The following is a 144179-nucleotide window of genomic DNA, read 5'->3' on the forward strand; positions in this document are numbered from 1 at the left end:
CATAAAATATAATCCAATTCAAAAGCACCTGTTAAAATGTTCAGAAAAAGACCCCTACAAAGTGTACATATATAAATAAATATATTTGTATACATTTATATCTCCAAAAGTACATTTCAATTTCAAATGAGTATTTCAACGAAATCACGTAGCGTAACCATTGTTGTTTATCACATCTAAACACATATGCGTATGCGTATACGTGATATATTTGGTAAGCACTATGCATGCTCCACTAAATTGATGTCTTAAGTGACTTTACCCATAAATAAAGGCGCAAGAATTGCATTTTGTGCAAGTTTTACGTTTTTGCTGTCTTTGTTGTTGTTAATACTGGTTCCAAGATAGACGTTATGACTGTCAACAATGACGTGGGAGCCAAGTGACTGCGACGACTGTTTGTTTTATGACAGGAGTGTGACCACTGTGTCTCTGAATTGGATCCTCTGAAATTAAAAACCCAAACAGATTTCGTTAAAGTGATGCCAAAACTAGTAAAACAAATCAAAGGAATAAGCAAAAAAAAAATTTTAGACAAATTTGCGGTTTCTCAAAAAAAAAAAGAAAATTTTTTACGAAAATGTCGGCCTTAACTTGTTTATAAAATAAGATATTTATCGACGAGAAAAAATCTTAGATTGATTACTAAAAATAATATATTTAAGAAGCTCGTGTTAAAATTTAAAACTAATCGGGTTACCGTTTTCGAGTAATGTTGGTCACCGACTGTGAAAGCACCATTTTGAAAAAAAATGCATTTAAAATTTGCAATGCACTTCCAAGCACTCTGAAACGCCTTTTCAAATTTGCATGTAACTTCAAAAATATTTACCGGAACGATATGAAATTGAATTGAATTTTCTCTTTCCTTTCACTTAATGTATCTAGGACTTCACACTCTTATAATATATCTACCCAAAATATTTGATACATTGCGTTAGTGCACCTTCTTCATTAGAGCTGTTTCTGTTACGATTGCCATTTGCAACAATTTGCTTTCCTTACACAGATACTAATAAAGCAAAAAATAAACTAGAGTACCTAAAAAACGTTACGCATTTCATTTCGCATTCCGTTTCGCATTTTGCCCTTTCTCGTTAACAAAATGTTTGCGTGTTTTCCCTTTTCTACGCACTTTACAGAAGACAGTACAGAACTTAGGCACTCTGTTTTCTAATTTGCACCACTGAATAATTTAATTCAATGTTTTGCGTGTAAATGACATCGGACCTAAGGGTACTATTTACATGCGTTTAGAAGTAAAAAAGTATATAGTAAATATAAAGTGACGCCTAAGCAGCGTGATATTCATATTAACGTCTTCAAGCAACTTTTATTAATGCTTTGCTTGTAAGCCATAAGGAATAGTTTTGTGTCGATTGTACGCCAGTGAATAGTTATTTAAAATATTTTATTTAATCAAGTTTAAGAGTACGAGTATCATTTTATTACTTTATTAAAAATTGCTCCGATTTTGAAAACTGACTAACGTAGCATAAAAGCAATGGTTGCCGGCATTTCAACTATCTTGTTCGAAATAATAAGAGACCAAGGAGATATTGGGAGGATGGAGTCATGTGTAGAAGTTCACACAAGTGAGGAAAGTTCTCTGATCGTCATTCACTTGGGAGTGGCCAGAAACGATTCTTTTACATATGACTCAAGCAGCTCACGACTTCCGATCTTTGACCAAGTATCCTCTGGGTAGCCTAAGAACATCCGTTTGAAGGCGAGATAAAGTGAGAAGGCGAAACCATCCCTCCGCAGGGTTGTGCGCTGGGTTTGGGACCCACCACGTAAAAACAGTACCAATGAAAACTAAACGACAGCCTTGTTGTTAACTCGGCTATAATCGAGTAAGCGGTGTCTACGCCAGTAAAGAAGAAGAAGAAGGAGGAGATATTGGCTATATTAACACATGTTTTCATATTGCGATTAACTCTTTAATTGTTGTAGAATGTATGAGAAAATAAAGCGCGTTTAACCTATACTGAAATTGAAGCTCTAATTATACTCTAGAAATATAGTTGTGTTCACCTGACGGTTGTATGTATCACCTAAACGAGATAGATATAGGGTTATCTCGTCAAGATGACGAGACGAGTTAAGATCCGAATAACTGTCTGTCTGTTCGTGCGTCCGTGCAAGCAGTGACTTGCGTAAAAATTTAGATATCTTGACGAAACTTGGTATGCTGACACCGTAGTATAAAAAGTCATGAGTTTGTATATAGGTGAATTAATAAAAAATAACTCCAGAGAGAAAGTTTATCTCCGAAATTATATGAGAAAGCTTTATGGGAGTTGATGAAAAATTGGACGATGGGCTTGACACCGCCAACTTTTTCGTGAAATCACATATCTCAGGACCTGATCAACCGATTTCCACCAAATTTAGTACGTAACATTTTTATTAAATTGCTATGTCACAAATCGGACTACAACCACACCCACCTTAGTAAAGAAATTATATGTGCACGACTTCAAAGCCATTGAATTTGGAAATAAAGCGAGCTATCAAAGTTTTGGTTTTTGTTTATATATTTATTTTTATAGTAACGTCATTAGGCTTTTAGTAATTAATGTGCTTTCCTTTATTCATTTTGACTTGGTTAGGTATGATGGCATCGATTCAACCAAAGATTTTAGCGTTGACATGTCTATTGAAGCCCATTCTTTCTGTATTGCCAGTTTTGGCTCTTTTGGGGTAGTAAACTTGCGTCCACTTTTAAAAACTCTATCTGATAGTATTCCCCACAGATCCTCGATAGGGTTTAAATCTGGTTAAATTGTGGATCGGGGCATTGTCTCGCTGGAAGCTCCAATTGTCATCGTAAAATTGGTCTGCAAATTCTATCAATTCATTATCAAGCAAGTCTAAATATATTTGTGTATTCATTTTTGTTGATATGTAGCATATTGGAGTTTTTCTTTCATAACAAAAACCTGCCCACACCTTTATAGAACTTCCGCCATGTACTCGACGGAGACACTTGCGCCGAGTGTTTTGTGTATGATGCCAATATTCATTAAAACCATCAGGTCCATCGAGACTATACTTTTTTTCATCGCTGAACACAACGCTTGGCCATTCTTCATCCCAAAATTGGTATTTATCTGCAAATGCTAAACGTGCACTTATATGTCTAGGCAAAAGGTCTGGTTGTGGTAACATAGAAAGGTGTTTTATGCTAGGATATTGATGAATAATTTGACAAACTCGCATTCTTGTTACATCTAAATCCAAAAAACGCTTTATTTGTGAAGAACTCATTTGATCAACGAGTGCAAGGCTCGTGTCTATTTTGGTTTTTAACCACTACATTGATTAGTGCCATAGGTACTTTGAAGGTTTTTTAAGAAAATACTAATTGTATTTCTATGGCGGTTAAGTATTAAATATTCTCCACTATTTTCGAAAGACATAGTAAAAAACGCGTACTACGAATGAAATAAGAAGAAGCAATCGATTAGCAGTAAATAATAACTGTATATTACAAGAGCAATCTACTATAAAAACAAGTGTACAGTTACAGAAAAAAAAGTTACAACACAAAATATGTATGTATGCACATATAATGCTATATCTCCTTAACTAATAGTCTTAATTTAAATAATAGAAATTACATAGATGGTATTAGTAGTACTACCTATGTAACAGCCTCTAATGTGTACCGCAAAATTAGATGTGATTTTAGTTCAACTTATACCTTCTTGCACATCTGCTTGCATATTTAATCTAAGGTAAAACCATAAAAGAAAAATTTGTCCAACCAAATATAAAATTCCAAATGAAATTTTTCGAATCTTTGTATGATTCCCGAAAAATTAGTTTAAGTAATTAAAAACTAATCTTTATTATACCATAGACTAGTTTAGATGCACAATATTAAAATTTTAGATAGCAACTGATTTTCTTAGTAATCACTTAATCATAAAATGTCTTTCGAGTGGAACAGTTAACTATTTTAAAATGTATACTATTTTTCTTTTCACAGAAGTTACAAACATTTAAAAACCATACGTTAATTACTTATAAATGTTTTTAATTTTTTATACTTTGGAAACATGTTGCTACACAGTATAATAATTTTGTTCACCTACCTGCTGTACGTATCACCTAAAACGAATAGAGTTAGATATTGGGTTATGTATGTACGATATCTTTTTTGTTCATAAAGCCGATAAGGATGATGAGACGTGTTGACCACCGGGTGAGTGTTCAAATCAAGAACCAAACATCATAACGAAATAAATCTTTGCAAAAATAGTGTATTTGGGGTATGCTACTTCATGGACCAAAAAATCCATCAAAAACTGTTCAGGCCCTTAGGTATCGAATATTTGGACCCTAGGAGCCATAGTTGACTTTTTACGCAAGTATCGGTGATTGACTTAAATATATAATTGAAATTCGGCGATAATGTCTCCCTTACAATGATATGTCTGTGTGCTAAAAATGCGTCAAAGGTTATTAAAATATTCGTTAATGTTTAGCAAGCGCCTGTCTTTCTGAAGTACATAAAGTGCATAAGGCGATTTTTACGATGAGTGAAATTATTCAACAAAGAAGTGCCGTTAATAAATGCATTGGTGCTTGAGAAACGATGATTAACAGTCAGAAATCCTACTGACATTGTTGGAATATCGGAAGGATCAGTGAAAATTATTTTGAAAGATCATTTTGGCCTAAAAAAAGTGAAACCACGATTGGTTCCACAGCGATGCGTTAAAATTTGTGAAGCAACGATTTCCGACCACCAGTATGACATGAAACGTATTATTACTGGCGATGAGTTTTGGATCGATGTTTATGTCCCGGAACAGATGATCAATTTCAAATATCATGGCAAAGGTGAGCCGAAGCCGAAAAAATCACGTCAAAATAAGTCAAAAATCTTGGTTATGTTAACAGTTTTCCTCGATTATCGAGTTGCGGTGCACTCCGAATTCCCTACGACTGGCTTAACTGTCGACAATCAATACTTTTTGAATGTTATGCGTCGTTTGCGCGAAGAGCCCGAAATTATTGCCCGACAACTCTTGACACCGCGATAATGCACCGTCGCACACTGGATTAAGTCCTCTTGAGCTTTTCGCCAAATTTTTAACCAATGTCGTGACTCAACCACCATATTCACCTCATTTAGCTCTATTTGCCTTTTGGCTATTCAGCAAACTAAAACAACTACTCCGGGTAATCGATTTGAGTCTATTAAATCCAATAAACGTGAATCGCCAGCGCATTGAATAATACTTGTGTATTGTGATGGACAAGAGGGGTTACTTTGATGGGAACGACATAGATTTTGAAAAAGGAATAATTTTAAAATTATGAAGAAAGTCTTTACATTTTATAGTATACGATATGTAAGACAAAGACAAATCTTTGACAAAGAATATGCACTACAGTTTTAATTTGTTTCTGATTCTCGAACGCAAAACAATTCCATTTCCTTATTTCTTTTTTCTGACATTTGTTCTACCTGTTGAACATTGGTCCCAGTCAAAACGCCACTCAGCAAAAAAGAATTTCATTCGTTTGATTTGAATTATTAATATTTAAGCAATACAACAGACAGTTCTCGTACCGCCGTCATTCAAAACTGTGTTGAAATGTTTGTGTATTATACCAAGCAAACAAACTGCAGAGCGCGTAGATGTAAATTAAAGGGGGTGAAGACGAACTAGCAAGTTTGAGTAGCAACATGGTATAAATATTGCCAGAATGGAGAAAGCGAAATTTAGAATATAGCTTAATATAATATTATGGTAAGAAGTACCTCAGATTTAAAATATTGGTTTTTTATTATTGGTTCATGAAAACAAAAATCTAATTTTTATGGTCGTTCTATTTCCAAACTAAGGGTTCTTAAAAAAATGACAAAATTTTGCAAAACTATGACTTTCGAATATTTTTTATATTATATTATTGTATTTGTATAAATATATAGTATGAAATTCGTTTGTAAAGCAAAAGCCTGTGTTTTTCTTATACCTATTTTCAAAAGTTCATTAAATGCATGGGTATCCTTTGAACTTCAAGATCTGACTGACTGATATGAGCACACTAAACTTTTGCTCAAAACACCAGCTAACAAATGCCTCCCAAAAATGTATCATATAATCATTTGCTGCATTTCAACAATTACTTAGTTAAATTTCAGTCTTCAGCCATAAAATGGGCCAATGAGCTGTAATTCAGCAATTTATAGCCTATTTGTTGTTGCACCTAATACCTAAAACTCGTTCAAGTTTTTGCCAAAAATTGTCCACGTCCAGATATGTTTAGAATAAATGTAGGAAATAACGGTATCTTATATTGAAAAACTCAGTCAACTTATTTATTCATACAAGCGTAAGATTAAATTAATTAAAGCAATAAGAGGAAATATGCGTTCGCTGATTGTATGTAGTCGAGTGTTAGTTGGATGTAACATTCACACTTTCCATTTCAAATAATTTCTAATATTAATAGAAAAGTTATTGCAACCGCATTTTTAGTTATTTATTTTGTCATACTTTTACAGCTCATTTCCTTTTAGTGTATTTCACAGCTCCTTCGAACTCAAAATAAAACTCAAATATCCCTTTGATTAACAATTCTTTCTCAGTCTCAATCTCTCAGTTACTCATTTCTATTGATGAGAGTGTTAAGTGGAAGAGTACAAGTAACTCATTCGAGCTATCACCAACTTAATACCTCACCTGTAAATACTTGATTTACGCTGAGTTGCGCATTCGAAATACACATCTCACTTTATTTACGGCGATTTCGTGTAGTCGTTCTCTCATTACGTGCTATTCACTCAGAAAATATTGTAAACAAAACTGACCTACATTAAGCTAATTTCATTTACTTCATTTTATATAAACTTAATATAGGCTTTGCAGAACCGGCAATTGTAAAATTTGTCTCGCTTTAACGTATAAGCTTTTAGAAGCTTGTTTAATGATAGATGCGATGATCTTCAAAATTAGCTGTAATTTATCGAATTGAAGAGTTCAGTACCAACAGTGGTATACCAGTATTAATAGAGCTCTCACAATATCAATATTAGTGTATCACTAAAGCAATATATAGCAGTTCCTTAAAGTATACATAAACACTTAGATCTGTTTGTTATCCGGTAGGCTTATACAAATTGTATGGCTTTTAAAGTTTGTTTGAATTGACAAGTTATCTTAAGGTTGCTTTATGAAGATGATTATTCAATTAAAATTAAAAATTATTAATTTTGTCTAACAATATTAGCAAACTATCCCGTTGGGCTTATTAATATGCAAATACCCCATGCTGAGGTTCAAATTTGTAAAGTATACGATGATGATTTTTATGAACGTAGGCAGGCGTAGGGTAAGGTATAATCTCATAACTCGCAATTGTTTCGATTGGTAAAGCTCTGCACTTGTTGAACAATATTTATATTGAGCAGAGAAGATGACTAACCATTACTCTCCAACAAATGCGGCTTAAGCTTGTGCTTCGTTGTGTTAAAACATCTATACATATGTTCATTCACTTAACCTACAGTATTAAAACAATTTCGAAATTACTCCTCATACATTTATTTACTGCTAGTATTCTTTGGCTTCATACAATTCAATATAACTAGGTTTATATAGTGTTCTGTTAAAAGTCTCTACAAACTCTCTACACGTTTATACTGTTAAATTTTAAATTTTAACATATTTCTTTACTTACTTTAATATATTTATTCATTGCTTGTAACTTTCACTCTTAAACACGGTAATATTTACTCTTATATAAAATCTGTCCAAGTTTACCTTTTTTATGTTAAAAAGCTGTACATACTCTCTGCACTCTAATACTGTTAACTTACAAAATATTAGCATCAAATCGGTTAAAGTTTAACTCGCATCTGTTAAATATCTCCAAAAACTTTCTGCATGGTCATACTGTTAAAATTCACAATTCTGTCATCTTTCGAAATTACTTCCTATATTTACAGAATCTGTTCAAGTTTAACCCACGTCTGTTAAAAAGCTCAACAAGTTCTCTTCACGTTCATGGTTTTAAAATTAAAATTTCAAAGTTACTCCCTATATATATTTATATATTGCAAGTAACCGTTGCTCTTACACAAAATCGACTTAGGTTTAATACGCATATGTTAAAAATCTCTACACACTCTCTGCAAGCTCATGTTGTTAAAATTAATACATAATCGGTTCCAGTCTAACTCACAACCGTTAAAAATCTCTACGAGCTCTCATTTAACGAATTTTTCCTATATATTTATATATATACATATATAAAGTACCCTCAATACTTTTATACAGAATAAGTTTAAGTTTAACTGTTAAAATCTCTAAAACTCTCTACACTCTCGTGCTGTTAAAACTAAAAATGTGTACATAACTGTATGTTAAAAACCTGTGAAAATTCCTTGAATGCTCATTTCATTACATATTTCGAAATAACTCGCTATTATTTGTTATTATTTATTGCTAAGTTCTGTTAAAAATTATTAGATACGAGTATAGAGAGTTTTCACCTCCTCATTGCTCTTAACATCAATGTTTAACCCTTGTGTTGCCACCCGGGTACCCGGGTACCCACCGGCGTGTATTTTGTTGAATAATATTTTTTCTAAAAATGATAGGCTAAAATCCTCTTGGATCCCCATAGTTTAACCGATTATCTAGCGAATTGTGCATTATACATAGCTCAAATTTTTTTCTAACTTCAGAAATGTTACGTCTGAAAATAGAAACACGTCTCAGCCACCCGGGTACCCGGTACCCCGACAGAAATTCGGCGCAGTTCGTGTAATACATTATGATTATAATTTTATTTTATATCTAAAAGGAGTAAATAAGTATCTGTATGATAACTATAACAAATTATGTTCATTTTTAAATATTTATTGATAAAATATACTTAATATAATAATAATAATAATTTTATTTTCCGACATGAAGTTACAAAAAAATTAATGATTTTTTTGCTTTTTGCACAGTGAAATATAAGTAATAATTTGAACAAGTAAATTTGAATAACTAAATTTTAAGAATTAATTAAAAAATTAAGAAAATCTCAAAATTACTCATTACAATGTAAACATTTAGAAATGTTCACCGAATGCTGATCGCATACGGGCTTATCGCACTCAACGCAGGATTTCCGTGTTTTTCGTCGTTTGCGAATAGGCTGCTCGTTATAAATGTAACAAAATCCATCAACAGCTCCCCTCCCAGTGGCGCCTCGACATTTGTCATTTCTGGGTACCACCTCTACTATTGGCCGTTCAAAGAAACTTTCGATCATCGGCATTGCTCATTCTTTTCACAATTGTCGAAGGAAAAGTCTTCGTCTGTTTGTTTTCTTGCAAAGCATGCTGTTATTCTCATAGTAGATGACATAAGCAGGTGCGCCTGCAATGTCGAGGATGTTGAAAAAGAAAGCAAGCGGCCATCTACACGTTCGCTGTCGGGTGGAGTACCTCGTACACATTTGATCCATGGTGTCAACGCCAGCTTTTGTTTGATTATAAAACAAAATCATTTCTGGTTTTTTGTGAGCTGCATCAGAAATTTCATAATCATAGTGCATCGTACTAATAAGTATTACAGCTTTGTTTTTCTTTTTATTTTATTTTATTTTATTCATATTTTATGTTATTTTATTCATATTTTTCGCATTAAATTTTCGATAAAATTAAAAACCCATCGTTGTAAATAAATCGTGTATTTATTTTATTTACATTACCTCAAAAACTGTGCTTTCGGTAACTCCTCCATATGCACACACGCTAACGAACTATCCACACTGACTGGAGTGACTCGTTGAGTCAACGACGGAAACTTAACTATACCGCTTATATTCGTTTCACGGAATTCTGGAACGTTCCTGAGGTCCAAAGCAATTAAGAGAGCGACCTGTTTCCCCATCACTTAAATTCCACGCAACTGGCCTTCGCAAAAACGAGAAATTTACGTTAGAGCAGCGCGCGTTTTATTCTTGATTTAGGACTATGAAGGTGTCTGTACATAATTTATATGGTACATTCAAGTAGAAATACCTTTCTCAGATGTCAATAAAGAGATCCTGATAGAATGCACTCAATTATCTTTACGTCTAACGCACTTATACGCACGAATTTGCGTACGGGTACCCGGGTACCCTGGGCGGCAGACAGTGTGATTTTTTTTGGGTAGCAACACAAGGGTTAAGCATATTTCAAAATGCGCCTTTAAACATTTATTTATTGCTAGTAACCGTATCTTTTCTTAAATTTATTTAGTACTATTCATTTTACACTGAAACAGAATAAATTTAACTCAATTACATTAAAAACTATTTAATGTTACAAATTTCTGCATACTGTAAATTTTTCAAACAATAACATGTCCTCTATCTGCCATTAATAATCCAACTAAGCAAAATATCATTGTTCAAGGAAAACGAATGCAACGAGCGGTTGCCATTTGATGAGAACGTGGGCTAACATAGAGCTGACTTCGTGATTCAGATTTGCTAAACGTTTTTCCGACAAATTTCATTCGTCGTTGGTAAGCTGCCGAAACAGCATAGTTCCCGCACACATTTAACCATACAGTTGAAAATACAATTAGGACTTCGTGCGCTCAAATTGATGCTTCGTTTAAGCTTTTCATGATTTCGTTAGTAGCTCCTGCACTTCGTTAGTTTGCCGATAGGACGACTTCGCTAATTCAATTTGGTCGTATCATCAGTGCGTGTCGGTCGCAATTTAGTTCAGTTTTACTTTGGACTTCGGCGTTAATGGTTGTGAAACGGTGGTGGATTTTTTTCCTAACGCGCGCTCAACTTTGTGTTATTGTACTATATGTATATAAGACTGTTACTGAGAATACATATATAAAAGCATAAGGCCGGTAAAATTACCGAAGTTCAAAGTTGAAGGTGGAAATAAGTTTGTGGTGGAATTTAAAGCTGAATTCAATATAACTGCACGAATATGCTTGAGCAGCTGTATTGCAAGCGTGTTAGCTTGTTATTGTCAAGTTATGATATGAAAGAATGTAATATTGTATAAATAATTGTGGTTGTATTTTTGTATAAAATGTGAAATGGTAAAAAATGTTATTATAATCTGCAAAGGAATCGAAAAATTTCTAAAGGTAATACAAAAGTGACTTGAAGTTTGTGAAGTGCAAATATCTTAACAAATTAAGATTAAGTTTAATTGTTAATTAAAAACACGAATAATTTTACGAAAAGAAATTTGAGATTTGTTATGAAAACAATAAAATAAAATTATTAAAATGAGTAGCATAATAATTAAATAAAACAAAAAACAGATAATTTCAATTCAAGTAAAAAAAATGAAACAAATAAAAAATTTGAATAAAAATAAATATAGTTTAAGCAGTCGAAGCAAATAAAAAATTATAAAAATAAATATTTATATGTACAATACATAACCGGACATAATTATAAATTATTTTTTAAAAAGTTGAAGAACTGAGTATATTTTAAGTTCACATAACACCTTGATATGTATGATGCAAAGCAAAAATTTATAAAATAATTTAAAGTGCATACTAAATAACAAAGCAAAAAAATTTGAGAGTAAAGTTCGAAATTTCTAATCACAAATATTTTTGCGATGAAAAACAAAGCACAATAACTACTAATATTTATTATAAGACCAAGATACAATTAATTGCTACAACAAATTGCTAGTCAGAGCATAAGTTAGTTAAAGCATAAGACATGCTATAGCGTTAACTATCATAATAAAAATTATATAGCATTGCTAAACAAACCTAAAATAATATTAGATATTTTCCCTATTGCGAGCGCTTTATCCCTGAGCTGCTCAAAATACGAAAGCATAAGCGAAACGAAGTCAAAAAATTGTTTTCCCTATCAAATCAAAAAATTTTGAAATAACTAAATTAATAACTTAAGATCTTTAAATGCAGCTTATCAAACTGATGGCAATTGCTAAGCAAACTGTGTAACAACAAAAAAATATTTAAATTGCCAAAATAAATTTTGATTTATAAATGTGAATATAAAACTGTATGAATATTACAAAAATACTTTCACAACAGAAAAGAGAAATTTTCTTAACAAAATAATTTATTAATTAACTAAGAATTCTGTTTTGGTGTTATTATATTTTTTATACTCTACAAATCTCAAATATATTATTAAAATTTAATTAAACAACTTTAACGAGGACTGTACTGTGAGCTCAATTCTACAATATGAACGTAACATTGCCTTGATTCCGTCGAATAATTTTGTACGTTTGAGTACACTCCAAGTGTGATGTTATTTTATGTTCAATAAATCTAATTAATTTAATATTGTTAGACAATTTTTCTCCCTATTTTATATAACAAATTTTTGAAAGTAAATATTTAAAAGAAACAGTTCCATTACTTATAAAAAAATAAATTATTTTCAAATCTGCGGACCAAAATAATAATGTTAGAAAAAGTAAAAAGAAGTAAATCAAAATGCCTATGTATAAATTGATATAAAGGTAAATCAAAATAAAATAAAATAATTAGAAATAATAAATAAAAATTACTAAAAAAAATATAGCAAAAAGATAATAATTTAATTACATTAAATGAAGTTTAATAAAATACCGTAAATCTGATTCATTGACCAATATTTTGGGTAAAGAGTCAACTTTGGCACTGGATTCCAAATATTCGGTACCTAGGGACTTGAAGAGATTTGGGGGATTTGAACAATGTTTGGCCATAAGGTGACAGATCTAATCGCATAATTCGTGCAAAGGTTTATAACGTTATATTAATTGCTTCCAAAGTCGTAAAATTTACTCGTTTATCAAAGCCGAAAGTTTCAAATAAATAATTTTCCGGTCATATCAAACAGAAAAAAAGAACGAAGTTACTTAAATTTACAACAAGCTGAAACTTAGTGAATGTGTTCAAAAGAAATATGGTCCAAAATAACATATTATTGTCCCGTATTTGCTAGACTGAAATTGAAATATCTCAATATTTGGCGCATGTAAGGAAATTGCAGAAATTAATATTTTTCATATTGTAAATAAAAATGCTCATTTAAATCGTACACTTAAAGTTGACTAAACTATTAATTGCTAACTCTAATTTTTAAATTAACTATAAAATAAAAATTAATGCGTTCATAAAACAAGGGGAAGCGTATAGAAACTGTGCGAATATGAATGAATGAAGAACTTTCACGAAATAATCGTGTCGCGGAAGCTTAACAAATGTTAAAGACAGTCCTGCCAACCTAAAAAAAATATAATGTTACTTGTATAACCTTTCTGCTGCTCAAGAGCTGTTTAATGACACTTTTCCCTTACTTTATCACAATTATTTGTATTAACATAATTAAACAAAAATTCGTCGCCTCAATTAATCTGAAATTTAATATTAAAATTAAGTCAAATAACTTCAAACAAAGTTACACTGTGTGCTTAAAAATATTACATGTACGTACATACCTCTGAGTAAATTCCGTCGCATAAATTTAGACATCTGTCTTCTGATATCTGCTTTTAATTAAATCTAATTAATTTCATTACTGTTGGAAATTCGTTTATCGAAAATAACAATTCTTTGAAAATAATGACTTTCAAAAAGCAATAAATTAAATTATAAAATAAAATAAATGAAATAAAAAATTTAATTGTGTGCAAGCCCAAGGATCAAAATGAATGTGCATTAAAAACGACCAACAACAACATTTGGTGAATTTGCAGATAGTGTTTTACCATAGTTTCTTTAATAATACAGTGTTATAATGTGCCACATTAGCTATTAGCACTTGCCGAAGGAACATGGCGTATACGTAATTAAATGCACTCCTGTGAACAAAAAGGCACAGTATTCATCCCTACAGGGTGTGTATAAACAAATCCCAGAGGTGGCCAGCCTATTCTATCTGGCTCGCTGCAATTGTAGTGTTTTATTTTCTCTTCCTATTCATTAAGAGAAAAAAAGCCTTGCGCGTTAGAAAAGCAGTGCTCGCTTTAATGTGTTTACCAAGCTTAGTGTTTGGCTAACGCTCACATTAGTTCGTTACGCGTACCTCCGTTGCAAACTTACGTACCTACTTCGAAGTAACTGTCTGCAAGGAGTAGTTTTTAGTGTTTTTTTTACGCTGTTTTTCCTGTGATTGCGTATGTACCTGAGTTTGTAATACTTTCACTACAAAATGCTCCGGCTTCAATATCTGCTGTCTACAATACCGTGAAAGTCGTTCTTAACTATAGCCGAAATATATTGTGACTTACAGAGTGTTTTATGAAAGGAACAATTAACTAAAATATATGTTTTGGAATTTGACATGACCATCTATGTTTAAGGAATTACTAATTAGCCCTCTGAAAACGGGAGACATTCTTCTCAACTCAATAGTTGATTGCGAACCGTTCGATTGTCAACCCGTGACCTGATTTTCGCTCAATATCCACTCCAGTTTTCTACGATATCCTTTTTCTAATAAACTCCGTCTGGCAATCTTTTTGCACTTGGTTTTACCCGAAACACTCTTAATCGTGTTAAAATAATGTTAAGTTATCCGGAGAGGATATGCACTTCTCCTTTGTGTGGGTTGTAGATTAGATTTAGAAAGTGAAACATTTTAATAAAAATCTGTACTGTATATAGTATTTCATTTAAAAATTATATATCTATGTCATAGGGCGAAGGCTTTGTATAACAAAATAATCGAAACAATCGGTCGAGGGTTTTTTTGTCTATATTTCAGAGGTTGCACAGATACAAGTTATCGTACTGATTAGACTGAGAAGAGACAATAAGTGAGGGGATTTTGGTGCCGGTTGTTCAGCAATGGGCATTTAAAGATCTAGTTGCGCCATCAAACAGGCACTCTACATAAAAGTGTGTAGAACATGGATTTTGTTACACATTAGCAATCCAAAAACCTACTCATTATTCTATTTATTATAAAATATAGACTATTATTTTCTTATTCCAATACTGCAATAACATTAAATTATATTAGTTCACTGCAACATACAGGAAGGAAATAGCAACCAAAATTATTGCAATTTTTATGACAGAAATGTTAAATGCATAGAGCGGAAGCAAACGCATTTACTTAACGCTAAACATTTGCGTTTAGTTCGAAAGACAAACACGCTGTGTACGCTGTTATATTTGAGCACTCACACCTCTAAGCAAACATAGTAGAAGTTTAAATAGTGGAACGCTAATTCGCTAATAGACACCCCAACTGAATGCGCTCTGATAGCGCCAAATGTGTGAGCGGATTTGCATTCATAAAAACACGTTGCCAACGGTATGTCTACGCAGCAATTCTGGTTGGAAATTAAGAGCGTGTAGATGATGATCACCGGTGCGTATGAGTAACATTTTCGACGAAATTAGCTAGACATTTGAGCGTTCATTCTAAATTTTCCTCTAAATTATGCATTTAAAAGCAAATACTTGCAATATATTTGAAAGTAGTATTAGTTTGGACTCAATTTTTTATGTATATATAAAACTCATATTTGGTACAGTGGACCCCGGTACCTGTAGTTGACTTTTGTTCGAAAATTTCGGTCAATGTCAGATAATTAATTGAAATTCAGGGATAGTACTTCTCTGACTATGGAATGTCTGCATGCCGGAAGTAGGTTGAATCGGACCAATAATTCCCCTAGTCCCCATATATATAATGTTTGTATAACGATAATCGACTTTGTACCCTATAAATTGGCCAATATGTGAGTTATTTCAACGAAAAAGTGCTATAAAAAGATATTAATACCCTTAAGATTTCAATAAGCAAATTTTTTATGCCATGAACAGTTGATTACCCTAATATATAATGCAATATTTTTTTCTTCAAAAATGTAAACGCATATCCTTTTAATTTTCACAAATGTCTTTATAAGCATAAATAAAAACTATTTATGCAATTGAATCATGCCAGCCTGCGACTTCGTAACGAAACTAATATATACGCAACTTCACGCAAGTGAGGAAAGTTCTCTGATCACCATTCACATGGGAGTGGCCAGAAACGATTCTTTTACACATGGTTCAAGCAGCTCACGACTTCCGGTCTTTGACCACGCATCCTCTAGGAACCCTACCCTAAGAACATCCGTTTGAAGGCGAGCCAAAGTGAGAAGGCGAAGCATCCCCTACATAAGGTTGTGCGCTGGGTTTGGGAACCGCCACGTAAAAAAAACAGCCCAATGAAAACTAACAACCAGCCTCGGATGAGATACCCCCCTTATGATGACGACCATGGCAAACGAAATAAGGACTACGAATTGAGGGCACGCATCTGGAATGTCCGGTCCCTTAATGGCGAAGGTGCCGCTGCCCAGCTGGTTGATGTCCTCGTTAGAGTGAAAGCAGACATCACCGTCGTCCAAGAAATGCGATGGAGGGGACAAGGACTGAGACGTTTAGGTCCCTGTGGCATTTACTACAGTGGCCATATAAAGGAGCGCAAGTTTGGTGTTGGATTCGTGGTGGGAGAGAGACTCCGTCGCCGAGTACTATCATTCACCCTGGTAGATGAATGTCTAGCCACAATCCGCATCAAAGCGAGGTTCTTCAACATATCGCTTATTTGCGCCCACGCCCCGACGGAAGAGAAGGACGATGTGACCAAAGATGCTTTTTATGAGTGCTTGAAGCGTACCATTGAGAGATGCCCCCGCCACGATGTCCAAATCGTGCTTGGCGACTTCAACGCCAGGGTGGACAAAAAAGATATTTTTAGCACTACAGTCGGTAACCTCAGCCTCCACAAGGAAACATCTCCAAATGGGTTTAGGCTGATCGATTTCGCTGGGACCCGAAATATGGTTATCTGTAGTACTAGATTCCAGCATTGATTGTCTCCGGTTCGAAACTCCGCTAACCAGATCGATCATGTTGTGATGGACGGAAGACACGCCTCCAGTGTTCTGCGTGCGTACTCCCCGAGGCCCTAACATCGACTCGGACGACTACAAACACGTCAACAAACATAAGGAAGATTCTGCGTCGAGAAGTGGCAATCACAACAGACAGTCGAACGCTTTTCCACTCGACTTGCACTCCTGCTCTCAGAGAGCACTCGTCAACATCTCGGTATAAGGGAACTGTTGGACGGTATTTCAAGCTGATTACATACAGCTGCAAGCGAAACCATTGATTTTCGGAAAGTGCAAAAGAACAGCTGGTACGACGAGGAGTGCCGTGTCGCAGTAGAGAGATGGAGAAGAGGGAAGCGGAACACTTTTGCAGACAGAAAAACGGATAGGCCGAAATGCTCTCTAGCCTTCTGAATGGCAGTGAAAGCATAACGCTGAAAGGATGCGAACCCGATTCCCCAATCGATGACAAAGGAGCAGATATTCTATTGCCCGACCATGAAAAAGTTTGAATAGCAAATTCCCGTCTGAAGAGCAATAAAGCGGCGGGGGCCGATGGATTGCCGGCCGATCTATTCATACACGAGGCGAAAAATTGATAAGCAGCATGCATTAGCTTCTTTGTTAAATATGGTCGGACGAAAGAATGCCCAACGATTGGAATTTAAGTGGGCTATGCCCAAGCCATAAAAATGGAGACCCCACAATCTGCACCAAGTACCGTGGAATAAGCCTCCTCAACATCGCGTATAAGGTTCTATCGAGCGTATTGTGTGAAAGATTAAATCCCACCGTCAACAAACTGATTATTTCAGCTTTATCAATGTGGTTTTGACCTAGCTAAACAGCAATTGACGAGATATTCAGCATGTGCTGCCTTTATACCGCGATGTCTGAATTCGTATCCCAACAAAACTAATACGGATGACGTTGAGCAACATCAAAAGCTCCGTCAGGATCGGGAGAAACTTCTCCGAGCCGTTTCATACCAAACGAGGTTCCAGACAAGTCGACTCTTTTTCGTGTGACTTCTTCTGGAGAAAATTATTCGAGCTGCAGAACTAAACCGAGAACGTATAATTTTCTATAAGAAGGCAAGATAAAATATCTCCTGTCATCAAATTAACAGTTGCGACTAGGCACCCACTTCACTGTTGACAGTCATAACTTTGAAGTCGTAGATAATTTCGTGTATCTTGGAACCAGCATCAGTACCAAAAACAGCATCAGCCACGAAAGCCGACGCAGAATATCTCTTGCTAACGGGTACTCCTTTGGAATAAGTAGGCAATTGAGAAGTAAAGTCTTTTCTTGACGAACAAAACCCAAACTCAATAAGTCATACATTTTTTCCGTCCTGTTATATGGTGCAGAGCCATGTACGATAATAACATTTGATGAGTCCACGTTCCGAGTTTTCGAGAGGAAAGTTCTGCAAAAGATTTATGGTTCTTTGCACTTTAGCCTTGGCGAATATCACATTCGATGGAACGATGAGCTGTATTAGATATTCGATGGCATTGACATAGTTCAGCGAATTAAAAGACAGCGTCTACAGCGTCGCCCGCATGGACGAATACACTCGAGATCTGAAAGTATTCGACATATTACCCGCCGAGGGAAACAGAGAACGAGGAAGACCTCCGCTCCGTTGGAGAGACCAAGTGGAGAAGGGCTTGGCTTTGTTCGGAATCTCCAATTGGCGCCACCAGGCGAAAAGAAGTAACGACTGATGCGCTTTTTAACTCGGCTGTAACCGCGTAAGTGGTTTCTACGCCAGTGAGGAAGAAGATCCGAGGTACTATTTTCAGTAGCCTTTTTTGACAGAAAAATTACTTTCTGTAAATGTGTAACTTTTTGTCGGATAATACTGGATCGTATAGACCACATCTAGCACGCAGTGAAGAAAATATAACAGCAGTAGCACTATATGAAGACAGTAGAAAGTCGATTCGGCAGCAGCCGACGTATGGAACGACTTGGTGCATTTTACGTGCAAATCTTAAACTGAAAGCGTAAAAAATACAGCTTGTACAAGAACTGAAGCCGCTACGTAAACAAATTACCACTTTAAGACGACTAAAAACTTGAAGAGATACAATAGCGGTCATTTCATCCTGAAAAAACAGCGGATATTTTTCAAAAATGATGCCGGTGAGAACATTACCGTTATTGGCGACCGTTATTGTGCAATGACAAAGGACTATTTGTTGCCTGAAATTGAAACTCGTGATCTCGGCAGCATTTGGTTTTAACAAGACGGCGCCACTTCCCACACAGCGCTCAATGCGTTTATTGAGAGAACACTTCGGTCGATTTGACACCAAGGTTACTGTTATACTTGGTTCTGTGGAGATGTGTAAAGTCTTTGCGGACAATCCCTCTTCGATTCAGGCCTTGGAGCAAATAATCACGCGTGTCAAATGTCATAAATGTCAAAGAATGTTCTTTCGAAAGATAATAAACTTTTGCCATTACATTTGAGTAAAAGTGGCAAAGCTCGAAATTGGTTACCCTTTATATTCTTTTCTTGAGTGATATTGTTTGCCTTTTAAACATTTTTTATAGTATATTAGATGAATTTTGGTTTCAATTCTTGCACAATATAAAGGACTGACTAAATAGCAAATTCCTTAAGGTATTTCAAAGTAGTATAAATAATAGTAGTAGTCTGTGCTTTTAATTGTTTTCATAACTGTTAAGTTATCACTTTTCTTATCTAATTTATTAGTTTATAATAAAACAACACCATTACGTAGCACTTTATATGCAAAATTTTTAGAAATCCTTTTTAGGTTGGATTGTGTTATCTTTAAAGTGATAACATGACAAATTACCTAACTAATTTCTGTTGCCGTCATTCATCATAAGCGCCGCACCCAGGCAACCTAAAAGCTGCACACACAATACAATTAGCCTACAAAGACAAAGTTAAAGACCTACAAATAGTGGGGTTAATATATTTATCACAATATCGTCTCATGCCTTAAAATTTTATGAAACGATGTTTATAGAAACAGGTATTCAAATACTTACACTGGCATTATAATGAACAAAAGTAACAAAATAGCGGATAAAGCGAAGAAAAGGAAATGCCAATGAACAGCGTGACAAATCGCATTCCACACTTCAATCAGTCACGGTATCGTACCTGATTTATTTGCTGTGGAAATTCCCTGAAATGAACTATACTTATTTGCTTGGTTTATTTACACATCCTTTGACAGCAATCAACTGCATTTATTGTAGTGTGGCAGTTTTGTTCTTCTAGCAAAATTGTGATTGAGTTAAAACTGTTTCACATTGTCTGAAATTGTGAATAGAAGTGTGGTCTTGATTACCTTTTCTTTATTTTTTGTATTTATATGCCCTTCAAAATTTATCCCTTCGAATTATTTTTTTTAATATTTTCTAGTCCCACTGCTCTTCATGTTTGAAAGTCAGCAAAGAAATTAAGCGAATATGTTTAAATTTACATATGTATAATTTATGACCTTAAAGAAGCAAGACCAAGCTATGATAAAAACATATTGAAATATCATCCGTATGATAAGTTTTTATAACTTCATACACATTCTTTTAAGAATTTGAAAAAATATAAAACGAAAAATGTAATAATAATAAACGTCATCCAAACAACTAAATAAAACTCTTAAACGTTCCGAAAAGCGCCCAATACAACAACCATCACTGAGCAATAACAATGTCACACCTATAACTTCTCAGCACTAATGATTCTCGTCACGCAACAAACTGCCTAGCCGATATGCAAGTTCTTTCAGTTTTCGCCATTATTTATATGAACTGCCGACTAGCTTCAACACTTCAACTTTTCTTGGCTACTGTGTGGGTCTTAAAGACCGTTTAAAGGGTCAGTAGGGTAATCTTTTTTCAAAATTTTTTCGACGTTCGGAGCGCTCGGAGTACACACCTCAAAATTTAAACGCGTTTTTCTCAAAACACAATTTTTTAAACTGGCGGACATGATTCCGGTTGAACTACTCAACCGATTTGCTTAATTTTCTTTTATGTTCAAAAAACGCCTAGCTATCGTCCCTATATTTTTTTATAATTTGTTGACAATGTTATGACAAAATGTATGTAAAAAAACATGGGAAAAATTAAAAAAAAAACTTAAATTACTCTTTTATTTATCAAAATCTTTCCATGATTCTAGTAGGGACGATAACCATTCATGTACGTTTTAAGAATAAATTGGGTTTTGTGTGTCAGTTATTCCAAATATGAGAAATCGCGTCCGCCAGTGAAAAAACGCATCTCATTCACCCAGCTATTTCTCCGACAGATGTCATCAAAAAATTCCGAAAAAATTTGTTTATACACTCCACGATGCATATACATGATATGTGAAAAAAGTTCTATTGTATAATAAAAATGTCTATGAAAAAAATGTCAAAGAAACAGGCCAGATTACCCTGCTGACCCCTTAAGTCAAAAAGTGAAGGTGTGAAATGCCAACACGCTGTTACACCCACCCAATGTATCATTTGAATGCGTTAATCGTCCCATTCATTTGTATGCTTACGTATTGTTTTGTTAACACATTTTATTCATTTTGTTTGGTTTATAGTTTTCTGATTTCTGCATCAGATTGCATTGCATACATTTGGTAACTAAATGACCGCTCATGTAATATTAATCATGTTGGGAATATGACAGTTAGACTGCAATTAAAATAAAGGAATTAGAGGAAAGTTTAAAAGATTTATAAACTAAGTTTTAACGATGAATATTTTCAGTAAGCTTATGCAAATGCTTTTTGAGGACAGGTACAAAATTTCAGATAAATAACTTAACAAATAAAAATATCGTCGATTTCCTTAAATGTTGCTCAATTATGAAATTTATTCCAGTGAATTCTGTGCATTTATTAACACCTCTCAACATCAACGCATCAGTGAATTCACTTCACAGTATCTACTTTTTAGTTCTCACAATAGTTCTAAACGTAGTTAGAAGTTATAAAATGAAGAAATGTAAAGCAAGTAACTGGTTGAGCGTCGATTGATGCTCGCTTGAAATTAAGGCTAAGCATTCAGACTTTAAATTAACTATTCTCAAAGCAAAACAGCAAAACTGTTCAGACGAACACCTGTGAAAGCGGTTAGAATATAAGTAGCTCCTAAGTTGGCCGCTAATACCACCCTTCAGTGAGTTAAAAAGCGTATGAATGCGTAAATATATGAACAAATATATATGTTTGTACAATGAGTTTGATTCATTCCCTCTTCTTTACGATCATCTAAAAATATTTTGTGGATTTTTTTGATTTTTACGTCGGTAACAACCTGGTTTGCACGTCCACTGTGTTCACCGCATTCGGTGCTCATTTTACCTCGTATAAACTTAGCTTACCAATCTACGGACACTAAGAAAACTCATCATCAAGTCAAGTTTTTGCTTTAACGGTATTTTTGCCCTTCAAAAATCAACCTTTTATCAACAAGCAATATTACTTTTTATCCATTTTTTTCGTAATAAGAAAAGTGGCTTCATCCAATATGTTGTACTTCACAAAGTGATTATCCGGCAGCTATCAAATTAATATATGCGTTTTTTTTTTGAAGATTAGGATTTTCCAAAAATCATATGGATTTGATTCAAGTGGCGGAATCTAATTTCCTAATTAACCTCGCCTTTAATTTAGGTCCCTTTGATTTTTCTGCATATTCGGCTTCTTTTGAAATTTAGTTTTCATGACAACTTGTAACTTCTTTAATTCTCCGAGTATGAATTTAACTGACGTTTTCACTTTCTTTAGATCATATAGACGAACATACACATTTGCAGCTTTCTACTCTTTCACTGACATCAATAACCACATTTAATGGTGCAATCTCGCACGCTCTTCGCCTTGCTTGCACCTATTCTTTCTTTACTGCATTTTACTTTCTCGTAAGCGTCTGTCAAATGACGATAAAACCATAAGCGCCAACGCAATGTCATCATATTCCACTTTTTTATGTGTTGTCTGGAATATTTTTCTTTCACTTTTTTCTTATTATACTCAAATTTTGTTTATGAGGTATATAAGGGCTGATTCAAGTAGAGGTAATTTTTTCAATAGCCCTTTTTTTAAATATCACGTGTGAGTCGCTGTCATGTTATTTGGGTTCAGTATTTGGCATTTCGTCATGGAAAGAAATACGCCTGAACCACTTTTACAAATCTTACAACATTATTACGAAAATTCACGTTCTGTAAATAATGTACAAGTATTTCACGCGCTTCGCTCAACTTATGGTCAACATAATCGGCCTACTGAGCGTGCTACCTATCTTAAAACCCAACAGTCATTACTGTATAATATTCGACCGAATACGCCACGTCCAGCACGGAGTGAAGAAAATATAGCAGCCGTAGCCGTAGCTGACTGACTTATGGAACGGCTTGACGAATTTTTCTTCGAGATCTTAAATTGTGCAAGAACTGAAGCCCCCGACCTTCCCAAGCAACATCGCTTCGCTGTGTTGGCTCCTGAAAACTTCCAAGAAGATCCGACGTTTCCAAGCCAAATTTTGTTCAGCGAGGAGGCTGTCTGGCTCAAGTGTTATGTACACAAAAAAAATTGCCGCATTTGTGACGAAGAGCAAGCTGAAGAGACTCAGGAGCTGCCATTTCATCAAGAAAATACAACGATTTGGTGGAGTTTGTAGGTCGGTGATAGCATCGGCCCCTGTTTCTTCCAAAATTATGAATTTATTGAGAGAAAACCTCAGTGTGCAAATAATTTCGCGTTTTAGGCCTATCGAGTGGACACCAAGACCGTGTGATATTACACCGTAAGACTTTTTTCTGTAGGGATATGTAAAGTGTAAAGTCTATGCCGGAAATCCTTCTTCAATTAAGGCTTTGGAACAAAACAGTTTTCATGTCATTTGCCAGTTACCATTTGAAATGCTTGAAGGAGTTATCGTTGACTCAATGGATGAACCATCTCAGGCGTAACCGAAGCCTACATTTGAAAGAAATAATTTTTAAATGATTATAAACATTCCCAATTAAATTTGCTCTTTCTGTACTTTTTCTTTAAAAAGGTAGGGATCACACTTTATATAAATATTTGTGAATGTGCTAGTCAGGACCCTGTTACCGTGGTGCTTCTGTTTAGCAGCTACTAACTCTTTCTAGATTTAATACATTTTCTTTTGTCTACTTTTCACTTAACCTTTTTAACTTTTTCCGTTGTCCATTCGGTCCTTATATCTATTAGTTTGGAGTTGAATTCATTGTCCATTGCCAACTGTTTCACAGTTATTTTCTATTCTAAAATGTCCATTTCGTGTCCATTTAATTGTGGTTTCCTTTGTTCCTTTTTTGTGACATGATTATATTATCTTGATTGCCCAAACTGAATTATGTAGCTTCCTAAGGCAATGACAGCAAAAAAGTGATGACAATTGCTGATATAACTGTTCATTTTGGTCACATAAATTCAAATAGGATCACTGTCATGATTAATAATAAAGAAATAATTATTCATCTACCTGACTAAGTAACTTGAAAATGAAACGGCAGAAATAAACCATACATAGAGACAAAGGAATTCGTGAATTTTTAAACACCAAGCTAAGTAGAATAATCCAGTTTATATAAGTTGCGTTTCAAGGTAAACAGGACTGACGGAACATACTCGACTATGTCGACTATTACTTCGCCAAGTGCAGAGTGCTCGAGTGGTTTCAACGTTTTCAAAGTGTACGTGAGGATATAAATAAATGACGATCAACATGTGGGCCAATCAAAATCTGTGATGACCGGAAATTCTAACGAAACTGTGCGAGAATTGGTCAAAAATTAGCCGAAATCATCATTGAAATTCATGGAAATGGAATTGAGCAAAAACATGGTTAATTGATACTGAAAACTGAAAAGAGTTTAAAACATAATTACCTCGTAAATAATGTGAAGAAATAGTGTTCAAAATTTCGAAACGGTTGGTGCACCGACTTTGGAACCGTGAGTTATGTGGAAATCGCTCAAAAGTTTTAAAAATTGAACTGAAATGTTCATAAGGAAAGTTTTTGAGTACCTACTCAGAACTTCGTCAATTTTACTCCAATTGATTTGAAATTTAGACACAATTTTTAAGATATATTGTGCATTCTACGAAAATGAAGAATAGTTCAAAAACATATTTAAAAATCTACACCCACTTAACATATAAAACTTACAACTGGTATATATTGGTAAGGCTAGTGTTCACTTATTGTTTAGCAGTAAATTGAAAGAAGGAACGATTGGCGCCTAATTGTGAGCTTAGTAAAAGAGTAACACGGCGATCACACCTAAGATCTGAGCCTTAAAATTTATCTAAAAGGTCGAATGATTTCAATTAATTTTTTACTAGGAGAAATTATTGTATATAATTAAATAATGAATTTAATATAGTATAAAATTTATATATACATATATTATAAATTTATGTAATATGTAATTATTAAATACAATTGTATTATAAATTCTCATCATATTTTTCTTATCTGTTTTCAGGTTTCGAGAGATATCCTCAGGAAGTGAAATAAAACTTCTTTGAGTGGGAAAGTTTCTGTAGCAAACATGTAGTCTAAAGAATTTGTGAATAAATAAAAACGCAACTGAATCGCAAAATGCAATAAAATTATAAAAAGAATTTATTTTATAAATTATTTATATAAATTATTAGTCTTATTAATTTCTAATTATTAAAAAAAAAACCTTAAAATATACAAACCAAGCGAACATCAAAACTCTTTTACCATAACAGTTTCGTCTGCAACGAAGCAGACCAGTGAGTTACCATACAGTGGATGTAAATAAATGCATATAATTTTAACAATTGCGGCAATAATAAAATTAACGCGCCAAATATCGTGAAAATATTGTGACACGACAAATGAGTAACGTAACAAACTTTGAAATGGTCCAATAAAAACTGCCTGCGACGCGATCAACAAAATCAGCCAACATGGTTGCATTTGTTCGGGGTAGAGTGCGAAAGATGGTTGCTAAAGTTTCGAGAACGATAGTGAAAATGGAAATAAAAACAGTGACAAATGCACCCAATATTGTGCCGCAGCCAACGTGCATAATTAAAATGAAACGAAAAAGTAAACTGCCAAAATTTTTGCTGTTAATTAGCGCAATTTGTATCAACAGCTTCTTGTCTTGGCTTGGCGATGGCAGAGATGCTAGTGGTAGTTTACTGCCGCTTGCTTATGGCACGCATATGACCGTCACAGCTGGTGATGCCATCGCACACACGTTCACCATCGAAATGCGTGGTCACAATCACCATCATGATGGAGGTGGAGGAGGCGGAGGAGACAGTAGCAGGAGTGGCAGTTTGGAAAATATGGATTTAGAGAATATGAATATGCATGCCTTTGGTCATGATGCCGGCATTAGCGGTGTACCAGAGGAGTCAGAGGAGCGCGATCATATCGCGCATCATTTTGGTAAGTTAGTTTCTCCACAACAAAAATTATACATTTTTCACAACCTCTATTCATAAAGTCCTCCCTAATATATTATTCATATTAGAGTAGATTGTTTTAGTATATAAAGTACATTGTGAAGCTTAAAAAAATACCTATATCGGTCCATATAAGTCGACAAGACCTTGAGGATAATACAAATCTACTTAGCCATTAAATTTCTACTCCCAACCCAATTCTAAACCATACAAGGTGGTCGCCTATAGGGAAATTTCTTATTATGACGGTCAGTCTTATAAAAAGCCCGGTCTTACTGGGAACAAATGGCCCACTGGGCTTGCGGCAACTCAAGAAACGATGATAGCAACAGATTTTGATTTTTAAGCCCAGTGCTGGCCAAACTCTCACTAAGTAGAAGCCATTTTTATTCTGTGCTTCAAAGCAGTAAATCTGCCGCTATTATCCCCATCCATCAACGCCCCCAGCTTTGGCTAAACTCTAAAAAAGTACACTGTCTCCTCCAGTAGATTATCTACATCTTCCTTAATGAGATCCAATATGAAGGCAATGTGTGCTAGGATTACTAAATTTTCAGACATTACGTATTCTCGTTTAGAAATAGATTCTCTGAGTCTGATAGCAATTTTCACGTTCGAACACTTTTTGAATATATTTTTTCCACCACCAAAGACTCATAAAAACATATTAAGATTGATTGTGGTATCATAGAGGAAAAGAAGTACTTTTGGTAACAGATCCCATCTTTTACCAAAGCTCTTCTGCAGTTGTAAAAGGCTACCAATGGATTCCTTGCTCTCCGCTCGATGTTATGATCTCATCTTGGATATTTGCATGCTGCAGACGGATGCTTCCGATCTATTCAGCAAATTCCTTTGATCTTAAGTGCAACATCGTCTGCATAAACAATCACTCGGGCTTTATTGAATAACCGTCTGTAAATTGTCCTAACTTCCGGGAGCTCTATGTCGACAAGACAGTTTCTTCCAACACATTTTCTTGTTGTATTCACTAAATATATAATCTTTCACGCAACTCTTTCCAAATTTACAATATTTTGTTCCAGTTTTTGCTATCTCCAAATGTCACTGTAACCTAATTACAATTAATACACTTGACCGCACAGGCATATAATTAGTTGACCAGAAGCAAAAAGTGTGAATTAAATGATTTCAATTGCAAATTCTGTCAAGAAGACACTATAGTCAGCATATATGTATTTATATACCCACAGTGTTTCCTATATATACAGTCGAATTCATGAAAATTGTGGTCCACTAAATATATATGATTTTTTTTTTCTAAAATATACAATCCAAATAAAAAAAACGAGGAAATTCAACGAATTTTTTATGACAAATTTTTGTAGTTTAAAAAAGTAATGATACTCATTAAAATAACGCTTGTTGAAGGCGTTCATAAATTAAAAAAAAAATTAAATAATTACGATAAGTAGTTAAATTGTAACCACCATATCTTTATGTTTACCTTGGTAATCACTATGTGCATATGAAGATACATATGCATAACCTGAACTGATTATTCCGCACATATGAAATAAAAAATACGCGTTTACTTGTGTAACACACTTGTGTAATTATACAACATAATTTATTTGGAAAATCTTTAATTTTACATAAATACTATTTTTCTTTAAATTAAATGTTTCTTTATTTCGAATGTCCTTGAAGGTGATCGAATTAAAACGGAATCGTATGTGGTGCTGACTGCAACGCGCTTGATTGGTGTCGCAGAAACGAAGTATAAAATGAATCTTGATACATATGTTGATGGACGAACTGAATGTCGAATTGTGTTGAACGGTGTCGACGCGGCGCAGTGTATATGTTAACGTGCGAATTGTGAAGAACCAATTGAGCCTCCTATCCCGTTGTCCATCCTTTTTGTTTAGTGGGTAGGGGTAGAGGTGTGGTGAGCTGTGTAGTAGTGTCATCAGCTGTGGTGAATTGCGCTGTGGTATTAGGATGCGCCAATTTTACCGGGTAGAGGGGGTGGATGCTTAACTCATTTAAACATCCTGGGCCCCCTAGGCGAATATTTTGCCTAGTTTTATATATATAATCCAAGACATGTAATTCGGCTTACTGTGGGTGAGGTTACATGGCGATCGTCGGATATTTAGTGCTGGAGAATTGCTCCTTATTTGCACCTTTGTGTATAAAACAGCTTTCGTTTCATATGAATTTTAATATGCGTCTAGTTGCATGAGATAAACACCTTTAATTTGCTTGTTTGTTTAATTTTACTGACGACTTATTATATATGCAATTTTTTCTTTTATCATTTTATTGTGCGGTTTATCTATTATTTGCCTTTTCTATAGTTTTGGCGATTGTTGCAATAATTTTTTTTTTTTTTTTACTTGATTGGCTTATTAAGGACCGCAACTCCATGCCTGGCTCAGGTTTGGCCTGAATGGGTGCGCCTTTGGAAACATACCTTGGGGTTAGAACTATTATATGTGATGGATCTTGCGGGAGAATGGCCGTGAAGTGCGAACGGCTTCAATTCGTAGAGTATAGAATTCTTCATAATTGTTTAATGCTTTGTATAGCTGATTTTCCTAACTCACCCCTATGAGCAGCGCTTGCATAGATGAGATAAGAACGACCTTTGCTTTTGGTAAGTCTAGGTGCGTCACTTTATCGCATTGGGAGTATAGTGATCCCTTAACTTCCTTTTGCGATTTTATTTATTTTAGAAAATTAACGAAAATGTCGATTTTCCGACTTTTTGATACAACTGTGTATTTTATGTTTTAGTACGTATACACTAATTTGATATTTAGTAGCCAGCCACCGCTCTAGGATTTGTGCAGATTTTTTTTCTCATTATTGGCTAAAGCCATCCTGCGGGGCCGAAAAGTTACGAACATATATTTGTTTTTTTTTTTTGTATGAGGTTGTCAGAGGGAATCTGACCTTGTTTTTCCTACTTTTATATGGGGTATTAGAAAATTGTGGCTCTAGTGGTTGTCGTACGACGTTCCGGCCATTATTTGATCGAGTAGTTGTGGCTTTAGATAAGTGCTCACAATACCGATCTTTTATAGTTTTGTTTGTTATCGGAAGCTTTCTTAACGTTTGCAGTTCACTTAATTGTGAATTAAGGTATTTGTTTTTATTATACTCAACTTGAGTTGGTATGGTGGTGACCAGTTCTGTTACTAGTCCATTTTGTGTTTCGCTGTGAAGCGTTTGAAATTTTTGTGCCTTTGAACAGCATGGTGTCTCTTGGCAATTTTTAGTATTTTGGCTTTCGGGATTTGCTTTTGCAATTAAACCCGTGGTTCTTGATTTATAAGCGCTTTTATAGGGCGAGATGGGATATATGCTGTAATGAAGCATTGAATTGTGTCTTTTGTGACAATATGAGCAGTTAAATTTGCTTTTGCAACTTTTAAGATTGTGTGTATGGGAGAAGCAGTTTGTACAGAGTCTTTTTGATCTGACAAAGTTGTTCCTTTCGTTAATGTTTAATTTTTTAAACTTCTCGCAAGTTTTAAGTTTATGCCCTCTTTTACATAGTTCGCATGACGTTTGCTTTTTCTGTTCGGATATGAACGATTGCATTATGTGAAAGCGTTTGTTTGAATGGTTTCTGCTTCTAGCTTGAGGTCTATTTAAGCTTCTATTTTGGTCGTGTTTCATGTTCTTAGTTTTGATTATATTTTCTTCTAACCTTTCCGCAATTTCATATTGGGTGGTGAGAAAATCTTTCATTTGTTGCCACGTTGGGCACTTTTTTCGTGATGAGAGCGATTGCTCCCATAGAAGTAACGACTTTTCTGGTAATGCGGCGGTGCAAATGTTTACCAGAATTGGGTCCCAGCTATCTGTGGGAATATTAAGTGTCGATAGAACCGACAAACAATTTGAAACAGTGGATTCTAGGTTGATGAATTCCACACTTGTTCCTTTCTTAATTTTTGGCAAGTTCATTAGTGTCGTTACTTGTTTATCGACCAGTATTCTATTGTTTTCGTATCTAGCTTTTAGAGCTTCCCAAGCCAAATTGAAATTGTAGTCATTTAATGCGAACTGTTTAACTATTTCGCCTGCTTGACCTTTTGTTTTGTATCGGAGGTGATACAGTTTTTGTGCCTTTGATAGTTGTGGATGGTTGATGTAAACGGCTGTGAACATGTCCCGGAAGGACGGCCATTCTTCATAACCTCCGTAAAAGGTTTCTGTATCACATGCAGGCACCTCGAGTTGGATGCCTGAACTTGCCTCTTGATTGTCTATTTTTGGCAGCTCTACTCTACTGTGGGGAGTAGGTGCAATTGCTTTAATGAGCTTTAATTGATCGGAGATCATAGCTTTTGTTTCTTCATATTGGTCCAAGCAGTTTTCGTAAATATCGTAAGCCGATGATTTAAAATTATGTGTATCTGAATCGTTAGAATCTAGAATGGCGTCATGAGCCACTTGGAGCCGAGTCCAAAAGTTTTCAAGATTTTGAATTTTGATTTCTAATAACGATTCAGAGTTTTCATTAATCGGCAAAGAGGCAAATCTAGTGCAGTATCTTAATAAACTGTCACTTTGTGAAATGAATTTAACAACCTGTTTTGAGCGTGTAGCTGCTACAGGTGTATTTTGATTTGTGTCGTTATGAACCATTTTTGCAAAATAATATTATTTAGTTATATTTTAATTCGAAAATATATTTGAATTGTTAATTGGTATTCAAAACCGCGCTTTTTATTAATTAAAATGTTTGATGTCCGATTTATTTATTTTTAGGTACACCCTAATAATTGGCTTGTATGTACTTGTTTTTATGCAATTGAGAGCTCGTCGCAGAGATCAATATGCTTTGTACATAAGTATGCACGAATTTTTTGTGCTTATAATTATGCTTCTGTTCTTAAGCAATTGAGAGCTCGTTAGAGAGATCAATTAGCTTTTTGTCCACAATCCTGCTTGTTTTTGTTTGCCAAAGAACAAGAGGTATTGCTGGATAATTGCAAATGTGGACTTTGAACTTTTGGTTTTTTTTGGAGATTTTGTTTTGCGTCACAGGCAGATTTTGCCGTATGATTATATGTACAAATATATTTATATATGTATGTTCGCTCTAAGAAGAGAGCGCGGAGACGGAATTGAGAAATGTAAATCTGTTTATATGTATATACATATGTGTTAATATGTAATATTTTGAGACTTTATTTAGTGTCACAGGCAGATTCTTTGCCGTATATTTGTAAATAAATGTTATAATATTTATTTTTGAGAGAGAGGACTGAACACGGTATTAAAAAGAGTTTTGTTTTTGTTTTTTTTTTTTTATATGTACTTACATATGTTCATATGCACTTTTCCATTGTATCTATTAAGACCGCCGTCTAATACGTATGTATTATAGATATATGTATGTAAATATACAAATATATATTTTGCGCTTGGCAATAATATAATATGTAACGAATATATGTTATAAGTAGTTATACTTATATGTATGCATACGTGATAAGAATTTGATTACATATGTATGTATTATACCAAACTTTTATCCGTATTTTCTTTTTAATACATATGTATGTGCATATTACTATATATGAAAAATGGGCTAAATACGCTCACTTGGTTTCGGTTTGGTACGTTTTGTTGGGTATATGCATATACTCATGCTGCCTTAATGCCTTGTTCTTGGTTGTTCTCCGTCCTATGCTGCAGTTGCCTTCCTCCTTTTGCTGTTGTTTTGTTGTGTGTATATATAAGTATTTGTTTTTATATTCGCGCCCGTTTATTTAGTTTTTACTTTTATATTAAGTTTTGGGTTTCGCGCCCGGTTTGTGGTTTATTTAGTTAAAACGTTTGTATTTTTATATTTCTTATTTTTGGGAAAAACTTTAAATATGTTATTTTAGTAAATTTTGTGATATTTGTGTATTTTTGTTTTGTAACACCACTTTTTGCTAAACAAAGGGTGAACAATTTTTGTCACTACTTTATTTCTCACTTTATGCGATAATAAAAAAATTATTATTTGTTTTCTGTTTATATGAAATATATACGTCTTTTTATTATATTCTCAAAGTGTACTATTTCTTTGTCCATGACTGTATATATGTCTATTTATTTTTTTTTGTTTCTGTTGTTTGGGTCACTGCGTTGTTTTTTTCTTTTTATTTTTTTTTTTTTTATTTTTCGTTTCACTGCAATTTTTGTTTTTAAATTTTAGCACACTCAGCTCGTTTGGCTTAGTTGCTGTTTTTAAATGCACTTTGTTTTTTGTTTGTTCACTTTTGTTCTGTTTTTGTTCAGGTACTTTTACATCGCGCCCGATTTATGATTTGTTTTTCATTTATGCTTTGTTTATTATTTATGTTTAAATGTATTTATATGTACTTGTATATAGATATGTTCGTATGTATGTATATATCTATTTCTGGCTCTGTACCACTGCACTGCACTCTCTTTTGATTTTTTAGTACTGTCACTGCACTTTGGTTATTCTGTTTTTTTATTTATTTATTTTGTCACCACACCAGTATACATATTTATGTATTTATTTAATTTTGTATATCACATAGTGCCTTTCTGTGAGGCTCGAAGGACCATAGTTAAATTGTAACCACCATATCTTTATGTTTACCTTGGTAATCACTATGTGCATATGAAGATACATATGCATAACCTGAACTGATTATTCCGCACATATGAAATAAAAAATACGCGTTTACTTGTGTAACACACTTGTGTAATTATACAACATAATTTATTTGGAAAATCTTTAATTTTACATAAATACTATTTTTCTTTAAATTAAATGTTTCTTTATTTCGAATGTCCTTGAAGGTGATCGAATTAAAACGGAATCGTATGTGGTGCTGACTGCAACGCGCTTGATTGGTGTCGCAGAAACGAAGTATAAAATGAATCTTGATACATATGTTGATGGACGAACTGAATGTCGAATTGTGTTGAACGGTGTCGACGCGGCGCAGTGTATATGTTAACGTGCGAATTGTGAAGAACCAATTGAGCCTCCTATCCCGTTGTCCATCCTTTTTGTTTAGTGGGTAGGGGTAGAGGTGTGGTGAGCTGTGTAGTAGTGTCATCAGCTGTGGTGAATTGCGCTGTGGTATTTGTGGTATTAGGATGCGCCAATTTTACCGGGTAGAGGGGGTGGATGCTTAACTCATTTAAACAATAAGTAATGAATGCTTTTCTTCCTTCATTTTTACATTTTAGTGGAACTGTTTCTTTCTGCAATTATCTAAATTATTCAAAAACTTATTTATAACTATACTTATATTTTCTGCTAGAATCTTAAATTTTGACTGAATATTTTGCAGAATTCCTTCATAGTTTAGTGCTTTATGTGAAATATTAAACTATTGACAAAAAGTTGTCCAAACTTCACTTCAACGTTGTACAGATTTCCTAGTTTTGGTGACATCATTGCTTCTGAGCGCCGGTGAATTACTTTTAAAACACAAAGAAAGATTTTGATTGAGCGGGCATTTAATAAATTGTAGATATCTCCAAGTTTTTTAAACCTTCAAACTTCTCACATAATTTTTCTCATATTTTTGGTAAAGAGATTGGGAGTGGGGATCACGTGAAGTTTTTATACGCGAAAAGGGAGCGCGAAACTCTCGAACTAATTGGAAAACTTTATAGTATAACTAATAAGCCTGGTCAAAATATAAGAAGCTCAAGTATCATAATCAAGAATAAATTGGCAATCTAGACACTTGGTACCAAAAACTATAGTTTTTTGTAGATCTATTAAATAATAATATCAGCTTTTCTGTTAAAATCCTTATAAATAAGAGATAAGGTAATTAGTAGAGAATTTGCATTTAAAGATAAACAGTCCCCAGAAAGGACCTCTTTTGACGAAGAAACAAGTGGCAACAAACAGCTTCACAAAAGAAACTTTCAATAACACATCTAAAAATGCCGGAATATGCTGTGGATTAAGGTCGCCAAATTTTTTTGGAGGTATAGAGTGTCCAAACATAATATCATTTCAGGTACACTATCAAAAAACAGATAAACTTGGTGGTCTGAACATTACCCTTACCGGGTTTGCTTTTCGTACCAAGGTGGCGGTCCTATATATCTGATTTATAACGTCATGTACCGTAATGTAACAGTATATGAAAACCCTCTGGAATAAATAATATTATGTTACTAACTGTCACCTTGGAAATGCATATAAAAAGAAGGTTGGAGCAGGATAACAACCCAAAATATATAACAAAACTAGCTAAGACGAAGTTTGCATCAGTAAGAATCGACGTAATATGACGCAAGTACGGACCAGAATATGCTAAGTGAGTTGCGTTAACAGCAAATCTGTCAAGTTGAACACCACTTTGGCTAGTGGTATTGAATGCATGGGCAACGTCGCTGTAAAAATAAACACTTTGCGGCCAATTAATACTATTTTCGTTAACATACTACATTCTTCGTTTTTTTTAAGTAGATCTTATTGAATTCGTAGTTTAAATTTTAACTTAATTTTTTTATTTTATAATCAAAACACACCACCATTACTATTCTCATGAACACAGCTGTACATATGTGTGGGCTTAACTGCATTAAATGCTTGCAGCAAATAATTAAATGTAGACTGCGGTATATGCCACTATCTAACTATGTATATGTGCCTAGCTTTTGTCAAACCACGTGTGAACATATGTATATATGTATACTGAGTGTCGGCTGAATAAAATTAAAATTTATTTAAGCTTTTGTTTTACATTGTTTCACAGCATTTTTAATGGCCTATAAAAATTGCTAGTCGGCCGGTCGCTTCACAATGGCGTTAATGCAATTACCTGACCGGAGTAATGTGATTAGAAGCGGATTTTGGTACATATGACTATATGGCACTGTAGTATTTCAAGGTTTAAAAATGAGAACAGAGATATTATTTTTGTGTGGATCAATTTACAATTTATAATTTTCAAAATTTTTAAATTTATAGAATCTCCAGTTTTTATGCCAGATAAGTCGATTTAGTCATGTGCGTCTCTCTGTCCGCAATTTTACATATGTGCATTTCATTATAACCTATGGTAGCATATTGCGACTAACTGGTGGTTTAATCATTCATGTTAGTAGGGAGCTTTTCAATGATTCGGCAATTTTTATACTCTCGCAACAAAGTTGCTAAAGAGAGTATTATAGTTTTGTTCACATAACGGTTGTTTGTAAGTCCTAAAACTAAAAGAGTCAGATATAGGGTTATATATACCAAAGTGATCAGGGTGACGAGTAGAGTTGAAATCCGGATGTCTGTCTGTCCGTCCGTCCGTCCGTCTGTCCGTCCGTCTGTCCGTCCGTCCGTCTGTCCGTCCGTCCGTCTGTCCGTGCAAGCTGTAACTTGAGTAAAAATTGAGATATCATGATGAAACTTGGTACACGTATTTCTTGGCTCCATAAGAAGGTTAAGTTCGAAGATGGGCAAAATCGGCCCACTGCCACGCCCACAAAATGGCGGAAACCGAAAACCTATAAAGTGTCATAACTAAGCCACAAATAAAGATATTAAAGTGAAATTTGGCACAAACCATCGCATTAGGGAGGGGCATATTTTAATATAATTTTTTTGGAAAAGTGGGCGTGGCCCCGCCCCCTACTAAGTTTTTTGTACATATCTCGGAAACTACTATAGCTATGTCAACCAAACTCTACAGAGTCGTTTCCTTCAGGCATTTCCATATACAGTTTAAAAATGGAAGAAATCGGATAAAATCCACGCCCACCTCCCATACAAAGGTTATGTTGAAAATCACTAAAAGTGCGTTAACCGACTAACAAAAAATGTCAGAAACACTAAATTTTACGGAAAAAATGGCAGAAGGAAGCTGCACCCAGGCTTTTTTTAAAAATTGAAAATGGGCGTGGCGTCGCCCACTTATGGACCAAAAACCATATCTCAGGAAATACTCGACCGATCTCAATGAAATTTGGTATATAATCGGTTCACAACCACGCCTTCTTTCGATATAACGCTATTTTGAATTCCATCTGATTCCTTCTCTGTATAATACAATATATACATTATGAACCAAAATAAACAAATATGTTAATGACGGATAATGAAATCTCGATTATCACTTTATCTTGCGAGAGTATAAAATGTTCGGTGACACCCGAACTTAGTCCTTCCTTACTTGTTACGTATATTTTGCATATCTAGACATTATTATTTTATTTTTTTTAAATAATTGCATTAATTTATGTGTAGAAGGACGCAACATTTTTTTGAAGTCAGTAACCGTTAAGATCATTTTCTAGCCTTTAGTGAGAATAATAAGAAGCCCATAACCAGCAATATCGATTTCCTAGTCACAAGTAATATGTGGGCCTTAAGTGAGTTAGCTATTTAAATAGGACATTAAATGTGCATAGCTATAAAAACATGAAGCATCGCGATATTGCATATAAGTGGTGATATTAAGCAAATCTTTTAAGTTTTATGCCAAAAAGTTTTTATACAAAAGTGTAAGTGTATTTAACAAATATCGCTCTAATAAGTAACAACATATCTTTAATATATATATGCATATGAGACATAACTCTGAGTTAGTAGGTTACTTATATTACAGTAGCGTGCTCATATAGAGAACTTTAACATTAAGTACTCGTTTTATTCTCAACATTCGCTGCTTACTCGGTTTTTCGATTCTTTTTTGCAGCTCGACCTAAATTTACTAAAGTTATACTTTTTTTAATTTAAAATGCAACAAAGTGGTTAGATAAAGCAACTGTGAAATTGGTGAAATTTGGTAGCGAGCATACAAATCTAACAAATATTGGGTTAGCTTATAGAACAAGAAGGTGAAAATATTACAAATAGTTTTATTTCAAGTATGCCAAGATAACTGTCCCTGTCTCAAAATACTAAAAATGCAAATTCATATGAATATTTTACGTCAAATAAAATCTTTTTCATTAGTAATATATATAAACGAAGTGACTAGAAATGAAAGTTACGTACGTAGAGGTATATAATATGTATGTATTATCCAACCGTGAAGATTTTTATTTAGCTCATTTACAGCAGCTTTTTTGATTATCTTCCACATACTCCCAATAACCATAATGTAGTAAAATATTCCTTAAAAAATTTTATGTAAAATAATCCCTTCTTCATACCGGTAAAATATTAACCGGCACGAAGAATTTTCGAACGTATACTATTAATTACTATAGGGCACCCTATTTCAACAACAATTTCCTAATACAATGGGCTCTCCAAAGTAAACAGGACTTTTTGAATCTAGCGACCCCTGGTGGCGTCATCTATATGTCAACTAGTGTGTAAGAATTTGCTATCTTTATCGATTATCTAGTGAGAAGTGAAGTTATTGCGTTTTAAGTGTCAGTATGTTTGTGTTATCGGTGCGAAATTGAGCTTTGAACAAAGAGCCAACATTAAATTTTGTTTTAAAATTGGTAAAACTTTTTCCGAAACGTTTCAATTGATGAAACTAGTTTAAGGCGATGATTGCCTATCCCGTAGCAGAGTGCACGAGTGGTTTAAACGTTTTCAAAGTGGTCGTGAGGACACACGAGTAAATGACGATCAACATGTGACCCAATCAAAATCCGTGATCACCGGAAATTCCATCGCAACTCTGCGTGAATTCATCAAAAATCAGCTGAAATCATCATTAAAATTGATGGAAATGGAATTAAACATCTCCAAAACATCGAATTATCGCATTTTGGCCGAACATTTAGGCTTCCGAAAGGTGTGCACAAATTGATGGACATCATGTGATCGATTATTTGACCAAAAATCACATTTAACCATTAACCACCCCCCGTGTTCACCTGATATGGCACCGTGAGACTTCATCCTTTTCGGAAAAATGCATTTGCCCAAGGAAGGAAAGGGTTATACAGACGTATATTGTTGAATTAAACAAAACAAAATTGAAAACAAAACTGATTATTACTTGGTTTGATTCCATACACTAGTTAGTATCCGGAAAGCATCGACCATTAGGAGTTAAAATCAATAAAATCATTCATTTTATATATATTAGGGTTTTTTTTTGAACTATTAATTTATTAATTTTTTTCAGTCCGGTTGCGAAATTTTCTTGGAAATACCCTAAACAAAATTCCCTGAAAATTTTAGCCCTTAATATTAACATTAAGAACTGGGCCAAGGCCTGTAAAAATTTTCCATAGAAAATACACTACAATCGTGAGTTTTTGTCTTTAAATTCCAACAGATCAGAGGTATTTTATGACATCGCTTTGACTTTGGACGCATATTTCTCAGAATTGTTCATTCTACAAAAGTGCCCCGAGACACAAAGTCGGAACTCACACCGGCGAGGTAGTACGGGGCTCTAAGCCCAAGTTTTACAATAATTTCGCATTTTTTTGTATATATCGCGTAAATGACACCAGTTATAGAAAAAATGTACATGCCAAACTTGTAGGAAATTTTATTTGCTATAAAAAAAGGTTCGAGGTCAAAATCGCTATCATTAATACTTCTCGAGATATTGAGCTTTTGAAGTAAGGCTTTATAGAATTTTTATAGATGGTATGTATTAAAAAATCTATCTGCTATAAACAATTGGTTGTAATCGATTTCTACCGCTCTTCATTGACAGTAACGGTGTCGCCAGCTTCATTTCGATATATGTAAGTACGGGGATTCCACCAGAAACCACACCAAACTGTCAATTTAGGTGAAGAATTTGTGGATTGTCTTTCCACCGGAATCGACTGTTTGATTTGTTCAGGACATCACTCGGATGAAAGTGGGCCTCATCAGAGACGTTGATTTTCTTAAAAAAAATTATTACCGTTTTCAAGTCGTTCCAAGGCAAGATCGTGATTTTACGACGTTTACGTCTTTTAATGACTTCAGTTCTTGAGAGAGAACACTTTATGCAAGATCAAATCCTTTCTCCCAATCCGCCAGGTTGTGGTTTGAGAGATTCCCAATAATTGCTGTATTCAACAACACTTGCCTGAACGACAGCAATATTTTCATTAGTTCTAGAGGTACTTTACGTTATTAGCCCTTGAACATTATGTTAAGAAAAGGTACGCTCGAAGTTTTTAATAATTCGATGAATGGCGACGATAGGTGATTAGGATGATTATTACGACAATAACATGGCATAATCGCACTAAAAATTGCAATTGGAGCACGATTATTTTAATAATAAAATTGAATAATTTGTAAACGTAATTCTTGCGTATATCTTTTCGCTATAAAATGGCCACAAGTGTCAACAATCTGGCAACCTGTCTACAAAGCCGCAATAGTCAAGAGGTGGCATCGACACAGCATCAGTCGTCGAGTGGCGTCGGTGGGATACGCACATTACTTTTAATTACATGTATTTAACGTTTATATAATTCGTCTATATATTTCTTTTGTAACATAAAAACATTTTTGTATTTTGAACATTGAAAAAGAATAAAAAAACTGAACTAAAACGAAATATAAAAGAAGAGGTCTCCTGACAGCCTCAGAAGTGAGATTGAAATCTACGCGTAAAGTCGCATTTGTGAAAAAAAAATACGTATGGCGTCAAAAACGGTGTGAATTAATAAAAATAAATCGTAAAAAAACGTCTGAAAGCGTAAATTCGCCGTTTAAAATATATAAAACGTTGTATTTCTTAAATGCGAAAAAAAAAAAATTCCAAAGTTGAGACTCCGCTGGCAGAGTTCTTGGCAATCGGGGCTCCGCTGAACATTCGTGACGTTAATTTAAAATTGTGTCGTTGCTTCTCGCAAGCTCAGAGAGAGTTCGTTATCTCTCATTTTATTTCGTTTCGTCGCTCTTCATTCAGCAAAATAAGCTGAACAACACTCGCTAGTAATTGAAGTGTGGTTATTCCACTCACGCATGCACACATATCGTTGACGAAAAAGAATACAACGATCGCTCATCACATTGTCGCCATATATTCGTAAATCGTTTCTCACTTACGTTTCACACAGCCATACGCTCGCATAATATTTTTAACGTTCTACGAGTTCCATTGATTCGCTTATATCATTGGAATGTGTTGTGCCGTAGTCACAACATAAACGAATACAACGAAAATTCATCGTGTGTTTGTTTTGCTACGCTCGTTTATTATTCAGCGCGCAAGCGTACTTTGCTCGCTGATAGCGTTAAACTTCAACTCGTTGAACATCGGTAGCAAAACAAAACGTGATAATGGAAAATTTGCGAAATAAAAACGTCGTCGATCTAAGACAAATGTGTAGAGATGCAGGACTCGCCTGTAGTGGTAACAAAAATACGCTCATAAATCGTCTAGAGAGGTATAAACATAACGAGGAGCATTACGAAAGTGCTAGTTCGGTATTGTTAGAACGAGTTGCTGAGTTAGAAAAGACAATTCGCGAAATAGAACTGCGGCAAAATGTTGCTGCAACATCTTCAGACTTTGTACCACCACGTATTTCGTCACCATTGGATACAAATACATATGTGAGATCCTCGAACGTACACACCGTGCAATCAGTAGTACCACCATTGCAGGTACCAACCACGCAAATGCAATTCTCTGTACCTCTGTTGCAGGTACCGACCTCACAAACGCAAATACCGGTATCCTCGCTGCAGATACCGGCCACACAAACGTATGAGCAAGTAGCTTATTCAGTGCCTGAGTACACCTCTAGGTACACGCATGTTCCGGTTTATCCAACTTGTCCCGTAATATCTGATTCACCGTATGCGCCAATCCACCACCAGCAAAATTGGCAATCGCGTCCAACATTTAATGTGCGCGAAATAATTGATCTATTGCCATCGTTTAATCCAATTTCAAAGATGTCATTAAATGCTACACAGTTTATTCAACGCGTCGAAATGCTACGTAATGCATACAGTATCGATGACAATTTTCTACTTTTTGCTGTGCAACAGAAAATGCAAGGACCAGCCAAGCAGTGGGTTGATTCCTTGCCTGTTGTATACACGACCTGGTCCGCGTTTTCAAACCGATTTATTGAAGATTTTCCAACGTTACACAGTGTCGCCGATGCCCATATTAAAATGTCGCAAATGAGAAGAGGGGAAAACGAGTCTCCTCAAGAATTTTATTATCGTATGGTAGCTTACGGCAATAAATGTGGTATTTTTGAAAACGATATTGTTGTTCACATTATCAACGGTATTAATGATAGTGATTTGAAAAGAAAAATTTCGAACAGTTACACACGGTGTATTGATTTGTTGCGTGATATAAATAACTATTCAATTTATAATGACGATAAAATAAACACGTATTCTAAACAAAAGCCAATACAATCCATTAATCCTACGTTCGGTACGCGTAACACAATTCCTAAATCGAATGAAAATATAAAGTGTTACAACTGTTCAAAAACGGGGCATTATTCCATTAAGTGCCCGGAGCCACAGAAAAAAATTCGTTGTGGAAAATGTCAACGCACTAACCATACAACCGAAATGTGTCCCGAAAAATCAAACGCTGTAAGGGCAATCGAGCCAGTGAAAAACGAAATCTCTGACGGTATTTTAAAGCAAATTAAAGTGAATGGTGTAAGTACAAATGCTTTCGTAGATCCGGGAAGCAGTCGTACTCTCGTCAAAGAAAGTTTTGCGATAAAACTCGGTAGTATCAGTACATGCTCTATCACACTGAACGGATTCGGTGGAGGTAAATACGTATGCGATGCAAAAATAAACGCAATCGTCGAAATCGACAATCAGAAGTTTGAAAGTGACATTTTAATCGTGAAAGACAATTTATTAAACGAAAATATCTTGCTTGGAACTGACTGTTTATGTAGAAACGGTAATCGACTAGTGATTGAGAACGGTGGTTGTCGTGTCGAAAATGCTTTAAGCAAACGTGCCGACACAACAATCGATAAAAATTCAATCGACGCCGATATCATCAAAGAATCACTCGAAAACGAAATTATACGACCATCCGAATCTCCGTACACGTCACCAATCGTCCTGGTTGAAAAACAAAACGTTATGGAGGAACACATCGCACAGCCCGCTGAAAACGTGGAACCGGTAGGTTCTATCCTCGAGATACAAGCCGACGTCAACGATTGGCTTTACACTATGCAAATTCAAAACGAAAAGTTACGAGAAGTAGTCGCCATTCTACGAGGTCATGTTAAATCTGATCGAGAAACAGAAATCAAGAAATATTTTCGAATCCAAAATCACCGCCTTCATCGTCTAGAAGACGATGGCCTTAAGTTCGTCGTTCCAAAAGCTGTACGATGGCGTATTGCTCAACTATGCCACGACAAGATGGGTCATCATGCGTTAGAGAAGACTATCACCCACATTCGTAGTAAGTTTTGGTTTCCCCAAATGCGAAAATACATACCTAACGAATTACATCGCCGCGTGCATTGATTGTTGCTATCGAAAAGCCCAATCCGGTAAAGTCGAAGGTGTAATGCACTACGATCCGATTGAACCGATACCGTTTCGCGTAATTCACGTTGACCACCTAGGTCCATTCATTCGCAGTAAGAAAGGAAATTGTTACATTTTGGCTATATCCGATGCCTTTTCTAAGTACCTTATCGTTAAAGCGGTGCGCGACACGCGGACGATTCACGTAATAAATACCTTAAACGAGATAACTAGCTATTTTGGGTTACCGGTTAAACTAATTTCTGATCGTGGTACCGCTTACACATCCAAAACATTTACGGCCTATTGCGAAGAGAACGGGATAAAACACGTTAAAACAGCTGTACGTACCCCGCGGTCAAGTCGAACGCGCAAATCAAACAATCCTTAATTATTTGCGGACGTCTCTAGATAATCAAAAGGAATGGGACTTAATGTTACGAAATTTACAATTTTCTATTAACTCGCAGAAAAATAAAACGTCGGGTTATAGCCCAAACGAACTCATTTTTGACTTTAGCTTACGCGATCTTGCATACAATCAGTTAGTTGCCGCCGTACATGAAGACGTAGACGAATCTACTAATAATATTCCGATAGACGAAAAACGTATCCTTGCATCCAAAAATATCGAGCGCGAAAGAGAAAAATGGAAAAAACGATTCGATGAAAGGCATTCCCTTCCGCGTATATATAACGAAAACGATTTAGTAGTCATAGAAAACGAAGTTTCCGCAACCGGTGAGTCGAGAAAATTAGAACCGAAATATCGTGGACCCTATCGTATCGCGAAGGCATTGAATAATGATCGGTATTTAATAGAAGACGTGCCAGGTATGCCAATAAAATCGCGAACTTTCTCATCCGTTTACGAGTCAAGCAAACTTAAGCCGTGGTGCCACAACTGTCCCGAACTTGATGATGAACTAGTTCCCGAAGACTACGATGGCGCCGAAATCGAGGTCGATTTCCTGTCAGGAAAGGCCGACTGTCAACAATCTGGCAACCTGTCTACAAAGCCGCAATAGTCAAGAGGTGGCATCGACACAGCATCAGTCGTCGAGTGGCGTCGGTGGGATACGCACATTACTTTTAATTATATGTATTTAACGTTTATATAATTCGTATATATTTCTTTTGTAACATAAAAACATTTTTGTATTTTGAACATTGAAAAAGAATAAAAAAACTGAACTAAAACGAAATATAATAGAAGAGGTCTCCTGACACAAGGATATTCAGATTACACTGTTAAAGTTATTGTCGATAGAGAAGAAGAAGAACCAAAAGCAACTAGTCCATACAGTTTGTTTTGTGATATTTGTACATATATACAAGGTATATATTTCTGTACATTTATTTTAAATTTTTTTACTAGTAATTTATAAGAGTGCACTTTTATACACCTACTTCTGTTAATTCTTGAGTTCAGAGCGAGACAGTTTACAGATAGCCAAAAAATTATAAAATTCTACGGATCATTCTAAACAACTTTGCTTAAACGGGTTTTATAGTCTTCGCATTTTTTTTTACGAATGTTAAAGAGATTAGTTCGACACTTAAATATGCCAATGATATTTAATAGCTAGGTGCAATTTGATGTTCTATTGATCATTTGCGTGAACCGGTTAGATCGGAAAACTATATCAAATATCTTCCACACAGCCGATTACTCACAATTTTTCACAATTCGCAATAAATATTTTAGTAGTTGAAACATTTTCAAACAAGAATAATATTAGAAGAGATCAAAGAATTATATTTTCTTTCTCTGGTGCTGCACAAAAGAAGTAGGCTATCCTCCAATTGAAAAATCGATTGCTACGAGATCTTCAAGTTATCATTAACCTCATGGTAAACATCATTATGTTTATTTGGAACTTTAAATATATTCATATATAAATTCATGCTGAAATCTACTTAGCGGCAGGCTTACAATTCATCAAGTGCGTTACCGCGTTGTCTATCCACTGTGATCAAATTGAAAGGTGCATTTTGTCCATTTAATCTGCTTCAAAGTAATCCCCTCCCGCTACAATACACTTATGCCAACGAATTTTCAAAAACCTTCTTCGATTCAGCTTGAGGATATAAAAAGAATATTGAGTTAAAACTGGTCATGTGAATTTGCTCAATAGCCAGAAGTTACACGAGGGTAAATCAGGCGAAGGCGGTGGTTGCGGCACGATATTAGTTGAAAATGTGGCGAAATTATCACGAATAACCAATGCAGTATGATACGGTGCATTATCGCACTTCTTTGTTCAATAAATTCATACATAGTAAAGATCGAAGCATTCACTTTTGCAGCCTCACGACGCGTATCTCAAATACTAATGAATATTTTGACATGAAATTTAGCATAGATGTCACTAACAGCACTACCAACTTACAGAAAAAAATTTACCGATTGGAAAAACACGCGAAGTATAAATTAAAAATTCACCTTTCAATTTGATAACAGTAGTAACGATTATTTGTTTTAAGTAAATTAATAAGAGAAGTCACTAGTTTAATCATTTAATGTACAAAAGTCATCAAAAAAATGGTGATAATTTTAATTTAGATTTCACGGAAAATCCATTCTTCGAAATATTTTTTTTCTGGGTGATATGACTGTGCCAACTTTCACATCTGAACAATCATTAATGTTTAGTATACGCTTGTTTCGGTAGATACATTCCTCAGAAATCCGTCTAAAAAACCGTGTAAATAAAGAGGCGTTTTCTATAGTAAAATGGGGGATATGTTCCATGTCATCTGAAAACCGAGTAAGATGAAATATAAAACTATATTTACCTCGAAAAAACGTGTAAAAAATGTTGAAAACTACAAAATTTCAGATATGCATACAAATTGTATGTTCAAATGTCATTTTATTGAGCATTAAAACTTAAAAAACATAATTCATACAGTATAATTCACATAACAGTTTACGTTACGGTTTTGTCAAATTTTCATACCATTTTAACTTAATGTTATCATTTCATTTAGTAGAAAGTCTTAACATAGACATGCCATGTGCACTCACTCTCAGCACGTATATTTGCTTTGCTCTTGAAGTGTTACCAACACTCGATGTTACATAAGTTTGGCTGCAAAAGCTGCTGTTCCTTTTATGACAAAGGCGAAAGTGTGTTTTAACACACTTGCAGTTGTCTGTGTCTACATATGCAAAGGATTTGGTTCCTCGAATGTGACAGAAGATGAGTGTATATGTCGAATATGTCAATAAAGTTTATTTCCTGCCTCAACTGTCAAAGCAATAACAAAAATAAATTGTCTTGTGGCTGATAAATTTGGTTCGTTTGTTCACAAAAATACGACAACCGAGCTGCCTTTTCTGTCTCTTCGCCACTAGTAGTATTCGAATGGTGCAATGATAAATATTTACGGACATTGTTGCTGTATATAAAATATGTATGCATGTGTATTTTTGCTTTGTATATAAACCAAGTATTTTTTGCAAAGTCGTAAAATTTTAACCAAATCCAGATTATGTCATTTATCGAAAGTGAGCTGTAAATAACAGAACTGACTCGTAAGTGTAAATAAGTTTTAAGCTGTTTACTGAAGTCCTGACTCTGTCTCATTTTAGAGACATACCATAATAATTCTTCATAATTAGCAATTAGCTCTTAAATATTCTGAAAAATTTATGTATTTAAAGCAACAAAAAGAATCATATTAATTTATATCTATAAATTATACGAACACTCTCCGACGCATACGATTTACAACACACAATTATGCGGCAAATTGTTTCTCATAAAATGTCAAGGTCAATAAGGGTCAGTGCTTACGTAACCACTTGTTGCGCGTTCCTATTAAATCGTACTACAAGTAACGGGTGATTTTTTTGAGGTTAGGATTTTCATGCATTAGTATTTGACAGATCACGTGGGATTTCAGACATGGTGTCAAAGAGAAAGATGCTCAGTATGCTTTGACATTTCATCATGAATAGACTTACTAACGAGCAACGCTTGCAAATCATTGAATTTTATTACCAAAATCAGTGTTCGGTTCGAAATGTGTTTCGCGCGCGTGTTTTGTTCAGCGATGAGGATCATTTCTGGTTGAATGGCTACGTAAATAAGCAAAATTGCCGCATTTGGGGTGAAGAGCAACCAGAAGCCGTTCAAGAACTGCCCATGCATCCCGAAAAATGCACTGTTTGGTGTGGTTTGTACGCTGGTGGAATCATTGGACCGTATTTTTTCAAAGATGCTGTTGGACGCAACGTTACGGTGAATGGCGATCGCTATCGTTCGATGCTAACAAACTTTTTGTTGCCAAAAATGGAAGAACTGAACTTGGTTGACATGTGGTTTCAACAAGATGGCGCTACATGCCACACAGCTCGCGATTCTATGGCCATTTTGAGGGAAAACTTCGGACAACAATTCATCTCAAGAAATGGACCCGTAAGTTGGCCACCAAGATCATGCGATTTAACGCCTTTAGACTATTTTTTGTGGGGCTACGTCAAGTCTAAAGTCTACAGAAATAAGCCAGCAACTATTCCAGCTTTGGAAGACAACATTTCCGAAGAAATTCGGGCTATTCCGGCCGAAATGCTCGAAAAAGTTGCCCAAAATTGGACTTTCCGAATGGACCACCTAAGACGCAGCCGCGGTCAACATTTAAATGAAATTATCTTCAAAAAGTAAATGTCATGAACCAATCTAACGTTTCAAATAAAGAACCGATGAGATTTTGCAAATTTTATGCGTTTTTTTTTTAAAAAAAGTTATCAAGCTCTTAAAAAAATCACCCTTTAGATATGTTCGCAACTAGAGTTGTCTTTTATGAGTACAATATATGTGAATTCGCTTCATAAAACTATACGAGTATGTACAATATATTGTTAACAGAATTGCTTGCATAAAGTGCAAGGCTTCCTGGCTTACATACATAGGTACATATAGTTCAGATGTGAGCAGTCCTTTGTTGTCTTGTCTGGCATTTTACAATTTTTTTTTTTTGCTGCAGTCTGCTACATTGCCCGTTTTATGTTATCACTGGGCACAAATGTTCTTTAAAATACAAAAACCTGTATACTTACGCTTACATGTACAAGTGACACGAGTCAGTCTGCTTTTCGCTTTTATTAGGAATGACTTGATTTTACTGCTGGTTGAACGGACTTTCCAGTAGACCAGCTTATCTTGCATAAAAGGCTGCAATTGCTGCAATCTTCACTACTACCGGTGTTTACGTCTATGTTGGACCTGTGGTATAAAAATTTTATATACAAATATATCCATACACACTGTTCAAAGGTGTTGTTTTGCTTGCTTTTATTACGTGATATTCTTCGTTTATATTTATGGTATTGCAGACATTTAAAGACATTTTATAGTATTTACTGATTGAGTTACAAATCTATGAGAATCTATGAAATATAAGTGCATAGACTTAAGATCATTTTACTTTGTTCAGGTGTGTATTTTTGTAGTATGTATTTAAGGCACTATAAATAAAACAACTAAGGAAGTTCGGCCTCAACTGAACATTTTATACTTTTGCATCTTGCAAGAATCAAAGATGTAAAATGACTACCAGATGGCCAGCAATTATTTATATCTATATACGAGGTTTGACAATTAAGTAATGAGACTGATTTTATTGCCGCGCTTGTGGTAAACCTGAGACCTTGAAATTCCCTTTCCCTTTTTCCAGCATCCCTCCCCTCTCCGTTGATATATGTACGTACCATTACGTACGTACGTGTGTTTGTAGTGCTCGTCACGAAAATGGAAAAACGAAATCAAGAGCAACGCGTCACGATAAAATTTTGCGCCAGATTAGGCGAAACAGCTTCGGAAACGTAGGCTAAAATTGTAAGAGTGTAAGAAGTTGTAAGAAACCAAACGCCAAAGCTCACAACGGTTGTCTCCGCGTGCCGCCCGCCCGAAAACAGCTCGCATGAGCAAGTCGAAGGTGAAAACGATGACTATTGCATTTTTTGATAGCCGTGGAATCGTCCACAAAGAATTCGTTCCACCGGGAAAAACTGTGAATCAAGTCTACTATTGCCAAGTACTCGAAAGATTGCGAAAACGAGTCAACAGGATGCGCCCAGACATCGCTCGTAACTAGATCTTTCATCACGACAACGCGCCGTGCCACATCGCTCTCAGCGTGTCCCAGTATTTGGCCTCTAAAGGGATCGCCGTGTTGCAGCAGCCGCCTTATTCGGAACTCATTTTGAGTCGATTACGGACATCCAGGCGGCCGTGACAAGGGTACTCGCGGACATCCCAGTCGTAGCGTTTCAGAAATATTACGAAGCACGGAAAACGCGCTGGAATCACTGTATAGCTGCCCAAGGAGACTACTTTGAAAGGGATGGCAGAGTTGTAGAATAATTTTCAAATATACGGTATTTATGGAATCAGTCTCATTACTTACTTGTCAACCTCGTATGTATAACTCATGCACTGACAGACACATAAGGTTTGTTAGAAAAACGAAAATCATTGTACAAGTATGTAATATAAGGTTGCAAATATCTCTTTTCCGCTTTTTTGATCTTTATTGAATGCTTTATAAAAAGTGTTATAGTAATCAGATTTAGTTCAAATATACGCCGTTGCGTTCGATAATCTGTTTCCATCTAGACTGTAACTGCATAATACCCTCCTTATTTGCGAAGAACTCGGACACCCACTTTTCATAAGCCTCTTTTGAATTCTACTAGACTAGACCCTCCCTGTTGGCCATTTCTGGACGCTTCAGGTCGATCGCCTGCTTCAAGCGGTCCAGTAGTTCGCTGTAGAATTAATCATCTGGCCATATGGAAGCAGCTCATAGTGGATGATTCCCTTAAAATCCCACTAAACACACAGCAAAGCCTTCCTGGCCGTCAATCCCGGCTTGGCCACTATTTGAGACGATTCACCGGTCTGCGTTCACTACCGTTTTCGCTTGATATTGTCGTATGTGACCCATTTTTCGTCACCAGTTACCATCCGCTTCAAAAATTGGGTCGAGTTCGTTCCGTTTGAGCAGCATATCAGAGGCGTTGATTCGGTCCAGAAGGTTTTTTGCGTCAAACCATGCGGCACGCAAACATCAAGCTTTTTGTGTATCCAGCCTTCTGTAGATGGTTTAAAATGGTTTGGTTACTAACCTCCCATCTTCTGGGCGATGTCACGACATGCCGGTCTAACTCGATGTTTTCCATGATTTGATCGGTATTCGTCGCCACAGGTCTTCCGGCGGCTGGTTTATCCATGGTGTCGTTTTGATCGGCTCTGAATCGTCGAAAACAGTCCTCCGCAGTTCGAAGTGATAGAGTACCATCCCACTATGGGTCAAATGAATGGTTTTTGAGGCAAGAAATCACAGGAAGCAGCTAGAGCTTCAAAATTTGGAACAGGTGACTACGATGGGCATCTTACTCTTCGATAAAAATCTCAAGTCGATCCGCCCTAATCACGCCCACTTCTAGTAACTATATTGTTTACCACGTTAAAATTATTATAATGCCCACTTGCATTGACCGGAAAAGTAAGCTTAGCGGTGGGAGAATTAATAGAAAACACGGTCCTTGGATAATGGAGCATTCTGCTAGAAATAACATTTATTTACTAATAAAATTATTAACATAAAACCATGAAATTAAATAAGTCTTCTTTTGCTAGTGATCGGCTTACAAGTTAATTTGTGCTTACAAGGCCATCAAGATTTAATTCCACTAAAAAGAGAACATTAAATTTTATAAAAGTTAGTATATTATAAATAACTCTTACTTCAAAATTGTCCCCTGTTTCATCAACTTCTAACTCTATATTAATTATTTCATTTGCGATAGCATTTGACGTAGTCGGCAATTGATATTCAGGAACATCTGGAATCTTTAAAAGAGAAATAACTTCTCTTGGAAGTTGCAAGTTTTTTTTTTGCTGAATGACGGTTCTTTAGGCATATACTGGATAAGAATGGGTCAGAAGAATCCATGGCTCTGTTAAAAACATCAGATATTTTGTGTTCTTAGAGTCTTTTCGTGCATGCTCAATGCGATCCTTTTTATAAAATTTATTTCTCGCCTCAGAAGCACTTTCTCCAGCGCATCCAAGGGGCACGATTGAGGCTTGTACTATTTGTGAAGAATGTGCTAAAATTTTATGTGACGTAGCTGACATTGGGTACCATTCATAATATTGAAAATATATTTCGGCAGTTCTATAACAAAAATATGAGTTGTAAGTGTTTTAAAAACTCGATGTTAACGTTTGTTATTGAAGCAAATAATTCCAGATTTGAAAATGCTTTTCGCGCCGTATTGCTGTCGTTTGTTGATCCACTTCCGTTACTTTTCGGTTTATGGACATGAAGACCCATTTTCTCCCATAATTGTTGTTGAATTTCACTTTTTCTTTGTTGCATTAGTAATTTGTCCTCAGCATTTCGAATTTGCCATTTTTTAATATGAAGTCTATATGAAAGATTCAGAACAAATTCTAGGCATCGAATCCAAGCGTGTAATATGCCATATTTTAATGAATTTTGTTTTGGCTTAAATACTAATAAGCTTAAATTCTTTTATTGACGATACTTCGGAAGCAAGTTTTCGTTTTTGCCTCGCACTTCCCTCACTTCCAACATGAGGGCGACCTCTTTTGTTTGCGACATCACTCTCAGAAATTTTAAATTCAGTCACATTTCATAGCCATAAACGTTCGTTGTTCTCAAATCTCTTCGCACATCTTTGGTTCTTGTTCCACTTTTGGGTAGCAGTTGCACAAAAATTGTTAATTTTCTTTTTGATTGATGCCATATATTCGTCATCCACACTTCTATTAAATTTCTTGAAAATCCAGTTGACAACAATCGTAGCATTTCGGTTATTATCTAACCAAAATTTAACTATATCCGTATTTTTTATTTTTACGCAATCTTAAAAGGAAAATATAAATAACTTAGAGCAGTTGGGCTGCAGTTGGCTGCAGTTGAAATTACAACCACATGAAAGTAGACATCATTACCTTTCTCCACATATATATTGTTCAACAAATACGTCCCAATAAACAAAGTACTACTCCAAGAAACATCAGGTCAATAACCAACACTCCACAGTAAATACGACACACTTTGATGCAACAAAAAATTTACAACAACAACATTTTTATGAAACTTATTAATAACATTTTCTTTTTACATACCTGAATTAATATTTTCCATTTTATAAAAATTGTATACAATTATAATATTTTGTTAAACAATGGATTAAATGTTAGGCACTATAAAGGTGAATGTCAGAAAACAAAACAAAACAAAAAAAACTACAACTTTGACAGCTTGGCTTTAAGACATGGGTTGCCACCTGACTCTAATTTTTTTTTTTGGGTATTTCAAAATGTTTATTACAAAATGCCATTATCCTTTTTTTAAAATAGTACACTTCAAAAATTGATTTTTTGCCTCAAAAACCATTCATTTGACCTATAGTGCATCCCCTAAAACACCATTTCTCTCACATAACGTTTCTCTAGCGGAGAAACGCTTTAAAATAGCGCGAGTTTTGGCGTTAGTGAACTCCATGTTTACACGTCTATAACTGTTGAACGCAATATTCAAACTAATAACTAAACATGCATAGCCTAGTTTTGTAGGTTATGTCAAGACCTTTCGAAGTTATATAGTATTGCCAGATACGAGCTCTGTAGCGCTTTATACATAGCCGGGAAATTCAAAAAGGCAGAAGGGAGATATTTGACAACCTTATATATGGGTGTAGTATCGACCCAATCTTTTCAATTATCGTTATGATGCCACATACCAAAAAATTGTTCCCTGAGTTTCATTAAGGTACCACACGTACAGTCACCACTTATGTGGAGCCGGATGTTTGAAAATTCTGGTAATAGTTATATGGGGACTATTTCAAGTTTTTGGTTAATTTTAGGCACAAAGATATACTGTTATGAGTTAAACACGTTCTGTAATTTTCATTAAGAAACCCAAAATATTGGCCAATGTATCCTGTGTAATGTCGCCTGGAATTTGATCGATTCAACCCATTTTTAATACACACAATTACTATTGTCAGGAAATGACTCTCTCTGAATTTCACCCCGATATTTTTATTTTAAAGATATAGATACTTGGGTTCACATATCCGCATACACTAAAGACATTTCGCGTGCAACGTTCCATACCGTTATATTAGTTACTTCTTGATTTGTGTACTGCGGCGTAAAAGAATCAAATGGAATTTAAAATTTTGCTATATAGGAAGTAGGTGTGTTTACGCACCGATAAAAAGAATGCCGCGTACTAAAGTAGTAAGTAGGTGAAATCAGTCCCGAGTTGTGGAATTTCACAAAAAAGTGAACGGTGCCACGACCATTGTCCAATTTCCACAAAGTCCTCGTGTACCACCTCGGTGGTAACATTTCATGTTTCTAGCGTATCTAGTTATAGATTTAATGCGTTTTTAGTATATTTTAACAGTTCCGTGGGTTTACGTCCTGATTTCATCCATTTTCACACTGTTGGTAAAACTTTCTATAATATTTGCGCTGGGTGTATTTAGTTGTTGTAGCTTTAGGGTTTAGAAGATATGTACATTAAACTTATTTGAGGGCGAGCCACATTTTAAATTTTTCTCACAGGTGCTCCTGGCCTTAGTCTATCTATTCATAGCCTCTAGAAAGTTTACCATATTATTTTGACTTGAAACATACCATATTTCTAAAGTGAGAAACAGATCGTATGTCAGTAGCTCACATCAACGGTTCCTTTGTATATACTTAACAACATAAACTAATTTAACATTTTTTTCTTACATTTACTCTATTTGATCAACATCCACTTGAAACTGGTTTGCTTGCGACAACTAACTTATGGCATCTCAATTATGCTGCTGCCATCTCTTTATTTGTGTGATGGTTTTTCGCTGATGCCATTTTGGTGACATCATCGTCGACATGATATTGCAATGACTTCACTGAATTCACTGAATTCACTTTATCACGTCTTGCTTGTCTTATCCACCGTAGAGATGAAACATCACGAAGAGTTGCTCGAGGATATTAGAGATGACGCATCTACGAATTTATTGCCTGACAAAGGTGAGTATGAAATATAATATGTGTTGAATAAAAGAAAATACTGTATTTAAATTTAAACTACAAAGCTTAATTGTTAAATATCTGTAGGAAATATGGTATGAGTTATATATATGTTAAAAAGAAGATTTGGTAAAAATTTGTACGACTTCGGAACAGTAAGCAAAGTTAGCTTAAATATTTTGTCTCTAGCTAGTTATCGTATTAAAATAATTTTAACAAAATATTTTAAAACTTATATTTCGTCGCTAGACACTTTTGATAACTAAATTTATTCTGTATCAAGGCTTAGACGATTCCATAAAATATTTCCCAAGAAAATAAATGCCTAAATTTTTCCATTGTTCTGACAAAAAATGCGCTGGCTTGGCGTCCAATAACGAGTCACGTCAACTTATGTTGCCCTGCATTTACCGCAATAAATGGTAAACAGAAAGTCGAGGTCTAGACTATAAGGAGGGTGAGACAAAATTTACCAAGCGCTGCTTTTTTAATAGCTTTTAACCGCTGTAGTAACACGAAGCTGATTGTTGTCATGGTGGAAAATTACTGCATCGTGCAAACGGCCGCTTCATATTATTGAGTCATTAATGGTTTCATCGGTTCAACAAGGACGCTTTTCTGATTCAATCTAATATAAAACATTCCATTGGGGTTTCGGATATTCGGCTTTGTTCAGAGTTGACATTTTTCATCACCAGCCACAATCAACTTCAAAAAGTACTTTTTTGTAGCGTTAAATCAACATTTGCGACAATTTTCAGTACAAATCGAAGTTTTCAGTTAAATAAACGTTAAAAAATTATAAAACCGCATTCCCATCTGATACCATAACATATAGAGCATTACTTTGCCGTCGCGGTTATTCGATTCGGAAGTACAACAAAACGGCTGCCTTTGAGTATAGTTATTAGCATTTTCTTAGCAAAGTTTACTGAAATTCCAACGAAATTCCAAATGAGATAACAAAAATGGAGAGAGAAAAACAACAATGTAAAGTTTCTAAGCAGGAAAGATAAGCCAGTGTTTATTAACATTTACACGCCGTCCGAAAAGTGATCTGGTAAAAAGAATTCACACAAAGAAACAAAAATATACATACATGCTTAGGCGTGCATCCAATACCTACAAATTACACATAAATAAGTAAAATAAATCATTTGTAGAAAAGTTTAAGGCTAAACTCTGAAAATTTGCACATTTTGATAAATAAATACTTTTACGATGTTGCACACTCACACGTTAACTTCACACCCTACCACCTAATTTTGCACGTATAAGCAGTTGTTAACTTGATGACATGTCAGCAACCACAACAATAACAGAGTTTACTATAGCATAACATTTCTCATAGCAGTAGTTGATTAGCTCATTTTGGTATTATAAATAGCTTACTTATTACCGATGACAACAACAATCACTATTAAGTTTGCAAAGTCTCATGAGCCGCAAATTTATGGTTTGGGAAAGTTTCGGTCTCATCATAGACAATACGCTACAATGTGAAATATGCTCAACGCGTTTTAACAGTAATGAATGTTTAAGATATTAGTATTAATCAGCGAATTTTTTATAATATTACCTAAAAAATATTGTTGAATCATTGCGGCTTCAAGTAATAGATCACGCTGATAATTTATATATATATTTATAACTAAATATAAGAATTTCAGTGAATAATTATTCATATGTATGTTATATGAGTACGTAGGCATACGTGTGCATGTTTCGGTAACAGTTAATCTCATATAAATGACTGAACTTAATCTTATCTCACATCTTTACACTTTTGTAAATCGTTTTTTACTGTTTTCCTCAACCCTACCACTTCCAGCATCGCTTTTACAGAATGTAGTACTGAGTACTGAGTACTTTGCATTTCAATTGCATGATGTTTGCATATATGGGAGAGAATGTACTCATATACTTACATATATTTACGCGTTCCTATGCTATTGCTTTACACTTACGCAGTTTATCATTCGCTTGTGTTGACAAATGCGAAGTCATATTTCTGTGATGTTTTCACCGCGTGAAGAGCACAAAAGCAAATGTAAGTGTATGAAAATATCTCTGCTTACAAAAGTGGAATGGTGTTCTGTAAAAAATACCACTAGTGCTTGATGAAATCTGATATTGCTTTACATATTCAATTTCCTTCCATTCTGACTATTTGTTTGTGTATGTCTGAAACTATCCATATACCCAAATTTAAATTTTTACTATTTTTAAAAAACTTTAAACAGTAAAATACTGTGTTATAAACATTGTTTTTTTAAGGCAGTGGCCTGAAAATTTTATTCGGACTTTTCCCTGTTCCATCATACATGCGATATTATTATTTATATTTATTAGATATTTTTTGGTGATTTCTAGGAGATTTCAAATTATAGGTATACTGTATATAGATTTAAAATAATTGGAGTTTTCCACTGTTACCTAAGGTCTATTGTGCCCTCTCCTATATCACATATGGTCACAAAAATTCCACCACTATGAATAAGTTTGCTGGAGCAATCTAGAATCAAGTATTCTGGACTTTCCGGTTCCATGTCGCAAAACCGATTTGTCTCGGTGGAGATAGATCATATCTCTAAACATTTCTAGGTTGTAACTTCACAATAGTAACTTGGCATGGCGCATTTCTATTGCCTGCAGCCACTGCCGTTTTCTCTCCTCCCTGCGAAGCAACTCATTTATGGTATGGGATCCAATCGCAATGCATCGTTCTGGGTCCAACATCCTAGAAAGGGATGGCTTTTTAATCCGCCATAAGATGAGATCGCATGGCTGGTTGGTCTCGCAATGCCTGTTCCAATGCTTTCTGGTGTTTTTGAGCCATAGTACCACTGGATAGTGCTGACCTTAAGTAGTAGGTCGAGCGTGGAATCATTCCATTCCGTCTTACTGTCGAGTGTAAACTTCTTAGTGCAGCATGATGATGCCTAGCTGCAGGATCTATCCGCTAGACGTCTGCATATCATGAGTGCCTTGGTAGCTCTGGACAGTGATAATTCCATATGCCTATTCCACCGTAAGTTTGAGTCTAATGTGAGGAGGGAATTTGGAATTTGGTCTCTTTAGACACTTTCTACTCTCTACCACCAAGTGTTAGGCACCTCAAGCCCGAAAGAGATCTTCGGTTTCTGAAAAAGACGGTTGTTTTTGGATTCATATTTAATCCTACCCATGGTGAAATACCCATCCCTTTGCTAGACGTGAGTCTCTTTGCCTCAGAGATTATTCTCAAATTAAATTCGTGACATTATGAAAATGTCATCGGCGTACCCCTGGCAGAGAATCCTTAACTACTAGGCTCCATAGTAGGGGAGATCGAACTCCACCCTGTGACAGCCCTTCGTAGTTCCAAAGAGAAACTTTTCTTCTCTCTCAGTGGTTTATGCAATCATGGTATGCAATACAGTCGGTATCCCTCTGCATACTGGAGCCATCAGATTCCTTTTCTCCAATGCCTTAACGAATCTTTTGTCGCATTATCAAAAGCATATCGCAATTGTGGGTATGGGTGCGGGTCAAGTTTTTGACACCCTCTGTGTTGCAATCATGGTATGCAATACAGTCGGTATCCATCTGCATACTGGAGCCATCAGATTCCTTTTCTCCATTGCCTTAACGAATCTTTTGTCGCATTATCAAAAGCATATCGCAATTGTGGGTATGGGTGCGGGTCAAGTTTTTGACACCCTCTATTTGCAGCTGCTAATTTTCGAAATTTTTACCTTTTTTTTTGTAAATTCTTTCTTGTTTCTAAATAAATAACTAATAAGAATAAGGAAAGTCAAAATATTAGTTGCCTTTTTAATAAACTTTAAAAATTACCTGAAAATCATGCCTCCTAAAGAACGCTTTGATTTAACTAAGCTCCAAAAACTATATCTCTAAGTAAAAAAATATTTAATTTTCTCTTAATCTTACAGATTTACCCAAGTTTGGTGAGCCATTACAAAATGTCACGGTACCAGTGGGGCGAGAGGCGGTACTACAATGTGTTGTCGATAATCTGCAAACCTACAAAGTAAGTAGTTAAAAAAAATTAAACCTTTAGAATATACAAATATACAAAAATGTATGAATCAGTTGGCATGTAGTAGATGGAAAACCAATTATTTTTCATCAGTTAGATAACTAGATAACATACCAGCCTTATATAAAAGAGTCAGTGCAACGAAAATTGAACTCCGGAATTGTCAAAGATTTATCGGCACACAAAAAAACATATTCCACAGATTAAACACTCAAATGCCTCATGATTACCACACATTTCAGAACGGGCACTCACGCACATTGAAAAAGCTTGATTCTCGTTGAACGCACTCAAGCATTTAACAAGTAAATTGCTTTTTGTCAATAATACAATGTACAGTATATCCAATCGTTTGTGTTCATTTTGTCTCACTAAACACATACCAACACTGTCGGCACCTGATTTAACACTTTGCTTACTTTTGACCCTTTATTTCTCAGAATGTGAACCGTTCTCTCTTTCCTTGGTTGTTATTTGATTTTCATTTTTCCTTTCCTATTTAGTATTTTAAGTCGCAATCTTTACCGTTATGTATATATGTACGTAAATAAATATATATGTATAAAATTGCAATACTCCACTGTAATTTCTCAGAAGTCTGACCCATATGAAGCAATTACAATAACGAAAATTTTCAATGAAGTTATGACTTTTAGGCGTCCCAAAATGTCAGATTGTCATATTGATATGTGTACCTAAGATTTATTGAGTACCGATATAAATACATAAGCACAATGTTTATACTTTGTTAGAAAGTGAAATACGTACATCGTTGTATGGCATCAATAAAGAAAGTTTTGTGGAATTGGCCAGTGTAATGGTAAACAAACATCCACTTGTTTTTTGTGGCATGAACTGAACAAAGTGTTTTTTACGTAAAAATTGCCACAAATGCAGAAAATAGCTACAGATTTCTTCTATCACTTATAGCTCTTTTGTTATGAGGATTTTTGTTTGAGAAAAACAGCGATAGATATATTATTTTATTAACCATAGAGTACATTAAAATGTTACTGTCGATACTTTTCGGCGATATTTTATTTTTGGAGTATTTCTTAACTATGTCCAGCAGTAATCGGCAAGCAAACTTGCACCGTACTTGCCTTGGTACCGTTTCTCCATAACAGAAATGTCTTGATGGAACCGTTCTCCATGTTCGTCACTTACGGCTCCTAAATTTTCGGCGAAAAATCCAGATGGGAGTCCAGAAAATGAATTTTTAGGCACATGTTGCAACCCATTATTTTATACGCAGTAAGCAGTTCAGTCACAAGGTCTTTGTAATTGTCCGCTTTCACATTTCCAAGAAAATGTTTATCGAATATCAAGGTTGACAACATTCGGATCGTACCATATTCGCCACTGATGTCTAATTCACTTCCAAAACTCATGTCAATGTTGAGTATTACAGTTTGCTGAAATCGATCAAATACGTTTGCAAACACGTCACCAAAGAAAGCAACATGGCGATTATTGGCCTTGAACGAAATTAGTTCAGGAAGTATCAAATGGGTCGACACGTGAACTGCAATAAAGCGCTTTGTAGGATATTTACATTTGCCATTCATGAAAGTTTTCCGACTGTTGTGCGTCTCGCGGTTCAAATTCATTTAAGTCATTGCGTATTGTGAATGGTACGTTGTGTTCAACTTTTTGAGAAGCACACCAGCAATTGAAATTCCTGGAATATGATAATCACTGAAAACAAACGATGGACAATGCGATAGCTACCTCGCATGCCACTGAGCGTCACATACTTTTCGCGAAGATCATTTCGACATATCAGCCTTCAAATTAGCGTCAATTATGGGATATGAACAAAATGATACTGCCGATGACGTTTTACTTTGTATTCGCTAAGAATTGGAAATGGGCAAATTTCGGTTGATACTTCCAGTGGTTTGATATCAATTTCACCTGCCTTTTGTCAATTCACTTCAATGAAAGATGAACTCATCACAAATGTTCATCCGAACATTAGCCAAATTATCGTAACTGCGATTACTTGAGTGCACGCGCAATTTTAGCTGCCAAAAATACCGATGTTAATGACTTAAACTAGAAAACAAAGCCGTTAAGTACCCAGTGCAATTTCTAAATTCTTTGGAGAGGCTTGGTATGCCGCCGCATTACTTGCGCCTCAAAGTTGGATCTGTCATTATTATATTTCCCAATCTTCATTCGCCGAAACTATGTAATGGAACCTGACTACATTGAAAAAAAATGTAGAAAAATCACAAATAAATGATTTTCAATACAAAATAAATTCAACTTTCTTTTCGTTTCAAAACACATAATTTCACGCAGGGCAACGGCTGCGGGGTTAGGTAGTAGATATATATTTATTTAGCTTATGAAATATAGCTATGACAGAAACCAATACCTTTCTTTTTCTGAAAGTATGTGTTTATGTGTATACGTATGTATTTTAGATGATATTGTTCTTATCAACTTCCCAGTCCAATTTATAACGCAGTATTACAATATTTTGCACACCAACTTTATTTCGTTGTACAAAAGTTATCATGAAAGCACATTTTACATTAATACTTTTCTTATTATGGCCCTCCCTTACCCCTCAGTGTATGCTACAAAGTCACCACAATCATTCCAATACCAGCAAATCATAATCACTATTATTACAATTGTTACAAATGGACCCTTCAGCGGCGCAAGTGTGGCTTACTATAAAAGTTTTCCTCAACTAAATTTATAAGTTATATCGTTCGTCTAGCTGTATACATTTTTAGTCGCATATTTTTAGGGTTTCAAATATTGGAAAAAATCTTGGGCATAGATGCACAAAGTGAATGTGTAAAAGGCACATTCGTATGAATTTTGTTTTTTTTTTGTTTTGTAGGAGAAAGGAAGGAATGCTGGAGTGCGGAATATTAATCCGCTAAACTTAACTTACCCCCATATCTTGTCTCTCCCACGGGACCATTGGATTAGGTATTTGTTCATGGGAGAGAAGTTGACATTTAAGTTTCCTCTATTGTACGGACTGACTGGCGCCTAATCTGTTTTGAAAATCTCAATATTTACAAAGGATATCCTTTATAAAGGATATCGCGTATAAGTGCCGTCAAATTTTCCGCCGTGGGCCTGTCTGCAAGGCTATCAGATTTTCCCTTATACTTGAAAACCAAGGGTAATGATAGAGAATGCGTTCAGAGTTTTATACATACTCTGTACTCGTTGTAAAATATGGACTAAAGTCATGACGACTTATATAGGTAACTTCTGTGCACCTATGTATATCCACTAAGTATTCGGATCAGGTGGAAATCTAGATCCCAATGTTGTCTATATATCCACAAATGTATATCCAAAGTCAGTCTGTGGGTCAAACGTCCTTTGCATGAAGTTCGCCACCGTTGATGCCACATTGTGAAGTTTTTGATTCTCTCTCCTCTTTTTTTGTCTCCCTGGATCTCAATCGGCGCCATACTTGTTAATACCTCAGCAGCTTCGTTGAATATGGTTCGAAAAGCACTTACCAAGCGTAATACGAAAGCCTTCTCGCGTTAATTGGTCAGCATACGATTTTATGTCTAGCCCCATATCCATATTGGAGCCACATACAGTAACTGATCTCATTACCTACATAAGTATTTATTATAGATTTTATTTATTTACATATCGTATTTCCTAAGTAGTTCATGAATTTAAGTCTTAAGTTCACTATTACACCAATGTACTTTAACAGTGGCTGTGAAGGAATCTTTCATTCTCCTATTGTGAGCGATATCTTTTCATCTTCTGTTTCCTGCTTAACCAACTCTAGACTCATGGTAGCAAACCATTGGCGGAAATAATTTATGCAGTTATTGCATTTGAGGTCATCCACTGCTACCACTATGAGTTCAACCGCATATGCGAATGTTTCCATATTTTTTGGTTGATGTATTCTTAGCACTCCTTCGTATATCATAGTAGTGGGCCAAGCGGATTCGAATGTTTAACTGTATTTGTTTATGACGGAAGACAAGTTGGTTAAAATTGCCGTTTGGACGTATTTTTTTTAACAAAAATAGTGAGTTTTTATGTGCTACTCTCTTTTAAAAAAATGTACACGTGCAAGCAACAGCAAAGTCATCAAGTTGAGTTCATATAAGAGAGGATGAAAGTTTCTCATTAAAGTTGAATAACCTCTATCTTCAACTCAACCAAGTTTTGCACATTTTTGCTGTACTATTTTGTCAATGTGTCAAATGACAACTTATTGTCCATCATGTAAAATTATGTTTTTTTTTTCGATTTTAAGAACGTTAGGCTTGAAAACAATAGAAATTTTTTTATAGAAAAAAGTGTAAGTATTGTTAAAATGTCTTTTGTCAAGGAAAGCATAATTTTCCATCAAGAAAAATCGAATGGCGCTTGCGTGAGCAGATTTGTTTGCGCAGGGTTTCAGCGCAAGTGATCCCCGTTTCTTTACACATCTGGTATAGTTTTTTCTATTTGCTACTCTGCAAAGCTTGGCTCATCAAAATCAGCTTTAATTTATGATAAAAATGTATAAATAAATGTTCAAGTGATTTTTTTCAAGCTAGCATCCAAGCAAAACTGAATTTTTTAAAACAGGACTAAACAAAACCGCTGAGGTACTTAATAGTTTTTCTAGACAAGTTTTACGAAGAGAAAGCTGGTAAAATACTTACACATGGAAAAAAGAAATAGTATATACTTTTAAAATTTACATATTAAAATTTTTATTTTAAACATTTTTCAGTTGCAGTTTTCTGAACTAAATTCACTCAATTTTTTTTTAGATCTAAATTTTGAATTTGTAGCTGGCTTAAAGGCAAACCATCTAATTCCTAAAATTGAGATCCAAAAGCCTAATTTTTAGCGAAATTCTACAATTATCATTAAATATTTCTAACGTTTTTTGTTTTATTTTTTAAATCTTGCGTCTATAAACAGGTTCTATCATCCAAATTAAATAATCGTTTCATACCTTAAGCAGGGAATATTAAGATCACCATGAAGTTTTTAACACCTTGTGGGAAGCGTCGGAGAACGCAGACAAAATATGTGTACATGATCAACATCTTTATATATGTGAACTGGTCTCTCAGTTTTCGAAATTTTTGTTTTAAATTTTGCATACGTTCATTTCTCTTCAATCAGCTGCTTACTTGTCAAAACTGACGATATGAGAAGAAGCTATACACACTGAACGATCAGAATCAATTATCTACCTGTGTGGAGAACTTTTTTTCTTGAGGATATAACAATAATGTATAATTTTCTCTAACTACTCCCAAAACACTTTTTTCCATAGACGGTCACACTACATGTGTCTCTTACACAAGTAAGCTTTTCTTGACCCATTACTAAACTACAAATAATACCAAAGATATATACGTAAGTAAATCAATAACAATATGCTTCGTGCATTTCTGTGTTTACATATGATTTTCTACGAATTTGACTGCTAAAAGTAAGCCATTCATCTTAATGAACGTGTTTGACTCTTTAACATCAAAGAAAGGTAGCTGATTGATTGAGAGACTCACAACAGCCGCAAGCAATCAGGCGTATATTAGAATTTATAAATACACTTATATATTTATCAGAATATGTACTTAAGATACAAATATATTTATATATGTATATATGTCAGCAAATCATGAACGTATGTAAATATATATATGTATTTGACAACCCAACGGAGTACTGTCTAATAAAACGTGTAATTAAGCTAAAGGTAAACAAACAATTTTCTCATGAATTTTCTTTTCTCTTTCCTTTTCCTTTCTTACTGATACTAAACTACGCAAACGCTTTCACACACTACATTTTTTCACCGCCCTGTGGAACTCCGTGGAAAATTTAACACAACCACTTGCACGGCCAATGGATAAATAAACAAACCGGCACACGCGGTCCACCTATACTCACCTATACGAAATGAAAATACGTACCCTCGTGTTCCTGTGCGTCATATGATTATTTTGATCCAACGCCCAGGTTGCGTGGCTTCGCGTCGACACACAAACAATACTGACGATACAAAATCACGTTATAACGAAAAACCACCGAATGAGCATAACCCATTCAGAGAAACGTGCTTGGATATTGAGAATACGTGACGTTAAGGAAGCGGACAAAGGCTGGTATATGTGTCAGATCAATACGGATCCGATGAAAAGTCAAGTTGGTTACCTGGATGTTGTTGGTGAGTACGATAAACTTAATTCAGTCAAATTGTTTAAATATTATAATATAAGTTACTATGTTAATATACTTTAAGTTAAATTTATGAAAATAGAATACGTTCATTAGGGTGCTTCATTTAAAAATTGTATTTTATTTCTTTGAGGAAAAATGAAATTTTTTTTTAAAAAAAGAAATTTAGAATTTAGAAAAAAACTGAAAATTTTAATACTTAGTTTAAACTTTAAGTACTTTTTTTTTGTTTTTTCACGTTTTCACGAATATTTAAACAAACTCCAAATCCACCATATGCACGCTCTATTGAATTAATTTGATTCTAGATTAGTTGAGGTAATCACGCTGATATTCGATCATGTGTCTCATTTGAATAGATAAGAACTTCGTTCTGCTGTGATGCCTATACTTGACCTTAATTGAAATGACCATCCCATATCGACAATCGCTTCATCTTCCTTTATAAAACTTTGAAAATTTGGAACTACAAAAAACTTAATTTACTGCATTAATTAGGTTAAATTAGGCTACGTGGTAGGGTAGATCGTGCAAACGATAACGCTAAATCCCACTTGTAAAATTCGACTTTTGTGATACCCAAAACTCCTCATTATTAATCATCGAATCCTTGCAGACCACAATATCAATTGAGATATAGTATTTGAGTAACAGTCAGGCATAAGCTGGATAGTAGAAAAGAAAATGCTTAGATGATTCCACCTCACCTTCATTCAAATATTTAACCGCATCGGATGTGAACCTATTGGACAGTGTCCTTAGTTTTATTTTGGTCGAAAAGGATTTCGCAGAACACAAGTTTTGGTTGTTGACCACGAAATCCATGAACTATCGCTAGAACGCAAATGACCAGCTGAGCACCGATTCGTTCATACCCTGATGAGATTAAGATAAATGTAGCCTATCTTGTAAGTTCATTGGCTTTGCAGTTTCAAACTATCCCACTATGGTCAGTTACCCTAACAACTTTAAATCGAGAAGACCTGATGCTATTGGTACTGAGGACAAGAACTCATTGTATTGTCTTGAGTGTATCAATATCAATTTTGTTATCGCTATCACACGACAATTTTTACTTGTAGGATAAGCCTCCTAAGTATCGCATATAAGGTTCTTCGAGCATGTTGTGTGAGAGATTAAAGCCCACCGCCATCAAACTGATTGGACCTTATCAGTGTGGCTTTAGACCGGCAAATTAACAACTGACCACATATTCTCCATGCGCCAAATCTTGGAATACACCTGTTAAAATCAACACACACTACACTTTCGTCGAGTTCAAAGCTGCTTTCGAGAGCACGAAAAGCAGCTGCCTTTATGCCGCTATGTCTGAATTTGTATCCTCGCAAAACTATTACGACTGTAAACTGACGTTGAGCAATACCAAATATTCCGCCAGGATCGGAGAGGACTCCGAGCCATTCGATACCAAACTAGGTTTCAGGCAAGAGGACTCTATCCAGCGGCTTCTTCAATCTACTCCTAATCACGTCAGTGTTGACAGTCATAATTTCGAAGTCGAAGACTTCTCTACACTGGAAGCAACATTAACACCAATGACAACGACAGCCTTCAAATCCAACGCTAAACCTATGCTAATTTGGACCTAACACGTTATTGAAAAGTAAAGACCTCCCTTTCCGTCCCATATATGGCTATATGATGAGATGGACAATGACATCATCTGATTGGTAGGCCGTAAGAGCGTTTGAAAGAAAAATGTTGCGAATATATTGGGTAGTCGAAAAAGTCTTTCCGTAGATGTCGTTGCAGTCATACATATCATATCTGTCATACTCTATCGTGTTGAGATTTTAAGCTTTATTTACCCAAAAAAAAATTAAAATCAGGGAAGTTGAAAAAAAAAAAATACAGCTGTATAAAAACGAGTTAAAATAATGACAAAAATTCGCTATAGTATATTGAAATTTTTGCATAAAACAGGGAAGAATGCCATGGAAGTTGTGAAGTTTACGGAGATGTTGTTGTATCAGTTCGTGTAGCACAACAATGGGTCGCTTGCTTTCGTTCTGGAAATTTCGATTTACAATAATGGAAGAATGTCTAGCGAAAAAATTGAAAAAAGTGGTCAACCAAAGTCGTACATATTTGTTTATTTATTTATTAATATTTATTATTATAAATGCAAAAAAATGAAATTTTCGGTTTCTTCGGCAGTATAGAAAAGAAGAAGAAATATGTGCTAATTGAACAGCGTATATTCACCATTGTTCTTATTAGATTGCTTGTTGGCGATTTTTTCAGTAACAAGCGTGATACTCACGCATGTTGCCATATACATTCTATTGGTGTTGCGAATATTTGCAAAAGTTACGTATACGACACGTATGCCACGTTAAACCCCATATTCTACGCATCGAGAGGTTAGGCTTGTAGGCACGCACACTCAACTAACTTATATCCTACCTCCTATTGCTTCTGAAATAGTTGAAACCAACAATGTTGCAAGTAGTGCTAATTAAAGCAAAGTATACTGTTTCATTGCCTTCCTTCCCGGTTTTGCTATATTACAATTGTTACTTTGTTTTCATTGGCACAATAACGAAAATAAAAACTTCAAATTTAGAATTTAGCTAGATATACTTAGAAGAAATGCGATTAGTTTCATTAGAGAGGATAGAAAATACATAGAAGAATAATGGTCTGGTCGAATAAAAGTTCAAGAATTTTCTTTAAATTTTTGTAAGTCAAAATATAGAAATTAAATTGTCTTTCTTTAGAAAATCTGAAAAAATTACTATGAGTTTGCTGCAATAGAACTTTTGTCTTCATGATGAAAAAAATATTAATCTTTTCATAACACTTTTAAGTATCTACCCCTCGGTTCAAATGGCTAATAATGTATTGTATACAGCTCATAAAATATAAATGTTATATGAACTAAATTCGCTGTAAACAAATTCTTTCGAAACCTTCTCAGGCAGTATTAAAATTGATCAAGTTGCATTATAACCCACTCATTTGCTAAAATTATGGTTATGTTGAAAACTACTAAAGGTGCAATAACTCATAAAAAACATTCTTCAGAAGCGTTAAATCTCGCAGATAAATGATATAATGATATGTTATTCTTGTCATTGTTGTATCAACATTTCTGATGTAATTTTGAAGAATGGTTCGAGTTGATAGTCCTTGGCCGTATAAAAATTTGGGACCATTCCAGTTACATGGCACACATAAGACCCGATATTCTTATGCTGCTATGTTGCTGAAATGGAAAAGTCGGATCACAACCCTATCTACTTCTCACACAACACATTTCAATTCCATCGAAGTATTTCCTTGACTTTACAGAGTCTTTTTGGCGGAATTTCTATCAGCTATTTTTGCCAAATTATTTTGGGTCAAACCACGTCAAGTGGTCCATGAAAATTTCGAAAAATCTCCAGATCATTTGACGTGGTTTGACCTTTTTGCAACTCTAATTTGTACGGAGAGATTACCAAAACTGTTTGCCTTTGATTTTCTACCTCTACTGCTTATGATTCTCCTTATTTATTGGGGCAAAGAAATTATCCACGGCGTGTTGCATTCTATGAAATATCACCTGTGGTTCATTTGAAAAGTTCAGAAAATTTTTGAGAAATAAAATAAACGTTTACCTGCATCTCGAATAGTTTGTTACTGCAAGATGTTGGAAACATGCGTTGAAAATTTTTTCTATTCAATTCCATATTGCGAGTGTGGCTATAATGCCAATCTAAAACTAATTGCCTTCTCTTTCGTTGGTTTTGTGTGTTCCAAAAAATGCCTGATCCAATTTGTAAAAATTGGTATTTGTACCCATCCAAATAGATGGCACGAAGATTTCGCCCTAGGTGGAGCATCCTTCGTAAGAAATTGGTTATTATTCTTTCTAGGAAATATGAAATATGGAGGCACGAAAGACCAGCCAGCACTCATGTACGTTGTAACAGTTATAAGGGATCCACGTTCTGCGGAACTGATGGCGCCTATTTTTCGCTTTAAGTTAGGTTAGATGACTGATCAGAGATCGAACGTGGACTAATTGATGTAGTCCTTTGTGAAGCCATTGAAAAGAGAACTCCCGTTTTCGGACTTAAAGATCGGCAAAACGCTTAGTAGGCAATACAAATTTGCAAAGGCGCTTAATTTCTACGCCCACCAGTTCGGTGGGATGCCTGAAGGTATGTGCCCCCAAGTGTCTAAGTCTTGGTCTCCCAAATGCGGGACAGTCAAGAAAGAAATGCTGGCTAGTTTCCACAGCATCTTCTTCCAAGCAGCTTCTGCATACAGCGTCCGGTAAGATCCCAGTCTTACAGCATGTATGCCAATAGGACGGTGGCCCGTCAAGAGCCCACCACTAATGAGAGGCTAGCGTTACTGAGGGCAAAGAGATCGCTAGATCTCCTACGATCTATCTTGTGTCACAAGGCTTTTGCTACCGCGCAAGTACTAATGCTGGCCCAGTGTTGACCAAGCATCCGTTAGGCCCAGCTATCCAGTATTCGAACACAAGAGGATGCAGGAGCACTGACCCGTTCACATACTACCGATAACGATTCTAGGGTGCCTTTCCTTGCTAGCTCATCAGTTTTGCAATTACCTGCGATTCCACTGTGGCCCGGCACCCATACAAGTCTTACTTATGACAAATGCTCTCGCCGCCAGAGACAATGACGCCAGACACTCTTCGACAACTGAGTGAATGGTCACTTCCCTGAATGTGGACACTCTGCTGCTACTTTGATGGCTGCAACCTCAGCCTAGAAGACACTGCAATAGTCGGGAATTCTGAAACTGGATTTGATGGAAAGCTCCCGACAATAAACCCCTCCACCAGCCTTCGCCCTAAGCTTTTACCCATCCATAAAGAAGCTTACTGCCCTTCTCCTCCAACGACTTCTTCCCACCCATAACTCCCTCGTCGGTATATGGGCAGAGAAGGAGCCGCCGGAGTTCGATATGGCGAATTCTTGATCTAGATAATCCAGTATGTAGTCAAAGCTTGTGAAGATATGTGAGTGTTCAGATATACGCTCCTTTAAGAACCCAGATTCCCTGAGCCTGATGGCCACTTTTGCGGCCATACACCTTCCGGCAATGTCTACCGGCGTTATGTTCAGAATTGCATCGAGTTCAATGATTGGGGTGGACCTTAATGCACCACACATGCTGATGAGCGCGGCCCGCTGAACGCTCTCAAGTTTCTTTGCAAGTGTGGTCTTCTGTAAAGCCCTCCCCCACATAAAACTCCATAGAACATTATGGGCTTGACTATGGTGTCATAGAGCCAGAGGACCACCTTCTCCTCTACAGGAGTAAAGGGCCATGAAAGCTTCTTATCCAGGAAGAGCCCTAAATACTTCACTGTATCCGCTGGTTGCAGGCGAACTCCTCCAATTTGCGGCAAAGATGCCACAGGTATCTTGTATCTTCTGCTAAATAAAACCATTTCGGTTTTATTTGGAATGATGGCGAGTCCACTTCCGACCGCCCATTTTGTTACCACGCTAAGATATCCCTGCGTCAACTCATACACGGTGATAAGAAACTTTCCTTTCACCAAGATCCTCTAGCTTTTTGAGGAGGTCGTCAACGACTAGGATCCATAAAAAAGGAGATAGAATACAACAACCCTCCCCACGCCGCCTCAGCTCACATTCCGCCGCGCGCTCGCGCTGCCCCATTCTGTTTCGACCACTCTGTCGCACAGAAAACTGAAAATGAGGTGCTTGAGATTCGATTCAACCCCAAGACCGTCTAGAGCAGTTACGACTGCCTCTGGCAGGACATTATTGAAAGCTCCCTCAATATCAAGGAAGGTCCCAACAGCAAAGTCCTTAGCCTCAATTGCTTCCTCAAGCCCACGACACAATAGTGTGCAGGGCAGTGTCCACTGACCTCCTTTTACGATACGCAAGTTGCTCTCCTGATAGATAGTCTCTCGAAATGCGCCTTCTTAAATATCAGTCCAACAGTCTCTCCAAAGTATTTAGCAAAAAGGAGGAGAGGAGGAGGATGGGTCTGAAATCCTTGGCCGTAACATGGGAGCCTTTGCCAGCCTTTGGGATGAACGTAACTCTGACTCGTCCCCAGGGCCCCGGGATGTAACCTTATCTGATGCAGTTCGCATTGATTGGTGCCAACCAGCTGCGGTTTCAATGAATTGATCAAGTCAAGTGACACTCATCCAGAAGGTCGGCAAAGGCCGTGCAGTCAGCATGCAACGTTCCGAGAGATACCTCCGCAGAGGACGTGTTACTAGGGAAGTGAGCATCAAGGAGCATCTGAAGTGTATCTTCACTGCTAAGGGCCCCCCCTTGAGATTTCCCTCTGACCTTCGGTGTTTTCAGTGGACAGGAGCTCAGCTGTCCAGTGCAGTATTGCACGCTGAGCTCAAGACGTCGACCCACCCAACCACCAAATCGCCGGTGGCTAACGCGTCCACACCCGGTGCGCGTGGGATAGTTTTCCGAAGTCTCCTACGGTAGCCGGTACTTCTGAAAGATTTTCTAGGCGCTTTCCTTTTTGTGCAATTATTTTAGGCTGTCGAGACTGCACCACTGACAACCACGTCTCGTCTACATTCCAGATATGGGTTGCTGGAAATTTATATTTTGTATACTCATTTTCAAGTAAATTAAAAAGGAAGCGACGTTTTGGCGAATGAATCCTTTTGCCCTGTCGAAAGAAGTGCCAGTTGGTGTACGTAAGCTAAAAGTTTTACTATGACGCTTGTAAAAACCATTCAACCAGTTTCTGCCTGCATATTTAGCCAACACACTGAAGTTATAAGGACCATTGTTTTTAAGTGCCACCTGAAATGCAAGAGATCGTAAATCCAATCTACTTAGCCCCCAAAAGCGAGATTCCATCTCCAAAGAATAACTGATAAGCTCGTTTTCAATTTTTGCGCTGAACACAGGTTTCCTGCTTAATTTTGTGGAAAGTAGCTCCTCTGCCGGCTTCTCGCTTCTAGCCATTCGCTGTGATGTTGGGTGTGGAGCTTCAAAAGTTTTAGAGACCAATAGTATTCCCATTTCCCCTTTTCTCACAGTGTGGACTTTCCCATGTTCTATTTATTCCACTGCCTGCGTTCACATTTTTTCGGCATATTTGGAATACACTTCAACAATAAAATGAAAGTAAAGGGTGATTTTTTAAGAGCTTGATAACTTTTTAAAAAAAAAAAACGCATAAAATTTGCAAAATCTCATCGGTTCTTTATTTGAAACGTTAGATTGGTTCATGACATTTACTTTTTGAAGATAATTTCATTTAAATGTTGACCGCGGCTGCGTCTTAGGTGGTCCATTCGGAAAGTCCAATTTTGGGCAACTTTTTCGAGCATTTCGGCCGGAATAGCCCGAATTTCTTCGGAAATGTTGTCTTCCAAAGCTGGAATAGTTGCTGGCTTATTTCTGTAGACTTTAGACTTGACGTAGCCCCACAAAAAATAGTCTAAAGGCGTTAAATCGCATGATCTTGGTGGCCAACTTACGGGTCCATTTCTTGAGATGAATTGTTGTCCGAAGTTTTCCCTCAAAATGGCCATAGAATCGCGAGCTGTGTGGCATGTAGCGCCATCTTGTTGAAACCACATGTCAACCAAGTTCAGTTCTTCCATTTTTGGCAACAAAAAGTTTGTTAGCATCGAACGATAGCGATCGCCATTCACCGTAACGTTGCGTCCAACAGCATCTTTGAAAAAATACGGTCCAATGATTCCACCAGCGTACAAACCACACCAAACAGTGCATTTTTCGGGATGCATGGGCAGTTCTTGAACGGCTTCTGGTTGCTCTTCACCCCAAATGCGGCAATTTTGCTTATTTACGTAGCCATTCAACCAGAAATGAGCCTCATCGCTGAACAAAATTTGTCGATAAAAAAGCGGATTTTCACATTTCGAACCGAACACTGATTTGGGTGTGGAGCTTCAAAAGTTTTAGAGACCAATAGTATTCCCATTTCCCCTTTTCTCACAGTGTGGACTTTCCCATGTTCTATTTATTCCACTGCCTGCGTTCACATTTTTTCGGCATATTTGGAATACACTTCAACAATAAAATTTGCCTAACGCAAATAACGCGGGTAATATGGTACACCATATCATATTGGCTTTACGCGGGTATATCATATTACCTATTTTTTTTACTATCACATTTTTACTAATATTTTTATTTAAAGTATCAAATTCTTTCAAACTAACCTTACGTAAATGAAGTTTGGTGGATTAACTATAGATTTAAATAAAAATTTCTTTCACCAATTTTTCAATGCGCCGTGCTAAAGAGCTTCTATTTCACTGTGCAAAAATATCCGACATGTAAAATTACGCGTTCTTAGCAAATGAGAAAAAACTGTGGCGTTGATGATGCCGTTATTTTTTTCTTTTCTGTTCTTTTCTTTCAAATTTCGCAGTGGCTGGCATAATTAGGATCATATGCTTAATAATTTTGAAAAAAAAAAAATAGGTGTACCATATTACCCGCCTGTACCATATTACCCACACTTACTCTAATGTATATACAGCATTATGAATATTATTTGATTGAAATTAACATTGTAATAACAGTTTGCCTAACTTTAAGGGTTTCAAAACAAAATTCTCAAAATATTCGTAACATTTATTAAAAATTTCACTATAAATTAAAAATTAGATTAAAAATGTTATTATAGCATGAATCAACGATACTGAAAACATAATTTCTTTCACAAAGTATTGGCTTCTTAAAAATAAATTAAGTTTTATTCAAAAATTTTGTAACTCTAGTTTTTTTTTTAATTATTAAAAATTTGGTATTTTAATTTTACTGTTGATGGAGAGTATCGAGAAGATTGCGTTGCCTGCCCACAACACACAGCTTTGAAATACAAAAACATATTTGAGGAATTTAATTTTAATATCATATCTCTGAAAGAGATCTAAGTTAATGAAATCTGTAACAAAATTTAATTCCTAGACTAGAAGACTTCGAAAGAATATGTCTTCAATTATGAAGTTTTTTTATATTAAGTATTCTTTGTATAATTCTATAAGCTCTAGTATCTATAAGTTCAAGTACATGAATTTACGTAACACCACAGTCTTTACAAAGCAAACAGCAGAACAAAATTAATATATATTAACTATATATATATAATCTATAATATTTTACTATTTCCCTTCTCTTCCTTTTTTCCATTTGCAAAATTCAACACTCAACAACTATTTGTAATGATGGTTCTTGTCTGCGTGGAAAATCCGAATGTCATTAAAATTTATCTAATATAACAATGACAAACGAAAACTGAAAATAATTTTAACTTTCGTTGTCGCTGACTATTAACAACAACTAAACATGACACCCTAATCTGCCCGCTGGCAAATTTTAACATTTCAACGCTGCTGTTACTGCTTGTGCTACATACAAATCACGTGGCATGTCTAAATCATCTGTTGCGTCATGATGATGTCGACAATGATGACTTCACTGGACAACATAACAATCATTGTGAACATTATGTCACTGTCATGCAACGCTGTACACTGCATCAACAACATTATAATTCTTACTGTTTGGCCCATTATGTTTTATTTGTTTCGTTGTTGTTACGATATTCGCTTAAACAGTCCCACCTGATATCCTTGATTATCCCACCAGCACGGATATGGTGATACGAGAGGGCGCCAACGTAACACTTAAATGTGCAGCAGTTGGGTCACCAACACCAACCATAACGTGGCGTCGTGAAGGTGGCGAGCTCATACCGCTACCCAACAATACCGAAGGTAAGTAAATAAGCAACTATTTTTTTAGAATATATTTTCGAGTCATTTTATAACATATAAAGTTGTTGGCAGTACATAAAGTTATGAAATTTTAGACTAAAAAATATACATATATACTCTTCTTTAATTGTGCTGAACATTTAAATCAATGAATCAATAATGATGTAGGCTTAACCAGATCTCAACAAAAATGTTTCCTTTAGTTTTATTCTGCGCTTGAATAAAATATACACAAAAGGTAATGGAAATGCAGGTATATCAAAAGTATTACTATTTTTTGTTTATAGAATGGCTGTTGTAATCTGTATTTCGCATTGTACTATATGACTCGACAGAAGCTCCGGGAAATTGGTAGGATTTTTATGCTACAACATTATAGTCCAAGCTGGGCATAAAGTAGTTACTACCTTTGCTAAACTTTCAATATAATTTAAAAATGATGGATTTACTTTCACTAAACCTATTATTTATACTTGTACATATCTACAATTTTCTGTGTTAAGAATTGCTAAAAATTCCTACTATTCTAACAAAAAGGCAGTTTCCAGTTATAAAACATAAAACAGCATCTAATTTTTCCATAATTTAACTAAACATCAAAATTGTGAAATATGTAGTTGCACTAACCACTAATATAAAAGCCTGGTGAAGGTGATTCCGACAGCAAACATAAGAAGAATATATTGAACAAACACAACAGACAAAATTCTATTTCAACATATTGTATTACATTAAATTTTAAACGGAAATGTGGCCAACAAAAAATGTGCATCCAAATCCAAAGTTATAAGTGTCAGCTTGTCATTTTATTACAAAATAAATATTGAAATTAGCGTTAAATCCAGCAGTTTTCATTTCGTTACATTATGTTTAAATTACATCGCTTCTGGCCTTAAAATAACAAAAATGTGGTTAAAAGGTGCCATTGCGTAAGTTTTATTTTAGTTTTACTTGACGGGTACTCAGTGACAATCTTAACACAATTAATTTTTAAATATATGCAACTAATGGATTTAGGAGGTAATCCAGTCTAAAAATGAAAACATAATAGATATTTTCATAACTCAATGATAATATAATGGTCTCATTATGAAAAAATATCTCCCTAAAAGAGTTTTCAAAATTCATATTATATCTAAAGTTGTATTCGTTTTAGTGTCGTAATAACTCGAATGGCTTAATTTTAACTTTAAAATTTAATAATAAAGCAAAATTCTTGGCAATTAAATTATGTAATAAGTACTTGTAGATATTTTATGATTTTTTTTTTGCTTTTGAAATTAATATAACTAAAAACTTTCTTCAGAATTCTATTCATATTTTGTGTAACTTCGTTCTCTATACTATATTTTCATGAAGTGTTATGCTGTTAAAAGGAAGCTTTTAGCAGTTTTTTCAGTTCTCAAAATTCGAGAACGAGTCATAACGATGAGATTTTAGAAAAGTAATTTTGGATGACAAAAATGTACCCGCAAATTGTAAATAAAACGCAAAATATTTATTTACCTATTCAGCAATATTTATTTTATCGCCTTCAAAGTAATCTCCACCAGACATAATACATTTATGCCAACGACTTTTCCAGGCCTCGAAACACTTTTCATAAGCACCTTTTGTTGACCTGTTTGCTTGTCAAACTTATAGACTAATGTCAGTGGAATGTACTGCTACATAATTGTATTTTATAATATTCACCAAAATTATTCGAACGGACTCGCAAGAGTTGTTGAGTCTCTCTAACATATGACGGACGATTTTCAAGTAGGATATCTTTCCCCTTTTTTATATTTTCATCAGTGAGAATTCATGAGGTATACCGACTTAAGCAGCTGCTGTAAACAAACTGGCTGACAAATTGATTTTTCATATTTGGCACAGTAATTAAGACATTGATCAAATCATGTAGATATTTAATTCGAAACTATGTATGAATATATCGTCACCTGAAATGCAAAATAACGTATCATCAAAAATTCAAAATTGAGTGTCTTATTGATTACGATTCAGTACCCCAAATTACATACAGAATATTACATATGTCCATCATTTTCAGGTTCTGCGATCAGATATAAACCAATTTAACCAATATTAAAATTTTTTTTCACTCATGTTCCATTTTATTTCGTGTTTCATTCATGCCACTGTGAATTTCCGAAAATGTTGTTACGTTATTTTGCATTTCAGGTGACGATATATTTATTTAAAATTACAATCGCACTTTTAAAAATTCGATAAAAACTATTCCAATAAAATAAAATAAAGATAAGCTTATTGAATTCTGCACGAAATGGCGCGTTCTTTTATTGATTTCTACATGTAAACCATGTGACTGAAATGTTATGGCAAAAACTGAGTATTTATTTACCAATCAAAGGGTCATAGATAATAATAAAACGATTCTAACTATTTTTAAATCGGGTATGCATTTACAGGAAAACCATCAACGCCATTAGCAAAATGGCTTTGCATTTTTATTGGATGCAAATTTTATGACATATATTTTGCAAGGATACGTTCCCCAATTGCATAGCAATTAGCCTTCAAACATTGTGATTGCAAGCGAAATGAATTTGCAATCTTAGTCGAAAAATTTCTATGAATATTGAAGTCAATTTTGGTAGTTTCGGCTGGCATGCAATTCAAATGTATCTCGTGTGTATATATGTACATATGTATAAAATTGAGTTAAAGTCTGAACGAATTTCTTTCGTGCAAAATTAGTTTATATTTTTTATATTTCTATCAAATCAATTGCGGATTTACAAACGTCCATATTAAAACAGGAAAGTGTTCCTTCCATATTTTAAGTATGCTCTGAACATCAGTCACCCCTTTGGATCCTACAAGAGTATGCTCCGGTTGTGAAACCTCCCGTTAGTTGCCGTATCTTTTCGTAGAATTTTTCAGCATAACCCCTTTCGGGTAGCTTGTCAAGCTCTTCATACTCATGCATTTCGAGCTCTTCCTTGTTTTATCTGCATATGTGTCTCGCTCCCCTCTTCATGTATTTATCCCACTACGATCCTGTTGTAGTCGGTCTTAATATTGCGAGGAAGGCTGTCCGTCTGATTTCTCTTCACTGCGACACTACAGTCCTTTCCATTCCAGCTATTATTTGCTAATGAGTGCTCGAAAAAGGCATTTTTGGTTATATCGTCCTTATTTTCCATCGGAGCGTGGGCGAAAAATTTTGCTCTTACGATTTGTGGCTTTCTCATACTAAATTTGCGCTCCGTTATATGCCCGCTTTAGTAAATGTCAAAAAGACCCACTTGTATCCGTCCAATTTCCGTCCAACGAATTTCTTGAACGGCGGTGATGTCCGCCTTTACTCTTACAAGGACATCAACTGCCTTCCCAATTTAGGGACCGGACGTTCCAGATGTATGCTCTTAAATCATGGTACTTATTACGTTCTCGTAGGAGGCTGTTTTTTTACTATTGGGATATGGTACTATGTGTGGGGACTCAAACCCGGAGTACAACCTCGTTAGGCTAGTAATATAAAATTTTATATACATTCATAGCGAGCCGCTTGTTTCAAAGCCGACGCCCAGTGGCAGCCGCACCTCTGGTGAACAGACTCTACAATTAGACTTCAGCAAACCCTTAAACCGAATTTTTAAAAGTGGCTCCGCTGAAGCTTCCTCTCGTTTAGCCGGGACCTGACTCTCTACAGGGGTTGGCTACCGCATCTTACACAAGGGTTACTCACATTTTCAGGGCGCGCGGCAAGGATGCAAGAGTAGAAATTTGATACAGTCTTACAACTGTAACTGCTTACCCAGAGGCATAACTGTAGCTCATAATAAACAAATCAACACATTAATACCTAAAATTTTCTCTCGCCAAAATCTCACTAAATACTTATCATCTTTTAAAACAAACTCCATATTCATTGCACCTGAACTTAAAAATAATTGACAAAATGTTTTTAAAACACATATTATCTTCTTCTATCTTTCCAGTCATCGCCTACAATGGCTCCTACCTGACGATCACTAAAGTACAACGCCTTAATATGGGTGCGTATTTATGCATCGCCTCGAATGGCATTCCGCCAACGGTCAGCAAGCGCGTTGTGTTGATTGTGCACTGTAAGTATATGCATATACTTGATTTAAAGAAAGGTTAGGAAATTAATATTGTACATACAATATGGTAATAAATTTTCATCTATGACCCCTTTTTGCCTTCAAAAACTGTTCATTTGAGGCACCACCAGCAAATAACTGCCATACAAACTGAAATCAATTTATTGTAAGGAATCTTTCGTACTTGCGAAATTTATTATTTCTGCTATGTAACCTATGTAAACGCTTTTTATACTCTTGCTACAAGTTGCTACAGAGATATAGGCTTGTGCTAAATATGTGTATGATCAGGAGATCGTAGACGGGCGTAACCGGAATCACTGCCATGCCCACAAAATATCATTAAAAGAAAACTTAAAAAGCATAACTAAGCTGCATATTAAGATACTAAACTATTAATTGTGAAATATGCATTGTGACAAACAAGCACCCGGAAATTGTAATTAAATTCCCCCGACAAATGTGCAAATTTCCAAAAATGCATTTTGCTAAATTGGTAGAAAATTAGTGTGCCAAATATCTGTATGAGCGCGAACAGTCAACCAATTTATTTACAGTAGCTGCTTAAATAAGTCGGTATACCTCAGTAGAGCGTTGCGATTTTTAAAATGGATAAAAATATCGAACAAAGAATTTGTCTGTACTTTTGTGTTTCTAACCAAATTTACAAGCCTACGAATGGTACAAAGCCTTTGACATCTCCTGCGAGTCCGTTCGAAAGATTTTGGAGAATATTTTGGGCATGAAATGCTTCACTCTCGTCCCAATAAAACTGAATTTAATTCAAAAAGAGTATAGTAAACATATCTCTTTGAACATGCTTGATCGTTTGAATTCCAATCCCACATTCATAGAGAGAATTATAACTACTGACGAGAAATGGAGGGGAAAAATTAGGATGATGCTCATTGCTTTTTTTGATATTCGTGGTTTCGTGCATCATGAGTAAGCTCTGGAAGAACAGGCAGCCAATAAGGAGTTCTATTTGGCTATATTGAAGAGTTTGCGTGCGAAGATTCGTCGAATGGCCAGAATTATATATTACTGTGATCAAATGGTAACGTGAATTTTGTCCGTTTCAAAGTAATCCTCTCCCGCTGCAATATAATTATGCCAACAAATTTTCTAGTCATCATAGCATTTGGAAAAATCCTCCTGTGTGATGACCATCAGAGCCTTCTTCGATTCGGCTTTTATATCTTCAATTGAGTCAAAACGGTGTCCTCGAAGTGGCCATGTGAATTTGCTGAATAGCCAGAAGTTACACGAAGGTAAATCAGGCGAATGCGGCCCGATATTAGTTGAAAATGTGGCGAAATGATCACGTATAATCAATGCAGTTTGAGATTGTGCTTTATCGCACTTCCTTGTTCAATAAATCCTGACATAGTAAAAATCGAAGAATTCACTTTTAGAGCCTCACAAGACGACAAGTATCTCAAATACTATTGAATATTTTGACGTGAAATTAAGCATAGATGTCACTAATAGCACTACCAACTAACAGAAAAAAAATTTACCGATTCGAAAAACACGCGAAGTATAAACTAAAAATTTACCTTTCATTCGAAATTCGAAATTCGTAACCTTACCGCTTCCAAGAGGCAATAGACGAGTTAAAAGCCACACAACTGGTGAAAGGCTAACCTTACTAAGGACAAAGTGTTCACTAAACTACTTCTTTTCAAGAAACTGCTCATCTACGGGGCCGCCGATATCGATCTACTATAGCATGAAGCGGTTATTAACCTAATCAATCAGAATCATGTTCTTGAATAGAAAACTTTTTATGAATTTTAAATATCTTCACGATATTCGGTTCAGATTATTGGTGGAGGAATATAATTTTTGAACCAATTTTTGAGAAAAAAAAAACAAATGAAACATACAGCTGCTATTTAAACTGACCGATACAAATCAACATAAAGATCTTTATAAAGAACATTTCATAATTTTGAGGTAAGCTTAATTCGTCTGTAAGATTAGGGAAACGTGTTCCCTTAGATGGAGACCTTTGACCGCTTTCGCTCTCAGATTTAGTTATGCATATACACTACATAATCTTTTTGATTGTTTTTCTTTTCTTTCTTACAGTTCCTCCAATGATTTGGATACAAAATCAGCTAGTCGGTGCTGCCACTGGCCAACACATAGCACTTGAGTGTCAGTCAGAGGCTTATCCAAAGTCTATAAATTACTGGACGAAAAATAACACGATCATTGTGCCAGGTAAGTAAAATGGAAGGAATTTATGTAAACTTAATACAGAAAAAAGAAAAAAGTTAACTTCGGCTGCTCCGAAGCTAATATACCCTACTCAGGTGCATTTCTTTTAGTAACCAAGCTTATAACTATACTAATATTATAAAGCTGAAGAGTTTGTTTGTTTGAACGCGCTAATCTCCGAAATTACTGGTTCGAATTGAATAATTCTTTTTGTGTTGGATAGTCCGTTTATCGAGGAAGGCTATAGGCTATATAGCATCACGCTGCGACCAACAGGAGAGAAGAAACAGTGGTAAATGTGTAAAAAACGGGGAAATTATTTATCTTTGAGGGGTTCCGTTCATTGCGCTGCGAAAGCGGTTCAATATACACAAAAGTTATGTATGAAAGAATTATTTCTCTTTTAATGATCTAAAAAAAAGTCCGTGAGTATTGTTTTTGTGATAACTAATTTGGCCGAAATTATTTGTTATAGTTGTATTAACATTATAATATTAATTTTTCTATATTTATTGTTATTTTCTTCTGAATGTTACATGCAGTATAAAACTATTCAAATTTTTGAGGTAATCCGTAATTTTTGTGGTTAGCAGTCATTTTATTATTTTAGATCTTACTCGCTGATGTTAATTCTTACTCTGCTTTTCTTAGAAAATGCCACGCTAGCGGAAATCTGGTATATCCAAAATGGCTGGCTTATTGACTGGTGTTTTCCGTTAAACCCTCCCAGTGATTCAGAGGGGGACACCAGCAGATGAAATTCAAGCGTGAATTAAATCATCACGCTTATGGTCGACAGTTGAAAAACTCCGCCTGAAAACGAATGTGAGAGTGTGTCTTCATAATGACGTGGATTCAGGACTTTACGCAGAAATGTTGTTGAAAATTGGTGATGGTTGTTTAGATGTTGACGTTGAAGACTACATATTACTGTCAAGAGAATTTTGTAATTTAGTAGGATGGATTTCATTACTAATGTTTTTCCGGAATTGTGACAAAATTTGTGTAGTGATCAGTGGTTGTGTGCAAGAGCAATATTAGCACCAAGAAACGAAATTGTTAATAGGATCAACACTTATATTTTAAACGAGGTGCAGGGAAAAATTAAGCAATATTTGTCAACGTATACAATTATAGATACGGAACTAAGTACTTCACATCCTGTGGAGTTTTTAAATTCACTTGAACTATTGGGTGTACCGTCACATAAACTTCAATTGAAACTAAATGTACCAGTAATGCTTATGCGAAATCTAGATGCTCCTCGGCTATGTAATGGAACAAAGCTTCGAATAACAAAATTGGGACAGAACATACTTGGTGCTACTATTTTAACAGGTGTCGGTAAGGGAAATAGTGTTATAATACCTCGGATACCAATTGTTCCTACTGACTTTCCATTCAAATTTAAAAGGGTTCAGTTTCCCGTCAAGCTTAGCTTTGCTGTTACTATAAAGAAGGCACAAGGACAAGCATTACAGGTAGCAGGAGTGCATTTAGAAAACCCATGCTTCTCTCATGGTCAACTTTATGTAGCCTGTTCACGTGTATCTAATGCCCAGAATTTGCACATATTTGCACCCGACGGGAAAACTTATAACATGGTCTACAAAAATATCAGAGATCCTACTTTGTATTTTATTTTTTTAAATTGTTAGAATTCAGAATTATTTATTTTTGTTACGGTGAAATATATTTTAACGTTTTTTGTTGCATTTCAATACGCATATTTTAGGGTGTTGAAACTTCATTGTCTGTAGTAATTTTTAAAAATTGTTGATCTCAGCCAAGCAATAAAATTGAGTTATCATTTTGACTCATTTCTATTATTATACCCTTACCCTTTATCTCTCATACTTAGCTCCACTGCGGGCGAAGCCGCGGGTAAAGAGCTAGTATTGTATATACAGACACACAGACGAACATGACTAAATCGACTCAGCTCAACATACTGATCATTTATATATAAATTTTTATAGGGAGTGTTGCAAACTTCATGGCAACTTCATATAACTTATTCAGGGTATAATAAATTCATTTCAAATATTTAAAGAGCACCCCTATTCTATACTATTTTTTAACTTTCCGACGAACTTAAACTATATAAACAAAATGGTGTTTTTAAAGCCATGTGCTCTGTAAAAAACGTTTTAGCAAATATGTAGTAGTTTGCTATTGAAACATAAAGTGCAACGGACGTTTAATTAACTTCTTGTCATCCATTTTTTAACCACATTCACGCATATTTACAACAACACACACATATGTACATATACATATACAACTGTATTCCAAGAGACAATCATTGCTCTTAAAGCGAATACTTGGACAAACAGTCAGTGAAAGTGTATGAAGAAGGAAGGCAAATCACCAGAAAATAGCACACACATACTATGAATGAGAAATGTACGTGTGCTATGAAATAATTGATAAGAGAGTTAATAAAACAGAAGGAGAAGGTGCAATGGGCACAGTCCATTAGTAAGCGCTGCGATTGCGATTCGTAAAAGCATCCGCTCTGAACGGCTATGTATGTAATATATATATTTTTGGACATTACTCTTTTGATTTTGAAAACAACTCGGTGGCAATGCAATGTGCAAACGTTCGGAGCAAAGGAGATGACAAATACAACAAATGGCAAAACCGCTAGTGGTTGAATGAAGAAGACTTTTGAGGACTGAGTTAAGTTAATCCCAAGTGACAGGCAATGACATAAAGGACTGAACAAAATAAAATTAAATTCCTAATATTTTAAATAAAAACAGATATTTTAAAGAACATTCGACTTACTATCCCGCAGAGTTGTCATCGAGGACTACACATTATATATTTCTATCCACCAACTTTCCAATGAAAAATTATTAGATCGCATTTCAGATTTATAGAAGACGGTTCGCAATTTACAATCGATACAAAAAGTATATACTCGTACTACTGTGGGTAAAACCACGTCAAGTGGATAATTCGCATTTCACTAGATGAGGACGCAAACCTCTTCATAAAAAAATTTCCTCAAAATTTAGTTTTTGTTAATGTTATTAAAGGTTGAATTTTAAAGGTGATCAAAAAACAAGATGCTGCATTAAAAGTCAAGCTCTCGTTTGAAGCAGCCGAAATTATGGGTAAACAACTAATCATTATGATAATGCGCTATGCCATACTGCATTGCTTTTTCTCGACTTTTCTGCACAAACTCGGCTCATATCGTTTCGCAACCACCGTATTAGCCTAATATGGCTTCGTGTGACCACTGCCTATACATCAAATTTAAAAGGCCAATGCGGAAACGCGAATTTGAAGCGATTGAAGAGAAAAAAACTGAAGAGAAGAAAGTATTGAAAACTATTCCGAACGTTCGAAGATTAGAAAAAGCATGAAAGTGCGTGCTATCGGATCGGGGCAATCTTGAATGGGATGAAATTGTTTTGGAACAGTAAATTAATTTATAATTTACAAACAAATTCACCTTACTTTTTATCATAAGAATATTTGTATGTATGTATAACGCATGATCGAAGTAGACGTGACGATATTTTTGTTTGGCATTTCATCACGGAAAGACTTAGGCTTGAACAATGTTTATAAATATTTCCACTTTATTAAAAAATTTCACGTTTTGGGCCAGTCGATTAGCCACCAACATCGAGTGATATCACACCGTTAGACTTTCTCTTATGGTGATATGTAAAGTCTAAAAACTTTGCGGACAATCCTACTTCGATTCTGGCCATACAGCAAAACAGCGCGCGTGTCTTTCGTCAGTTGTCAGTCGAAGCGATCGAACGAGTTATCAAGAAAGAAATGCCAAAGAATGTTCTTTCGAATGGCAATAAACGTTTCCTATTAAATTTGAAGTTTCTGTGTTTTTGCTTTGAATAAGTAAGGAGTTTAGATATGTATTACCCTTTATACATGTATGTATGAAAATTTAGATATACATACATAGGTGAACAGAACTTAGCTGAAGTTTGCAATGAGTGAGAGGTAGTATGTTCTTAAATCTACATATATGTATGCATACTCATATACATATGTATGTACATATATATAATGCATCATGTTAAAATTCGCACACACTACTGCAAATAATACCTGTCAGGCGAATGTTAATTTCCTGGTTTACTTTTATATTTATATTAGGGGGAGCCAAAAACTAAACTGTCGAACTTTTAAAATAAATGTCTATGTCTTCAAAGGAAAATTTCATGTTTGATTTTTAAATCTTTTTTGTGAGTATTCGAAATTGCCTATATTAACAGTAGCAAATAACATAAGGTGGTGTATTTAAACCCATATATTCGATATATTAGCTTTCTGATTCACCCTAAGTAATGTGCATGTGCATACTATGTGGAGCTTTTGGAGTCATATGTAAATAAGGTCGATGAAAATTCAAAAACTTAATGCATTTTTGTGGTTGAGCGACAAACATACACGCAAATAAATTAAAATTTCAAAATGAATTAAGTTCAGTCGTGACGAAATATTTTTTTTTTATTTGAATTTAAATGGATTTCTTGAACCTAAATATTTGAGAATAGGTATTAAGTTAAAATATTTTCCATTTTCTAAGTAAGGGTATTTACACAAACTTTGCATTGAGCAAAAATTCGATATATGAGATGACTATTAAATTCCATATATAAATTCAGCATAGAAAAGATTGCGTAGAAGACGAACTTTTTTTTCATGGTTTATTACTTTTGACCTTTCAATATAATAAAGTGATTTAAACTTGCAAACGGCAACAAATACAATTCACACAGACTATTACCTTTGTATTGAACAAAAATCCGTTAAATGAGATAAACATTTAATTCCATATTTGAATTAAGCTTTGAAAAAAGTGGGAAAAAAGACTGAAACAGCCACTTTAGTATATAATTGTACTTTTTTAACAGTGAACTTAAAGTCAAATAGACACATACAGAGTGCGACTACGGATAAACTTTTGGGCTTGCTAATAAATTATATTTTATCTCATGAAATTTTTCTTCCATACCCTGTGTATTATTTTATAACAATACTTCATCTTACAAGCTAGTTTTTTTGTAATTAAATATGGTCACTATTCAAAAATTGATTGAAATATGTTTACAATAGTATACACATACAGTGCGGGAGCGCTTCAAAATTTTTATTTTTAAAACATTTTGCATTGTAGCCAGATCAGCCAAAATACTTGTTTGTGGGTTTGGTTTATTTAGATTAAAACATTCAACATTTATTATTAATAAAAAATTTTATAGGGATACCATTTAATATATCAAAAACTATTTAACAATCTTTTGCAACTTGCAAAAGGCAACAAATCTCTCTGTACACAAATATTTTTGACAGACATCCACTCTGGCCGAATCAGTCGTTCCAATGATTAACGCAGTGGCGATTTAAATGATTTTAATTCGCTGAACTTTGTCAATGTCGTCGTATATCTAATACAGCTCATCGTTCCATCGAATGCGATATTCGCCATGGCCAATACGCAAAGGACCATAAATCGTTCGCAGAACTCGAAACAGAATCGAAAACTGGCAACGTCGACTCATCAGATGTTGTCATCGTCCAAGCCTCTACACCGTTTAACAGGTCGGGAATAATGAGTGACTTACAGAGTTTTGTTTTTGTTCGTCAAGAGAGAACTTTATTTATCAATTGCTTATTTAGTCCAAAGTAGCACCTGTTGGTAAGAGATATTCGGCACTTGATTTCGTGGCTGACGTTGTTGTTGGTGTTGATACTGGTTATAAGATAAACGAAATTATCTACGACTTTAAAGTTATGACTGTCAACAGTAACATGGGAGCCAAGTCGCGAGTGCGATGACTGTTTGTTTGATGACAGGGGATACTTCGTCTTGCTCTCGTTCTCGTGCCACACCCATTTGCTCTGCTTCTTTGTCCAGTCTGAAGAAAGCAGAACCAACGGCGTGGGTGTTGAGGCCAATGATATCAATATTATCGACAGATAATATTAAAAGATTGTACCTGCTCGAATAAGTTCGGCAGCTGAAATTCTCCTCTCTAAGAGCAGATTGAATAAGTCGCACGATGAGGAATTGCCTATCGGCATTGGTATCGAACGGCTCGGAGAGGTGCTTCCCGATCGCGACGGAGCTTATGTTGTTGCTCAACGTCAGCTTACACAGCCGAATAGTTTTGCGGCATAAAGGCAGATCTTTTCGTGCTGACAAAGGCAGCTAGAAATCGACGAATTGGTGGTGTGTGTCGATTCACTTTTTGCGGGTCTTTCCAAGATTTGGCGCATAGTGAATATCTGGTCGGTTGTTGATTTGCCAGGTCTAAAGCCACACTGATAAGGCCTAATCAGTTTGTTGACGGTGGGCTTTAATTTTTCACACAATACGCTCGCTAAAACCTTATACGCGATATTTAATAGACTTATCCCACGGTAGTTGGCGCAGATTGTAGGGTCTTCGTTTTTGTGGATTGGCCCAGAGCACACTTAAATTGCATAGAAGCTGATGCATGCTCCTTATCAGTTCTTCGCCGCCGTGTTTGAATAGCTTGGCCGGCAATCTTTGTTGTTCTTTAAACGGGTAATTTCTATTCGAAATTCTTCATGGTCGGGCAAAGGACGTCTGCTTCATCGTCATCGATTTGGGTATCGGGTTCGCCTTCTCCTGGCGTTATGCTTTCACTGCCATTCATCAGGCTGGAGAGGTGTTCTCTCCATAATTACAGTATGCGCTAGGCATCGGTAACTAGATAACCTCTTTGGGTTCTACAAGAGTATGCTCCGGCCTTGAAACCTTCTGTTAGTCGCGGCATATTTTAGTAGAATTTTCTAGCATTACCTCTGTCGGCCAGCTTTGCAAACTTTTCATATTCGCGCATTTAAGCCTATCTCTTTTCTTGTCTGCAAATGCGTCTTGCTACCCTCTTCAACTTTCGATAGATATCTCATCCCGCACGTGTTGTGATCGACCCCTCATTGTACCAGCTATTCTTTTGCATTTTCCGAAAATCAATGGTTTTGTTAGCACCAGTACGTAAGAAGCTTTCAATGCGTCCCACAGTTCCCTTATGCCGAGTTACCGTTGAGTGCTCTTAGAGTGCTTGAGTGCACGTAGAGTAGAAAACCTTTTCTCTGCTGGTTGTGATTGGAGCATCTGGCCATGGAACCTTCTTTTTGTTTATTGACGTGCGTTGTTTGCTGCACAGAGGCGGGTGCGAAATTTGGCTGCAACAAGGTAGTGGTCAAGGTCGATGTTAGGACCTCCAAGCGTACGCACATCTAAAACACTGGAGACAAGTCTTCGGTCTATCAAAACATGATGGACCTGCTTGGTGGTTTTTCGATCCGGAGACAGCCAGTTGGCTTGATGGAATCTAGTTCTACAGATAACCATATATCCCGGCGAATTCGATCAGCCTCAATCCATTTGGGGATGTTTCCTCGTGGAGGCTGAATTTACCGACCGTAGTGCTAAAGATATCTTCTTTGCCCACCCTGGGGTTAAAGTCGCCAAGCACGATTTTGACATCGTGGCGGGGGTAGCGTGGGAGCCAATCAGCGATATAGTGAAGAACTTCGTTTTGATCCGGATTGTGGCTAGACGTTCATCCACCGGGGTGTATGACAGTACTCGGCTACGGAGTCTCTCTCCCACCACGAATCCCACATCAAATTTCTGCCACAGTAGTAAATGCCACAAAGACCTATTCGCCTCAGCCCTTGTCCCGTCCATCGGATTTCTTGGACGGCGGTAATGTCAGCCTTCACTAACGTGGACATCAACCAGCTAGGCAGTGGCATCTTCCCAATTTAGGGATCGGACATTCCAGGTGCATGGCCTCAATTCGTTTGTCATGGTCGTCAAGAAAAAGGGGGTCTCGCATCCGATGTTTGATGTTCTTTTACATAGAGTGCGTTTTTTATGTGGCGGGTCCCAAACCCAGCGCACAACCCTATGCAGGGGATGTTTCGCCTTCTCACTTTAGCTCGCCTTCGAACGGATGTTCTTAGGCTACCCAGAGGATACTTGGTCAAAGGCCGGAAGTCGTGAGCCGCTTGAGTCATATGTAAAAGAATCGTTTCTGGCCACTTCCAAGTGAATGGCAATCAGAGAACTTTCCTCACTTGCGTGAACTTCTACACGTGACTCCATTTTCCTATTGCTGCAAAATATGCAGATTAAATTATTAATAAATCCAATCAGATCGGTTACTGAAAGAGTTAAATGTGAAACGACACGGCTTGATTGAAAACTTAAAATAGATGCTGCATTCATCTCCATCTGTGATCTGTTCGATTTATACATTCTGCGACAGTTATCGCAGCCGTGAGCATATTTTAAAATCGGGATTTTTTGGCTATGTGATATTCTCAACGATCGGAGGCGAAAAGCTGAGGAACATTTTGGATTCGTTTATTCAGACACGAAAAATATGGCTTCAGAACTGAAATTTGACGGAGAAAAAACCAGGAATCTGCGGCCGTCAAACAGAACTCAAAAGTTTCTGCGTCATAACTTGTGAAGAATACTTCAAGGTGTACATCCCTCTGTTGGATATAATCGGCGTAGATTTGAAAACGCGCTTTTCTAAAGAAGTGTTGGATGGATCTCAACCGAGTTTGTTGCTTCCAGAAAAAGTATGTGATTTGAAAACAAAAGAAATAGAAATTCTTATTGGCTGCTTTCTATGTACATAGATAGCTTTAGAGATTTTTTATATAATGATAACGTCGAGCGACGTTTGAATCTCAAAGGTGAACTTGATCACTGGCAGTGCCATAAGCAAAAATTAAAAGATATCATTTACCGACTACTGCATTGGAAACTTTGAAGAACTGCGATGTAGATTTATACCCCATACCGACAGAATATTCTGCACATTTCCTGAACTGATGAATGCGAACTTTCGACACTCTTTTTCGACACTTCGCCACATGAAAACTTGGCTGAAGATGAACATGCTTCAAGAAAGATTGATTGCTGCACACTCTTTAAGGCATGGAAGTCACTGCAGAAGAAGTTCTCGAAAGATTTTCAAAACTTGGCTCACATCGTTTTGTTTTGTGAAATTATTATATTCAATACACGAACTGTCTCTGGAGTATTATACATTGCAATAGAGTACGTCACCCGGACGTCTACGATTTATAATGCGTTTTTTAATTTAGTAGGATTTGATATAAGAAAGTCGATTTGAAAATTTTTCACCACGATATTAAGCTGTAAAGAAACTACAATATTTAATACACCAAAATTCATGTTTCAAGTAAATGTTTATTTCCCCTCAAATTAATTTTTATTTTGACGCTTAGCAATTGCATTTTCTTGAATGGCTGATAAGTTGGGCATCTCTTTATTTCTCGTATACATTTGTCTCCATCTTGTTGTGGAATACTTCAAATTAAGCGTTAAGCAAAAGTACATGTAATTCATACATAGCCAGACAAAGCATACGGTATCAAATAAAGGGTGTCCACATTGACTACACATTTTATGTCTGCAATTGGCTCCTATTTCCTTGTTTCCTTATACTCTCTAAGTGAAGCTAAGCTTACTTCTTCTTGGCCATCTTGGTAAATCTTAAACTAGAGCAGTCGTTTTTTTGAATTTCAATTTATAAATAAATAAATCCATACTTTGAGAAATTCCGTGCATATAACGGGTGATTTTTTTGAGGTTAGGATTTTCATGCATTAGTATTTGACAGATCACGTGGGATTTCAGACATGGTGTCAAAGAGAAAGATGCTCAGTATGCTTTGACATTTCATCATGAATAGACTTACTAACGAGCAACGCTTGCAAATCATTGAATTTTATTACCAAAATCAGTGTTCGGTTCTTTTCTTTTTTATCGACAAATTTTGTTCAGCGATGAGGCTCATTTCTGGTTGAATGGCTACGTAAATAAGCAAAATTGCCGCATTTGGGGTGAAGAGCAACCAGAAGCCGTTCAAGAACTGCCCATGCATCCCGAAAAATGCACTGTTTGGTGTGGTTTGTACGCTGGTGGAATCATTGGACCGTATTTTTTCAAAGATGCTGTTGGACGCAACGTTACGGTGAATGGCGATCGCTATCGTTCGATGCTAACAAACTTTTTGTTGCCAAAAATGGAAGAACTGAACTTGGTTGACATGTGGTTTCAACAAGATGGCGCTACATGCCACACAGCTCGCGATTCTATGGCCATTTTGAGGGAAAAATTCGGACAACAATTCATCTCAAGAAATGGACCCGTAAGTTGGCCACCAAGATCATGCGATTTAACGCCTTTAGACTATTTTTTGTGGGGCTACGTCAAGTCTAAAGTCTACAGAAATAAGCCAGCAACTATTCCAGCTTTGGAAGACAACATTTCCGAAGAAATTCGGGCTATTCCGGCCGAAATGCTCGAAAAAGTTGCCCAAAATTGGACTTTCCGAATGGACCACCTAAGACGCAGCCGCGGTCAACATTTAAATGAAATTATCTTCAAAAAGTAAATGTCATGAACCAATCTAACGTTTCAAATAAAGAACCGATGAGATTTTGCAAATTTTATGCGTTTTTTTTTTAAAAAAAGTTATCAAGCTCTTAAAAAATCACCCTTTACATATATTGACAACACGTATTATCATATAAACATTTCTGCGTTTTCGTAAGCACAATGATAAACACATACTGTTGCTTTAACATATATTAAGACAACATATTATGACTTTGTTTTACAGGTGAGCACTTTGCGTCCGAAACTTTTGAAAGTGGCTACAAAATAACTACCCGATTAACCATAAAAGAGGTTGACACATCCGATTTCGGTTCTTACCGTTGTGTGGCAAAGAATTCTCTAGGTGATACAGATGGCACAATTAAACTCTATCGTAAGTGAACGATGAAAATGAGAAACAAATATTCTTACACAAATATATGTAATCATAAGAAGACAACAGAAAAACACTTTAACCTTTGCACTAATATATACAAGGTGTGTTCCACAGTAAACAGGATCTTTTGAATCTAGCGCCCTCTGGTGGCGCCATCTATATGTCGACTGGTGCGTTAGAATCTGATATCGACTTATCACGATTGTCCAGTGAAAATTTAATAACATTTTATAGATTGGGAGTGTAGTTATTGCGTTTTAAGTGTCAGTATGTTTGTATTATCGGTGCGAAAATGAGCTTCGAACAAAGAGCCAACATTAATTATTTTTTTTAATTGGTAAATCTTTTACCGAAACGTTTCAATTGATGAAATAAATTTATGGCAATGATTGTCTTTCCCAGAATGCACGAGTTGTTTCAACGTTTTCAAAGTGGTCGTGAGGACATAAATGACATGTTGGCCAATAAAAATCCGTGATCACCGGAAATTCCATCGAAACCAATTCCAATCCAAAACCGATTTATCCATTTTAACCGAATGTTTGGGCTTACGAAAGGTATGTGCTCGTTTTGTTCCGCACAAATTGACTGACAACCAAAAATTGCCCGGAATCCAACATTCGATCGACGCTTGTGACCGATTATTTGACCAAAAATCACATTTTGACCTTTAAACACGTCCCGTATTCACCAGATGTGACATCTTTCGACTTCTTCCTTTTCGGTAAGTTGCATTTGGCTTTGAAAGGAAAGCGTTATGCAGACGTAGAGACTATTCATAAGGCTTGCACCGGCAGGTTGGCGGTCATAACGGCCAACGAGCTAAAACACTCGTTCGAAAGGCTTTTGGACCGTGCAAAAAGCGTATTGAAGTAGAAGGAAACTATTTTGAATAAAATAAATTGATTTTGCCAAAAAAACGATTTGTTCTGTTATTTTTTTTTAAGTCCTGTCTACTTTGGAACTCACCTTGTATGTTAAACAAGTATGAGTTTGATACGTTGTAGAATTAGGACACTGCCAAAGAAGGGCAGTGAAATAATAGAGCAATTCAGAATCTTGTGCAAATATTTGACATCAACAATGAACGACTTTTTTGTAGTTTCTGTGCAACCTTTGTAAAGACCATTAATTCACAGCTGATCGGTGAAGAAAAGCATTTAGGGAAAAAAAGGTTTAGGGAAAAATTAACTGACGCTTTATTTGATGAAGCTACTGAAGAAATTATAGACATTGAAAGTAAGAAATATTTTTAGGCGGCACATAGCACATAGCACAAATTTCAAATTTCTTGATTTTTAGTTTACACAATTTACAAAAATTTCTCCATTTCTTTTCTTTGTTTACAATGTTTTTATTTTTGACAACAGCTGATAATTTGCAAACCAGTGTTGCAAATTATACAATGGCGTTTTAGTGTTGCTTATTTGCAAGAATGCAACAAGTGCATCGCTATACATTTTTTAGTGTAAAAGCAAAAATATGCTCGCTAATTTGCAATTGCAAAGATGCAAGACCATTTGCACCAGATTCTGAATTGCACCAATGATATTTTTGCACTTGAAAGTCAAAATATTAAATCAAAGTTTTGTAAGAAATAGTTTTTTGATGATGCTGCAATACACAAGCGCATGATAGGAAACTATAAAGCAAATAATTAGGTAGTTTTCCTTTTTTCGGGATTTAAAACGCCTATTGTTGTCATTTTGATCTTTTTTAAAGAAGGGGGAAACATCAAAGGCCGGAGTGCGGAACTTCAATGCGTTAAACCTAACCTACTCACAACTTCCATGAAACCACCTGATTAATTATTACTTCGTGGGAGTGATAATACATTTAAGGCTCCTCTATGGCACGGACTTGGCTCTTTCTTCACTTTTAGAGACGTCTCTGATAACTTGTATACCCGCTTGTATTCGTCACCCTAGATGTCAATGAACATCACACTGGCTATTACCTTAGCAGCGAGTTATAAGAGTTCTCTTAGTGCCGTCAGCCTATGCACGGTGCTTATTTGTCTGGTATATGCTTTAATGCCTTTCGCCTATATAAATTCATATTGGAGTCGCATGTAATACAAACGATCTTATTATCTGTACGAGTAAAAATCGCCGGCTGGAACGCACGCAGTCTGTGCTCATAATTTTTGATAAAGCGTTTAAAATTCTAATTATCCTTACCTGCAGTGTTTTTTAGGTGATCCTTAAATTTTAATTCTATTATTAATCCCAGATACTTTAGTTGTGACTGTGAATGAATCTTACTATCCCCTTTGGTGAGAGATATTTTTTCCTCCACTTTTCTAGTACTAGTACGAGCTAGACTTATGTCTTTTGCTCAGCCAGTTCTAAAATCTTTGCGGAGAACCATTGGCTGTTTAGCAATTGCTACCACAATAAGGTCGTCTGCATATGCAATTAGGTTAACGACTGTTGAGAAAATATTTGTGCCTTCATGAGTATCGAATAATAGTCGCCTGTTTTCAAAATAACACATAATAATTTACACAAGATATTAAGGACTTTGAAGGCATTCTTCACATGGTAAACAGGTAGAAACATTTTTTTGTTCCGCCTTTCCATCGCTTGCCACTTACTGCGCATTTCGCAGTGCCAACGACATTGTTTAGTGCGCTAATGTTGCCATTTGATAACTTACAATTGTATCGAAAAATTTTTAACTTTTGATATATTGTATAACTCAGAACGTTTTGACTTACGAACGCTACATGTGCAACTCAAAATATTCGTCTCAGCCAAAAAATGGAGATAAAACGCAAACATTTTCTGGCGATTAATTTTTACAATTTTAGGCTTAGATTAACTCGGCAACAGTTCATCAATGAATTTAATTCAAAATTTAACAATGAAACTCCAGTTTTTATCGATATAATAGCCAATTTAATCTACGACATCACTCCAAGTTGAATTTTGTGTATGTCGTCCAAAATAAGTTATTAGTTCGTAATCTATTGATAATGTGATCAAACTTATATTGCCATACCGGCATGTGACCTATCGTGATATTGAGATAACTAAAGGCATTAAGGGGACCAGCATACATTCAATATTTATTGACTGTAACAATTTTTTTGTACGTACGATCCTACTCAATTTGTCATTCGCTCAATAAAGACTCATAAAAACTACGATAGCGATGCTTCGAAACACGTTTTTGACATCGTCAAACAAAACAACGAAAATTCGTGAATTTTGAGGGATACATAACCATTTTCAAGAAATCAGCAAACCCAATCACCAAGGACGAATCACACATTAGCACAACAATAAATAAAAGTTCATTCAAGTGAGGAAAGTTTTCTGAGCCCCATTGACTGGGAAGGGGCCAGAAACGATCTTTTACATATGTTACAGCACACTATTTCCGGTCTTAGACCGGGTATGCAAAAAATATCCGTTTGAAGGCAAGCTAATCTGTGAAAGCGAACCAATCCTAACTACGCTTGTGCACTGGGTTTCTGCAGTAGCAGATTCACCAGTGGAAAAATCATCAAGCTACTTGGCTGACTTCGGATCGAAAAGCCACCAAGCAGGTTGATCATGTTGTGATAGAAGGAAGATACCCACTTTTATCTGTGCAGCAAAAAATTCACGTCAATAATTGCAAGGAAGGTTCGACGTCGAGAAGCTGCAATCATAACAAATAGCGGAACGATTTTCTGACCATAAGACTTGCGGGATGGAATAAGTGCCGAGGTGCAAACAATACAAGAGAAAAGTCGAAATGCCTGAGTACGAAGAGTTAAATGAGCTTGCCGACTAGAGTAATAACAGAAGGTTTAAAGAGCGGAACATACTCTTGTAGAACCCCTAGAGGTGATCCCGTGAACCCGACTACCCAATCGATGACGATGGAGCAGTCGTTCCATTGCCCTACCATTAAAAAGTTCCCTCCAGAGAGGACAATGAAATGAAGCTTATGGATCTGCTGAGAAAATATCTCCTGTCATCAGACAAACAGTCGACTTGGCTCCCACGTCACTGTTGGTAGTCATAAGTTGTAAATAATTTCGTTTATCTTAAAACCAGCATTAACACCAATAACAAGTTCAGCCTCGAAATCCAACGCAGAATAACTCTTGGCTACAGGTGCTACTTCGGACTGAGTAGGCAATTGAGAAGTAAAGTCCTCTCTCGACGAACAAAAACTTTACTAATTATTTCCATCCTGCTACATAGTGAAGAAGCATGGGCAATGGCAACATCTGATGAGTCGGCTTTACCGGTCTTCGAGAGAAGGGCTCTGCGTAAGGCTGGCCGGACCTGGCTACAATTAGATCCTTCAATTGGTACTAAACATAGAAAAGGAGGAATGACGGGTGCGCTGTTGTATACTCGGTTATAACTTCGTAAGCGGCGTCTACGACAATAAAGAAAGAAGAAATTCAATCAATAATGTACTATGTTCAATATGCGTACTTTGATTACAAAACTGTGTTTACTGTGTTAAAATAACATACTATGTTTTTGATTAATTATATACAGATGTTTTCAATGTACGTAGATAGCTAAACATGGAGGAAAATACAAAACAACCAAAAAATCTTAAAGAAAATAAAGTATATTCGTTAATTCTGGTATTGGCTCGTAAGCCAAACTTATAAGCAATTGTATTCTTAAATATTCACTTATATATAATACTTTATTAAGATTGGCTTCAGTTTTAATTTAGCAGAATTACAATATGTCGAATTTCCAGGGCATCTTTAGCCATTGTAATTTCATACATACTTAGGTACTTATAAAGTTGTGATTTTTGGTGATTTTCTTGAGTCCTTCTTACTTGACTATATCTAAGCTGACAACAACCGAAGCGTATTGCATAGGTAATGTGGCACTAATTGTAATGGAGTTGACGAACCATGTATATACATACTATACAACTACACTCCAATATAATAAACATTTACGTAATTGTTTAAATACTACTTTGAATTCATGTACAAGATACTCATTATATGGAAGCCTTAGGCATTTAGGTTAATAGTCAAGTTGCGGTGTGGTTGGTCAGCTTTGAAGAAGGTGTTAATTATTAAGATGGGTGTTAGAAATTTAATCAAAAGATTTCGGTTTGCAAGTAATTGAATTGATTTATATGCTAGATTAAAGCATAAATATTTACTGATGCATAATGTTTGAAACCATATAGGAATAACTTTTTATTTTAACTTAATTAACTAACATATAGTTGAGAAGGACTACTAATTAAAATAGTTTTGCATTCAAGATTTCATGATTGTTCTTTGGTTGGTTTTTATATAAATAATAATACTAGAAGTATTGAGATTAGATATAGTTATATCACTTAGAGCCAGAGTAAATGAAAACTTCTAAAATTTCGTTGCATAAGTTTTGTAATTTTAGTCAGCAGTTTAGAACCCCAGTGAGTTAGTTTTTTTTAATTTAATTATTGGTGTAACTAAAAGAAATTAAGTTATCAGGAAAATGTGTGCAAAAGAAGTCTATATATAATTTAAATAACTAAACTAAATCATTATTTTCGCAATGTGTGGTATTAGTAATACAATATATATGGTGATCGAGTTACGCGATATGGATTTCGTTCCGCCCGTTGCGAGCGGGAGTCGGTCTTGATACAAGAGGCGCGCTTTATAAATGTGTAGAAAGCTTTACACTACTCAAGTAGTTACATATGTTCAGAGTTTGGGACACGCCACTTAGAAACCACGCCCAATTAAAAGGAAACAACAGCCTCGGATGAAAGATCGCACTTTTGGTGACGACCACAGCAAACGTAATAAGGACTTTGATTCAATGGCATGCACTTGGAATGTCCGGTCTCTACATTAGGATGGTGCCGACGCGGGCATCCTTGGTACAGCAGTTGGAAAATTTAGCCTAATATGTACTAGATTCCAGCACAAGAAAATTCATCAAGCTGCTTGATTGTCTCCGGATCGAAAAGTTCGTAACCAGATCGATCATGTTGTGATAGGTGGACGACACGCCTACAAAGTCCTCAACGTGAGAACAAAGGGGAGCTACGACGTCAAGAAGCTAATATCATAACCGACAGCTAAACGGTTTTCAACTCCACTTACACTTCTGCTATCTGAGAGCACTTATCAGCAACTCGGTATTCAGTAAACAGAAAGAACAGCTTGTCTGATGAGCACTGCCGTGTCGCAGAGGAGAGAAAACAGACTGCCTACCTCGCACTGTTACGATCGATCACAACACGTGCGGAATGGGATTGATACCGAGAGTTGAACATGGAAGCAAGACGCATATGCAGACAAACAAAGGAAGTGTGTGTATCAAGAGCTTGAGAAGCTGCCCTACACGGGAATTGACCAAAATTTCTACGGAAGTATACGGCAACTAACGGGAAGTTTTGCAAATTAGTCTGCTGATGAAATTAAAAATCGCTTCAAGAAAAGCTTTTGCAGAGCGACAAACCGAATGTAACATTAATTGGAATTATGAACCTACCTAAAAACTAACAGAAGTTATCGGTCAAAACTGCGCTTATTTGATCTAAATTGAATCATATTAACAAACCTAATCAAAATCTTGAATTCAATTACAAAATAATGAATGGTTTCACTTGAATTTTCTATCATAACTAAAGTTCTTAGTAACAAAAAATAATATTATTTTCCAAAAAACTTTTCGGTGGTACGTATATTCGTTAGTACGTTTTCGTTTTAATGGAGTAGAGTTATTATAAATAGCCCTAATTACCAGTTGCATGTATTTCCCAAATGGTTATATTTTTTTTGTTGTGAGGTGGAAGGCGAAACTTTAACTTTCGTTTTATGCAAATATTTTCTATGTTGTGTCCTACTTACTTAATACAAACGTTTTTATATTCCCTTTTTTATGGTTTTACTAAAAACTATTACCAATTGATTTCATTCAAAATATTTCTTACAATCTAACAGCTAAATATCATAAAATCTTTTTATACATACATATCTGATATTCATTTAACTCTTTCACTCATTTAAGTACCGTAAAGTTAAACTATGTAACTTCCACCTCAAGTCATATATTTACTATACCGCACTGAACTATTTTTCTCTTTCCTTGCCTCTATTCTATATTTTCTCCTTTTATATTGCAGATATTCCGCAAACAACGACAGTAACCGCATTAGCCCCTACGGTGGCTCTAAATACTGTGCCAGTAGTGGTTACAAAATACAACAACAAAGGTGTGTATAAATTCAATAAGCCAAAAACAAAAACCAATTCAAATAAATGCTGAAATAATTATTTTGTACACTTATATACATAAATTTATTTCGCTGCTCCTCCCATGTTTTCCACCTCACAACAAGCAATATACATAGGTACAGTTACATATGTATGTCTATACCAGAGGCCTGCACGATTAAGGTAGGCATCGTACGATTACGTTACTAAGTAACACTTCTGACGATTACCACGATGCGAAGGTAACATTGCGCATCGGCATCGCGACATCGTGGCATCGTACGATTACTATCTGGTATCGTCAATGGCAAATAAAACACTATAGTCTTACATGATGTTAATTCGTTGCTGGCTCGACAACGACTGAACGATAGAGCGTAAGTGTACGTGTGAAGTTAGTTTCCACAATTGTTCTAAGAAATGCCGACCACTGGTAACATGTTAGTAATCGGCGATGCCGCGATGCCGATACCCACGATGCCGATGCCCACGATGCCAAAGTACCGTTACGTAGCGTGTACTCGCCGCATCGGCATCGCCGCTTGCTAACATGTTACTTTTTTAATTACTCGTGCAGGTCTCTGGTCTATACCCTGTAGTTCGGCTGGTGTCAAGCGATTACCAGAGCGCGAATTCTACTAGCGATTTCATGCATTACCGCTAGTTAGTCTTTTCGCTAATGATTTGTAATGCAACGAGGCATCGAATCTGAAAAAAACCCACCCCTAAAAAACGAAACTCAATGCGTATATGAAATTGCAATAACAACAATGTGCGAGCAGATCAAAATTCAACAGAAATTTAGTCTCCCGTACTATTCCTGCAGAAATTCGCAGGAATTGTAGTTCGATCGATCGCTCAGTCTGCCGTTGTCCTTTTTACACTAAATTGTTTAGATCTTGAGTGTCAATTGTAGTTGAAGAACAGTCGAAAAAGGTCAATAAAGAACAGACATTCCTTAAATAAAAATAATTTATTTTAGTGTTGTTAGTGAAAAAATTAAAGTCGAATAAAAAAATAAAAAAGTGAAGTGTAAAGTAATTTATAAGGTATACATTAATACCATAATAATCAATCAATATAATATTAACGTTAAAAAAATTTGCAAGTGAAATTAAACAAATAATAATAATAAAGAAGTTATAATAATAAAAATAAAAACAAATGAAGGTAGCAAAGAAAATTGTAGGTAGGAGACATCTGCGTAGACTAGTAAGGAATGAGAGATACAGGTGCGTTGAAAAGTTTAGAAGTGGTACTTTGCAGTATTTTATGCCACAAAAATCGGTGGGTATCGAAGGTAAAGTATAAGCTGCCAACAAGTATATTCACTTTTCATTCATATATATTTTTTATTTCTAGAACTGATGGAAAGAAAAATGAGCCAAATTTCTGCACAGTATCAAGTGCTCCTAGAAGAAGTAGCGCAGCAGAAAGTCCTAATTCAGCAGCTTCTGAAAGAACGCACCGACGACTCATCGATAATGAGAGATTTTCCAATTAAAAACAAAACAGATTTGGGCCGAATTAATGAAAATATAGAAGTTCGCGGAAAGAAGAACTACGTAAGTAATATTTTTTCTTTCGATTTCCTTATTTAAAATACGTTTCTTTACTTTCTTGCAGATCAAATGTATGACTCAAATTCTCCAGGGTTCTGGAGTGGTGAAAAACCTGAAGAATATTATGACAGACGAATTGGCCATGCAGTACAATATTGATGGAGTGTTGGGCAAAGATTCGCTCAATAGCTTTACAAATTTTTTCGACGCCCTTATTGGTAAGAACAGGACAAGCTTTTTAATTAAAACAGTTAATAACAAATATATTTTAATTATTTTAGAGTCCATTCCTACCGGGATAGACGCTGGATCGCCAGAGAATCAACAGTGCCAAGCCCTTCAGCGTCAAAAAAACGCGTAATAAAAAAAAAATCATTTAGTAAATAAAGAAAATAAATGATTAATAAATAACAATATAATGTAAGATAGTACATATTTTAAAACTACTAAGTAAGAAATAAATTTAAAAAATACATATGTACATATAATTGAATTTAATAAATCTATTGCTTTGAATTTCATAAAAATTTCTTTTATTTTCGTAAAATTGAACCAGTAGAATCGCTAGCGAGTTAGAATTAATGAAATCGCTAACGATTTTGAATTAGTCAAAGCACCTGTAATTACGAATTAACGAAATCACTAACGATTTGGAGTCAGTCAAATCACTAGCCATTTTGAATTAATGAAAACGCTGGCGATTCTGTATTAGCGATTCACTAACGATTTTGGAACTAGTCATTTCACCAATGACTGGTAATGCAGCGTGGCACCGCTCGATTACTCTCGTAGGACATTGCAATGTAAAAATCGTAAGTCAAATAACATTGCGAGTAATCGGGCTGGAACTGGTTCTAGTGATTAGGAATTAGTCATATCGTTAGCTCTTCCCCGATGGTACCGAACTACAGGGTAGCATCACAAGTCCTTACGCTTCCCCTAAGATCGATTATTTCACTTTGACTGACTTACAGACCTGAGCAAGTCCCTCAACCAATTAACATATCGATTTGTCCCATTTATGTTATTATTCCATAGCAACGTTTCTTGTTTTATTGTGTTTCTTGGGGTGTACGAGTATTAGTACAATATAAATGAGGTTAACGCAGAAGACACTACTTATCTTATATACCTATATGTCAATATGTTTATGTTACTGGTTTGACACACAGCCATTTTTACATACATATTTCTATTTAATTTCTTTTAAAATGACAAAAATCCTAATGGGTGCACGCTTCTACAAAATAGATCAACGTTTCAGTAAAAAAATTCACCGCACAAAATCGAATGTTGCAGATATTTCACCGTCATCATCTTTGAATAATGTTTATATTGGTGCCACATCGAGCTTATGGAATTCACAAGATCACGGCACAGGGAGAGAGTATAATCAATGTGAGTACATAATAGAGATATGAAACTATATTCGGTATTTTCAATTTCTAGAAGACAGCTTTATATGAATAGATTTCATATGATATCATATTACTCGAGGGCTAAGTAAATATGAGTATTTACTGGAAAAATTATAATGGAAAGAAAAAAAAACTACAACGAAAATGTTCTCATATCTGTGCTGATTTAGGACTTTCATAAAAAGATTTCTTCGCAAAATAGTGTGTACGCTTTCCTATGTGAGAAAAGAGAGAGACCAACAGGTGCCCACTGAAACGAAACCACTTGAAAAAATTAACAGTTGTTAGCGGTTGTTTTGTTTGAAGACCCTTGAAAATGTATGCAATATTTTCCCTTTACGTTTCAATTGAGCTCAAACATTGCAAATTATTCATTAAATTGTCTAAAAACCACTTTGAATAAAAACTTGGATATGCTGGAATTATAGTCCTATAAGAAGACAATAAACGCTTGTGGCTTTAGATTTAATGTATTCTCCAAACTGTTGTTAGAAAAAAAGCACAAGCAACATTAATATATTTTTTTGATTTATTCTTAACATACATATTTTCCATCGATATCTTTAGTTTCAATGTTTGTGCACACGATTTGCATTCAACAGCAGCACCACACTTTCCACTATGGCAATATGACAAACGATTATGCCACTTGAGGTGTCAGCACTTACTCTCGGCTGTCGGTTGACTTCTCTCTTTTTTCATGCCACACTCGACTCTATAAACCCATCAGCAAAAGATGTGAGTTACAATTGTGCCTGCCAATTTCACTCACAACGCAAAGGGGAAGGAAAAATCACAGAAAATGCATTTTCATGGGGGAATTTGCAGATGGCGCTTTGAGAATCAGACAGACCAGCAAGATAGTACGCATAAAGTTATATGGAGCACATAAATAAATGTGAATTATAAATCCCTTATTCTTAACTTTCAAAAGGAGCATAAATAAATTTGACAGCTGGCGGATTTTTAGTTTGTGAATTAAATCTTTCATTGTGAAAAATATGGATAAAAATGAATTTCGCGTGTTGATAAAATATTGCCTTTTGAAAGGAAAAAATACAGTTAAAACAAAAATTTCACTAGGTGACGAGGCTCCATTGTTTCACTCTGAAATCCACTTGATAGTCATCTCTTTGTACGTTATGTTTCTTTGTACTGGTCTGGCCTGCAGAGACTATTTCCTGTTCTCAGACCTCAAAAGAATGCTCGCTGGTAAATAATTCTCATCTTCACTAAAAGCACTGATTTTTAAGGCTAGGCGTCAATCTAAGGCAACTTTAGAATCTGTAAATTTATTTATTATATATATTATATATATATTATTCCTAAGCTGACGCTATAATCTGCAACGAGATAAATTTATCACACAAACTAAACACACCCTTATGTGCTATGAAAAAAAGCATCTGTGAAAACTATAGAAGTCTTGGCTATTAACTGAATTAACAGTTAGATGTCTGAAGTATCCAACTGCCAATGAAAGCTGACATACATATAAAAAAATTGCCAATATTCTAATATTAAGGAATTGCTAGGTAAACACATGCATTTCCAACTACTTGATTGCGTAGAGTAGAAAGCCTTCTGTACCTTTTAAGTACAATTATTTGTTCGACGAAATACTCACTTTAGATTTATAGGCATTGATATTGTATAGACAGATGATACTTTTTTGCTGTAAACACAAGCGTTTGTTATTTTTTTTCATTCATGTGACCCAACGGAAAAAGTTTTAGCTTAGCAGAATATGTTTCACGAATTAAATTGTCTACTATCATTCGCAACGCAGGTAACTTCGAAACGGAGCTCTGATACCCATACATGCAGTGTTTTCTCTGTCCTTAGGCATGTGTTGGCATGAGAAGGATTACTTCGTCCATATTCACAATGTCGGTAGAAGTTCTTATAAGATTTGTAATCACCAAATTTGGTTGTTGTAGCTTAAGTGGTATAATAGATATGTACATTAAACTTATAGATGGCGGGGCCACAAAACTTTTTAAAAAAATTATTTTTACTGTCCTGAAGTCGTCTTAAATTGTTGGATATATGAGTAATATATACCTGTGTAGTATTTATTAGTTTATTGGAATGTGTGTATGAAAATATATTGTCCACACAAGATTTCTAAAAAACTGATTTTTTTTTTTAACTAAAACTTAATTTATTTCTTTTTTTCGCAGGACATATGTGCCTAGCAAATATTTATTTTTGTTTCTCAAAAAATAGGTACCTTGTACATTTTGACATTGGGAAACTATTTTTTACTTAAAAACGAGCAATAACATTTATGCCACATATTTTTTCACTTTGTCAACTTTTTATTGCCCATATCTGGTGATTAGATTACCAGCTGCCGGCTCAAATGTCGTCGAGTAGACCCATTAATCGGCGCATGGCACTGGTGTTACGGATTTATACCCCATCCTCTGTGCAAAAGAAAAACAATGACAACATACTGCTATAATGCTACACATGTAAATGTTCGTCTGCATTATAATTTCCACGCTACTGTTTTTATTTTCCACACATTTTTGTTTCTTTGCTTGCCAGATTAGATTGAAATTCGCTACCAATTCTTTGTCGCTTAGTGATTGCAGCTTTGACTATTGCAGCGTAGCGGCACTTCCAGCGCAATGCGAGAGGTAATGAACCGATGCGGCGCTTAGTGGCACTTCAACACTGACCGCCAGCCGTTAGCAATCAGCCACTTTCGTTCTCGATTAATATATCTGGCCGTGTGAAAAGCAAATGATGCGGCGGCATACCAAGCCTATCCAAAGAATTTAGAAATTCCACTGGATAATTCACGGCGTCGTCTTCATTGTCAAGACGATCGATCGATTTGTATGAGCGCAAGTATCCTGGAATTTGACTTTGAATCTTCCAGTTTAAGTCAACAACATCGGTATTTTTGCAGTTAAAATTACGCGTGCACTCAAGAATCGCAAATACGATAATTTGGCCAATGTTCGGATAAACTTTCGTGTTGAGTTCATCTTCCGTTGAAGTGAATTGACAAAAGGCAGATGAATTAATATTAAGCCACGGGAAAATCAACCGATATTTTCCCATTTCCAATTCTTAGCGAATACGATGTAAATTGTTTTCGGCAATGTCATTTTTGTTCCTATCTTATAATTGAATTTGAAGTCTGATATGTCGAAATGATCATCACGAAAAGTGTTCGAACTTCAGTGGCATGCGAAGTAGCTATCGCGTCGTCCATCATTTGATTCCAGTGATTTTCATATTCTAGTAACTGTTATTTCTGGCATGCTTCTCAAAAAGTTGAACACAACGTACTATTCATACTACGCAATGACTCAAATGAAATTGAACCACCTACATTTATACAAAACCAACCGAAGCTAAAAGCAACCGTAATTTTTCGTGTGGATTATATAAATTCGTCCTAATGCATTAGTTGAGAACACACCTTAATGTCCATCTACTGGTTAACCTTTTTTCTGCGTAACCATTTCTTCAACGATGCATTCCATGTACAATATCAAGCCATTTCCGAATAGAGCAATGTTCTTGCAAACGGATCACTGACGAAAGTTGAGAAAGAACTCGTTAATGTTAATTTTGTAGCTGGCGTTGCTAACACTGGCTTACTGTATTCCATGGGTTGAAATACTCGTATGCTCTTTGGCCATTCTCCAAATGAACTGCGAGAATGGCGGCTATGCTGCTGTTGCTTCCTTTTCGATTTCACCAAACTGCAATATTCAACATTGATATGAGTTTTCAATGTCAATTAGACATTAGTGCTGAACATACATAGTACGATCCAAGAATGATAGAATACAAGATTACGACAACCGCCATTATGAAACGTCATAGTTGCGTGTTGAGAAGAACAAGAGTGAAAAACTGTCAAATGGCTTGCAAATTGTAAACAGAAAAGTGTACACTTTTGTAAATTCGCAAAATATTAGTAATTCTTTCGATTTTAATGAAAAGTTTTAGTGAAGCGATTGAATATTGTTGAGTGAAAAGATTTGAATCATTTCTAAAGAAATATGTCGGCCTATTGATAATAAAATTGTCTATTAAGTTGTGATTCAAATGGAGAAGACGTTTCTTGTGTTGTATATAAATATATACATATATTATATGTTCAGATGTATCAGATGTATGAAATTATGATAAAAGAATTGTGAAATTAATTAATTAAAGAGGATTTAGTATTAAATATATCATTTCTTTTGGAAAATAACACCCATTTTTTGGCAACTTTTAAATCGGCCGAAAAACTGACAAAAACTCGTTTTCGATCCTTTAATTGCATAATAATTATTACAACAAGCCACTGCACATTTCATTTTAAAAAATTAATATATTTATGCTTAGAAATTTAAATAAATATAACAGTACACTTTCACTGGTTTTCTTCATTTGAACAATTTCCACACATGCTACTCTATTTATTGTGGATGTGCCTAAAAGTACTTACATATATCTTTTCTCGCAACAATATTCTAAACATTCCACTGAAATTTTTCCTGCAAAGACGAATGAATTAATATTATTTTTGGAATTTCCAAAAGTGTTTACTTTTCTGTTTACAATTTGTATGCATTTCTATGCTTGTTCTTCTCAACGCACAAGTGTGACGTCAAGAAATTGTTGCACAATGTATTTGTTTTTGTAAGAATTGTCAAGAGCTAAACCGAAAAAAACTAACGGTAAACTAGTGTCGTAATCTTGTATTCTATCATTCTTGGTACGATCCATGTGTTGTCAACTTCTATATTCACTTTTCTTAGTTGAATGCTGAATGTTCTGCCATTGTCGTCTGGTGAGCGACGACGATAGAGTGGATATATGTCATTTCCAGTTTGTGTTTCCGGAAGGAAAACACGTGGATAATGTTTCGTGCATTTATTGTCAGACATACAATCCGAAGTGGGATTATGGTGTTTGCATGGTCCATGAACAGTGCTGGTTTTTACCACTTCGTATACTTCTGGATCTTTCTCTGGATCAGGAATTTCCGCAGAAATGATTTCATCAATTTGATCTAGTGTAACCACCACATATGTATACGTTGCTTCAAGATAAAGTCTATCAAATATTGTAACTGTTGTTTGAAAAGTCGTGCTGTGACATCGTGACGATCGCTTGCTGATTGACCGCGATCCATAATTCTGCACGCATGTTATCGCATTCTGGGAGTACTCGGTCATGTGCCTTGGGCTGCCAATGTATGTTGATGGCAAAAAAACGCCGACCGAAAACTATTAGCGCGACCTCTTCGTGTTATCGTAAGAAATTTCAATCTGTAATTGAGCATTTTGTGTGAAACACACATAACGTTTTCACTCAATAATTTTAATTTTTTTTTTTGAATAGCCGGAATAAAGAAAGAAAACGACATATTTGAATGATTCAAGAATTGAAAAACAAAGCAAACAATATTAAAAAAAAAAAGTTTTGTATGAAAAGGTAACCTTTTGGAATTTTTCAATGCCCGATCAACAGTAAACATTCTCTGAAAAGTTCATCAATATTGGTTCAGCCGTTCTCGAGCCTTAGCGTTACTAAGAAACAAACATGCATTCGTTTTTAGGGGAAAAAGAAAAGGACTGTTTTTAGGGTTTTTTTCTGCCAATCATCCGAATTTTTCTCGCTGTAAAAATTATCAATGAACTTCAACGAACATTAGAAAAAAAAAATTGCCAAATTGGTTCAGGCCTTGTTGAGTTATGCGCTTAGCAACACATTTTGCGATTCATTTTTATATTATAGTTTTGTTAAACTTTGAGATGGAAGCTACGAATTTTGGTAGCATATTCATTCTGAAGAAGAGCCTGTTTGTCTTTTATACATACATACTTATGATATGCATATATTTTGATGGTTATTGGTACTATTAAAATTCTAGTTCAAAATTTTGATTCTTATAATTATGAGTATACGAGTATATATGTATGTAGTAAAACTTTGTTCTTAATTTATTCCTAAAAATCTCCCTTGGACCCAATACACTTGTGATAACGTTTTGTCCAATCGTTGAACCATTTGTAGAAGTTAATTACCGGAATAGCCTTCAATACGCGTAGAGATTCACGATTAATGTGTTAAATTGAGTCAAATTTTCCTCGAAGCGGTCATTTGTTTGTTTCTTCTTCTTCTTAATTGGCGTAGACACCGCTTATGCGATTATAGCCGAGTCAACAACAGCGCGCCAGTCGTTTCTTCTTTTCGCTACGTGGCGCCAATTGGATATTCCAAGCGAGGCCAGGTCCTTCTCCACTTGATCCTTCCAACGGAGTGGAGGTCTTCCTCTTCCTCTGCTTCCCGCGGCGGGTTCCTTATTTCGTTTGCCATGGTCGTCATCAAATGGGGGGTCTCTCATCCGAAGCTGGTTCTGACTATTCACTGGGGGTGTTTTTTTACGTGGCGGGTCCCAAACCCAGCGCACAACCCTATGCAGGGGATGCTTCGCCTTCTCACGTTAGCTCGCCTTCAAACGGATGTTCTTAGGCTACCCAGAGGATACTTGGTCAAAGACCGGAAGTCGTGAGCTGCTTGAGTCACATGTAAAAGAATCGTTTCTGGCCACTCCCAAGTGAATGGCAATCAGAGAACTTTCCTCACTTGCGTGAACTTCTACACATGACTCCTCCTCCATTTGTTTGTTTAGTTTGGCGAAAAACTCGCGAAGAATCAATGCAGTATTCGAAGGTGTTTTTACGTGGTGCAAAAACAAGAGCTGTCGGCCCATACGAGTATTTCAGAATGTTTTCACTTATTTTCCCGAAATACCAATGATATCAGAAAGATCTCTGACTATTAATTGTTGACCAATTCCTTTATTTTATCGACGTGTTTATCATCAGTTGATGTTATTGGCCGCCCTGGACGTGGTTCATCGTCAACTCATTCTCTTCACCCGTTGAGTAATTTATAACAATTAAAAACCTTTGCTCGCGAAAAATAATTATTACTGAAGACCTTTTTCGACATTCTGAATGTTTCGACACGAGAAGTTTTCTGCCGCTTTTAAAATTGAGTGGAATTTCTTTTTTGAATAATTTCACTCATCGTTAAAAACTCCGAATGCACTTCAGAAAGACAAGTGTATACTAGACACTAATTACTATTTTGATCCATCTTTTGGCACAAATGTCACTAATAATCATACCGACCTAGAAAGAAAATATTTCGAAGTACAGGTTTTCGCGCAAAATTTAAATTAAAAAGTCTTAATATTTCTTACCCATATAAATATATAGTATAATGAACTAATTTTTGCTTGTCTATCCTTTAAAAAACAAACTATTCTTTTCTTTTTAGCTTTACCTTGTAAACCCGAAATGAAGTCAAATGTACTGTGCGGCACAAAGCCAGCTGACCAACTGGTTTCACCTTCAGTGGATTTTTCAAGCGCCTTTTCTTCCAATCATAAATCACATCTTTATGAAGTTTGCTGGACGTATCTCCTTTCAAGGATTATACATGTTATTTAGGTGACCTGAGCGTCTGCAACCATTGCCTCATTACTTGATATACTCGTAAAGTAGAAACGAAATTATTCCGCATTAAAGTGGTAGGTTTCCAAATTTTGACAACTTTAGCTTACGTACGACTGGAAGTATATGAGAAGATAAACCAGAGATGCCTTTGAAGGTATAAAGTATGTATAAGTAGTGACAACAGTAGAAAATCTGTGGTGCATATATAAATGAATACTACGTGAAGAAACATTTCGCCCCCGTTAAGTGGCCAACATACGATTTAAAGATACAACTGCAATATTGCGGTGAGTTCGTCCAAATGCCATCACATACATATGTACATATAATTTAAACAGAAAGGAGCTGAAAAGTTGTACCTCCGTTTGAAACGATTAATTATAAAAGGATACCAAATAGATACCAGAGAATTATTTAGTAAGTTCTTCAAATGAATTTGAGAATGAAATATTCTGAATCCTTTAATTTTTTCTGCAGAACTATATGAAGGGGTTTTTGAAATAAAATGGCGACAAAGTTTCACATAAAATGAGTTTTACAACCGAAGCTTTGAATATCGGATGGAACAAGAGGAATATGCTAAGAGTATTACTACAAGATATTTAGTTAAGAGTGCTTGCATGTTTATAATACAATAGCTTCGCCCATTTATTTTAATTCGTGATATGTGAATGTATGTTTGTATCGAAATATGTACTGTTAAAACGTAAAATATGTATTTATTTTTGTACTGAATCGTTACTAAAAAAAATACATAATAAAATGTTTGAACATATATGAGTTTGTGTTTAAGGTCGTAAAAGGTAAGTAAGATATTCATTTCTGAAACAACTAGATTTGACAAAAAAAAAATAATCACACCGCCTTTTAAAATCTAAAAAGTAGAGGCTAGCAAATTAATTCTTTGTTTTTGCAAAATTGTCGTTCACTAATTAATTTCGTTTCATGACAACAGCTGATCTTAATGATTTTTTTTCGCAGCCAACTTCATTCTTGACCACTTTACCGTTATATATTTGAACAGCTTGTTTGTAAAAGCTTAAAAAGTTTTGTTGAATTTTGCTTGGTGCCCTATCGAAAATGGAAAACCGCATTTTCTGCATACTTTATTGTTTTTAAGGGTGATCCATTTCGAGATTTCCCTCTTTTTTAAAGAAAAAGCACAGAAATTTAAAATTTAATGGGCAATGTTTATTATCATTCGTTTCATGACAACAGCTAATCTTAATGATTTTTTTTTCGCAGCCAACTTCATTCTTGACCACTTTACCATTATATATTTGAACAGTTTGTTTGTAAAAGCTTAAAAAGTTTTGTTGAATTTTGCTTGGTGCTCTATCGAAAATGGAAAACTGCATTTTCTGCATCCTTTTTTGTTTTTAAGGGTGATCCATTTCGAGATTTCCCTCTTTTTTAAAGAAAAATCACAGAAATTTCAATTTTAATGGGCAATGTTTATTATCATTCAAAAGAAAATTATTTAGCGTGAATTTCTTCAAGATTATCTCTTTCAAATGTTTGACGCGGCTATAATATATAAATGCCCAATCCTTTAAGTACAATATTCGGTGACTCGTTCGAGCATTTCAACTGGTAACTGACGAATAACACGCGTGATATTTGGCTCTAAGGTCTCAATCGAAGCGGGACTCTCCGCTTAAACTTTAGTATTTACCTATCCTCACAACAAAAAGTGAGAAGGAGTGATATCACATGATCTTGTTGACCAATTGATCGGGCGAGAACGTGAAATTATCTTATCACCGAAGTGTTCTCTCAATAAATCTATTGATTGATGCGATATATGAGAAGATATTTTTTCTGGATGAAATGGCAGCTTTAGAAACTCTTCAGGTTGTTTTTCGTCCCTAACGCGTAAATTTTGCTTATTTACATTCCCATTGAGCCAGAAAAGGGCCTCATCGCTGAAAAAAATTTGGCTCGAAAACATCAGATCTCCTTGGAATTTAACAATAGTGCATAGAGCGAAGTGATTTCGCTTGGGCAGGTCGAGCAGCTTCAGTTATTGTACAATCTGTATTTTGTACGCTTTCAATTTAAGATCGCGACTTAAAATCTGTCAAGGCTTTCAATATTGAGAAACGTAAAATGTGTCAAAGCGTTCTATATTGAAAAACATACCCATAGGAGATCACCTGTTACTAACAAAATGGTAAAAATGCAGTTCAAACGTGACTAATGATGTTTATGAAAAAGGGCTCTTGAAGCCGATGTAGATAAAATAAATTCGTTTCGCGATGTAAATCGTCGAATACCAACTCGAGGTATTGCTGAAACATTTAATTTGTGGTTTTCTCATCTTCTTGCAAAAGAAGATTTGCTTCGTCTCTTTAACTAATATGATTTGCTTATCAAACATCAAAGACGTGACCCATTTTTGAAGCGCATATGTAGTTACTGGCGAAGAAATGTGGGTTGTTTAAAAGAATGTAAAACTGAACAGATCGAGGTCTGTAAAGGTTAAATCATCTCAAATCCGATCGAAAGCCGATAGTCACCAGGAAAAAGGTTTTGTTGTCTGTTTGATGGTATTCCAAAGGAATCCTTTATTTTGAGCTTTTAACCGACAATAAAACGTGTGATTCTGAAATGTATTGTGATCAGCTGGACAAATTGAGTGATGTACTCAAAGGGAAGAGTTAAGAATTGATCAATATAAGAGGTGTAGTGTTCCACCAAAATAACGTAAAACCGCTTACAAGCCTCATGAATTGTCAAAAGCTCTTGGAACTTGAATGTGATGTGCTACCACACCCACCGTATTCTTTAGACTTGGCATTTTCGAAATTTTACTTATTCCAGTCTCTGCAAAAATGTTTGGATAGCAGAACCTTCACCTCAAATCAGGACGACAAAAACCACTTGGACCAATTTTACTTGACCGAAAGATGGCAAAAGGTATTGGATAAAAATAGAGAACTGTATAATTTCTTAAAATAATTTTAATAGTAAAAAAAGATGTCATGTTTTTTCGTCGCATATCAATACATATAATTTGGAATTCGTTTGCATAAATTACAGTTAAAATTAATTATTTACGGAACTATTACTACTGTTTTGTTAGCTGCACTTGAGATGTAAAAGCTCGAAAGCTTGAAAATCTCATGCCCTAACGAACATTAAAGATAAGTGTAAAAAAGCTCAAGTAGCTTTCCAAATGTTCTTAGTAATTTATGGGAACAGTACATTTAAAATAGACTCCAGTGGCACTAAATCTGAGGTGCCCAGGAATTTAAAACTTTAATAAATGTTTGATTAATTGAGCATGAACTTAATTTACGGTATGAAAAAGGAAGTAGAGAACATACTGCTCCCTCAGTATTTGCGAATTGCGGAATGATTATATCTCTTGAAATTTCACCTATACTGAATTTATTAAAAAAATCATTGAAAGAAACACATACGGAAAATTTTGTCATTAAATAACCGTTGCTCGATTTTCATATATTATATACATATGTTAGTAATAGTTCATTTTATTTATTTCATTGAAATGAAATAGCAATGATTGAGGAGCGGTTCGTTGTAATCGTTTATTGATGAAAGCTCTAGACTGTTATTGAAAAGCGATTTGTGGGTATAAGGATATATAAGCTTTTCTCCAACTTGTACCGCAAGTCCTTCAAATGTTTGAGTTCCAGCAATGCAAAAGCGGTGTATGAATGCGTCCATAGTACATTATATTGCATTCTCTCCTGTACCTTTGTTGCTTAAGAAGCAATGTCATGTAGGGCAATACTATTGCGTTTTGAAAAATGCACGAAAGGAGAAAAGTATATTTTACAGCAGTTGTTATGAAGCGAAATAATTTGCGTGGATATGAAGTTTATTCGCACTTAGTGTAAAAGCTTTAGCCTTTACTCATCAATTGACATCATAATATATACAAACCCAAACATATAATACTGACTAGTTGAGCGCTTTAGTTTGGATTCGTGATTCGTGCTCTGCCTTAAAAACGCCGGTTTTAACAAGAAATGACGGATAGGAGATAAAAGAGCAGACGAGGGTCTGAATTTCACCCAGCTACTAGCTTACATGTAAAATTCATAGGTTTATCTACGACTGTAGCAGAAGGTTTAAAAAGGTATTTATGCACTAAGACTTACTATTTAAAATACTAATATACTTGATTGTGGTATTTTCTGTCATAGTATAACACTTCGTTTAACTTATATAATTTACCGGCGAACCACATTAATTAATATTATCATGCTTTAAGGGTAAAACCACGTCAAGTGGACTCTGAAAATTTCGCATAACCACCGATTTTGAAACATAGTATTATACTTTACTAGGTGCGGAATTAGACGCATACCTTGTGATATAAATATTTCGTCAAATTTTAGTTTTTTTTTTTTTAATATTATTGAATGTTGAATTTTGGAGCTCTTAAAATAGCAAAATTATTTTCACAATAACAAATGCAGATAAATCATTAAAATTTTGTATGCTCAATGCAAAATGTTCGTGCTATGTTGTAAATAATTTTTCAAGTTCCATTTCTTTAAATAATAATATTTTACATATATTTTTCTTAAAAAATTGAAAATTCTCATTCCTTCTTCACGGTAAAAAAGTATATATTTAACAAAAAAAACTTTGTTCGTTCATGCTATGCCTAAGATATTAAACTTTTCGTCCTCTGTTGCGGTTCCAAAACGCGCGGCACATCAAATGACGTCCGGTGCGGAAGAACTCACAGTCAGGGTACATTTGTCATTCATGTGATATGAAGATGTACAGAGATGCGAATATTCACCAAAGCATACCGTGAGTTATATGTTAAATGTTTTCTTTTTCTTTATTGCGCAGTCATTATTCCTTTTCACTGCTTAGCGCCAATTGGAGATTCCAAGTGTAACCGGGTCTTTATCCAACTGGTTTTCCCACGGAGTGGACCCCTTCGTTTTCACAGCTTCCCTCGGCTGATAGTACGTCGAATACCCTCAGACCTGGAGTGTTTTTGTCCATTCGGACAACACGATCTAGCCAGCGTAGCCGCTGTCTTAGTTTTCGCGGCACTCACCTTTTAAACGAAGATATTAAAATGCTCAACGAAATAGGTAGAAATTTAGAAAAAAGGCACGGAAAATCGTAGACGATCCGATGTTTGTGAGTTCGTATCGTAAATAAAAAAGCGGCTGTTGCTCTGCCCGTCGGTCTCTTATGTTATTTTTTGTGTGGTGTCCTCATATGTGTTGGATTCGGAATTTGGTGGTATTTGTGTGCGCGTGATGTGGAATGTAATGACGATGGGGTGTGTAATGAAGATGTGATGTGTAGTGATGATGTGGTGTATGTAATGTGTGAGGTGGGGTAGTATTATATTGTGAGGGGGGTCCGAGACTCATTTAGCCACACTGAACTCGTACTCTCTTACAACTCAACGTTCACTGGAATGCGGTATTCGCCGTTACCAACGCGGAAAGGACTATAAATCTTCCACAGAGGCTTTCTCTCCAACACTCTTAAGACCGAATTATCAGATGATGTCATTGTCCATGCCACCATATAGCAGGACGGGAATGACGACAGACTTGTTGAGTTTGGTATCTGTTCGTCGCAACAGGACTTTGCTTTTCAATTGCCTACACAGTCCGAAGTAGCACCTATTGGAAAGAGTTATTCTTCGTTGGATTTCGAGGCGGCATTGTTGTTGGTAAGTGAGGAAAGTTCTCTGATCGCCATTCACTTGGGAGTGGCCAGAGACGATTCTTTTACATATGACTCAAGCAGTTCACGACTTCCGGTCTTCGACCAAGTATCCTCTGGGTAGCCTACGAACATCCGTTTGAAGGCGAGCTTAAGTGAGAAGGCGAAATATCCCCTACTTAGGGTTGTGCGCTGGTTTTGGTACCCGCCAAGTAAAAAAACACCCCCAATGAAAACCAACAATCAGCCTGGGATGAGAGATCCCCTCAAAACTAATACGGCTGTGTAGACTGACGTTGAGCAGCACCAAAAGTTCCGTCAGGAACGGGGAGGACCTCTCCGAGCCGTTCGATACCAAACGAGGTTTCAGACAAGGCGACTCCCTATCGTGCGACTTCTTCAATCTGCTGAATAAAATTATTTGAGCTGCAGAACTTAATCGAGCAGGTACAATCTTTTATAAGAGTGTACAGCTGCTGGCGTATGCCGATGATATTGATATCAACGGTCTCAACACCCGCGCCGTTAGTTCTGCTTTCTCCAGACTGAACAAGGAAGCAACGCAAATGGGTCTGGCAGTGAACGAGGGCAAGACGAAATATCTCCTGTCACCAAACAAACAGTCGTCGCACTCGCGACTTGGCGAGTTGTTAACACCACCAACAATGCCAGCCTGGAAATCCAACGCAGGATTACTCTTGCCAACAGGTGCTACTTCGGACTGAGTGGGCAATTGAAAAGTAAAGTCCTCTCTCGACGAACAAAAGCCAAACTCTATAAGTCGCTCATAATTCCCGTCCTGCTATATGGTTCAGAGGCTTGGACGATGACAACAACCGATGAGTCGACGTTTCGAGTTTTCGAGAGAAAAGTTCTGCGAAAGATTTATGGTCCTTTGTGCGTTGGCCACGGCGAATATCGCATTCGATGGAACGATGAGCTGTACGAGATATACGACGACATTGACATAGTTCAGCGAATTAAAAGACAGCGCTACGCTGGCTAGGTCATGTTGTCCGGATGGATGAAAACACTCCAGCTCTGAAAGTATTCGACGCAGTACCCGCAGCGGGAAGCAGAGGAAGAGGAAGACCTCTACTCCGTTGGAAGAACCAAGTGAAGAAGGACCTGGCTTCGCTTGGAATATCCAATTGGCGCCACGTAGCGAAGAGAAGAAACGACTGGCGCGCTGTTATTGACTCGGCTTTAATCGCGTAAGCGTTGTCTACGCCAGTAAAGAAGAAGAAGATTGTTGTTGGTGTAAATACCGGTTTCAAGATAGGCGAAATTATCTACAACTTAGATGGTATGACTGTCGACATTGATGGGAATGCGACAACTGTTTTTTTTATGACAGAAAATATTTCGTTTTATATTTGTTCACTGGAAAAAGAAGAACTAAGAGCGCGGATAATGAGGTCAATGATATCAATATTGTCCACGTATGCCAGCAGCTGTAAACTATTGTAGAAGATTTTACCTTCTTTATTGAGCTCTGCAACTCAAATTATTTTCTTCAAGAGTTCTTCAACTTACTTGCAAGATAGAAAGTCACCATGTCGGAGATCTCGTTTTGAATTGAACTCGGAAAGGTCTTTCCCGATCATGATGAAGTTTTTGGTATTACTTAAGCCAGTTTACACAGCCGTATAAGTTTTTCGGAGATACAATAGCTGCATAAAAACAGATCTTTTTTGTGCTAAAAAAAGCAAAAATAGACGAAGTGATTGTGTGTGTCGATCCTCTTTTCACGCGTCTTTCCCAAGACTTGGCGCATGGTGAATATCTGGTAAGTTGTTGATTTTCTAGGTCTGAACCCACACTGATAAGGTCCAATCAACTTGTTGACGGTGGACTTTAATCTTTCACACAATACGCTCTATAGAACCGTATATGAGATGTTGGAGAGGCTTTTTGTGAATTCCCATATTCGATCTTCCCGGTGACTTAATTTCGGAAATATCCGCTTACATGAGAGTTTTCTCAATTTAAATAAGAGAACGTGTATTACTGATAACAGTGTATCTTTGTGTGCGTAAATTTGACGTAGTCTCTATATAACAAACATATAACATCCATATGATTGGTGATGCAAGTTGCAAGTGTATAAAATATTCGGTTGATCCAGAACTTAGCCCTTCTTTACTTAATTTTTATACTCTCGCAACAAAGTTGCTAAAGAGAGTATTATAGTTTTGTTCACATAACGGTTGTTTGTAAGTCCTAAAACTAAAAGAGTCAGATATAGGGTTATATATACCAAAGTGATCAGGGTGACGAGTAGATTTGAAATCCGGATGTCTGTCTGTCCGTCCGTCCGTCCGTGCAAGCTGTAACTTGAGTAAAAATTGAGATATCATGATGAAACTTAGTACACGTATTTCTTGGCTTCATAAGAAGGTTAAGTTCGAAGATGGGCAAAATCGGTCCACTGCCACGCCCACAAAATGGCGGAAATCGAAAACCTATAAAGTGCCATAACTAAGCCATAAATAAAGATATTAAAGTGAAATTTAGCACGAAGGATCACATTAGGGAGGGGCATATTTGGACGTAATTTTTTTGAAAAAGTAGGCGTGGCCCCGCCCCCTAAAAAGTTTTTTGTACATATCTCGGAAACTACTATAGCTATGTCAACCAAACTCTACAGAATCGTTTTCTTCAGGCATATACAGTTCAAAAATGGAAGAAATCGGATAATAACCACGCCCACCTCCCATACAAAGGTTATGTTGAAAATCACTAAAAGTGCGTTAACCGACTAACAAAAAACGTCAGAAACACAAAATTTTACGGAAGAATTGGCAGAAGGAAGCTGCACCCAGACTTTTTTTAAAAACTGAAAATGGGCGTGGCGTCAATGAAATTCGGTGTATAATATTTCCTTAACAACCTGATGACATGTACGAAATATGGGTGAAATCGGTTCACAACCACGCCTTCTTTCAATATAACGCTATTTTGAATTCCATCTGATGCCTTCTCTTTATAATATACATACACATTAGGAACAAATGATGATAGCGGAATAAAACTTTACACAAATACGGTATTTGAGCTGAGGTATCCCTTGTGGAAAAATTGTCGTGATCGGACTATAAACTTTTCAAGGTCCCTGATATCGAACACGAAGAACTCAGTGCCTAACCTAACCTAACCTAATTTTTCACCGAAAATATCGGTAAATCTCTCAGAATTTAATTCTAATTAATTTTACAGCAACATAAGAAAATATGTAAATGACGAATAATGAAATCTCGATTATCACTTTATCATGCGAGAGTATAAAATGTTCGGTGACCCCCGAACTTAGCCCTTCCTTACTTGTTTTTATTTTAATTTCTATAGTTTCGTGATCAGATACTTTTCACTCAGACATACTATATTTTTTGAATTAGCCATACACACTAATCGTTCAAAATCAAATCTTGTATGGAAATATTCTTCATTTGGTGAGTTACCTTTTTTCTTTTCAAAGATCGGCGAAAATTATGGTTCAAGGCTACGTTATAATCTACAGAAAATTGTTCAGAGCGGATTATTATAGCATTTAGTTAGAATCAAACCGACCTGTCAAATTCATGTTCTTGTATGGAAAGATTTAAAATGTAATTTGTTGGAATACACATTTTTGTGATTTAACTTTTACTAAAATGCGTTTGACTACAATACTTATCGTAGGAGTTCTACAATTCTAAAATTGTTTTCACAAAACAAAATCAAAAAGTAATCAAAACTAATTAATTTCAGAAATTATTGTATATAACTATTTTATTTGTTTTTTAATAGGCAATTACAAATGTTCTACTGAATTTTGAACCATAGTGATTATATCAAAAATATATATAGTACTAGCTGACCCCGCAGCCGTTTTCCTGCGTGAAATTATATGTTTTGAAATGAAAAGAAAGTTGAATTTATATTGTGTTGAAAATCATTTATTTGCGATTTTTCTAATTTTTTTTTTAACGAAGCGCAGCTTGATGAACAAAATTTTTTTGGTTTCTTTTCTGGTGCGTAAATGTTCAGAGAAGATGGGTTTCGAAATCGTGAACACGCCACGCATACATATCTGGCCGTGTGAAAAACGCATTTCCAGATTTATCCCACACTCTTCTAGCTACTATCCTTCTGTCCTGTTGATTGTCATTTCAAATGCAATTTACCTGGAAACTGAATAGGTTTGAACTGAAATGGCAAATCGTCAAAATGAAATGGCAAAACTCAAAAGAATTCGTAGAATCAAGCATTCTGCCCCCCTGTAGTCGATAGCTGCGTCACAATCAGTCGGGTTCCATTGCACAGTTTCGGCGCATGAAGATTGCGAAACATAATAATGACAGGTTCAACTTTGAGACGCAAATGATGCTGCGGCATACCAAGCCTCTCCAAAGAATTTAGAAATTCCACTGGATAATTCACGACTTCGTGTCATTGTCAAGACGATCGGAATTTGCCCATTTCCAATCCGTAGCGAATACGATGTAAAATCTCATCGGCAATGTAATTTTTTTCGTATCCCGTAAGTGACGCGAATTTGAAGGCTGATATGTCGAAATGACCATCGCGAAAAGTGTGCGAACTTCAGTAGCATGCGAAGTAGCTATCGAATCGTCCATCGTTTGATTACATTTATTATCATGTAATTGCTTGCATGCTTCTCAAAATGTTACACACACTGTACCATTCACAGTGAGCATTGACTCAAATGAAATTGAACCACGTACATTTATCAATAGCAACCGAAGGTAAAGGGTGATTTTTTAAGAGCTTGATAACTTTTTTTTAAAAAAAAACGCATAAAATTTGCAAAATCTCATCGGTTCTTTATTTGAAACGTTAGATTGGTTCATGACATTTTCATTTAAATGTTGACCGCGGCTGCGTCTTAGGTGGTCCATTCGGAAAGTCCAATTTTGGGCAACTTTTTCGAGCATTTCGGCCGGAATAGCCCGAATTTCTTCGGAAATGTTGTCTTCCAAAGCTGGAATAGTTGCTGGCTTATTTCTGTAGACTTTAGACTTGACGTAGCCCCACAAAAAATAGTCTAAAGGCGTTAAATCGCATGATCTTGGTGGCCAACTTACGGGTCCATTTCTTGAGATGAATTGTTGTCCGAAGTTTTCCCTCAAAATGGCCATAGAATCGCGAGCTGTGTGGCATGTAGCGCCATCTTGTTGAAACCACATGTCAACCAAGTTCAGTTCTTCCATTTTTGGCAACAAAAAGTTTGTTAGCATCGAACGATAGCGATCGCCATTCACCGTAACGTTGCGTCCAACAGCATCTTTGAAAAAATACGGTCCAATGATTCCACCAGCGTACAAACCACACCAAACAGTGCATTTTTCGGGATGCATGGGCAGTTCTTGAACGGCTTCTGGTTGCTCTTCACCCCAAATGCGGCAATTTTGCTTATTTACGTAGCCATTCAACCAGAAATGAGCCTCATCGCTGAACAAAATTTGTCGATAAAAAAGCGGATTTTCTGCCAACTTTTCTAGGGCCCATTCACTGAAAATTCGACGTTGTGGCAGATCGTTCGGCTTCAGTTCTTGCACGAGCTGTATTTTATACGGTTTTACACCAAGATCTTTGCGTAAAATCTTCCATGTGGTCGAATAACACAAACCCAATTGCTGCGAACGGCGACGAATCGACATTTCACGGTCTTCAGCCACACTCTCAGAAACAGACGCAATATTCTCTTCTGTACGCACTGTACGCATTCGTGTGGTTGGTTTAATGTCCAATAAAGTAAACTGAGTGCGAAACTTGGTCACAATCGCATTAATTGTTTGCTCACTTGGTCGATTATGTAGACCATAAATCGGACGTAAAGCGCGAAACACATTTCGAACCGAACACTGATTTTGGTAATAAAATTCAATGATTTGCAAGCGTTGCTCGTTAGTAAGTCTATTCATGATGAAATGTCAAAGCATACTGAGCATCTTTCTCTTTGACACCATGTCTGAAATCCCACGTGATCTGTCAAATACTAATGCATGAAAATCCTAACCTCAAAAAAATCACTCGTTATAAGCAATCGTCGTTTTTCGGGTGGATTATGTAAATTCGTCCTAAGGAAGTAGTTGAGAACACATCTGGATGACAATATATTGGTTGGCCTTGCTTTCTGCGTATCTATTTCTTTGGCGATGCATTCCATGCATAATATCAAGGCATTGACAAATTGAGCAATGTTCTCACAAACGAATCACTGACGCAATTTGAGAAAAAACTCGTCAATGTCAATGTTAATGTTGTTGGAAGTGTTTCCGCTGGCTGTACTGTATTCTCTGGGTTGAAAAACACTCTTTAGCCATTCTCCAAATGAACTGCGAAATGCACAACAGTCGGAAAAGTCGATTTCACCAAACTGCAATATCCATCATTGGCATGGGTTTTGAATGTGAATTAGACAATAGTGGCGAATATGGTACGATCCATATGTTGTCGACTTCGATATTCACTACTCTAAATTGAATGGTAAATGTCCTGCCATTGCCGTCTGATGAGCTACGACGATAGAGTGGATCTACATCATTTCCAGTTTGCGTTTCCGAAAGAAAAGCACGTGGATAGTGTTTCGTGCATTTATTGCAAGTGGGATTGTGGTGCCCGCAAGGTCCATGCACCATATTGGTTTTCATCGCTTCGTAGAATAATGGATCTTTCTCTGCATGAGGAATTTCCGCAGAAATGATTTCATCAATTTGATCTGGTGTAACTACCATCCACCATTCAAAGAAAAATGTGTGCGTGGGGCAAACCTCTTTTTTGCAACTCAACAGAGTACATCCAGCATCTGACTGCACCATACTTGTATATACAGTATATTATCGTGATGATCGCTTGCTGATTGACAGCGATCCATAATTCCACACATATGTCATCGCATCCTGGGAGTCTCATGTAGTTCGTTTGTCTTGGGCTGCCATACGTTGATGGCAAAAAGAGCGCCGACCGATATTAGCGCGATGTCTTCGTTGCTTCGTAACAACTTTCAATCTGTAATTGTTCACTTCGTTTGAAACACACATAAAGTTTTCACTGAATAATTTTCAATAATTTTTCCGGAATAAAAAAGTAAGCGACCGAAATTGAACGATTCAAATAATTTACAAATCAAAATATTGAAAAACAAAACAAAAAAGAACTGTATGAAAAGTTACTTTTTGGAAATTTCCAATTTTTCGACGTTTCCTTATGAAAAGTAAATGATTTTTTTTATATCTAACCCTTTCCAGATCCACAGCGAACAACTTCTGATTTCATGAAGATTGGTTCCGCCGTTCTCGAGCGTTAGCGTTACTAACAAACAAACAATCATTTTTACTTACATATGTACATATGTATGTATGTATGTATATACAAAATAAAACGTTTGTATGGGAAAAAGAAAAGGGCTGTTTTTAGGGGCTTTCCGGCAACTTTCGTAATTTTTTCTTACATAAGAACCTTCTCCTTATAATAACAAATACAACAAAAAAAAAATCAGCCAAATCGGTTCAGCCGTTTATGAGTGATGACCTTACAAAGAAAGTGGCATTGATTTTTATATATATAGATTTCTGACTTTAACAATATGCATGTACTTATGTCTGTATACATAGATAAAATTTCGGCCAAATAACAAAATGAATGCGAAGTAAATTTGCACTCAAAACTTTCTACGCAAATGAAATCAAATTGAATTAAATCCAAAACATATAGTTTCGAGTAGTTGTGTGAATATTTATATTTTTAATTAAAATGTAAGCTTTCAATTAACTTGAATTACTTGTAGCGTTGGGGCGTTAAACTTGCAGTACAATAGGAAACCAACACCCAAACATTTTCGTGGTTTGCATGTGAGCATAAACATATTTAGTTCTATGTTGGTTTTTGCACTAACAATTGTGTGTGTTTTTATGAGTGCACGTTTTAAGGAATTTATGCAATGCGAGTGCAGTTTCTTCTGAAATAACACTTGTGACTACAGGTGTGTACATATAGGGAAAGTAATAGGATTGATTTTCTTCCGCCGCAGATGCACGCGATTAAATTCTGTGTGAAACTCGGTAAATCTGCGACAGAGACGTTTGATTTGATCAAGCAGGCTTACTCCTACACCTAAGTAAGTGGTGTGTTCTGGTGGCACCAGCCCTTTTTTGAGGGCCAGAAAGAGACCGTATTAGGAACCTGCGATTTCGACAAATACCGACAATGTGACTCGTGTGCGAAAAGTTTTGAAATTAGACCATCGACTAAGTACTCGTTTAATTGTTAAATTTATCAAAATATGTGGTTCATAACATTGTGACGGAACACTTGAACATGCTGAAGGTGTGCGCGAAGATGGTCCAAACTTTATTACTTTCCGGGCTAACTCTGCTCAAAAATTAAAGCAGAAATTTCACAGATGTTATTTCAATGCAGATTTCTTCTTCTTCTTTACTGGCGTAGACACCGCTTACGCGATTATAGCCGAGTCAACAACAGCGCGCCAATTGTTTCTTCTCTTCGCTACGTGGCGCCAATCGGATATTCCAAGCGAGGCCAGGTCCTTATCCACTTGGTCCTTCCACAGGAGTGGAGGTCTTCCTCTTCCTCTGCTTCCCGCGGCGGGTACTGCGTCGAATACTTTCAGAACTGGAGTGTTTTCATCTATCCGGAAAACATGACCTAGCCAGCGTAGCCACTGTCTTTTAATTCGCTGAACTATGTCGATGTCGTCGTATATCTCGTACAGCTCATCGTTCCATCGAATGCGGTATTCGCCGTGGCCAACGCGCAAAGGACCATAAATCTTTCGCAGAACTTTTCTCTCGAAAACTCGCAACGTCGACTCATCGGTTGTTGTCATCGTCCAAGCCTCTGCACCATATAGCAGGACGGGAATTATGAGCGACTTATAGAGTTTGGCTTTTGTTCGTCGAGAGAGGACTTTACTTTTCAATTGCCCACTCAGTCCGAAGTAGCACCTGTTGACAAGAGTAATCCTGCGTTGGATTTCCAGGCTGACATTGTTGGTGGTGTTTACGCTGGTTCCAAGATAGACGAAATTATCTACAACTTCAAAGTTATGACTGTCAACAGTGACGTGAGTGCCAAATCGCGAGTGCGACGACTGTTTGTTTGATGACAGGAGATATTTCGTCTTGCCCTCGTTTACTGCCAGACCCATTTGCGTTGCTTCCTTGTTCAGTCTGGAGAAAGCAGAACTAACGGCGCGAGTGTTGAGACCGATGATATCAATATCATCGGCATACGCCAGCAGCTGTACACTCTTATAAAAGATTGTACCTGCTGGATTCAGTTCTGCAGCTCTAATAATTTTCTCCAGCAGCAGATTGAAGAAGTTGCACGATAGGGAGTCGCCTTGTCTGAAACCTCGTTTGGTATCGAACGGCTCGGAGAGGTCCTTCCCGATCCTGACGGAGCTTTTCGTGTTGCTCAACGTCAGTTTACACAGCCGTATTAGTTTTGCGGGGATACCAAATTCAGACATCGCGGCATAAAGGCAGCTCCTTTTCGTGCTGTCAAAAGCAGCTTTGAAATCGACGAATAGGTGGTGAGTGTCGATTCTCCTTTCACGGGTCTTTTCCAAGATTTGGAGCATGGTGAATATCTGGTCGGTTGTTGATTTACCAAGTCTGAAGCCACACTGACAAGGTACAATCAGTTTGTTGAGGGTGGGATTTAATCTTTCACACAATACGCTCGATAGAACCTTGTACGCGATGTTGAGGAGGCTTATCCCACGGTAGTTAGCGCAGATTGTAGGGTCTCCTTTTTTATGGATTGGGCATAGCACACTTAAATTCCAATCGTTGGACATGCTCTCATCCGACCATATTTTGCAAAGAAGCTGATGCATGCTCCTTATCAGTTCTTCGCCGCCGTGTTTGAATAGCTCGCCCGGCAATCCGTCGGCCCCTGCCGCTTTGTTGTTTTTCAGGCGGGCAACTGCTATTCGAACTTCGTCATGGCCGGGTAGTGGAACGTCTGCTCCATCGTCATCGATTGGGGAATCGGGTTCGCCTTCTCCTGGTGTTATGTGTTCAACTCTCGGTATCTATCCCATCCCGCACGTGTTGTGCAGATTTATTAAAATAAATAAGTAGTAATTGAAAGAAAAAATTTGGTTACACTTCTAAATGGAGATTATTGAACAAAAATCATACTAATATTGTAAATGCGAATGTAAGTTTGTTTGTTACGCTTTCACGCAAAAACTACTTAACCGATCATCAAGAAACTTTGAACATATACTCCTGAAGGTATTAGAAGTAAAATTGGGTACTTTATATTAGAAAAAAAAATTTAAGGAAGATAAAAAAGTTTTGTCAAAAAATCGTCTAATTTAGCTTCTTCAACGCCATCTAGCATTACAGTAATGAAGTTTCAACCATGAATACTGTAATACCGTCCGGCGGTGACGACAATATGTAATTCAATTAAATATACAGAGTTTTAACTGTTTCTAATTAGTCTATATTTATTGTTATTTTCTTCTGTCGTTACATGCAGTATAAAACTATTAAAATTTTTGAGGTAATCCCTAATGTTTGTGGTTAGCTGTCACCTTATTATTTTAGATCTTACTCGCTGATGTTAATTCTTACTCTGCTTTTCTTAGAAAATGCCTCGGAAGCGGAAATCTGGTATATCCAAATCATTCCCATACTAATATTATAAATGCGAAAATGAAGTTTCAACAATAAATACTGTAATACCGTCCCACTATATTACCGGCGGTGACGACAAAATCTAATTCAACAACCATGAATACTGTAATACCGTCCCATTGACATTTTAAACGAGGTTCAAGGAGAAATGAAGGAATATTTGTCAATGCACTTCAATTGAAACTAAATGTACCAGTAATGCTTATGCGAAATCTAGATGCTTCTCGGCTATGTAATGGAACAAAGCTTCAGATAACAAAATTGGGACAGAACATACTTGGTGCTACTATTTTGACAGGTGTCGGTAAGGGAAATAGCGTTATAATACCTCGGATACCAATTATTCCCACCGACCTTCCATTCCAATTTAAAAGTGTTCAGTTTCCCGTCAAGCTTAGCTTTGCTGTTACTACATATAAACAAGGCACAAGGAAAAACATTACAAGTAGCAGGAGTGCATTTAGAAAACCCATGCTTCTCTCATGGTCAACTTTATGTAGCCTATTTACGTGTATCTAATGCCCGGAATTTACTTATATTTGCACCCGGCGGGAAAACTTATAACATTGTCTACAAAAATATCCTAGATAAATACTTTGTATTTTATTTTTTTAAATTATTAGAATTCATAATTATTTTTTTTTTGTTACGCTGAAATATATTTTAACATTTGTTGTTGCATTTCAATATTTTAATGTGTTGAAACTTCATTGTCTGTAGTAATTTCTAAAAATTGTTGATCTCAGCCAAGCAATAAAATTTAGTTATCATTTTGACTCATTTCTACTATTATACCCTTAACCTTTATCTCTCATACTTATTTAATGGCTCCACTGCGGGCGAAGCCGCGGTTAAAAACTAATGGTTATATGAAAGTATAAAGTTGAAAGAACTACAAAATGTTTGGTTTAAAAGTAAATTTAATAATTGGCACCTACCTTTGTTCTTACTGCACGACGACGTTTTAGTACATTCGAACCAATTTTTCTAATATTTTCATTGGAATAATACCATTTTGACGCTTCATCGCTAAGAAATGATTGCACGTTTGTATGGCTGATTTTTAGTATTTTAGACACGAAAATTGACCACACAAATTCACTGAGCAAATCAGTTCAGTTTTCCGATTAAGCTTTCTTCAGAAACCAGTTTGTTTACAGCAGCTGCTTAAGTCGGTACTCCTCAGTAGTGCGTTGCGATTTTCACAATCGATAAAACTATCCAACAAAGTATATGTCTCACATTTTGTTTTTCTAATTTTTATCAAAAATACGACCCTACAAGTGGTACGAAGTACTGATGAAAATATTCAAAAAGTGAAGGATATGGAACCTCAAAATTGTCAGGTAAATATCAGAAAATCAAGTCACGCCCCACGATTGGAATTTAAGTGTGCTCTGCCCAATTTACAAAAAGGAAGACCGAACAATCTACACCAACTACCGTCGAATAAGCCACCTCAACACCGCACATAAGGTTCGATCGAGCGTATTGTGTGGATGATTAAAGCCCACCATCAACAAACTGATTGTACCTTATCAGTGTAGCTTTAGGCCTGGCAAAACAACAACCGACCAGATGTTCACCATGCGTCAAATCTTGGAAAAGACCGGAGATTTCAGATGAGGCGACTCCCTTTCGTGTTATTTTTTAACCTTCTTCTGGAGAAAATAATTCGAGCTGCAGAATTAAACCAAGAAGGTACCATCTTCTATTAGAGTGTACAGCTGCTGGCATATGCCGATAATAATGATATCATTGACCTTAACAAGCGCGCCGTTAGTTCTGCTTTCTCCAGACTGAACAAGGAGGCAAAGCAAATGGGTCTGGTGGTGAACGAGGGCAAGACGAAATATCTCCTGTCATCAAACAAACAGTCGTCGCACTCGCGACTTGGCTCCCACGTCACTGTTAACAGTCATAATTTTGAAGTCGTAGATAATTTTATCTTTCTTATAACCAGCATCAACACCAACATAACGTCAGCCACGAAATCCAACGCAGAATATATCTTGCCAACATAGGACAGCGAATTAAAAGACAACGGCAATGGTCATGTTGTCCAAATGGACGAAAACACTCCAGCCTTGAAAGTATTCGATGTAGTACCCGCCAGAGGAAGCAGAGAAAGAGGAACACCTCCACTCCGTTGAAAAGACAAGATGGAGAAGGACCTGGAGCCAGCTTGCGAAAAGATGAAACGATTAGCGCGCTGTTGTTAACTCGGCTATACAGCGTAAGCGGTTTCTACGCCAGTAAAGAAAAAGAAGAAGTTTATTGAAAATTAGCAACAGTTTTGTCAGTTCCCCATCTATTGTGACCTAAAAATACGATCTAAAACAATGTTGATTTTAAAAATTATTGGGAATTTAAAAAAAAAATTACGGTCCGTTTGCTATCGTATGACATTATACCAATCACCGTATACGATTGCCATATCACGGAATTTTCTTTCATATGTTTGCCGATCCGTGCACGGATGTAACGATTCGACTCCAGGTGGAGAAGGACGTGGCTTCACTTGGTATCTCGACGACGACTGGCGCGCTGTTTTAAAATCGGCTATAACCGCGTAAATGGTGTCTATGCCAAAAACTAGAAGAAATTTTTTTCTTGTTTCCCAAAATGAAATTATCGTTCCGTGAAAATCCCAATCGCAAAAATTCCTTATGAAAATTGTTTCGAGGACTCGAAAAAGCGTAAACTTGACGTATACTTGACGATGACATTTTTATTTTCTCCATTCAGAATTTTCCTACAGGTGTGGATGTGTTAACTTAATACTCAGTAGTCAGTAATGGCCTGTAATGGCCTGTAATTATGACTATCAAAAAATATGAAGAAGAACCATTTATTCAGAGCAGCTGCATTTGAGCATACCTTACGGTGTGAATATGTAAGTTGACACCTAATTACTCGATTTAAGGTACCAACATGTTTAGTAGAGTAATTTCGAATAATAATGAGTACTCAGTTGAACTTTGGACGAGTTCTGATACCATCTTTGAATATAGAATTGAATGTGATAAGTACAATGCACTGTTAAAAACGGATTTTTAATGAAACGGGACTTTTAAAGCAATGTATGACCAATCAATGCTGAATATTCACATAGATGCATTCTGCGTGAAAATTGTGTAAATTAACCACAACGGAGCGCGACCAATTGGTTAGATGGTTCCGACATTTTTCGGGACTTGCCCCTCCGGAGGGTCACACTGATTATCATCCCGTCAAAAACTCTCACCAAATACTTTTTAGCTCGACTACTGGCGCATCTTGAAGCTTCGTTAAGGACAAAAACAAATAAACGAGCTCGCTACATTGAATTTAAATACAAAGTATAACGCAACAATCAGCTATCAAACCCAATTTATTGAACCACTGGCATAGCGTAGCGCCAGTCTTATGATATTGCTCTCCTTGCATAGGAAACTAAATGTGATGGCCTAATTTAAACTTATGAACCTAAAGAAAGCAACAACAGCAATACGCTGAACTAAATCAACATATTTGTATTAGAGAAGAAAATCTGTTTATAGGGTCTTTGTCAGTCTGTAATTGCTGCCTGCATTTAGCAGCAACATAAACTTACAAAGTACTTAATGCTTCTGTGCCACACTATAACCAGCGCCGCTTCTGCTAGTGAAGCTGTCAAAATATTTGTACTTCGTTTGTTCACGGGAAATACCACCATTTCAAGAGGAATCTTACTGCACACGTTGACGTGTTGGATGTGTAAACTTGAGCGGGTCGATTTTTGAACTATAAAATCATGTATGCGAAAAATATTCTTCGTATCATTCTGAACAACTTTGCCTAAGAGGCTATCGGTCTAAAACTAGTTTTGAACCAGCGATTTTTAAGGCGAGGTCTAAACACTCCGAATAATCGGTTGTATGGGAGATATGTGATATATTTGTTCGCTCTTACCGATTCCGACAAAAGATCAATAGAATATCAGAGTGAACCTATATATTAAATTTCATTCGGATATCTAAAAACCTAAAGAATAAAGTTGTATTATCCCTAGAAAAATCACTGGCACCGGTTTTAGGCCCATAGTCTCTTAGAAAAAGTTATTCAGAATGATACGAATGATATTTTTGCATACCTGTTTTTTTCTTTTTTTGCCTCGCTGTAAATCGACCCGCTCTAATGTTCACTTGTCTGCCTTATACTACACATTCACACTTAGGTTAAGCTTCGTTAGTAAGAAGCGTTCTGCATAATCATATAGCACACACCAGCGCTTTATTGTATGCTTCAATCCAGAACTTGTCAAAAGTTTGGTGGTGTTGTTTGTCGGCTATAATTGCCTCGTCTTTGTAAATTCAGGGCAAATCAACGCCTGCTCTTAATAGAAAATAAGATCTCGACTTGCAGTCAACGATGAATTTAAAAGCAGATTCAATACAATGAGTTAAAACAACAGCAGCTGCAATAGGCGGGTTCAATTACCAATCATAGGTTGTTTGTGAAAGCTGTAAATATGTATTGTATATACACTTTTCTTAGCTTCAGTCATCACAGCATAATTCGACCGACGCTGAGCACGTAGTGATGAAAGTATAACAGTAACTAAAAAAGGTACACGAAGGCCGTGAAGAGTCGACGTATGGAACGATTAGGCGAATTTTACGTCGAAGTCTTAAATTAAAAGCGTACAAAATACAGCTTGTGCAAGAAATGTAGCCGCTCGACCTTCCCACGCGACATCGCCTAGGCCTCACGAAAAGTTCCAAGTAGATTCGACGTTTTCAAGCCAAACATTGTTTAGCTCTGAGGCCTATTTCTGGCCCGATGGGTATATAACAAAGCAGAATTTCTGCATTAATTACGAAGAGCAACCTGAAGAGATTCAAGAGCTGCCATTTCATCCAGAATAAGCAGAGGTTTCATCGGTCCATATTTCTTCAAAAATGTTGACGGTGAGAACGTAACCGACAAAGGCGAATATCATCGTGCCATGATAACCGACTATTTGATGCCTGCGGCATAGTTTCAACAACACGGCACCACTTCCCACACATCGCATCAATCAATTGATTTATTGAGCGAAACTTTCGGTGAGCAGATAATTTCAACCAAAAGTCAAGTATAGGTACTACGATCCAAATATTCGGTTTCTAAGGGCTTGAACAGTTTGTATTGGGTTTAAACAGTTCTTGGTTGTAAGGTCCACACTTAGATATTCGTGCAAAGTTTTATACCGTTACATTACCTGCTTCTTGATTTGTAAACTGGAAGCTGAACGAATCAAGTGGATTTAAAATTGTGCTATATGGGAAGTAGACGTAGTTGTTATCCGATTTCATCCATTTTCACAATGTGGCATAAAAATGTGAAGAGAATGTCAAGTACCAAATTTTGTCGTAATCGGTTGATCGGATAATCTGAACTCTCATCAAGTATGTTCTAAGCAAAAAAATTTTAACTTTAAGAATAAAGGGTGTCCCAAAATTTACGCAAGATTTAAATTTTCATTTGTGGTAAAGTCTTGACAACCTGAAAAAAACAATGGATAAATCACAGTTTAGCCTAAGTAAAAATGGAGCGTTATAGGTCGCATTCAGGTCGTATACTCTCGTTCTGGTGATCACAATAGGCCCCTAGATCTCGTTGTTAACTACGATTAAAATGCCCACAATCACGCTTACTTTAGAAAAGAAGATTCGAAGTTGTATTAATTAAATTCAGCCAGTTTTATGCAGAAATGCATTGGAAAATTTCGACAAAGAAGAACATACATAGGTGTATGGAAAACCATAGAGGAACGATGAGCCGCAGTATTAGCTTTGTATAATAATTGACTCTGCCTCTACTTTGCAAGTGCACTTTTTTTCTCATAATTGAATATTTTATAATTCACAAAGTGTTTGTTGGTGTATTTGGAAGCTGAGGAGATATAAAAAAAATTCCAAAGAGGCGCCAAAGTACGAGCAATAGCAACAGCCATGACACGTCATTAGAAATACGAGTACTATACAATTATACGATAATACTCAAATATGATGGAAAAGTGTGCGGTTTTACTGGTAGCTAAAAGAAGATACGTTGTATTTGGCTTTTAAAGCATTGAAGGGCTTTGAGCTCGAAAATATTAAAAAACTAAACTAAACATTCATTCTTCGGTAGTTTTGTTGACGTGGGTGCTTGTTACTGCGTTCGTAGTTGTATTTATCGCACATGCTATATCAAGCACTCGGAACAGCTCTGTAAGCACAACGCATAAAAAGCGAGGTGTTTCACTCGCGCTTGCATTGAATAAAGACATAAAATGTAATGATATGAGTTTGCAAAATGTTTCTTAGGTCTCTAAGCAAATAACGAAACGGAATTTTATTAATTCAGTATACTGGAGGTTGGAGTCATGTGTAGAAGTTTACGCAAGTGAGGAAAGTTCTCTGATTGCCATTCACTTGAGAGTGGCCAGAAATGGTTCTTTTACCAAGACCACGTGGCCTCTGGGTTGCCAGAGAACATCCGTTTGAAGGCGAGATAAAATGGGAAGGCGAAATATCGTTTCTACAGGGTTGTTCGCTAGGTTTGGGACCCGCCACGTAAAAAAACGCACCTTAAATGTCCGGTACCCTAATTGGGAAGGTGCCGCTGCCAAGCTGGTTGATGTCCTCGTTAGAGTGAAGGCTGACATAACCGCCGTCCAAGAAATGCGATGGACGGGACAGTGACTGAGGCGAGTAGATCCTTGTGGAATTTACTACAGTGACCATATAAAGGAGCGCAAATTTGGAGTGGGATTTGGTGGAAGAAAAATTCCATCGCCGAGTACTGTCATTCATTCTAGCAGAAGAAAATTCACCTGCTCTCTGACAGCACTCGTCAACAACACGGTATAAGAAAACTGTGGGACCGCAGCTCATTACGTACAGCTGCAACAGAAACCATTGGTTTTTAGAAACATGCAAAATAACAGCTGGTATGACGAGGAGTGCCGTGTCGCAACGGAGAGAAAACAGACTGCCTACCCCGCAACGTTACGATCGACCACAACACGTGCGGGATGGGATAGATACCGAGAGTTGAAGAGGGAAGCGATACGCAGTTGCAAACAGAAAAAGGGAGAGGCTGAAATGCGTGAGTATGAAGAGCTTGATAAGCGGCGACTAACAGAAGGTTCCAAGACCGGAGCATACTCTTGTAGAACCCAGTAACCGATGCCCAGTGTATGTATATAAATTATGTAAGAAAAACTGATCCAGCCTACTGAATGGCAGTAAAAGCATAACGCCATGAGAAAGCGAACCCGATTCCCAAATCGATGACGACAGTTCTGCTTTCTCCAGGCTGGATAAGGAAGCAAAGCAAATTGGTTTGGTGGTGAACGAGGGCAAGACGAAATATATACTGTCATCAAAGAAACTGTTGACAACAGTTAGTGTGTTTAACGTGGGATCCTGCTGTCGACAGCTTAACTCCACGGTGCTCACAAACACAACGGATCAATTCAATGCGTTGATCAGCGCCATGAAAATTAGGTAAGCATTTTCCGTACAAATTGGCAGTGTGGCATGGACACACTAACCGCCTTGGTAGGGTTCGAGGTCCTCCTAAAACCTCTGCCGTACTTTGGGTCCGGCACCCGGTTGCAATGCAACTCCACATTCAAACTGACAGAGTCAGTTCCTCCCGCGATTTGGATTTTAACCACAACCACCACGAATCTCCACAAAAGGCCAAACCCAATGAGCAGATTGGAGTTACTCCAAGGGCTAACTGCTCCCCGTGGTACCAGGTTAAAGTCTTTGGTATGACTCTGGACTGGTGGCCAGGATCTTAGTCGCCTCTTACTACAGGCATGCCTTACCACGGGTATATTCGGTTTCCCCCCCGAACCAAGGGGGTCCCCCCTCCCCGCAAGGTAGATAATTTCGTCTATCTTGGAACCAGTATCAACAACACCAACAATGTCAGCATGGAAATCCAACGCCGAATAACTCTTGCCAACAGGTGCTACTTCGGTCTAAGTAGGCAATTGAGAAATAAAGTCCTCTCGACGAACAAAAACAAAACTCTATAAGTCACACATTATTCCCGTCCTGCTATATGGTGCATAGGCATGGACGATGACAAGAACTGATGAGTTGACGTTACGAGTTTTCGAGAGAAAAGTTCTGCGAAAAATTTATGGTCCTATGCGCCTTGGGTACATCGAATATTGCCTTCGATGGAATGAGTCAAACAACAAATCTACGGCAAGTTATTTTATATGATATATAACGTATAGATTTTTGATTATATGTATTTACTCACTTTGTGGAGTTAAATGCATTCTTCACGTTTAAGGTAATTACAGGGCAATATTTTTTGTGTCACCTTTACACCTTTTACAACTTACTGCACATTGCGCTGTAACGAATAATTTTAGTGAAGACTCAAATGCAAGCTGCCATTGTGGGGGACTTTCGATATCTGTACATCTTAAATTCCTCTACAAATTAAAAATTTAATATGTGCACTCTTTGTAGTAATAACATTCATTTATATATATTTACTAGCTGACCCCGCAGCCGTTGTCCTGCGTCAAATTTTGTAGTTTGAAATTAAAAGAAAGTTAAATTTATCATTTAATTTTTTTTTTGCAATGTAACGCAGCTTTATAAACAATGTTTTTCGGTTTCTGTTCCGGTGCACAGAAAAGATGGTTATCCAACTCGTGAGCACGCTACGGCCATGTGAAAAACATAGCATTTCCAAAATTATGCCTCACACTATGCGACTATCTGTAGGTCCTGTTGACTGTCATCTAAAATTCAATTTTCACTGGAAACGGAATCCGTTTGAACTGAAATGGCAAATCGTTAGAACTCAAAGGAATTCGCCCCTTATATTCGATAGGTGCGTCACAATCAGTCGGGTTCCATTACACAGTTTCGGTGCATGAAGATTAGGAAACATAATAACGACAGATCCTACTTAGAGACGCAAATGATGCGGTGGCATACCAAGCCTGTCCAAAGAATTTAGGAATACCACTGGATAATTTACGGCGTCGTCTTCATAGTCAAGACGATCGATCGATTTGTATGAGCGCATGTCTGCCGGAATTTGACTTTGAATCTTCCAGTTGAAGTCAACAACATCGGTATTTTTGGCAGCTAAAATTGTGCGTGCACTGAAGAAATCGTAGTTACGATAATTTGGCCAATGTTCGAACATTTGTGATGAGTTCATCTTTCGTGAATCGATAACCGGCAGATGGAATTGCTATCGAACCACCGAAAGTATCAACCGAAATTGTACCATTTCCAATTTGTAGCGAAGACGATGTAAAATGTCTTTGACAATGTCGATGTTTATATCGAAAAGTATGCGAACTTCATTTTCATTCCAGTGATTAGTGTGTTCCAGCATTTGTAATTGCAGGCTTACTTCTCCAAAACTTGCACATATTCCCATATACCATTCACAGTAAGCAATGACTCAAATAAAGTTGAACCGTGTACATTAATCAATAGCATCCGAAGGTAGAAACAATCGTCGTTTTTCGGGTGGATTGTGTAAATTCGTCCTAATGCATTCGTTGATAAGACACCTGAATGTCAATCTACTGGTTGGCCTTGCTTTCTGCGTAACTATTCGACAATATCAATATCAAGGTATTTTCGAATAGAGTAATGTTCTCACAAACACATCACTGACGAAAGATAAGAAAAAACTCGTCAATGTTAATTTTGTTGCTGGCCATGTTTCCACTGGATATACTGTATTCTCTGGGATGAAATTCACTCTTTGGCCATTCTCCAAATTAACTGCGAGACGCACAACAGTCGGAAAACGTTCATGAATTGCAAAACTAAATATCCCACAAAGCGCTTTATTGCAGTTCACGTATCGACCGTATCGTTCAAGATCAATAATCGCCATGTTGCTGCCTTTGGTGACGTACTTACAAACGTATTTTATCGATTACACCAAACTGCAATACTCAACATTGACATGAATTTTGAATGTGAATTAGACAACTGTGGCGAATCTGGTACGATCAATGTGTTGTCAACTTCGATACTTATGCCTCTAAATTGAATGCTAAATGTCCTGCCATTGTCGTCTGGTGAGCAACGCCGATAGAGTGGATATCCATCATTTCTAGTTTGTGTTTCCGAAAGAAAAGTACGTGGATACTGTTTCGTGCATTTATTGACAGACATTCAAACCGAAGTGCGGTTGTGGTGTCCGCAAGGTCCGTGAACCTTATTGGTTTTCATCACTTCGTATAATACTGGATCCTTCTTTGAATCAGGAATTGCCGCATTATTGAAAGATTTCATCAATTTGATCTGGTGTAACCACCTTCCACCATCCAAAGAAGAATGTGTGCGTGCCTTTTTTGCCACTCAACAAAGTATATCTAGCATCTAACAGCACCATATATGCGTTGCTTCAAGATAATGTCCATCGAAGCTGTTGAAAAGTCTTGCTATGACATCGTGACAATCGCTTTCTGATTGATCGCAACCCATAATACCGCACGTATATCATCGCATCCTGGGAGTACTCGTTCATGTGGCTTGGGCTGCTAATGTATGTTGATGCCAGAAAAAACGCCGACCGATATAAGCGCGACCTCTTCATGGCATCGTGACAAATTTCAAGCTGTAATTGATCACTTTGTGTGAAAAACACATAACATTATCACGGAATAATTTTCAAAAAAATTTGAAACAAACGCCAAATTTAAAAGATTTAAATAATTGAAAAACAAAACAAAAAAAATTGAATAAAAAGATTTGTATGGAAAAAATTAACTTTTTGGACTTGTTCAATTTTCCGACTTTTCCTCATGAAAGACATACAGGTTCTTTATTTCTAAACCTTTCCCGATCCACGACGAATAACCTCTTAAAATTTCATCAATATTGGTTCAGCCGGTCTCTTAGCGTTACTAACGAACAAATATCCATTCGTTTGTATGAGAAAAAGAAAAGGGCTGTTTTCAGGGGTTTTCCGGCAATTATTCGAATTTTTTTCCCCGCAGAAACTATCCCTGAACCTCAACGAACATTATAAAGAAAGAATCATCAAATTTGGTTCAGTCGTATGAAAGTTATGAGCGTACATTTTGGCGATTCATTTTTATTTATATACATACATAGTATGTAGAAGAGATACACATTTTGATTGATCGTTCTGGTTCAATCGACAAACTTTCTACTAAACGTGATTCGTTCCTTTAATTGTTTTTATATCATTTTCAAGGAGTCAAATATAGTTAGATCATTTATTACAAATTATTAATTCCATTTCTTATATAGTAATAGTATACAAGACTATAAGCAGATGGTTAAAGCCGTAACTAAGTCGCTTTGTAAATCTATCCGAACTTTTATTAGCTGGGTTTTTCTGACTGCGTTTTAAGATTTTGTAAATCTCATATATATACTTTTAGTTAAAAAGACTTAATTCAAATATTCCATTTTCATATATGTATATACTATATAACTTACTTGAATTTCCTTAGAAATATACCTGGAGATTCTCAAACTGTAATGTCATCAAAATTGCTTACTATACTTAATGTTATGGAAATTCTAAATTAGTCATAATCAATTTTTAATTTTCTTAGTTCACCACTGAGACGTTCCTATTCCCAATAACTGAGCAGTTACTTACATAATTCATATAAAAACTTGTTATCTCATTGAAATTATTTTATCACAATTGTAATACCAAAATACGTCACAACATTATTTAATTAAAATTCAATCAGCACCAATCATCCAAATTAATAAATTTTAATTGGTGCAATTTACGAATCCTCACGCGCCAAACCAAGAACTAAAAATTGTAACAACAAAAACAAAAATAAAAACAAATGTGTAAAAAACAAGTACGAAAGGGCTCAGTTTGGGCGTTACTTACTTACCATTCACATCCAAAAAAACCGGCATGAAAAACATATATTGGCATACACTAGGCAGAAAAAGTCTGTATAGTATAATTAGTAAAATGGGAATTACCCGTGTTTTATTTTTTTATAAGATGATCAATTGTAAAGATTTTTGATTTTTTCAGTTCGAAATTAAATTTTAAACATAGAACGTCTCCTAAAGGAAAAGAAATCCGAAAGAAAAATAATAGTTAAACTCCATGAAAAAGGAAAAATTACCGTGGAAATTATAAAGATACCGGCGTTTTTTGTATCTATGCACCGTCCTTGTCGAAAAAAAATACTAACCCAGCGAGAAACACGTAACATTTTGCAGAGTGTGAAGCATAACCCAGAACATACAGCATCCACAATTGCTGAACACGTTAGAGAAATCCTCTGCACTGGCACCACAAAACAAATCTTAATACACTTGAATCATCTATTTGATGCTTTGTGTCCGACTGGGCATTGCAATCTTTTTATTGGTTAGTAACAAAATAATCATTTCCTTATTAGCTTTTCAAAAATTAAAAAGGACATAAAGAAGTAAAGAAAATTCAAAAGATATACTGTTTTTATTGGCATTGAAAACTTCGTCGTTGAGTCATCAGTGAACCTTCAATAAAGAATTTTTTTTCAATTTAACCCTGCTTAGATAACGTTATTTTTAAGTACTGAAAATATAGCGTACGTCTGAGAGACGTATTCAAGTTTTCGTCCTTTGAGGATGTCAGTGGAAACACTTTTGCAGATATTTTTTTACGTAGATCCTTTATTTAATTATTATACTTTTATTTTGGATATTTGTTCTGCAGTTAACGACTCAGAAAACTGAAAGCGAGAATATTCCCTTTTAACGGTTGTGAGAGAGAGAACGAAAAATAAAACAAGTGTACGTCTCGCAGACGTACGTTATCTAAGCAGGGTTAAGTCCATTAAAATTTAAAATAATGATATATGTAAATTTGCCAATAAAACTTTAATTCCATAGATTATCATCAGCCGTAACTCATACGCCGTCGATTAATGGATTCAATGACCAACCGCACATATGGATATGAAGACTTTACAATCGAAAATATTGGACGCCAACTTTCTTCGCCAGTTTATTATATACGTATGTATACCACTTTACTTTATTGTAGTTCTTTCGCCACCTTAAATAGCGTGCTAGCTTTTATGCTCATCACATTTCAGAAGTTCCGATTTTTTTTACCAATTTTTCATTCGAAGTTTTATACGTGTTTTAATAGTGGAGCAGCACTTTAAGCAACAAACGTTTCCACGGTATATAAAGTTCTTAAATAGCTTTGGGTGTTAGTTCTTGTACTGCTAGTGGTGGCAATGGCAGCGGTAATTTTTTTTAACAGAACTGACAAAAACAGAACAAAACTCTTCCTCCATTCTACAAAAGTAGGACAAAACTTTTGAATTAATGAACTACTGCCGATACAATGTAAAGCAGTAATTAACAACTCATTGCAGCTTTTGATTTTGACAGCTTTGTGATGGAGAACTGGAATCAAACCGCAAACCTAGGTTTATATGGAGATGGTTATATGGTAGTACAAGACACGAGACATATGAGCAACAAAAATGGCAAATGTCCAAAAACGTGTAAAGCCCCGATTTTCGAAGAGATCTTAGGAGTAATGAAACGGAGTTATTAGAACGAGAATACCCTTATTCTTCCATCCACTCTACACATGCGACAGCTGTAGCATATAAACATGTTAATATCTCTGCTCTCATACTGCTCCCAATTTTTTGCTACCGCTACGCCAGAGCAGCAGAGCCACAACATTTAATTTTTGGCTATTGCTGTAGTTGTAGTTTTTTACCTAACAAAACTCCGAGCAGAGCAGAGCATACATTTACATTTAATTTTACATTTTTTTGCTATGGCTCTGCTACGGCTCCTGTCAAAGTGAGAGCGGTAGCAATAGCAAAGCAATAATTCTAGAAATTTTGCTGCTACGGAGTAGAAAATAAAAACCCTGGATATAACATTTGTTATATGTACAAGTATGTGGTGAAACTTAAAAAATCTATACATGAACAATTTCTGATTTTGACTAAATATCTTGTAATATGTACATATATGTGTTAAATATAATTAAGAAGGTTCAATTAAATTTGAAAATATATTTTTCTTCTTTTTTGCATTTTACTTACACATATTTTAATAAATAACTAGACTCCACTATTAGTAAATATCTTGTGTTTGTTTCTAAAAATTATATGTACTCCCAAATACTCATATGCATTCCTACAGAAAATTGCATCTTCAATCCAATTCAACATATAACACTCGAGCAGTACTTACCTTTTGCTCTCAGCTATTCAGTGTCATTCATTCATCCATATGCAAAGATATGCACATACTCGTATATACCCCATTTATGCTAATAAATATATCTACCAGGCCAATATCAAAGCTATTTAATAACATTCAAGTCTTTCAGCTGACGACTGTTCAGATTGGTTGCCACACATTTGTCTACTTGCGACTGTATAATTTTAGTGATATCTTGCCATTTAGAGGGAATTTCGATAACTGCATTCCTCTGCACAATAAAGTTACAGTGACCTTTTGAAAATTTAATATGCTTATTTCGTAATAACATGCGTATATATAATACAAGTATTCTCATACATATTAACAGTAATTTGAACAGAAATCAATTATACTCTTTTAGAGTTAAACTACTGATTTTTGCCCTTAATCAAAATGTTTTACACTTCTGACTACATTTGAATAATCTGACTATTTTCAGTATTAGTATCAGCGTACATCATATATTATCTAATATTAAACCTTTTATTTGTATTGTGTGAAACATGTGGTACCCCCTATTTTTAGCTTCAAAACTGTGTGACACTCAATTACGAAACTCCTTTTCATTGATTACTCAGTTACATAGTAACTTTTTAATAATATTCTGCAGTCATTTCAATATATTAGTTATTGAATTGAATCGTATTTATAATCTACCCAATAGCAATCTCATAAAAGTTCGCTCCAATTTATATGAATATATGTCACTGTTAAGCAACTCAACTATTTACACTACTTTATATTCATATGAATTCTATTCAGTTCATAGAGTTATTCACTATATTCATTTATTGCCATTCAACGCCAGAGAACGTGCAAAATAATTCATTTAATGTTCTAAATATATAAAATTTCTCCAATAGTGTGTTTGTGGAAAAAAATGTAGGTTTTCAAACAAAGACGATAAATTAGGAAAAAATTTGACATAGTTATTCGCACAAGCAAAAGTATATGACAAATACACAAAATCACTAATGTGAAAACGCAACTGATTTTTGAAATGTCTGGGTTAATTTCATCACGTTTTGGAAAAATCATAGTCGATCAACACTAACTGCTGGAGCTATACTTGTACATATCGCTCATTTGCTGCAAGACCGGCATAAGTCAAAAAAATCGATTCGCCAGAAAACGCGTTTAAAGTTTTCAACTTACTATAACCTTACACGGTGACTCCAACCTTACACCTCTTCTCAAGCGGAGCATATAAGAGGTATTCATATGAATTTTTCACTCAACATGAAGTATGATATAATGAACAATTCTGCAGCATTAACTCCAAAATCACGTTTTTTGAATTATGCCGGTCTTGCAACAAATGAGCGACATATGAACAAGCAGCGGAAACTTAGTTGCGCACCTAATAAATATAATCTTTCAAAACACAAATTCCAACTTCACAAATCATTTCCAACATGAATGTGAGATTATATACGTACATATATATCAAATATGTAAAAAATTATATTAGTGGACATTTTTTACAGTTTTATTTTCCTTGATTTATTCATACATGAAACCGATGAGGTACAGCGACTCGCTATTCTTTGCACATCAGGAGGGCTACAAACCACTTTAGCAGCGGCAGTAGGAAGGCTACTCAACGTACCACCAATCGACATTGCAGTAGAAAGCTCTGAACGAAAAATCAAATCTCTACAAGGACCTTCAGGCATAGCTATAGCTCAAAAAGTGGGGGACTGGTGGACAAATTAGACCACGGCTACCCTTACTGCAGTCTTCCAGGCGGAACAATTTGCAATGCAGGAAATAACATAAAACTGATAATTATATATACTAATAGACAACCAGCAATTAAGGCAATAATCATACAACGCATTATGTTAGAGAATGTCCTTAAAAGCAGGGAAGCAGCGGATGTAGCTGCAGTCGGAAAGCGGCTACATATGTACTCGTATATACTGGGTTCCAGATCATAAAGGAGTTCTCGTAAACGGAGCGGATTGAGATTGTCAGAGCTAAGCTAAATTACTAAGAACGATATAGAACGAAATTTCCGAAAGGGCTGACCGGCGGATCAGGGCTACATGCCTTATGTACATTTAAGATCTCCAAAATATGTAGAAAAGACCCTTAAAAAAACTGGCTTGCTTCTTATTCACACAGTCTCGGCTGTTGGCCTTTGGCAGATCACAACCTACTGGCATCATCCATTTGCCACATCTGGCATTACTAAGTACCTATAACAAAAATAGCTTTGCATTTTGTCATTGAAGCTATTGGCATTTTAACCACAAAACCAAGAACAGCTTATGAGAGTTCATGTATATTAAAACAAAGCAGCAAATTCGCTCATTGTAATATAAGGAGGATGGAGTCACGTGTAGAAGTTCACACAAGTGAAGAAAGTTCTCTGATCGCCATTCACTTGGGAATGGCCAGAAATGATTCTTTTAAATATGGCTCAAGCATCTTACGATTTCTGGAATCCTCCGGGTAGCCTAAGAACATCCGTTTGAATGCAAGTTAAAGTGAGAAGGCGGAACATCCCCTACATAGGGTTGTGCGCTGAGTTTGGGAGCCGCCACGTACAAAAACAGTACCAATGAAAAAAACAAATAAGGCTCGGATGAGAGACCCCCCTTTTGATGACGACCATGACAAACGAAATACGGACTACGATTTAAGGGCATGCACGTGAAATGTCCGGTTCCTTAATTGGGAAGGTTCCGCTGCCAAGCTGGTTGATGTCTTCGTTAGAGTGAAGACGGACATCACCGCCATCCTAGAAATGCGGTAGACGGGACAAGGACTGAGGCGAGTAAGTCTTTGTGGCATTTACTACTGTGGCCATAGAAAGGAGCGCAAACTTGGTGTGGGATTCGTGGTGGGAGAGTGACTCCGTCGCCGAGTACTGTCATTCACTCCGGTGGACTAACGTCTAGCCGCAATCCGCATTAAAGCGAAGTTTTTCAACATATCGCTGACGGGATGGGAGGGATACCGAGAGTTGAAGAGGGAAGCACGACGCATTTGCAGACAGAAAAACAATTTTGGAAAAGATCCGTGAAATGAGAACCGACACACACCACCGCTTCGTCGATTTCAAGGCTGCTTTTAACAGCACCAAAAGGAGCTGCTTTTATGCCGCGATGTCTGAATTTGGTATCCCCGCAAAACTAATACGGCTGTGTAAACTGACGTTGAGCAACACCAAAAGCTATATGACGACATTGACATGGTTCAGCGAATTCAAAGACAGCGGCTGCGCTGGCTCATGTTGTCCGAATGAACGAATACACTCCAGCTCTGAAAGTATTCGACGCTGTACCCGCCGGGAGAAGTAGAGGAAGGCGAAGACCTCCACTCCGTTGGCCGTTGGAAGGACCAAGTGGAGAAGGACCTGGTTTCGCTTGGAATATCCAATTGGCGCCAAGTAGCGGAAAGAAGAAACGACTGGCGCGGTGTTGTTAAGTCGGCTGTAAGCGCTTAAGCGGTGTCTACGCCAGTAAAGAAGAATATAAGATACTGGTAAGCTGAAAGGTAAACCACTTTATTTATTATAGTTTATTAGCTGAAGCAACAATTAAAACAGGCAAAATATGTTAGCAAATACTAAAAAAAATCACTTCTTGCATAAAAATGCAAAAGACTCGTACGTACTTACCGCAACCACAGTTCTTACTTCTTATTTTTCATCATAGCACTTGGAAAAATCCTCCATTGTGATGGCCATCAGAGCCTTCTTCGATTTAGCTTTTATATCGTTAATTGTTTCAAAACGGTGTCCTTGAAGTGGTCATGTGAATTTACTGAATAGCAAGAAGTTACACGAAGGTAAATCAGGCGAATGCGGTGGTTGCGGCACGTTATTAATTAAAAATGTGGCGAAATGATCACGAATAACCAACCAAGTTAAATAAATTCAGACATAATAAAAATCGAAGAATTTACATTCAGAGCCTCACAAAACGGCACGTACCTCAAATACTAATGAATATTTTGACGTGAAATTTAGCACAAATGTCACTAACAGTACTACCAACGTACAGAAAAAAAATTTACCGATTCGAAAACACACGAAGTATAAATTAAACTTCACCTTTAAATTTTATCACAGTATTAAGTATTCCCTTTGCGCGTGAAACACTACGCTTTTTATGAGTTGCACTAAAGCTGCGCTAAGTGCGTGATGTGACATGTGAGATAAGTACAACAAAACTACCGAAGAATAAATGTTAAATTTTATTTCTTAAAATTTTTTCATAAAAGCCTAACAATCTTGAAATATATTTTTTGTACCTGTTAGCAATACTGCATTTCTCCATCATCTCTGAGTATTATCGTAAAATTTTATGTTCCTAATAACGTGTCATGACTGTCGCTATTTCTCGCACTTTGGTACATTTCATTCATTCGTATTCAGAAATTAATATTTGTTTGCTAATAGCATGTTGGATGCGAATTCAGTCTATGTTTTGTGTTTTTTCTTTTTTAATTCAAGCAATACTCCTACTTGGTGTGATTTCCTTAGAGCTGACGAAAAACATATTTTTTCAAAGTATCAAGAGAAAAAGATATTAATTTTTTTGACATACCCTAATGTATATTGATTTGAAATGATGTGTTAGCCAAATAAGTAAAGACTAAGGAGAAGTAATCAATGTCCTTCGTTGACTTCGTTTGGAAATTGAATCAAGTCAAACATATCGTAAAACTAAACTTGACACTATAACGACATCAATGTCCCAACAACAGTGCAAATGTTATATGAAGTACTCGTAAGTAGGTAACAAAGCTGAGGCAATATTAACCAATAAGACTGTTGATGGCACAGAGTCCAACGGCCAGGCCAGTTAAAGGCGTCGACGACCTTAGACAAAATAGAAAGAAAAAGCAACTGTAAATGCATATATTTTGATATTATATTTTAAAGTATATATATGTATGTGATAAGTTGCTCAAAGTTTATCTCAAGCAGTGTCACTCTGCAAATTGAATAAAT

At 36.1% G+C, this 144179-nt stretch overlaps 1 protein-coding gene across 3 annotated transcripts; it reads left to right on the forward strand.

The window, feature by feature from the left end:
- The first annotated feature begins 10576 nt into the window (after window positions 1–10576).
- LOC125780339 (hemicentin-2-like) lies at window positions 10577–109564 on the forward strand. Of its 3 annotated transcripts, none has more exons than XM_049462547.1 (14): window positions 10577–11126; window positions 25382–26325; window positions 53730–53801; window positions 57737–57834; window positions 63820–64027; window positions 73640–73798; window positions 77767–77895; window positions 79987–80121; window positions 90813–90962; window positions 98073–98162; window positions 100977–101123; window positions 108452–108674; window positions 108733–109047; window positions 109108–109564. In XM_049462547.1, the coding sequence occupies exons 2-12, from the start codon at window positions 25836–25838 to the stop codon at window positions 108622–108624; spliced, it is 1851 nt and encodes a 616-aa protein (XP_049318504.1). In that variant the 5' UTR covers window positions 10577–11126; window positions 25382–25835; the 3' UTR covers window positions 108625–108674; window positions 108733–109047; window positions 109108–109564. The 3 variants fall into 3 exon arrangements, with proteins under 3 accessions (XP_049318504.1, XP_049318505.1, XP_049318503.1); XM_049462548.1 differs by having other exon boundaries at window positions 108452–108669; XM_049462546.1 differs by having other exon boundaries at window positions 10579–11126; window positions 108452–109047; window positions 109108–109563.
- The last annotated feature ends 34615 nt before the right edge of the window (window positions 109565–144179 follow it).

The sequence above is a fragment of the Bactrocera dorsalis genome, chromosome 1 (genome assembly GCF_023373825.1).
Source record: "Bactrocera dorsalis isolate Fly_Bdor chromosome 1, ASM2337382v1, whole genome shotgun sequence".
NCBI classification, from domain to species: domain Eukaryota; kingdom Metazoa; phylum Arthropoda; class Insecta; order Diptera; family Tephritidae; genus Bactrocera; species Bactrocera dorsalis.

Coding starts and splice junctions, on each gene's coding strand:
- LOC125780339 (XM_049462547.1), top strand. CDS start 25,836: ATGGTTGCATTTGTTCGGGGTAGAGTGCGAAAGATGGTTGCTAAAGTT. Junction 77,896..79,986: donor CGTTGTGTTGATTGTGCACT/GTAAGTATATGC, acceptor TCTTTCTTACAG/TTCCTCCAATGATTTGGATA. Junction 80,122..90,812: donor TAACACGATCATTGTGCCAG/GTAAGTAAAATG, acceptor TTTGTTTTACAG/GTGAGCACTTTGCGTCCGAA.